Source organism: Plenodomus lingam (assembly GCF_022343315.1).
Source record: "Plenodomus lingam strain CAN1 chromosome Unknown contig_18, whole genome shotgun sequence".
Lineage (NCBI taxonomy): Eukaryota > Fungi > Ascomycota > Dothideomycetes > Pleosporales > Leptosphaeriaceae > Plenodomus > Plenodomus lingam.
This window is the reverse complement of record NW_027093935.1, coordinates 1648595-1788797: the sequence shown is the minus strand read 5'-3', so window position 1 is coordinate 1788797 and position 140203 is coordinate 1648595. Positions and strand designations below refer to the sequence as shown.

The 140203-nt window shown below is 42.5% G+C and overlaps 33 protein-coding genes across 33 annotated transcripts; 17 read left to right on the top strand and 16 right to left on the bottom strand.

The window, feature by feature from the left end:
• Positions 1-2462: 2462 nt before the first annotated feature.
• Positions 2463-3317, top strand: IAQ61_003979 (uncharacterized protein; the record flags this gene model as incomplete). The annotated part of the gene is made up of 1 exon (XM_003837503.2): positions 2463-3317. One exon carries the CDS (start codon positions 2463-2465, stop codon positions 3315-3317), a length of 855 nt encoding a protein of 284 aa, XP_003837551.2.
• A 637-nt stretch (positions 3318-3954) lies between these two features.
• On the top strand, positions 3955-4579 carry IAQ61_003978 (uncharacterized protein; the record flags this gene model as incomplete). The annotated part of the gene is made up of 2 exons (XM_003837502.2): positions 3955-4000; positions 4068-4579. The coding sequence occupies 2 exons, from the start codon at positions 3955-3957 to the stop codon at positions 4577-4579; spliced, it is 558 nt and encodes a 185-aa protein (XP_003837550.2).
• Positions 4580-5618: 1039 nt separating this feature from the next.
• Positions 5619-7446, bottom strand: IAQ61_003977 (uncharacterized protein; the record flags this gene model as incomplete). The annotated part of the gene is made up of 5 exons (XM_003837500.1): positions 5619-5737; positions 5794-6617; positions 6665-6926; positions 6984-7190; positions 7242-7446. The coding sequence occupies 5 exons, from the start codon at positions 7444-7446 to the stop codon at positions 5619-5621; spliced, it is 1617 nt and encodes a 538-aa protein (XP_003837548.1).
• Positions 7447-8710: 1264 nt separating this feature from the next.
• Positions 8711-9367, top strand: IAQ61_003976 (uncharacterized protein; the record flags this gene model as incomplete). Its single annotated transcript, XM_003837499.2, has 3 exons — positions 8711-8774; positions 8942-9026; positions 9228-9367. Exons 1-3 carry the CDS (start codon positions 8727-8729, stop codon positions 9365-9367), a joined length of 273 nt encoding a protein of 90 aa, XP_003837547.1. The 5' UTR covers positions 8711-8726.
• A 284-nt stretch (positions 9368-9651) lies between these two features.
• Positions 9652-10532, bottom strand: IAQ61_003975 (uncharacterized protein; the record flags this gene model as incomplete). The annotated part of the gene is made up of 3 exons (XM_003837498.2): positions 10147-10532; positions 9805-10087; positions 9652-9748 (listed from the first exon to the last, which is right to left on the bottom strand). Exons 1-3 carry the CDS (start codon positions 10226-10228, stop codon positions 9652-9654), a joined length of 462 nt encoding a protein of 153 aa, XP_003837546.1. The 5' UTR covers positions 10229-10532.
• A 1220-nt stretch (positions 10533-11752) lies between these two features.
• IAQ61_003974 (uncharacterized protein) lies at positions 11753-13189 on the top strand (the record flags this gene model as incomplete). The annotated part of the gene is made up of 1 exon (XM_003837496.1): positions 11753-13189. One exon carries the CDS (start codon positions 11753-11755, stop codon positions 13187-13189), a length of 1437 nt encoding a protein of 478 aa, XP_003837544.1.
• Positions 13190-14291: 1102 nt separating this feature from the next.
• IAQ61_003973 (uncharacterized protein) lies at positions 14292-14671 on the bottom strand (the record flags this gene model as incomplete). Its single annotated transcript, XM_066096155.1, has 3 exons — positions 14292-14347; positions 14452-14548; positions 14591-14671. Coding segments are annotated over 3 exons (234 nt in total), but the record flags the coding sequence as incomplete, so codon positions are not given.
• Positions 14672-51148: 36477 nt separating this feature from the next.
• On the bottom strand, positions 51149-51739 carry IAQ61_003972 (uncharacterized protein; the record flags this gene model as incomplete). The annotated part of the gene is made up of 1 exon (XM_003837493.2): positions 51149-51739. One exon carries the CDS (start codon positions 51737-51739, stop codon positions 51149-51151), a length of 591 nt encoding a protein of 196 aa, XP_003837541.2.
• Positions 51740-52311: 572 nt separating this feature from the next.
• IAQ61_003971 (uncharacterized protein) lies at positions 52312-55506 on the bottom strand (the record flags this gene model as incomplete). Its single annotated transcript, XM_003837492.2, has 1 exon — positions 52312-55506. One exon carries the CDS (start codon positions 55504-55506, stop codon positions 52312-52314), a length of 3195 nt encoding a protein of 1064 aa, XP_003837540.2.
• A 743-nt stretch (positions 55507-56249) lies between these two features.
• Positions 56250-58595, bottom strand: IAQ61_003970 (uncharacterized protein; the record flags this gene model as incomplete). The annotated part of the gene is made up of 1 exon (XM_003837491.1): positions 56250-58595. The coding sequence occupies one exon, from the start codon at positions 58593-58595 to the stop codon at positions 56250-56252; it is 2346 nt and encodes a 781-aa protein (XP_003837539.1).
• Positions 58596-59742: 1147 nt separating this feature from the next.
• On the bottom strand, positions 59743-61500 carry IAQ61_003969 (uncharacterized protein; the record flags this gene model as incomplete). Its single annotated transcript, XM_003837490.2, has 1 exon — positions 59743-61500. A coding segment is annotated over one exon (1758 nt), but the record flags the coding sequence as incomplete, so codon positions are not given.
• Positions 61501-62268: 768 nt separating this feature from the next.
• On the bottom strand, positions 62269-63984 carry IAQ61_003968 (uncharacterized protein; the record flags this gene model as incomplete). Its single annotated transcript, XM_003837489.2, has 4 exons — positions 63723-63984; positions 63352-63655; positions 63062-63295; positions 62269-63008 (listed from the first exon to the last, which is right to left on the bottom strand). The coding sequence occupies exons 1-4, from the start codon at positions 63747-63749 to the stop codon at positions 62269-62271; spliced, it is 1305 nt and encodes a 434-aa protein (XP_003837537.1). The 5' UTR covers positions 63750-63984.
• An 805-nt stretch (positions 63985-64789) lies between these two features.
• On the bottom strand, positions 64790-65290 carry IAQ61_003967 (uncharacterized protein; the record flags this gene model as incomplete). Its single annotated transcript, XM_066096154.1, has 1 exon — positions 64790-65290. One exon carries the CDS (start codon positions 65288-65290, stop codon positions 64790-64792), a length of 501 nt encoding a protein of 166 aa, XP_065954030.1.
• Positions 65291-73627: 8337 nt separating this feature from the next.
• IAQ61_003966 (uncharacterized protein) lies at positions 73628-75162 on the top strand (the record flags this gene model as incomplete). The annotated part of the gene is made up of 5 exons (XM_003837486.1): positions 73628-73925; positions 73976-73999; positions 74071-74251; positions 74308-74532; positions 74586-75162. 5 exons carry the CDS (start codon positions 73628-73630, stop codon positions 75160-75162), a joined length of 1305 nt encoding a protein of 434 aa, XP_003837534.1.
• Positions 75163-75939: 777 nt separating this feature from the next.
• On the bottom strand, positions 75940-77424 carry IAQ61_003965 (uncharacterized protein; the record flags this gene model as incomplete). Its single annotated transcript, XM_003837485.2, has 1 exon — positions 75940-77424. One exon carries the CDS (start codon positions 77422-77424, stop codon positions 75940-75942), a length of 1485 nt encoding a protein of 494 aa, XP_003837533.2.
• A 424-nt stretch (positions 77425-77848) lies between these two features.
• Positions 77849-80668, bottom strand: IAQ61_003964 (uncharacterized protein; the record flags this gene model as incomplete). Its single annotated transcript, XM_003837484.1, has 1 exon — positions 77849-80668. The coding sequence occupies one exon, from the start codon at positions 80666-80668 to the stop codon at positions 77849-77851; it is 2820 nt and encodes a 939-aa protein (XP_003837532.1).
• Positions 80669-81573: 905 nt separating this feature from the next.
• Positions 81574-81798, top strand: IAQ61_003963 (uncharacterized protein; the record flags this gene model as incomplete). The annotated part of the gene is made up of 1 exon (XM_003837483.2): positions 81574-81798. One exon carries the CDS (start codon positions 81574-81576, stop codon positions 81796-81798), a length of 225 nt encoding a protein of 74 aa, XP_003837531.2.
• Positions 81799-82453: 655 nt separating this feature from the next.
• Positions 82454-83668, top strand: IAQ61_003962 (uncharacterized protein; the record flags this gene model as incomplete). The annotated part of the gene is made up of 2 exons (XM_003837482.1): positions 82454-82702; positions 82757-83668. 2 exons carry the CDS (start codon positions 82454-82456, stop codon positions 83666-83668), a joined length of 1161 nt encoding a protein of 386 aa, XP_003837530.1.
• A 458-nt stretch (positions 83669-84126) lies between these two features.
• Positions 84127-86849, bottom strand: IAQ61_003961 (uncharacterized protein). The gene is made up of 5 exons (XM_003837481.2): positions 86398-86849; positions 86045-86339; positions 85617-85993; positions 85342-85567; positions 84127-85291 (listed from the first exon to the last, which is right to left on the bottom strand). The coding sequence occupies exons 1-5, from the start codon at positions 86554-86556 to the stop codon at positions 84570-84572; spliced, it is 1779 nt and encodes a 592-aa protein (XP_003837529.1). The 5' UTR covers positions 86557-86849; the 3' UTR covers positions 84127-84569.
• Positions 86850-87127: 278 nt separating this feature from the next.
• On the top strand, positions 87128-87352 carry IAQ61_003960 (uncharacterized protein; the record flags this gene model as incomplete). Its single annotated transcript, XM_066096153.1, has 1 exon — positions 87128-87352. The coding sequence occupies one exon, from the start codon at positions 87128-87130 to the stop codon at positions 87350-87352; it is 225 nt and encodes a 74-aa protein (XP_065954029.1).
• A 1636-nt stretch (positions 87353-88988) lies between these two features.
• IAQ61_003959 (uncharacterized protein) lies at positions 88989-89353 on the top strand (the record flags this gene model as incomplete). The annotated part of the gene is made up of 2 exons (XM_003837480.2): positions 88989-89091; positions 89177-89353. The coding sequence occupies exons 1-2, from the start codon at positions 88996-88998 to the stop codon at positions 89351-89353; spliced, it is 273 nt and encodes a 90-aa protein (XP_003837528.1). The 5' UTR covers positions 88989-88995.
• A 150-nt stretch (positions 89354-89503) lies between these two features.
• Positions 89504-90144, bottom strand: IAQ61_003958 (uncharacterized protein; the record flags this gene model as incomplete). The annotated part of the gene is made up of 5 exons (XM_066096152.1): positions 89504-89560; positions 89625-89669; positions 89733-89854; positions 89943-89956; positions 90071-90144. The coding sequence occupies 5 exons, from the start codon at positions 90142-90144 to the stop codon at positions 89504-89506; spliced, it is 312 nt and encodes a 103-aa protein (XP_065954028.1).
• Positions 90145-100723: 10579 nt separating this feature from the next.
• Positions 100724-102064, top strand: IAQ61_003957 (uncharacterized protein; the record flags this gene model as incomplete). The annotated part of the gene is made up of 1 exon (XM_003837478.1): positions 100724-102064. The coding sequence occupies one exon, from the start codon at positions 100724-100726 to the stop codon at positions 102062-102064; it is 1341 nt and encodes a 446-aa protein (XP_003837526.1).
• Positions 102065-102749: 685 nt separating this feature from the next.
• On the top strand, positions 102750-103418 carry IAQ61_003956 (uncharacterized protein; the record flags this gene model as incomplete). The annotated part of the gene is made up of 1 exon (XM_003837477.2): positions 102750-103418. The coding sequence occupies one exon, from the start codon at positions 102750-102752 to the stop codon at positions 103416-103418; it is 669 nt and encodes a 222-aa protein (XP_003837525.2).
• Positions 103419-103904: 486 nt separating this feature from the next.
• Positions 103905-104165, top strand: IAQ61_003955 (uncharacterized protein; the record flags this gene model as incomplete). Its single annotated transcript, XM_003837476.1, has 1 exon — positions 103905-104165. The coding sequence occupies one exon, from the start codon at positions 103905-103907 to the stop codon at positions 104163-104165; it is 261 nt and encodes an 86-aa protein (XP_003837524.1).
• Positions 104166-104898: 733 nt separating this feature from the next.
• IAQ61_003954 (uncharacterized protein) lies at positions 104899-105384 on the top strand (the record flags this gene model as incomplete). Its single annotated transcript, XM_003837475.2, has 1 exon — positions 104899-105384. The coding sequence occupies one exon, from the start codon at positions 104899-104901 to the stop codon at positions 105382-105384; it is 486 nt and encodes a 161-aa protein (XP_003837523.2).
• Positions 105385-105465: 81 nt separating this feature from the next.
• Positions 105466-110465, top strand: IAQ61_003953 (uncharacterized protein). The gene is made up of 3 exons (XM_003837473.2): positions 105466-107756; positions 107812-107957; positions 108020-110465. The coding sequence occupies exons 1-3, from the start codon at positions 107477-107479 to the stop codon at positions 110057-110059; spliced, it is 2466 nt and encodes an 821-aa protein (XP_003837521.1). The 5' UTR covers positions 105466-107476; the 3' UTR covers positions 110060-110465.
• A 51-nt stretch (positions 110466-110516) lies between these two features.
• IAQ61_003952 (uncharacterized protein) lies at positions 110517-111104 on the top strand (the record flags this gene model as incomplete). The annotated part of the gene is made up of 1 exon (XM_003837472.2): positions 110517-111104. The coding sequence occupies one exon, from the start codon at positions 110517-110519 to the stop codon at positions 111102-111104; it is 588 nt and encodes a 195-aa protein (XP_003837520.1).
• A 190-nt stretch (positions 111105-111294) lies between these two features.
• Positions 111295-112768, bottom strand: IAQ61_003951 (uncharacterized protein; the record flags this gene model as incomplete). Its single annotated transcript, XM_003837471.2, has 2 exons — positions 111295-111658; positions 112533-112768. 2 exons carry the CDS (start codon positions 112766-112768, stop codon positions 111295-111297), a joined length of 600 nt encoding a protein of 199 aa, XP_003837519.2.
• Positions 112769-112964: 196 nt separating this feature from the next.
• Positions 112965-113630, top strand: IAQ61_003950 (uncharacterized protein; the record flags this gene model as incomplete). The annotated part of the gene is made up of 1 exon (XM_003837470.2): positions 112965-113630. The coding sequence occupies one exon, from the start codon at positions 112965-112967 to the stop codon at positions 113628-113630; it is 666 nt and encodes a 221-aa protein (XP_003837518.2).
• A 330-nt stretch (positions 113631-113960) lies between these two features.
• Positions 113961-115698, bottom strand: IAQ61_003949 (uncharacterized protein; the record flags this gene model as incomplete). The annotated part of the gene is made up of 2 exons (XM_003837469.2): positions 113961-114995; positions 115039-115698. 2 exons carry the CDS (start codon positions 115696-115698, stop codon positions 113961-113963), a joined length of 1695 nt encoding a protein of 564 aa, XP_003837517.1.
• A 315-nt stretch (positions 115699-116013) lies between these two features.
• On the top strand, positions 116014-118656 carry IAQ61_003948 (uncharacterized protein; the record flags this gene model as incomplete). The annotated part of the gene is made up of 1 exon (XM_003837468.2): positions 116014-118656. One exon carries the CDS (start codon positions 116014-116016, stop codon positions 118654-118656), a length of 2643 nt encoding a protein of 880 aa, XP_003837516.2.
• A 1138-nt stretch (positions 118657-119794) lies between these two features.
• Positions 119795-122410, bottom strand: IAQ61_003947 (uncharacterized protein; the record flags this gene model as incomplete). The annotated part of the gene is made up of 3 exons (XM_066096151.1): positions 119795-121274; positions 121322-121924; positions 121971-122410. 3 exons carry the CDS (start codon positions 122408-122410, stop codon positions 119795-119797), a joined length of 2523 nt encoding a protein of 840 aa, XP_065954027.1.
• Positions 122411-140203: the final 17793 nt, after the last annotated feature.

Here is a 140203-nt window from a genome sequence, read left to right as displayed (position 1 = left end):
GCTGCAAATGTCGTTCGTCCCCTCAGATCGATGGTTTTACATACTGCTTTCGCTTGTATACGGTACATCTGCCCATAACTCTGTCACGTCAGTTCCCTGCCTTTGCTAAAAGGTCAAAATGTTCCTCGTCTCATCTTGCGGTCTTCCCCGCTCAATCTTTTTCTCCGGTTCAACATCACCAATTTTTTTTACTCTTCGCTTGCACGAGAGACCATGCTTTTCAACCTACCATTTTCCCTGCGTTCCTCACAAAATCTGTTAAGAATCAACTGTTACAAGCATTGAAAGTTCGTGGTGCAGAGCAGGTTGCGCGTCTCTCTAGTTGGAAGTAATGTCCTGTTGCGTTCTACGGAAGCCTCCAGGAGTCCTTCACCTCGAGCGGACCCTGACTCTAGACAGGACTTGTGCTGAGCACTTTGAGGCTAAATATCTTTATAGCATGATTTGCCGAGCGGATATGAGGGACAGCATCAGTATTGATGATGCTGCTCGTTTATTTGAAAGTGGCTTGTCGTTCCCGCTGTCGTCAGCGTGCTTGTACGTCTTGCATCGAAAACGAAATGTATCGAGATTAACTGCAAAGCAATGGCATTGCGTCCAGAATAGAGCCATGCTGCGCTGGTCGTCAAAGAAATAGTCAGCTAAGGTATTAAACATGCTTGCGGCATACATTTCCTTCGTGCACTTCAAAGCAACCATAACGATAAGGAATAGAGAGAAGCATTCAAAACCTCCTGTCCAGCACATCTAAACGTGGCATTTATTGGCCAAAGCGTTTCGCCAGTAAGACTAGTCATCTGCGACTAGCTCTCCGCAGCTTGAACGGGGAGGTTGACCTGATGATCAACCGAGGAATCAGACAAATTGCCTAGCACGAATGGCGTGTCTTGGGTATGAAGAATCCATTTTGAATGCTGATATTCAATTTGGGTGTGGCTAGATGAGTTAGAAAAAAGAATCTCGGTCTTGATCCAGAAGATGAGAAGATGACCATAGTCCACTGGAAATGCCTAATCCTCTGCACGAATTCATGCACGTGAACAAGAGTTAATGCGACTGCGCAAGTTGAGACGTTGAGCAAGAGGAGGGATATTGTGCCGTGGCACAAGGTGATAACTGGGAGCAGGCTGAATATGTCATGCAATTGGTTTGAATGGGCGCGAGTGGGCTGGGAAGGACTATCTATCATCTTCGATACACATCAGAAAGCAACAAGGTCAAAGGCCTATTCTGCTTCCAAAAATCCTTCTGGTTTCCTTTAGCTCCCTCGTCTGTTGTGTCCTTATTAACTAATCCGACCATGATTTTCATCCCATTGAACTACGTTACCCGTCCCACCAAGATGAGTGGGTACCACTTCCTGTCGGTTCAATTTCTCCATGCAGGGCAGAGTTGATGATTGAGAAACAATAACGATGTTGTTGCAGCTCAGGTGCCGCTGGCATCTTAGCATTGTAGACCCAGCCGACCTGTAGTCAATATTACATTGAAGCAATTATATTCTCATATATGCGGAATGTTATATTGGTGAGCATATGTCAATGTAGAGCTACTAGACGGACGAAGCATGCCGTTGGTGCAAGGTTTCGGCGCTAGTCCGTTCCAGTATATCCCTGGCATTCAAGGTTCTGAATCAGCTTGTTGTGATTGGTTCTGGTCGACGTTCTATCCTCTCTTCCTCTTTACGAGCGATATGTATCGCGAGGCTTGATTGGCAAGCATTGTTTCCCCCTCTCCCCAAATCTGCCTCTTGGGTCCGTAACATCGATAAAATCCTCCAGTAGGTAGTATATCCTGCCATCTCCCTTCCGCGATCTCCCAATGATAATCCGACGGCCATCATAAGGCTGGATTACACCACGTGAAAGGACCTTTGCCAATGAATTGCTAATGCAGTCACGCGCAATGAAATAACGATAGAATCTCTAGTCCTTGCCCAAAACCTGTCATGCTCAGCATCAAATCGACGTCTACCTATGGTATTCAGTACCTCAGTACCTATGATTGACGGGATCTATGAGTATTAATGACCTTGTGCATCTCACAAACATGGTCAGAGCTTGCCTATGATCATCCTATGACTATCCACTTACGAACCCATGACCAGGCATCGCGATGAATGTTGAAATGCAGCACACTGACAGCGGAGTGGGAAGACGAACCCGTGATCTTCGCCAAAGAAAAACCCGACCGAGAATGTTCCTAGTGAATGCAGTTCCAAGAGATGTTTACTAGTTATAGTAAAATAATTTAGAATGAATATATCAAAGTGAGATCAAAGTGAAAGTGAGGTAATAAAGGGAAGATGAGTGTGTATCATCCTACCAACTCGGGAAAGAGCGGGTTGAAGGTCGGCAACCATGCAAGCCCACAGAGGATTGCCCCTAATGACAGCCATATGCACTCTCGGTACAACACACACGTCGGCCAATACATTATACAGAAACAACTATACAGAAACAATGGGTTTTAGTAGCGACCATAGGCCAAGTGAATCACTATTCTCCACATCGGAGACTTCAGAACGAAGAACTGCGTCTGGTGGCAGAACGCGCGATAATCAAACATCCTCTGCAACACGCAGAATTTCGGTACCTCATCGCGCACCTCCAACGAAGTATACAGATACTGTAGAGAGGGACAAGTCTGCCCAGTATGAGCAATTCTTTCAAGACACACCGGCTTCCAGGCGCCGAATGTCAGCGTCTCCAAATACCTGCGAGGGCGCAGTTTCAACTCTCACAGCGCAACGGCTCCGAAGCGAACGCGACTCTTTTGCACGGAGATTTGAAGCCAACAATAAAAACAGAATCTGCTGCGCAGTCGATAGGGCTGCAGTCCTTACTGTTTACAACGAAGCCCTCGAGATGGTTGCGGAATGGGAGGTGCAACAAACAAAGACTCAAGCCGCGTTCGCACCTTCCTCAAGCTTCCTCGGAAGAAATGAAGCGGAAAGATACAGAGCTCTGATACATGAGGTGAAGACTAAGTCAAAGGTCATCCTCGGGATAGTAGACGCAGGACCAGATCACAGTGTTTTCAGTAACAGCTTGCTTTTGAATCCGCTGGAGCCACAGTACGCAACGCCGCGTATTGATATGCACGATGATTCGAAACAATACTATGCAACACGGAGACTCAATGCATGGCGTACAGAAGGCTGGCCGCACAAGTACCCTGTTGCAGCTATCACGCTTGAATCCAATAACAACAGGAGAGCTTCCGCGGGTCATGAAAGATACAACACGGGAAACAGCGCCAATAACTGGACCGTTGAAGATTGGGGTGGGGAAGTAGATGCTGACATGGAATTCTAAGATGAAGCAGACTAGTCTGAGCGACAGAAGCAAACAAAGCAGCAGTTCGGGGGAAGGAACGGCGTCTAGCTCATGGGTATAAATTAGAGACAGAAGGCCTGATATTGTTTGTCCTTGGCATAGATTGCTTGAGTAATGCGTCACAAGAATTTAATCCAAAATAATCATTGACCTTGTGGTCAAAAGTGTCATGTGTATGTCAACGGCCATCCATATAACGTACCTGTGCGTAGCACTCTTATCGTTCGACAAGAGTATATACAACAACTTATCCTAATATGTTACAAAAGAACATGCCCTGTAGAGTCAACCTACTTCTCTTTCTTATGTTCTGAGCTCCACGCTATATCTACTTTTGCTCTAGTACCTTTCTTGCGTTTGAACTGTGAAGGTGAAGCGCAGTCGAGCGTACACTGACCACCGACTTGCCAAGGATGGAAGGAAGCCGTTCACTTGCAGTGAGAGTCATAGCGCTGAGACCTAAGGGCATAAAAGAGAGAATGAACCCTTCTCAAGAGTTTTCTCCAAACCTGAAGTGTTCTTCAAAGCAACTCACATTCACCCCAAGCAACTGCAAAACTTGACAACACAACAAGAACCAACACCCCATTTCCTCACACCCAACGACACCCTAGCCATGGATAACTCATCAAACAACCAACTATCCATCCAAGATCTGGAGGGTGCCGCGATTCTGTTCCGCCTTGCCAATAGCCATCCAAATCCTCCTGTTGACGAACGCACGGATAGATCTATTGAGGACGCCCAGCTTCTCCTTCACTTTGCCAGTTGCCACCGAGTTGGTGCTGGCGAGCGACGTGCCGTTGCATCTGCAGACGTGGAGGACGCCACCTGACTTCTCCAATTCGCCCACAGTCCTACCTGTCGCTGCCGATCAAGCTACAGAGTCCTCGACACGAACGGCGAACAACCGTCTGGATGAGAGTATCGCCGCAGCGCACATCTTGATGGCGCTAAGCCGTCACAATCGCAAAGTCTCCAACGGCGCCGTGAACACGTCTACCACGATCAACTCGCCGGCAAGCAAACACAACGGCTCGATGGCTTCTGGGACTGAGACTGGGGAACCTAGAAGCTCAAGTCAGAAGGCTGTTGATTCTGATACTTCAGGCACATTCAAACCCGCAACCGGACTTGAATCCCCACAGCAACCAACCAGTCTCCGTCGTTCTAGCCGTGTGGCAGGCATCGTCGCTGGACAGTCGCATTTGTCCAAGCAAGTCCGGCTACTCCGTCACTGACTGTGCATCCTGATGTACAGTCCCCATAACCTGTCTCTTTCCCTGCGATCCTCCCTTGACGATAGCACCATGCCCTCAGAGGCAAATGTCTACCATTTCATGTACGACATCCTACAGCCCACCTGGCACAACCGTATCCTATCTGGATGTACTATCAATACCACCAAGACGATCTCAGCATAACTGACAAGATATTGCCTTTTCAAAGAATACACAAAACCAAGCCAAGCTTCACCAAGCTTAGTACCATGCCTGCGTATGGTTTTGTAGGAAAGCTTGCAGCGGACATGGAGGCCAGGCACGCTGAGCAAGCCGCCGAGGAGAGTGATGGGAATATCGAGATGCGTGATTGATGAATGGGTCTGGTGTTCTGTGTGAAAAGGATTTCGTCTTTCTTTCCTTGATTGATTTACTTGGAAGATTTCCTTGTAGAAGCTAGTCACATCTTAACTTTCCTATCAAATCGTGTAAAACATATCTTGATTCGAAATCTTTTTCCTCTCATGGACAACGATCAATGTACATTCCATTGCGTTATGACGGACTCCGTTGCTACCTGAGTCCATCTTAACAAGGGAAGATTGATCTAGAGTCAACGGTTGTTTGAGCAAGACAAAACTAGACACGGATGCGAGGACAGGCGTCAAGTATGCTGGCCACGTCGCCCCGCGTCAACCTCATGTATGTTCCGTGAGATGAATATTCGCCCTGGAATCTCCGGAAGACGTCTGTCTACGACGGAGCTGCTATTATTAGGAGACTGAATAGTCTGTCAGCCGATAACACAATCCCACGTCCAGACAAGCGTGAACGATGTAGAAGTTCAAGCTTAATCGCTCGGGGAAGGCGATTTCCATTGCTTTCCGATTCGGCATCAGATCTACGATGGTAGGGTGCGATGATACATCACAGCACAGCCATAATATTTTTCATCAAAAGTTGCTTGAACATGATGAAAAGCCATGACGTGATTTCCATTGGCAAATCTACACATTTCTTTGCAGCGCCATCCCGGCGTGCAGAAATCGGCAATCCGCATCTACGCCGGGCGCTCCGCAATCGTAGTGCCCGTCTTTTCATGTCCATCCATATGGCCCTCATTGACCGTCTTCTCCACCGCCTTGACAGCCTCGTCGGCAAGCGCCTTGTCCTCAAACACTGCGGCACGATTAGCAAGTGATTTACGCAACAGCCCCGTAATATTTGCAACTTACAGAAAGCCAGTTCTTCGAGCGTGCGGTTGTAGGTCTCGGGGTACATGAAGTAGATGAAGAGAAACTCAAAAGTGATCCAACCACAGTAGACGGCCAGGTATTTCCACTCGATGGCGTCGAGCGCGATGGGGTTGACGTAGACGGAGAAGAAGCCGGCAAGCTTGCCGAAAATCTGTTCGATGCCGATGCCCATTGTGCGTTGGGCATAGGGGAAGAGTTCGACGAGGTAGGTGTATGTGAGCGAGTTGTTGCCGATGTTGTAGCAGGGTGAGTAGGCGAAGTAGAAGACTAGGGATGCGATTTGCGCGGCGTTGCTGGTGTAGTTGTTTGCTTTTGCGTGTTGCAGTTTCTGGAAGCAGATTGTCATGGCCATGAAGACCATGACCATGGATCCGGCGGAGAGCATGAACATCCATCTGCGGCGGAAGCGTGTAACGGTCAGGGCGATGATGACACCGTTGATTAGACTCCAGCACTGGTTGGCGATGTTGATTCGTGTCTTTGCGTAGTTGGAAGTGTAGCCCATGAGTCCGAACAAAAGACTCTGGTAGTAGGAGAGCAGGGTGTTACCGCTCATTTGTGTGAAGAGACCGAGGAAACTGGAGATGATGACTCGGCGGCGCATACCGGGCGTGCGAACCATGTCTAGCCATGATTGTTTCGAGTGCTCCATCTCGAGCCTGATGGTGGATCTAATTTGAGCCATCTCTGCTTGCACGAGGACCGAGTCGGCGTCGCCTTCTGCGTGGTATTTGACCAAGACTGCGTAGGCTTCCTCGTCACGGTCTTTGGAAACGAGCCAACGCGGACTTTCGGGCAGGAAGCTGCAACATGTTAGCTTTGATCCGTCAGTGAGAATCGGGCGTCGTACTAAACAGTAGCGATCTGGAGGAAAGAGGGGCACATCTGCAGCAGAGATGGAACGCGCCAACTCCAGTTGCCGACAATGCTTGTAGTGCGGATCGAGATGGCTGCTGCAATAATGGATCCGATGAAGTAGGACGCGTTAAAGAGCGAGGTCAAGAAGGGACGTTCCTTGGGATAACCGAGTTCTCCGATGAGAGCGGAACCCGAGATGATACAGAATAGGATTCCATATCCGAGAAGCATACGTGCGACAATGTACATGCCAACTGGACGTAAAAATCAGCACACAGCAGGCGAGTTGGACAACATGGACATGGGCATACTGTGCTGAGAGAAACCCTGTAGAAGAGCTCCGACGACCATGATCACTGAGCCAAGCATGATGGAGAAACGTCTTCCATATTTTTGATTCAACCATGGGGCGACTGGCACGGCCAGAATGGACCCGAGCTGGTAGCAGGAAGACATGATGCCGATGATGGATGGCTTGATTCCAGGCTTGCCATCCTTTGTGTATCCATCTCCAAAGACTAATCTGGTCAACCAGGGCATCGATTGCTTTCACGCAAAGGCTTCCTTACATGTGTTGAATGGTGCCGAGAACTGCAGCGTTCCGATGAGTTGAGAGTCAAACCCAGACGTGATCTCAACACCCATGCAACAGCAAAACAGATAAAAGTACATCACCCGCAGGTTTGGTTTCTTGTACCACCGCACCTTGTCATCCGCCACCATGCGGGTGATGATGGGATCCGAAGTGCCATCCTGAGCTTTGATGAGACCCATGATGGAGAACGTTCAGGGAATGGGGATAGGCTTTTGACAAGGCCATTGCAGCCGAAGCCAGACCTTATAACCAACTGCCCCCAACGTACGAGGTGGATCCGTCCCACAACCCCGGCTTCTCTCCCCCAGATGTTCCGATGTTTTCTACAGGGTGGAGGCGGAGAGCCTAACCGTCCTGCCGAATCAACATCTTATATTGGATAAGCGCGTCTGGGCGTTCCTGGTTGTTTCCCTTGGCCCCCGGTTAAATAGACGGCGTCCTTTCCCGTGGCCGGGGCGTCATCCCACCGAAGGGTCCATTTCCAAGAGCCCCCAGCTCCCTCACTTTATCCTTTCACCCTTGGTGCGAACCGCTTCGACGGCAGATCGCAACACGGCTTCACGGCCGGAGAGCTAGCAGAGATTGTGCTGATGCCCTACAGGCCGGGCTGGGCCAGCACCAACCTGAGACGAGAGCCCGAGAGCCTGGTTTCGTCCGAGAGTTGATTCGACAGTTACTATCGCTGTTGTGCGATGGTGGATCCTGTTGGATTGCATGCCGTGCTGCAAAAGGAGCGGCTAGGGGAATTTTCAGCCCAGAGGAGTGAACGTGACGCCGTAGCAAGGGCCCCGTAGGTAGATGTGAAATCATGCTTGGGAGTTGGAAGAATTTGCGCACACGACGAAGTACCACAAGCTGCCCGGTGCGGCCCCGATTGTTAGATTGCGGCGTACTCTAGTTGGGTGGCGTGCAGGTAACGCGGTCAAAGTAGTAGAGTAGGATGGTGAGGACAGAGGTAGGTCGCAACTAGTGATCTCGGCTAGTTTGAGGATCACGTTACTTGTCTTGTGTCATCAAACTAGCCAGGATGTAGCAGTGGCAAATCACATGATACTCAAACCACCCGACCGCATGAGTTATGAGCCAACGCGGGGGTATTGTCTCCCCGTACATCGGCCGTGCCACGAGCTTGCATGGGGATATGTCGAGGAGTAGCCAGACATAACACCGAAGCCAAAGGGACTCGGTAAGGTGCGCCGCGCCTGCTTTTCGATTCATGTGAGTTAGGACAAGGCAAGGCGGACCATAATAGCATACCGGTACATGTATGGCTGCCTCAACCGTAGTTGGTTGCGCGGCTGAGGCTTTCATAAGCGAGCAGCGTAGATGAAAAAAGATCCCAGGAGTACGCTTACGGGACATGCAGACTGCAGATGAGGGCTTTTGCATAGGGACATGGGGAATATTGGTTGCAAACAGGTGAATTCATCAAAGTCCAACAAGAGTTCTCGAATCAGGCATGGAGAAGATGTCATGTTGTGCCTTGGGCGGTCTCGAAGCAAATCAGGTACCGTACGGTGGGTACCGGTACGCTGCCTACCGGTGAGCACCGTACCGCACAAGATTCCTTCAGCCCGCTTGTCCTTCTTTTCCTCTTTGATCGAGTCGATGGCGATACTCTAGCTTCTCTGAGCTATTCGAGGAATAGGTAGACTGAATTCTCCGAGGTTCTAGGCAAAGGCCGTGCGAACGGAGTTTCTGCAGGTCAAACCCAATTTTGTGAGACGAAATGAGGCGGACACACTCGAGATTGGGTACAGTAAGCATGTCATCAACGCATTAGCTCGAGAAAAGTCCAACATGGCATGAAACAACTGTCAGACATGCCATGATGACATAACCGCTAGATGTTGGGATGCTTGGACATTTCCTCCCTTGGTATGCAAGCCAGAATTTGGCTGCCTTGGCTAAGAAGTTGCATTGCAGTTGTGTTCCTTTCTTGACTACTTGGAGCCTGTAGTAGTGCGCATCTCCCACTGCAGCACTTCTTTCAAGGTCAAGGGTTCAATTCGGCGTGAAGCCTATCAAATGTGGAGAGGCATGGGCGTGATGGTGCAATGTGCGGTGGAATGGCATGACCGTGTGAGAGGTTCAGGCTAAGCATTGGCGACGGTCGCAAAATCTACAAAAATAAAATAGCGAGCGCACCATCCAAATAGGCTTCAAATCCGAGATCGTATGATAGAGGATAACAATGTATTCGCCTATTGGAAAAATTCATGCTTTGCAAATCCAGGCGGCTGGACGGCAAGAAAAGCGCCGCGGTCATGAAAGTACCTCGCCATTACATCATGAAAACCAGAAAGAACTGAGGGTATCAAAAAACTTTGGAAGATACAGCGTTCAGGTCGTCTCAACTCTATTCTCGTCGACCATCAAATATTTTATACAGCGGCCATGGCTGGAGCTGGAGCAGTGTCATTTCGAGAGCTGCTGCGGACATGCAGGGCCGCGAGAACAGAAGTAACCGCAAAGGTCAACCTATGCAATGTGAGTGTGTTTTCTGATTACCAGACCAGAGGATATACAAGACTCACCAAAGAAAGGCCGAGAAGACAATGGCAGCGACACCACATCCGTAGAAAGTACCACGGTTTCCGCTCCACCACGCCGTGTTGCCCCACCGGACGGCAACAGCGATGAAAGCGGCAAACCAGAATAACATTGTGAGGAACTCGACACCCAAGATGGCAAACTTGTGCGCCGCGCGTGGGAAGCGTGTGGGTGCGAGCGCGAGATAGGCTACGGCAAGAAGAGTCCATAGCGAGGTAAACAGCATGAAATTCACGCTGTGAGGAGACCACCAGTATTCATCGACAACTTGGAGCATGGCGTCAGCATCCGATGGACATGGGTTCATCTCGACAGGGGTAGCATACGGTACGCAGACAAGCCCAACACAATGACTGAGAACAACAGCTGCACGCCACGAAGGCCGAGGACGATGGCGGGAGCAACCATATTGCAAATGTGAGGCTAGACGCGAAGTAGTAGGTCTGCGGGTAGCGTAGGGTAGCGTTGAGTGTTGGTGTATAGTTAGTGGACGCAGGGACTACGGGAGGATGCGAGCTTGTGGCTGCAGGATGTACCGGTACCGGTAGGTATGGAGGGATAGAGGGATGGAGGTCCAATCTGTTGTCTTGGCGAGAACAGTGGTCGTTTACGGAGAAGTGATTGTTGGTGTTGGTGTGGGTGTGCAACTTGGATTCCAGGTGGTGCAGAGGACGAAGCCCCTCCCCGGCCTTTGTATTAGTTATATACGCAAGCCGGAGGACCGATGATGCTGCCACGACAGGGAGGTCTTGATTCTGAAGAGTGACGTAGGAGGTGTGGCGGCGCGTGATCCACTTCCCATGCTTTGATTTGTTGGCGGTGAAGGACTGCGCCTTACTCCTAGCCAGAACCATCTCACGAATGACGATGCGACGCGTTACACGACGAACCACAACCACTGCTCTGCCTTGCCTGGCTCGTCTTGGATGGATTTCTACTGGATTCTGGCCGCTGCTCGCACATCTTGCTGTTCACAACCGCCTTCTTCACTCAAGTACCCGTGTTGCTCTTGGAGGTCAACAGCTCTTCTACACAGTCTTCTGCGACATCTCTCTGTGATGGTGGCGGTGTACCTCGACCGCCTCATCTCTGACGCGGCGTCCAGGAATGTCGGCACGGACGGCACATTCGAAACTCTATGTTAGGTGACGATTAGCGAGCCCCATCGCTGGACTAGACAACGAGAGATGTAAAGTTAAAAGTTTTACAGAGAGAGCGTCATGATCACAAGACCATCAGGACCTACTACCTACCATATCTGATCTCATCCATGTCTTGCGTACCATTGCGACAAGGCGCCTGAAGTTTCAAACTCCCATTCTTTACAATGGTTCAATGACTCACTTCGCCGCCATGGTGCACGGTTGGGGGTCTACATATAGCCTGCTTACTCCGAGTCGTCAGCCATCGTCGTCAGCATCTCTCTTTTCCTCTTTCCCAACTGAAACACGCGTTCGAGTGAGAATACATACGTTGTCGAAATCGACAGCTCATGGCGCTCAAAAGTTATACTAAAATCTGTAGATCACCAAAAGGACCATTTTCGCGGCCGAGGACCATACCGTACCACAGCTCCAAGATGAGCTAGCGCCTGAAAACTTACATTTGCTCTAGTTCTTACCTCAAAGCCAAAATCACTCCTTTCACATTTGCAATTTCACTGTACACGTATATCACTCATTGTTCTGGCATTCCCCTTTGTCCATCATTGCATCGCAGTGTGCTTATTGGCTTCAAAAGCACCTAGCGACAATGTCTCGCACCATCACAATGTCTTTTTCAACTTGTATATTTGCCAACTTCCCCATGGAGAGGGATACTCCCCAGACCTCAGTCTATCGGAGAAAAGATCCATTAACATAGCCATCACCGCTCTGTATCAACGATTCATATTATTGATCACAGCAAAAGCTATCACATCCAATTGCCAACATGGACGCCGAAAATCACCGTCTGCAGACAGAGCTCGAACACACCAAGTGGGAGGTGGATTCTCTGCTGCAAGAGCGAAACCAATGGAAGCACAAGTTCCAGCATTCACAGCAGGAACTTTTCCAAATGAACGGATCCTGCGCGCGAAACAACCGCGAGATGAAGTTACTGCAGGAGGAAAATGACGAGATGAAACAGCAACTCGCAATCAAGGATGGGAAAATCCAAAATGTGACCAAGATCATCACCCGTCTTGAAGAGCAAGTGAAATCGGAGCAAAGCCAGTTCAATGCTTTGTACTTCAACTACCATGAAACGCTTCTCAAGACGACCCAGGCTGCAGGCCCAACCCACGACGACTTCGAGGAGATGCAGACACAACTCGACTGCCTACGGGCAGAGAATGCGACCTTGATGGCCATCTCGCATCCCAAGGAATCTTGCCAAGAGTTCGGCACCCGAGCAATGCATCAAGTAGAAGATGCGAAGCAGCTCCAGGCCGCGGCAGAGGCAGAAGCAGAAGCCCTTCGATACCTGCAGACCCAGAATGACTTGCTCCAACAGCAGCACAATGAGGACTCTCAGCGTATCGAAGACCTGGTGCTAGAGAATGTGCAGCTGCTGTCTGACATGGCTAGATCCGCTGACCCATCTCGCGTTGCTTTCGAGGACGCTGTTCACGACGCTGGCCAGTCTCTAGAGGCTGAGCTTGGAGGCCAAGGCGATTCTCCGTCGACGATTCACAGCCCCAAGTTTGCTCCGTTGTCGTCAGAGCCCACACCGCCAGCATTTTATGGCCGTGCTAGCTCAGCCTTGGTGGCACAGACTGCTCGCGGCATGGCAGCAAGCCCAGCAAACTTGGCCACTCCCGTTGAAAAAACGCGAGTCATTCTGTCTCTCTCAAGCGTGAAGCCCGTAGTCTCACTACCCCCCGTCTTTCCCACCGCCGCATCACGTCTCTCCCTAGCCTTGTCCCCCATCAAACACATGCTCCACCACGCACCAGCCCGCAAACCCCCCACCATTCACCTAACCCTCTCAAAACCCCATTCCCTATCCACCACCCCCCGCCATCCCCCCACCACTAAACCCAACATCGCACTCACAATCCACATCAAACCAAGTGACCACAAAGCCCTCTCCCTCCTCTCCCGCGTCCACTCCGTCATCTCCAAGACCTCGCGCCTCGAGGTCCAAGGACCCACCGCACACGTCGACGCCTTTGTCAAGGCGTTGCAGAGTGCAGAGGCGGAGATGCAACAGCTCGCGGTGTCGGCTAGGCATTGGGAGAAGGTTGCGCGCGATGCAGGTGTGCGGGATCGTGGGGGGTGTGGGGATAAGGGGCATCGTGGGTTGAGGGATGAGTTGGCGGCGAAGGGGGCGCAGGTTAGGATGTTGGAGGGGTTATTGGAGGAGTGGAGGGGCAAGGGGGAGTAGGTTTGAGGTGTTTGGTTTGTGGATGGTTGGTTGTGCTTTGTGCTTTTGAGAAACTGGGCATCTGAAGTCGTTGGACTGGAGGGTAGTCTTGTGCTGGACATGTGCCTTTGTTCTTTACAGACACGATTTTAGCGTTTAGAGTAAATTAATGATTTACCTGGCGGTGCTGCTGCCATTCATGAATTCTTGTTCTTTGCACTTGATCCACCTGTCTTCTTTACGTATACCGTACACGTACTAACATCCCCCACTACATAGCGAGCACCACTCTAGCAAGAAAAATCACAGGTACTTGGACTAGTAAGCTGGAAATGCCCTTTCTACGTCTCTGTCTCTCTACCTGTATATCATTACGTGGGTGGAATAAGGCGGGTCTTCCTTTACCTTTTAATAGTTGCTAACGTCTATCCCTATATCGCGAGCCACCCTACGACGAGAGCCGTTCTCTAAATTTTAGCCCAAGGCCCCTCTACCTTTATATATAAAAGGAGCCTTATACTTATAGATAGATAGACAAGTTCTTCTTGTCCTTTTGTACCAGACCTATAGGTGTAGGAATCTTATCCTTTTCTATACACACGCGCACTCCTATATGCCTTTGAGTCGTATTGGATACCTTTCGGATGCCCTACTTACCTGCGTCGTTACAATATCGTTAAGACTTTGCATCCCGCAGCGAATTCGTGGCTGAGCATTTGTTGCTTGCATAGCTTGGGCGGCGCGGAATAGTTTGGGATCCATGTCGTGCGCGCTCACGGCCGCGCGAGCCGGTCGAGAGCTATCGATCCAAGAAAGCGAAAGGGTCTTGCGTTCTTCGATGAATTACAACATGACTTCATTTTCCTGCTTGCAACCATGTGCTATTGGGCTTGTAAAACTTTCCAATCCTGTTTGCGCAACCCTGCCCACGAATATCGAGACCAAATTATCTATTGTGGAACAGCACTTAATTGTCCAAGCAGAGACCCATGCATGCCACCATCTGGGCATCTAAGGGATCTTCTATTAGAACGTGACATCTAGGACACAAATATAGCTAGAGACTAACCTATTTGCAAGGGAGTGACACCGTCTAACTCGTCTAATTAGATTAGTTAGCCCCCTAATTTAGTGTAAGAGATCGTTTAAGAGCTTCCTTGCTTGCATTCTCTCCAAGATCTTTAAACGTACTAGATAGATCTAACTTAGTGAGGCCTTACTACTAGGGAAGACAACGCACAATGTCTTGTTTTTGGATACTTTAAATACTTAAAGGTTCAAACAATCAAGGTTGACACTAGGAACCTCCTTGCAATAGAGATTGAGGACGAGATATAGAGCACGAGAGGAGGGTTCTCCACATATGTGTATACCATAGTCCTGCAAATTTAAAAGATCTTGCGATTAGAAGAAAGCTTCAACCATTGTACGCTGTTCTCTAAAGTATTGTTCACGGCATTGGAGGACAACCCGCCTGGGAGTAATATCACTCATCGTGGCTAGCTGCGATAGTATGACAGCCTAGAAAGAGGAACGGTGGGCAGTGGATAAGTTGCTTGGTTATAGAGTGGACACTGGAGATAAACGCGATAGGAGGGGCGTGGACGAAGTGGAGGAGGCACGGGAGACGGGGAAGACAGCGCAACGCGCTGGGCTAGACGATCTGCGACGTTGGTTAAGACATGTGCAATCAAGGTGAGTTGAAGCTACAGCATGCATGCCCAGAACTTACAGGACACGGCACAGCAAAGGCACCTGGCACTTTTGCGATGTGGACACACCACACGTTGATGCAGAGAGACGACGTGAGAACTTTAGGCGGTTTGGGGAGGGCGCAGAGCAAAGTGCGAGGGGTTAATGAGACGGCCTGTAGCTTGCCACAGGCAGCTTGACGACTGTGTGAGGCAATAGCGAGCTGCTTTCAGGCAGGAGTCGCAAGATGTTATCTTGACAAAGGGATGGTGGCGGGAAAGGTTTGGCATGGACGTGTTCCACCACCGAGCGCCCGCCCCCACCGAACGCCCGCGAACACTAAAATCCAAAACCTACTAAATAAGGATATTAAGCCCCTATACTAGCTATTATTATAAACAAAAATTAGAGTTATAATTAATAAATCTTCTAGCCCTATACTACGGTAAAAAATTGTTTACTATAGAATGGTACGCTAGGGGTTTACTATATAGGTGTAAACTGACCTTGTGTATACCCGTAAATAGGTTTAAAGTGGTGGTTTACTTTTTTGTAGTATAAATATAGTATGGTTTACTATAGACCTATTAGTAGAGTGAATAAAGTAGTTTATAATAGACCTATTAGTAGAGTATATAAAGTAGTTTATAAAAGACAAAATATAAGTGTTAGGTATAGTAATAATAGTATTAGATTTTTTTTAGTATCCTTATATAAACTACTAGTATATTATTGCCTATCCTGTCCCTAGGCCTAACCCGCCTAATTAACAGCCTATACCCGCCCAATTAACAGGCCTAAAACTGCCTAATTATTAGCCTATACCTGCGTAATTGTAAGGCTATCTACTATGTACCTTACTTATTTTTAGAAAACTGCGGTATAATATAAATTAAATAGGTATACAAGTAGTATAACTGCGCAGTAATTAGTATAAGTTAGTATATTTAATAATAGTCTAGCGTAATATATAGATAATATACTTACCTAATAAATACTAGTATATTATATAGTAATAGTGTTAGTATAAAGAGCCTAGTACTATAAAGCTAGATATAGACCTATTATCTTACTTAACTATAGGTAGTTAGTCTTAGACTATCTATATTTATTAATAATATATAGCTTATTACTAGGTTAAAGTTAAGTGCTATATCTATAGTAAACTATAGCTACTCCTATAAGGTTAATAATTATTATTATTTAAATCTATTTAATACTATTATTATCTTCTATTATCCTCTAAGGTTAGGCTAGTTAGCCTATAGCAGCAGCGGGTTATGTCTGTTGCTATTAAAGTACTCCTGCCTATTTAGAGTTATTAGCTAGATCTTAAAATAGGTATATTACTATCCTAAAGGAGAGCTAAATATAGTTATTATAATTATTTCTAGCAGCGTAATATATAATAAATATAGTGCTCTAGGGGTAGTTACTATCTTTATAATTCCCTAAAACCCTAATAGTATACCTGTTTAGAAGTATGTAATAGTTATATATAACTATATCCTAGGCGCGTGTCTATATAGTATACACTATAGTTATAATTATAGTATAAGTATTATCTAGGATACGTCCCTAGTGCGTATCTATACTACTATAAGACTTAGATTTTAGATAATACTCTTATAGCTAAGTTATAATTATATTTTTATTAATATTATACTCTATACTAAGCCTAAGCTATTACGCGTGGATAATACACTTATATACTAGCATATTCTACTCTAAACTAATATACTTCTAGGAAGGAGAAGTTGCTATCTTCTTAATATAACTAATAAGTCTCTCTAAAGACTATTAGGTATAGTATATAGGTAGTCTAAAATCCCTAGTATTAGATATAAGGTAGAGTAGGTAATAGATCTAAATAGAGCAAGATAGTAACTAGTCTACTTTACTATAGTAGTAGAGTAACTTATACTAGCAAATAAAATTCTCTACTAATAGTTCTAACTTATTAATCTAGTTAATAGTAAACTCCCTCTAGCTTATATAGAAGAGTAGTTTATAGTAGCGTAGGAAGTTATTAGTATATTCCTTCTAAAGATAGACCTGCATAGCTAGCGCTCTATAAGTAAGTATAAAAGTCTACTATTTAAATAAAGTCTATATCTTATATATTATAGTGCTTTATAGGGTAGTACTAACTTAGGTTAGTACTAAAGAATAAGACTTATAAAGACCTTTATTAATTAAAGCCTAATTAGTGTTAGTAATAAGCTATAGTATAGTCTTGTTATTAAATTTGTCCCTTTTCTAGAGTTAGAATAAGGCTTTAGGTATATTATAGGATATTGCGTGCATAATATTAATAGGAAAGCTATAAGGAAAGTGTATAGTAGGGAGGTCTAATAGGATAGAGTAGTAGTTAATACTAGCATCTTAGCGTAAGGTAGTATATCTAGAGGCTAGTATATTAGTCTATTATTTATATATATCTTTAATAGTAGTAGCTAAATTATTATATATAACTAGGTAAAGGGTATCTCTATTTAGGAAAGAGTATTTACTAGTTCTCCCCTTAGTTCCTTTATATAGGCACAGGCAGTAACTCCTTTTTAATATACTAGGCTATTTTATTCCTATAATCTTTACTATAGCTAGCCTATCTCTAGTTATTAGTATAAGGTAGGCGTAAAGGATAAATTCTTCCTAAGCGTCTATATTGTATATATAAACTCTAACTATAAGTTAGTATAATTCCTCTACTATTAGGTATAGCTAAGTATCTATAAATTTTTTATTAAAAGTACTAGGTATAATAGTAGTAACAAGTGTATTATAGTCTTAATCCTAAATAGATAGGTAAAGGTTTAAGATATATAGCACTACTAGTGTAATACTTTATTATTTCTTAGGGTTCTTTACTATACCTACTGCGTCTAATATAAGTTATAAAGCTAGATCCCTAGGGTCTTAGAAGTATCCTTTCCTACTATATTCTTAAAACTAGTCCCTATTATACACGTCTTAGTGCAAAGTATATTTACTAGTAGGGTTAAAAGTTACCTAATACGCTTTTAATTATTATAACTAATAACTATTATTATACTAGATATATAGTCGTGGAAGTATAGGGATATATTACTATTAATATTTTAATTTGCCTTTCTTATTATACTAAGCTCTGCTATAGGATAGGCACGTATAAGCAGTGTTAAGGTCGCTAGTAAAGGCTACGCACCTATTAGTATAATAATTAATAGATAGAGAAGTTATAGTATCCTAGAATAAGGTATATAGTATATACTACCCCTAGTAGATAGTATTACTAATATTAATATTATAGCATTTCTTTAAAGTTTATTATATCTTTTAGAACTTCTTATATAAAGTACCTATAAATATAGCGTATATATTAAGAGAGGTAGTGTAAAGTTATTAAACACGCTCTATTTGCTTATAATATAGTGTATATCCTATTTGCTATTATATGTCCCCTAAAAAGTCCTCTAGGTATAGAACCTCTTTATCCTTGTCTGCAAGTTACATATTATTATTATAGTTGTCTATTAGGTCTATACTATTACTAGTAGAATTACTAGTAGAATTATAGGAAGAATTAATATTAAGTACTCCTTATATATTATTAAGGTGTAATAGTTAACTAGTAGGGTAGCTAGTAGTCTATAGTATAGTAGCATCTTTAGTAGTAGTAAAGGGAATATTTTATTTATAGTACCTTTACTAGTATTATATATACTACTTTTAATTTACCTTATAGCGTGCACCTTAGTATAGAGTAAGATAACAATAACACTAGAACTTGTTCTATTAACTAGATATTTGTAGGCAAGGGGTAGCAATTACCTGCTACGTACTATCTATAATAGTTTCTATATTAATATAGCACTTAGGGATATAGATAGTAGATATATAAATATAGATAGTAGTGTCTAATCTAAACTATAGTGTGTTCCTTTAATAAGCTATAATACAATTATACTAGTCTTCTAGTATAATAGCTTAGTAGCGTGAACTTACTATTTTACTATGCTAGATAACATAAATATTAGTAAGCTATATACGTATTAGTAGAGTTATAAAGTTTCACGTTTATTATAGTTACTATAATAAACGTATTAGTATAGAAAGTAGACTTTGTGTTATCTTCTTTTATACTATATAGGTATTCTACTTTATATATCTATATATTCTACTATAAGTAGATATACTAGATATAGTTTATCTTGCTATAAGTTAGACCTAATCTTACCTACCACTTAAAATAATACTATTAAAGATGTAGTATATAACTACAATCGCGATAGTTAAGACTACTAGAACAACTGTCTAAACTGCACCTAATTAAGGAAACTCGCTAAGCTTATAAGCTAACTCTTCTAACAAGATAAACTGTGCTACAGCGACTTTCTGCAACTGTCTTGCAATAACCAAACCTCTAACCTTGTTATTGCTATTAGACTTCTATAATAGGATATTTAAGTGTGTGGATATATAATTACTTAGAAGACTAATAACTATTTAAGAGTATAGTGTGCCGTGGTATGGGATGTATAGGAGAAAAACAAGGCTTAGCCTAAAAAGTTGGGCGAATTAAATGGTATAAAGGCATGAAGGATTAGAGGATAGGAGAAGCACAACTCCTGCGGACTTCACTTTAACTCTAGAATATTATCTTTTTACTTATGTTTCTATATTAAACCTATATCCTCTGCTATAGGATTAATACTATTAAACCTTGCCCCTCCTACTTCTCCTTATTTAAATAGGTTACTCTCCCTAACAGTTTAAATGGCAAAGCCTAAGGGGAACTTATCTTATCTTAGTAAAGGGGAGGGCCTAGTAGCATGTAACTAAGAGGACGTTTCTCTAAGTATAAGGAGGGCAGAGAAAAATTAAAAAATAGGTGTTGTTAATAATTAACATTGTTAAGGCAAAAATAGTAGGCCTATATTAGGACGTGGCTAACGCGCGTTAGTAGGAATAGAGTAATAATACTAAGAGGCTAACTAGAAAATATTAGAAACACTAGAACAACCAGAACAACTAGAACTAGAACAACTAGAACTAGAATAACTAGAACTAGAACAACTAGAACAACTAGAACTAGAACAACTAGAATAACTAGAACTAGAATAACTAGAATAACTAGAACTAGAACAACTAGAACCAGAACGACCAGAACTAGAACAACTAGAACTATTAGAATAATTAGAACTATAAGAAGTATTAGCAATACTAGAAGTGCTAGAATACCTAGAATATTACTACTAATAGAAAAGCTATAGTAAAGACTATAGGATAGTGTGCGCTATTAGTAGGAAAATAGGGCTAGGCTAAAGTTACTAATATAACAAGAATCTACTAAAAACAAAATATAGTCTATAAAAGTAAGAGATAGGAAAGGGGGGAAGTAATATAAGTAAGTAGATACTAACTTATCTAATAATTTTAATTAATATTACTAGTTTATACACCTTCTTTAATATTTATAGAAGCCTACTACCTTAACTAAGCCTATCCTTTTTACTAGGAATAATACCTAGAGAAAGTAATATTACCCTAGGGTTAACTAAAATAGAAACCTCTAGACCCCTAAGAAGAGTCCTTGTCCCTATAAGGCCTAGGAAAACTAACTTTTAGTTCTAGGGAAGGGAGGTTATAGAGTTCCTAGATAACTATAACTACTAGGTAGAAAATAGGGGGCTAGATAAAGTAGATTAGCTAAAAATTCTGCTAGATTTCTATAATACTATATACAGAACTTTTATAAAGAAGCTTAGACCCTACTAGAAGCAAGACTAGGAGGAGCTATAGGAAGCTATAAAGGAGCACTAGAGGGACTAGGATATAGCCTAAAGGATAGGTACCTAAACCTTCCTAGATGCGTATATATAAGAAGCCTCTAGAAACTTCCTAGGACTCTTAGACTACTATACTAATTTTATAGTGTATAGTAATACCTGCCTAGTATCTAAATAGCTATATAAAAGTAAAGTTAGATTTTTCTTCTTTAAAGGGTTACCCTAGGTAGATAAAGAGCTAGTCTTGCTTAGTATGCTAGGAGGGCCTAATAGTAATAAGGTAGCAAGCTATAAGCTAGAGAAGATCTATACCTACGTTAAAAGAATCTATTAGTAAAGAGAAAGAATAAAATATATATTAGCTAGCTAAATAAAGGAAGATACTTAGTAGGTATATTAGATATTAGAATTAGTAAAAGCTACGCCTATAAAGAAGGAAATTATAGAGGTAGCAAAGGGTGTTAGAAAGGAGCAAGCTACTACCTAACTACTACTAAACGTTAACCTAGAAATAGACTAGTTAATTAGGGCACTAGGAAAAATAAAGATAAGTTTAGCTAAGGCTAATAGGCTATAGGAACACTACGTAATAGGCCTACTACTAAAAAGCCTAGTAAACTAGCTCTACTTTATTTTATATATAACTAATACTAGGATAGAGCAAGGAATATATTAGAATACTATAGTAATTAGAGGGTTACTAATAAACTAGCTAAGAACCTAGGGCCCTACGTAAATATTAACTACTTAGCTAGGGCTATAGAGTTATAGGGGGTATAATAAGAAACTACCTACCTGTAATATATATAGATTAGAAACCTACTTAGTAAGGGACTGCCCCCCCTAGCTAGAACTTATAGCGCTAGGGTAGGTAAGTACTTCCTAGAATCTAGAAATAAGGACTAGGATATTTTACTACAGACTATTATATAAAAGACTAGGGTAGGTTACTAAGCTAGTACTATAGAACTATACTCTTTACTAGATAAAGAAAAAGTTATATAAATACTATAAAGTTACTAAGGATATCCTTAGCTAGCTAGCATTATAGGTTAAGCTAGAACTATTTAATAGAATAGATTTAAGAGGCTAGTAGTAGAGGTAGACTTAAGGACTAGACTACCTAGTAGCAAAAAGAGCAGGAGCTAACGTAATATCTTCCTAGAATTAAGGATTAGAACTAGTAGATACTTAAAAAGAATATAAGTAGTTCTTAAACTATTAAATACTATAAACTAATAAGGAAGACCTAGTAGTAATAACGCTAGATTATATAGACTTAAGATATATTATCCTAGGATTAGTAGACAAGAATATACCTAGGATCTACGCCTCTACAAGGGAGAAAGAAAAGCAAAGGGACTAAGTCTTAGAAGAAGTAAGGACAGGATTAATCTAGAAGCGTAGGTGAGGAAGACTAGCACAAAACCTAGTAAACTAAGAAGAGGGAGTAAGTAAGGAGATAGAACTTAAAGAGACCCTAGAGATTCTATACCTAGCTTAGGCCTATATAGACCCCTTTATAATAATCTAGCTACTAAATAATATAGGTAAAGGCTATACAAATTTAGGGCTAGATTAGGACCTACTAATAATAAGAAGAAAAGTATAGTTTAAAGAAGTAAAGAATAAAGAGCTTAAGGGAATAATACGCCTAAGCCTAAACTAAATAGTAGCTACTTTTCTTAGGCAGGAAGTCTAGGGAATTATAGTAGCTAACCTACTAGGGCAAGATTATCTATAGGAACAAATTAAGACGTTATTATAGGAACCCTAGACTTAAATCCTGCAGGATAATAACTACTTTAGAGGGGTAAATATAGCAGAGCTAGGGGGCCTAGAAGGTGCGCTAGTCCTAAATAGGTATCTAAAGGGTGCGCTAATTTCACCCTTTAGATGTGTTAACTAATTAGAGGAGCTAGAGGTAAAGAACCCTGCGCTAGGTTAGAGCAATATGCGCGTAATACTAGAAGTACTTAATACCTAAGTAAGGCTCTAATTTAGATAAAACTTAGATAGATATAGAAAAGATTTAGTTATATAAGAAGAAAAAGATAAGTCTTGCGCTAACTAGGAATTAAATTAGATAACTCTCTATATAGAACTACTAACCTGCTAGACTAGTATAAGGGGGAATATAGTAAACTACCTAATTAATATAAGGGTATAAATAAATCTCTTAAGATTAAGTACTACGCAGGCGTTACAGGTACCTATTAAGACACTAACCTAGACCCTAGGGCATACGCAGGGGGTAGTTATAGCTAACAGTAGGATAGACCTATTTATTAGAACTGCGTAGAATATGCTAGTATATATAGGGGAGGTAAAGACCCTAACTTATTTTAGGGTAATTATAAACCTAACCTACTTAGCTATATTAGGAGGGCTATAGTGTACCTCTACTAGGCTAGCTATTTAGTATAATATCTATAGGAGGGTTACCTGCTAGGTGCTATCCTTAGATAGGGAAAGGAATGCGGTCTTTATAGCCTTAGATCTAAAGTAGGAAGATAGAGATAAAATAGAAGAGGAAGACAAGTTAGAAAACTAACAGTAGGACCCTTGCTTAGGAAAGAGATCCTACAAAATTAATACCTAGGAGATAAATGCTATATAGTAGAATATATAGTATATTTAAAATTTCTATAAGAGGTAGACTATATAGAGCTATAAGTAGGATTTAGTAAATATAGATAACTATTTACCTTAGAAGATAAAAAGATGCTAGAAAAATAGGCAGCATAAACTATAGGATATAGTGTAGGGGCAAGTAAAGACCTATAAGCTATCTAAGAACTAAACCTAATATTAGTAATATATAAGCTAAATTAAGGTGTATAATAAAAAGCTACGCAAATAGTTGCTAAGGTAAGCACTAAGTATAAAAAAGTTAGCAAGAAAATCTAACTAGTAGATAACCTAAAAGAGAAGGATAAGGATATAGAGTTTAGAAGGGAGGACTAGAAAATAGTAGCTAAGGAAAACTAACTACTAAAGCTTAGTATTCGCGAAAGAGTTAACCTTAGCCCTTTTAACTATCTTTTTAAGAAAAGATATATATTATTTCTAAGAGGGTCTAGGCTAACTACTAAGAGAATATAAGAATAGAAATTTAGTCTAGACTTATTAGTAGTAGAAAGGACTCTGTTTTAAGAAATAATTCTTAATAGAGAAGTAGCTATTACCTTTAACTTTAGAGAAAGTAGACGTATTACTTAAGATATTAGCCTACCTTACTAAATAAAGATAATCCTGTATAAAGCATAGCAAATACGCAGTTTCCTAGTAGCTAAGGTAGTAGAAGAAGAATTTGTTTAGATATTAGAAGAGCGTCTAGATTAAGGAACACTTAAAAGGTGCAATAGTCTATACTAGAACCTATATTTCTTAGTAGCAAAGAAAGATAGGAAGTACTAACTAGTCTAAAATACTATCTATATAAATAAGGTTAGCTAGAGGGACGTAAACCTACTACTAACTATAGATAAATTCTCTAAGAAATTTGCTAGGTGCAAGATATTATCCCTAATAGATATATTTTTAGGATATAACTAGATTACCCTTTACCTAGATAGTAGAGATATAACTACTATACACACCCCTATTAGCCTACTAAGATCCTGCACTATAGTATAAGGAGCAACAAACTTAGTAGCAGCCTTTTAGAGAATTATAATAAAAATACTATATAATTATTCCCCTTATATAATACTGTTTATAGATAATATAATAGTAGGGGGGCCTAAGACTAACTATAGGGGCGAAGAGGCGCTTCCTAGGGTCTAGAGATTTGTGCTTAAGCATGTGTAGTAGCTTAACCAAGTCCTAGTAGATATTAAGTAAGTAGGGGGTATAGTTTTAGGAAAGAAATATTATTAGGGTATAGCTTATCTTAGTGTTATAGGCTATAAGGTTAGCTTTAAAGGAAGATACCCTAACTGTATAAAGGTAGAAAAGATTGTAAAATAGCTAGAATATAGAAATATAAAGGAAGTCTAGATATTTATTAGGATCTATGTCTACTACTAGATATAGGTTCCTAGCTTTACTATCTAAGCAAAGCTATTATTTATACTCCTGCAAGGCGACACTAGGTAGATATAGGAAGAACTATAGAGGGTAGTAATAAAAGAGCTTAAGCATTTTATTACTATAGCACTAGCCCTAATAACTATTAATTATAAGACTAGAGGGACTGTCTACCTTATAGTAGACGCTAGTAGGGAAGGTGTAGGAGCTTCCCTAGAATAAATAGGGCTAGATAGAAGGTAATATCTATGCTAGTTTAAAAGTACTGTGTAGTTAAAGTCTAAAGCAAAGTAGCACTCTACTAAGCTAGAGTGTAGAGTAGTGCTATAGGCCCTAAAAAAGTTTAGAGTTTAGCTCTATAGAATACTATTTATTATTAAGACAGACGCTTAAACCTTAATTACTTAGCTTAATTAGTTATTAAGCGAAATACTAGGAGGGGTAATAAATAGGTGGCTTGCTACTATTTTAGTATAGGACTTTAAAATTTAATATATTGTAGGCAAGAGGAATATAGTTGTAGATACTTTATCCTAATATCTAAAGGAGGATAGATAGGAACCCCTAGATAAAACTAAAGATAACGTTAAAGACTTTATTAAGTATATAATTGCTAACGTTAAGTTATATAATCTAATAAAGGACAAAGTACTACGTCCTAAATATAGCGCTAAGTTAGAAGGAATTGCCTAGTTTCTAGTTAGGTTTAAAATCCTAGATATTCTATAGAAGGAGTTAAGGGTATAGAAGAAATAAGCATTAAACTTCTTTATAAGAGATAGGTTCCTCTTCTATAAGATATCTTAAAATATAGTAGTAAGATAAGTAGTTAATAATAAAGACGTTAGGATTACTGCTATATAGGAAATATATTACCTTATTAGTTATTATAGGGTAAATGCTGTCTACTTAATAATAGCTTAGTAATATTAGTAGAAAAGGATATATAAGATAGTAAGGCTTACTCTACGCACGTGTTATAAGTATTAGAAAAGAAGTAGCAAGAAGAAGGTTAACATACTTACTAACACCTACTCCTATGCGCTATAGGAGATAGTAGCTATTAATATAGTCTACATGCCTTATAATTCTAGGAAATAATTCCTAGTAATAGCCTAGGACTATTTAAGCAGGTGGCCTAAAGCACAAGTATTACTAGATAATAGATTAAAAACTATTACTAAATTTATATACAAAGATATCCTATATAGATAGAGTATAGCGTGAAGGATTATAGTTAATAGGGGGCCTAACTTCTAAAAAGTTATTTATAATTTAGCTAGCATCTATAGTATATATAGGGTTTAGATCTCTACCTATAACCCTTATACTAATAGAAAAATTAAAGGAGGGTATAAACTAATTATTAACGTGCTTATAAAGCTCTAGGGGAGCTAGGTCTCTAATCTACTAATAGTACTCCTAGCTAACTAAATATCTATTTAAGAAAATACTAGATACTCTGCATACTAGCTAGTTACTAGTTAGAACCTAGTGCTCCTAATTAAACTAGCTCTTCTAATATAGCAGACGCTTCCCTTTAGGCAGATAATAGATAGGGCTTAACTACTAGTAGTAAGGGCCACCTAGGTTAACCTAAGAGATTAGTTTCTTAAAGATATAGTATTAAGAATTAAGAGGCTACGCTTATAGAAGAAAGAATATTAGGATAACTATAAGGAAATTTAAAGAGAGGAAATTAGCCCTAGCTTATTAGTACTGCTATAGGATTTAGTCTGCTAGATAGATATATCTAGAGATAGGAAACTTAGTAATAAATAGCTAGGTCTATACCTAGTAGCGCAGAGCTTTCTAGAGTTAGGGACGTATTAGCTAAAAGATTTAGATAGAACTAAGTTTATATATATAACGCTAGGCTAGAGAATAAAAATCTTCTACTAGAGAAGCTAGGATAAGGTAAACTAGGAAGACTAAGGACTTATAAAGTTATAAGATAGGGCACTATAAGAAAATAGGTATATCTTCTAAGCGCTGCCTACGCAGTTTAATAAGTTAGGTATAAAGGGAAGAGAAGAAAATAAGGAAGTTAAATTAGAGAATTAGGGCTAGGAAATCCTACAACTAGATATAGGCGGTCCTACTCTTAAGATTAGACCTAGGACGCTCTTAGACAAAGAATAAGTAGAATACTAATATTTTAATATCTTAGATTCTAGTAAAAGTAATTAAGAGGAGGATAATTAATAATTAAGAGTTAATAGTATTAATACTTTAGTGTTAAAACTTAGGGAAAAAAAATGCGCTAGGGGACAGGCGCAAGATTAGTAGGGGGAAGGCAGGAAGCGCGCTAGTCCTGAATAGGTATCCAAAGGGTGCGCTAATTTGACCCTTTAGATATACAACGCTCTAATTAGCTACACTAACTACCTACCTGCGCGTAGACAAGCAATTATAATAAGGATAATAAGAAAGTAAAGGTAGAAGGGTAATAAATAAGTAAAGGTAGAAGGATAATAAACAAGTAAAGGTAGAATAAAGTAAAGGTAGGAGAATAATAGAAAGGCGCAAGTATAATAGAAAGGCATGCGTGTTCCTATATATATTCTGCCTGCGCTACTACTACTATAATAAACTACACTAAAAACTTTAGATATCTAATAAAACTATAAGTATCTAATAAAGCTACTACTAGAAGATCCTAAATAAAATAATAAGCCCTAAATAGTTGTTAGAAGTCTAGAAAGGAAAGTAGCTAGTAGTTAAGCTAGGCTTACTAGGATCCCTAATATTAATAGGTTCCCTATAGTCCCTAAGGTTAAGCCTATAACCTAGAGGGTTACAGCTATAGCCTATAACACCTAGAAGTTTTATACTAGACTATTAGTATACATTATAATAGAGGAGTCTTTTAGCTATTAAAAAGTTAGACTTAGTTTAGCCTAAAGAGTTTAACGCGCAGACCTAGGCACTTTATAAAGGTATCCCTCTTCTATAGAAAGGAGGTGCAACTATAGGTAGCTAGATTAATAAGATACGTGTAAGCACTATTACGTAATAGAGGAATATTATAGATAACTTTATAGGAGTACTAGGGGAGCACTTTAATAAAACTTTAGGATTAATACTAGTAGTAGGGAGCTTTATAGAGTCTAGCCTAGTGTGCTGTGGTGAGGGATGTATGGGAGGAAAACAAGGCTTAGCCTAAAAGGTTGGGCGGATTGAATGGTATAAAGGCATGAAGGATTAGAGGATAGGACAACAATAACTCCTAGGGACTTCACTTTAACTCTACAATATTATCTTTTTACTTATGTTTCTGCATTAAACCTATATCCTCCACTATAGGATTACTACTATTAAACCTTGCCCCTCCTACTTCTCCTCGTTTAAATAGGTTACTCTCCCTGTTAGTTCAAATGGCGAAGCCTAAGGGGAACTCATCTCATCTTAGTAAAGGGGAGGGCCTAGCAGCATACAACCAAGAGGACGTTCCTCTAAGTATAAGGAGGGCAGAGAAAAATCAAAAAATAGGTGGTGTTAATAATTAACATTATTAAGGCCAAAATAGTAGGCCTATATTAGGACGTGGCTAACGCGCGTTAGTAGGGACAGAGTAACAACACTAAGAGGCTAACCAGAAAATATTAGAAACACCAGAACAACTAGAATAACTAGAACTAGAACGACCAGAACCAGAATCAGAAATAGAATAACTAGAACAACTAGAATAACTAGAATAACCAGAACTAGAATAACTAGAACAACTAGAATAACCAGAACTAGAACAACCAGAATAACCAGAACTAGAACAACTAGAATAACTAGAACTAGAACAACTAGAATAACTAGAACTAGAACAACTAGAACTATTAGAATAATTAGAACTACAAGAAGCATTAGCAATACTAGAAGTGCTAGAACACCCAGAACATTGCTACTAATAGAAAAGTAACAGCAAAGGCCACAGGATAGTGTGCGCTGTTAGCAGGAAAATAGGGCTAGGCTAAAGTTGCTAACGTAATAAGAATCTACTAAAAACAAATACAAGTGCTAGCACTATTTAGGAAGGGTGTTAGGGACATAGCTACTAAGGAAGAGGAGGCAGTCTATAAAAGTAAGAGACGGGAAAGGGGGGAAGTAATATAAGCAAGCAGATGCTAACTTGTCTAACAATTTTAATTAATATTACAGGTTTATACACCTCCTTTAACGTTTACAGAAGCCCACTACCTTAACTAAGCCTATCCTTTTTGCTAGGAACAATGCCTAGAGAAAGCAATATTACCCTAGGGTTAACTAAAATAGAAACCTCTAGACCCCTAAGAAGAGTCCTTGTCCCTATAAGGCCTAGGAAAACTAACTTTTAGTTCTAGGGGAGGGAGGTTACAGAATTCCTAGATAACTACAACCGCTAGGCGGAAAATAGGGGGCTAGGCAAAGTAGATTAGCTAAAAATTCTGCTAGACTTTTATAATACTATATACAGAACATTTGTAAAAAAGCTTAGACCCTACTAGAAGCAAGACTAGGAGGAGCTACAGGAAGCTATAAAGGAGCACTAGAGGGACTAGGATACAGCCTAAAGGATAGGTACCTAAACCTTCCTAGATGCGTATATACAAGAAGCCTCTAGGAACTTCCTAGGTCTCTTAGACTACTATACTAATTTTGTAGTGTATAGCAATACCTACCTAGTATCTAAATAGCTATATAAAAGCAAGGTTAGATTCTTCTTCTTTAGAGGGTTACCCTAGGTAGACAAAGAGCTAGTCTTGCTTAGTATACTAGGAGGGCCTAATAGTAATAAGGTAGCAAGCTATAAGCTAGAGAAGATCTATACCTACATTAAAAGAATCTATTAGCAAAGAGAAGGAATAAAATATATATTAGCTAGCTAAATAGAGGAAGATACTTAGTAGGCACATTAGATATTAGAGTTAGCAAAAACTATACCTATAAAGGAGGATATTATAGAGGCAGCGAAAGGCGTTAGAAAGGAGCAAGCTACTACCTAACTACTACTAAACGTTAACCTAGAAATAGACTAGTTAATTAGGGCACTAGGAAAAATAAAGATAAGTTTAGCTAAGGCTAATAGGCTACAGGAACACCACGTAATAGGCCTGCTACTAAAAAGCCTAGCAAACTAGCTCTACTTTATTTCACATGCAACTAACGCTAGGATAGAGCAAGGAATACGTTAGAATACTACAGCAATTAGGGGGTTACTAATAAACTAGCTAAGAACCTAGGGCCCTATACAAACGTTAACCACTTAGCTAGGGCTATAGAGTTACAGGGGGTATAACAAGAAACCACCCACCTGTAATATATATAGATTAGAATCCCACCTAGCAAGGGACTACCCCCCCTAGCTAGAACTTATAGCGCTAGGGTAGGTAAGCACTTCCTAGAATCTAGAAATAAGGACTAGGACATTTTACTACAGACTATTATATAAAAGACTAGGGCAGGTTACTAAGCTAGCACTATAGAACCTTACTCTTTATTAGATAAAGAAAAAGTTACGTAAATACTATAAAGTTACTAAGGATATCCTTAGCTAGCTAGCGTTATAGGTTAAGCTAGAACTATTTAACAGAATAGATTCAAGAGGCTAGTAGTAGAGGCGGACTTAGGGACTAGACTATCCAGCAGTAAAAAGAGCAGGAGCTAACGCAATATCTTCCTAGAATTAAGGATTAGAACTAGGAGATGCTTAAAAAGAATACAAGCAGTTCTTAAACTATTAAATGCTATAAACTAGCAAGGAAGACCTAGTAGTAATAACGCTAGATTATATAGACTTAAGATATATTATCCTAGGATTAGCAGACAAGAATACACCTAGGATCCACGCCTCTACAAGGGAGAAAGAAAAGCGAAGGGACTAAGTCTTAGAGGAAGTAAGGACAGGATTAATCTAGAAGCGCGGGCAAGGAAGACTAACACAAAACCTAGTAAACCAAGAAGAGAGGGCAAGTAAGGAGATAGAACTTAAAGAGACCCTAGAGATTCTATACCTAGCTTAGGCCTATACAGACCCCTTTGCAATAATCTAACCACTAGATAATGCAGGTAAAGGCTATGCGAATTTAGGGCCTAACTAGGACCTACTAGTAACAAGAAGAAAAGTACAGTTTAAAGAAGTAAAAAATAAGGAGCTTAAGGGAATAATACGCCTAAGCCTAAACCAAATAGCAGCTACTTTTCTTAGACAGGAAGTCTAGGGAATTACGGTAGCTAACCTACTAGGGCAAGACTATCTATAGGAATAAATTAAGACATTATTACAAGAACCCTAGACTTAAGTCCTGCTAGATAATAACTTTAGTAGGGTAAACATAGTAGAGCTAGGGGGCCTAGAAAGTGCGCTAGTCCTAAATAGGTATCTAAAGGGTGCGCTAATTTTACCCTTTAGATGTGTTAACTAATTAGAGGAGCTAGAGGTAAAGGACCCTGCGCTAGGTTAGCGCAATATACGCGCAATACTAGAAGTACTTAACGCTTAAGTAAGGCTCTAATTTAGACAAAACTTAGACAGGTATAGAAAAGATTTAGTTATACAAGAAGAGAAAGACAAGTCTTGTGCTAACTAGGAATTAAATTAGACAACTCTCCACGTAGAACTACTAACCTGCTAGACTAGCATAAGGGGGAACGCAGTAAACTACCTAATTAATACAGGGGCATAAATAAATCTCTTAAAATTAAGTGCTACGCGGGCGTTACAGGTACCTATTAAGATACTAACCTAGACCCTAGGGCATACGCAGGGGGTAGTCACAGCTAACAGTAGGATAGACCTATTTATAGGAACCGCGTAGAATATGCTAGTACGCATAGGGGAGGTAGAGACCCTAACTTATTTTAGGGTAATCACGAACCTAACCTACTTAGCTATATTAGAAGGGCCATAGTGTACCTCTACTAGGCTAGCTATTTAGTACAATATCTATAGCAGGGTTACCTACTAGGTGCTATCCTTAGATAGGGAAAGGAATGCAGTCTTTATAGCCTTAGATCTAAAGCTAGAAGATAGAGACAAAATAGAGGAAGAAGACAAGTTAGAAAACTAATAGCAGGACCCTTGCTTAGGAAAGAGATCCTGCAAAATTAATACCTAGGAGATAAATGCTATATAGCAGAACATATAGCATATTTAAAATTTCTGCAAGAGGCAGACTATATAGAGCTACAAGCGGGATTTAGCAAATATAGACAACTATTTACCTTAGAAGACAAAAAAATGCTAGAAAAATAGGCAGCATAAACTATAGGATATAGTGTGGGGGCAAGCAAAGACCTGCAGGCTATCTAAGAGCTAAACCTAATATTAGTAATGTGTAAGCTAAATTAAGGTGCACAACAAAAAGCAGCGCAAATAGTTACTAAGGTAAGCACTAAGTACAAAAAAGTTAGCAAGAAAATCTAACTAGTAGACGACCTAAAAGAGAAGGACGAGGATATAGAGTTTAGAAGGGAGGACTAGAAAATAGTAGCTAAGGAAAACTAACTGCTAAAGCTTAGTATTCGCGAAAGAGTTAACCTTGGCCCTTTTAACTATCTTTTCGAGAAAAGATATATATTATTTCTAAGAGGGTCTAGGTTAACCACTAAGAGGATACAAGAACAGAAATTTAGTCTAGACTTATTAGCAGCGGAAAGGACTCTATTTTAAGAAATAATTCTTAACAGAGAAGTAGCTATTACCTTTAACTTTAGAGAAAGTAGACGCATTACTTAAGACGTTAGCCCGCCTTATTAAATAAAGATAATCCCGCATAAGGCATAGTAGATACGCAGTTTCCTAGTAGCTAAGGCAGTAGAAGAAGAATTTGTTTAGATGTTAGAAGAGCGCCTAGATTAAGGAACACTTAAGAGGTGCAACAGTCTATACTAGAACCTATATTTCTTAGTAGCAAAGAAAGATAGGAAGCACTAACTAGTCTAGAATACTGTCTATATAAACAAGGTCAGCTAGAGGGACGCAAACTTACCTCTAACTGCAGATAAATTCTCTAAGAAATTTACTAGGTGCAAGATATTATCCCTAATAGACATGTTTTTAGGATACAACCAGATTACCCTATACCTAGATAGTAGAGATATAACCGCTATACACACCCCTATTAGCCTACTACGATCCTGCACTATAGTACAAGGAGCAACAAACTTAGTAGTAGCCTTCTAGAGAATTATAATAAAAATACTACGCGATTATTCCCCTTATACAATACTATTTATAGACAATATAACTATAGGGGGGCCTAAGACTAACTATAGGGGCAAAGAGGCGCTTCCTAGGGTCTAGAGATTTGTGCTTAAGCATGTGCAGCAGCTTAACCAAGTCCTAGTAGATATTAAGCGAGCAGGGGGTACAGTTTTAGGAAAGAAATGTTATTAGGGTATAGCTTATCTTAGTGTTGTGGGCTATAAGGTTAGCTTTAAAGAAAGATACCCTAACCGCATAAAGGTAGAAAAGATTGTAAAATAGCTAGAATACAGAAATGTGAAGGAAGTCTAGATATTTATTAGGATCTATGTCTACTACTAGATATAGGTTCCTAGCTTCGCTATCTAAGCAAAGCTATTATTCATACTCCTGCGAGGCGACACTAGATAGACATAGGAAGAACCACAGAGGGTTACAATAAAAGAGCTTAAGCATTTTATTACTATAGCACCAGCCCTAATAACCATTAATTACAAGACTAGAGGGACTATCTACCTTGCAGTAGACGCTAGTAGGGAAGGCGCAGGAGCTTCCCTAGAACAAATAGGGCCAGATAGAAGGCAACATCTATACTAGTTTAAAAGTACCGTATAGTTAAAGTCTAAAGCAAAGTAGCACTCTACTAAGCTAGAGTGTAGAGCTATGCTATAGGCCCTAAAAAAGTTTAGAGTTTAGCTCTATAGAACACTATTTATTATTAAGACAGACGCTTAAACCTTAATTGCTTAGCTTAATTAGTCCTTAAGCGAAATACTAGGAGGAGTAATAAATAGGTAGCTTGCTGCTATTTTAGCGTAGGACTTTGAAATTCAACATATTCTAGGCAAGAGGAATATAGTTGTAGATACTCTATCACAATATCTAAAAGAGGATAGATAGGAACCCCTAGATAAAACTAAAGACAACATTAAAGACTTTATTAAGCATATAATTGCTAACGTTAAGTTATATAATCTAATAAAGGACAAAGTACTACGTCCTAAATATAGCGCTAAATTAGAAGGAATTGCCTAGTTTCTAGTTAGGTTTAAGATCCTAGACGTTCCGCAGAAGGAGTTAAGGGCATGGAAGAAACAAGCATTAAACTTCTTCGTAAGAGATAGGTTCCTCTTCTGCAAGACATCTTAAAATATAGTAGTAAGACAAGTAGTTAATAATAAGGACGTTAGGATTACTGCTATATAGGAAATACATCGCCTTATTAGTTATTATAGGGTAAATACTATCTACTTAATAATAGCTTAGCAATATTAGTAGGAAAGGATATATAAGACAGTAAGGCTTACTCTACGCATGTGTTATAAGTGTTAGAAAAGAAGTAGTAAGAAGAAGGTTAACATGCTTACTAACACCTACTCCTATATGCTATAGGAGATGGTAGCCATTAACGTAGTCTACATGCCTTATAATTCTAGGAAATAATTCCTAGTAATAGCCTAGGACTATTTAAGCAGGTGGCCTAAAGCACAAGCATTACTAAACAATAGATTAAAAACTATCGCTAAATTTATATACGAAGACATCCTATACAGATAGAGCACAGCGCGAAGGATTGTGGTTAATAGGGGGCCTAACTTCTAAAAAGTTATTTATGATTTAGCTACTATCTATAGCATACATAGGGTTTAGATCTCTGCCTATAACCCTTAGGCTAATAGAAAAATTAAAGGAGGGCATAAACTAATTGTTAACGCACTTGCGAAGCTCTAGGGAAGCTAGGTCTCTAATCTACTAACAGTACTCCTAGCTAACTAAATATCTATTTAAGAAAATACTAGATACTCCGCATACTAGCTAGTTACTAGTTAGAACCTAGTGCTCCTAATTAAACTAGCTCTTCTAATATAGTAGACGCTTCCCTTTAGGCAGATAATAGATAGGGCTTAGCTACTAGTAGTAAGGGCTACCTAGGTTAACCTAAGAGATTAGTTTATTAAAGATGCAGTATTAAGAATTAAGAGGCTGCGCTTATAGAAGAAAGAATATTAGGACAACTATAAGGAAATTTAAAGAGAGGAAATTAGCCTTAGCTTATTAGTACTACTGTGGGATTTAGTCCGCTAGATAGATATATCTAGAGATAGGAAACTTAGTAATAAATAGCTAGGTCTATACCTAGTAGCGTAGAGCTTTCTAGAGTTAGGGACGTATTAGCTAAAAGATTTAGATAGAGCTAAGTTCGCACATACAACGCTAGGCTAGAGAGTAAAGATCTTCTACTAGAGAAGCTAGGATAAAGTAAACTAGGAAGACTAAGGACTTATAAAGTTGTAGGATAGGGCACTATAGGAAAATAGGCATATCTTCTAGGCGCCGCCTACGCAGTTTAATAAGTTAGGTATAGAAGGAAGAGAAGAAAATAAGGAAGCTAAATTAGAGAATTAGGACTAGGAAATCCTGCGACTAGATATAGGTGGCCCTACTCTTAAGATCAGGCCTAGGACGCTCTTAGACAAAGAACGAGCAGAATACTAATATTTTAACATCTTAGATTCTAGCAAAAGCGATTAAGAGGAGGATAATTAATAATTAAGAGTTAATAGTATTAATACTTTAGTATTAAAACTTAGGAAAAGATGCGCTATAGGACGGGCGCAAGATTAGTAGGGGGGAAGGTAGGAAGCGCGCTAGTCCTAAATAGGTATCTAAAGGGTGCGCTAATTTAACCCTTTAGATATACAACGCTCTAATTGGCTACACTAACTGCCTACCTACGCGCGGACAAGCAATCACAATAAGGATAATAAGAAAGTAAAGGTAGAAGGGTAATAAATAAGTAAAGGTAGAAGGACAATAAACAAGTAAAGGTGGAACAAAGTAAAGGTAGGAGAATAATAGGAAGGCGCAAGCATAATAGGAAGGCACGCGTGTTCCTGTATATAATCTGCCTGCGCCACTACTACTATAACAAACTACACTAAAAACTTTAGATATCTAACAAAACCACAAGTATCTAATAAAGCTACTGCTAGAAGATCCTAAACAAAATAACGAGCCCTAAACAGTTATTAGAAGTCTAGAAAGGAAAATAGCTAGTAGTTAAGCTAAGTTTACTAGGATCCCTAATATTAACAGGTTCCCTACAGTCCCTAAGGTTAAGCCTATAACCTAGAGGGTTATAGCTACAGCCTATAACACCTAGAAGTTTTATACTAGACTATTAGCATACATTACAACAGAGGAGCCTTTTAGCTATTAAAAGGTTAGACTTAGTTTAGCCCAAAGAGTTTAACGCGCGGACCTAGGCACTTTATAAAGGTATCCCTCTTCTATAAAAAGGAGGTGCAACTATAGGTAGCTAGATTAATAAGATACGTGTAAGCACTATTACGCAACAGAGAAATATCGCAGACAACTTTATAGGAGCACTAGGGGAGCACTTTAACAAAACTTTAGGATTAATAATAGTAGCAGGGAGCTTTATAGAGTCTAGCCTAGCACTTATATAGTTATATAGTAGGGTAGCTAATTTTAGGTTGCAGTACCTATTTATAAAGGAAGCGCGCAACACGCATAAGAAGTGACTTAATAAAATACGCTTAGCAATATAGTATATCTGCGCTAATTACGCTAAATTTAGTTAGAAATACCTAAGCTAATTTACCCTGCAAGTTAGTTAGATACACTAAGGATGTATAGACGTAAGGTACCTCCTACATCACGTAGGTCTAGACTAGCTTGCTAGCTTCCTAAACTTAGAGGTATACTATAGAATATAGGGTAGAAACTAGTTAAAAGACAATTTTATTAACATTACTAACTAGCACAGGGTCTAGGTTACAATTGCTAAGCTAATAGGAAAGGTAGATACTATCTTAAAGGCAAAGGAGGAACTAGAGGACTATTTCTTGCAACGTGTTAGGGTAATTATTTATTACTACGTAATAGGCCTATATACCCTACCTAGACTAACGCTTAAGGGTATAAGTAACCTACGCAACTTTAACATGCGCTATAGAGAGGAGGATAGTGCTTACGCTAGGATTTGGCGCCTAGTGCTATAATAGTACGGGAAGTTAGAGAACTAGGCAGGGGTGCTACTTAGCATAATCCCCTTAAGTAAATAGATATAGAAAGAGGGTATAAGGTTGTTAACAAACTATAGGATACTAGTGCTAAAAGAAATTAAAGATATCCTAGCTAGCTCTCTACAAGGAAGCAGAGAAGTAGCTAAAAAGAAAGCAGAGGAGGAGAGGGTAATATAAGAGATTAAGAATCTAGGCCATAACTAGCTACCTAGGACTATATCCTACGCTAGACGTGCCTAGACTATACTACTAGACAGGAGTGTGGTCTAGAATAGAGGACTATTAAGGTTAGGAAGCATAGTAAGGGAGTTATAGAGTTACAAGAAGAGGATAGAGGACATGCTAGATACTGCCCTAGAAGAAATTAAATTAGCCGCCTATATCTTAGAGGAAGAATCTCTAGTAGAATTGCCTATGCAAAGGATAACAAGAGCACAAGGAAGACACGCCGCCTAGCTCTTAAAAAGGATAGGAGAGAACATTTACTAGGAGTATAGTATTATTAGCTAATATATAGCAGCAGGCCTATAACTATAGGATACTAATATAGAGGTAATAAATAAATTACGCAACTCTTTACCTAGACTGCTTAAGGAACTTAACAAGACTCTAGACACTAAGATAATAATACTAGAAGAAGAGGGTATTACTAAAGATAAGCATGCCGCAGTTAAGAATAAAGCACCTTATTAGTACAAAAACTAACGCTCTACACTACAATTAATTACCGCTAGGATTAGGAGTGGCGCACTTAACAACACTAAGCAAAGGAAGCTAGTTAAAGTATAGTACTACAAAGTCACTAATTGCAGCACTATCTAGGACGCTAAGGGGAGGATAGTGCAGGATTTAAATTAGGTATGCTTTAGCTACTTAAAGTTTATTACTAGCAAGATAGGGCTCTACACTTAGACTCTAAACGCAGAGGTAAGTAATAGATAGCTAAACGTGCTGTACTATAAGCCTAGAGAATAGGGAAATTTGCAAGCTAACCTAGTTACTGCAGTAGCTTTTACTAAGCCATTTAACTAAGATTACACCTCTAAGGATCTGCAAGCTTATCGCTACTAGCTAAAGAAGACGGCACTAATAATTAACTAGGCTTAACTACAACAGGTGATAAGATTTAAGCAGAGTTACTAAGGCTTCTTATAGAAAGGAAGCATAACCCTAGACACCTTTACCTAGATCTACAAAGACCTAGAACTAGTAAGGATAGTAGACAAGTGCTTTAAGATGTACAAATAGCACTTAAGGGAGATAAAGCAGGCAGCTAATTTAGGGTAGTGCAGGACTATGTACTACTCTATTGTTTAATAGCTAGTGCGAGGGGATGTAGGATACTAGCTCTAATACGCTATAATCTAGGAAACTATAAACCTAATCTTATACCTATACTACACTAAGTACGCCTAGGCAGGAGACTAGACCTTCTTTCGTCACGTGGACGTAAACCTTTCTAAGGCAGCGCAGTTAGGACGAGGGCTTAAGATAATCTAAGGCTTAGTTTCTTTTAATAATAAGGACTAAGATAACTATACTAAACTTCTAATTAGGTTTAAAGAAGTATAGAAGAATTAGGTAAATTAGATAGATAGAGGATTAAGGAGGAACAAGAGGGCCTATATCTAAGCATAGGAAGATAGGGTGCACTAGCCTAAAGAGCTAAGGGAGAAGTGCCCTACAGTAAAATAGGAGAAGGAGATCTGCCAAAAAGGATAGGCAAGGATTACAAGCCTAGTAATGCCACATAGATCTACTAGACCTACTACTTAAACGCGGCGTACAGTTCTACCATAGTATGTAAAAGTGCAGGATAATATAATAATAATAGAGGTGCTAGAGATAGGGATATATATAGAGATCGCACTAGCCTACCTATAGATAAGTATGGCCCTAAAGACTCTATTAGGGCACCTAGTTAAATATAGTAGAGTCTAATAGTAGTTTCCTAGGGACGTCTAGGCTACCTACTCTACCTAGATCTTAAAGGTAATTATGTGTTAGGTTTAATAGGATAACCCTTTAGTAAAGGCAGAGATCTAGAAGTACCTAATAGGAGATTTAAATAGAGAAAAGATAAGAGCATAGATTAGGAAGAGTTAGGTTAAGATAGTAAAAGAGTTAAAGAAGAATTAGGCTATCTACATTAAGAATAAGAAGCTTGCATTTAGCAAGGACAAGGACGCTAGGGTACTAGACTAATCCTACTTTAGCACAAAGGGAGTACAGCCTACTAAGGCAGGAGAGTAGTAGAGGTATAATAGATAGATTAAGCAATCAGAGACTCTAGATACTATTAAAAAGCATCTAGGAGCCATTAAAGAGGAACAGAAGGCGGAGGGATCTAGGCGTCTAGGGCTAGGCTATCTAGGAAGTCTAGCTAGGGCGTGGAGGAGAACTATCTTGTCAAGTTTAGGTTTAAGATTAGAGACCCTAGATACCCCTACTCCCTCACCTAAAGCTCAACGAGCTAGGAACTAGGGTCGTAGACTAGGAGGAGGAGAATAAGGTCCAAGCTTAATAGGGCCAAGCTTAAAGGAGGGGGAGGTTTGTGCCGTAGTAAGGGATATATAGGAGGAAAACAAGGCTTAGCCTAAAAGGTTAGGCGGATTAAATAGTATAAAGGTATAAAGGATTAGAGGATAGGACAATAATAACTCCTAGGGACTTTACTTTAACTCTACAATATCATCTTTTCACTTATGTTTCTGCATTAAACCCATATCCTCCACCATAGGATCACTACTATTAAACCTTGCCCCTCCCACTTCTCCTCGTTTAAATAGGTTACTCTCCCTGTTGGTTCACTAGCACTTATATAGTTATATAGTAGTGTAGCTAATTTTAGGTTATAGTACCTATTTATAAAGGAAGCATATAATATATATAAGAAGTAACTTAATAAAATACGCTTAGTAATATAGTATATCTACGTTAATTACGCTAAATTTAGTTAGAAATACCTAAGCTAATTTACCCTACAAGTTAGTTAGACACACTAAGAATATATAGACGTAAGGTACCTCCTATATTACGTAGGTCTAGACTAGCTTGCTAGCTTCCTAAACTTAGAGGTATACTATAGAATATAGGGGCAAAACTAGTTAAAAGATAATTTTATTAATATTACTAACTAGCATAGGGTCTAGGTTATAATTACTAAGCTAATAGGAAAGGTAGATACTATCTTAAAGGCTAAGGAGGAACTAGAGGACTATTTCTTATAATATATTAGGGCAATTATTTATTACTACGTAATAGGCCTATATACTCTACCTAGGCTAATACTTAAAGGTATAAGTAACCCTTACAACTTTAATATACGCTATAGGGAAGAGGATAGTGCTTACGCTAAGATTTAGCACCTAGTGCTGCAATAGTATAGGAAGTTAGAGAACTAGGTAGGGGTGCTACTTAGTATAATCCCCCTAAGTAAATAAATATAGAAAGAGGGTATAAGATTATTAATAAACTATAGGATACTAGTGCTAAAAGAAATTAAAGATATCCTAGCTAGCTCTCTATAAGGAAGCAGAGAAGTAGCTAAAAAGAAAGTAGAGGAGGAGAGGGTAACCTAAGAGATTAAGAATCTAGGTTATAACTAGCTACCTAGGACTATATCCTATACTAGACGCGCCTAGACTATACTACTAGATAGGAGTGTAGTCTAGAATAGGGGACTATTAAGGTTAAGAAGTATAGTAAGGGAGTTATAGAGTTATAAGAAGAGGATAGAGGATATACTAGATACTACCCTAGGAGAAATTAAATTAGCCGCCTGTATCTTAGAGGAAGAATCTCTAGTAGAATTGCCTGTATAAAGGATAACAAGAGCTTAAGGAAGACACGCTACCTAGCTCTTAAAAAAGATAGGAGAGAACGTTTACTAGGAGTTTAGAATTATTAGCTAATATATAGTAGTAGGCCTATAACTATAGGATACTAATATAGAGGTAATAAATAAATTACGCAACTCTTTACCTAGACTACTTAAGGAACTTAATAAGACTTTAGACACTAAGATAATAATACTAGAAAAAGAGGGTGTTACTAAAGATAAGTATGCTATAGTTAAGAATAAAGCGCCCTATTAGTGCAAAAACTAATGCTCTACACTATAATTAATTACTACTAGGATTAGGAGTAGTGTACTTAACAACACTAAGCAAAGGAAGCTAGTTAAAGTATAGTACTACAAAGTTACTAATTGCAGCACTATCTAGGACACTAAGGGGAGGATAGTGCAGGATTTAAATTAGGTATGCTTTAGCTACTTAAAGTTTATTACTAGCAAGATAGGGCTCTACACTTAGACTCTAAACGTGGAGGTAAGTAATAGATAGCTAAATATACTGTACTATAAGCCTAGAGAATAGGGAAATTTATAAGCTAACCTAGTTACTATTGTAGCTTTTACTAAGCTATTTAACTAAGATTACACCTCTAAGGATTTATAAGCTTATTACTACTAGCTAAAGAAGATAGCACTAATAATTAACTAGGCCTAACTATAATAGGTAATAAGATTTAAGTAGAGTTACTAAGGCTTCTTATAGAAAGGAAGTATAACCCTAGATACCTTTACCTAGATCTATAAAGACCTAGAACTAGTAAGGATAGTAGATAAGTGCTTTAAGATATATAAATAGCACTTAAGGGAGATAAAGTAAGTAGCTAATTTAGGGTAGTGCAGGACTATATACTACTCTATTATTTAATAGCTAGTGCGTAGAGATATAGGATACTAGCTCTAATACGCTATAATCTAGGAAACTATAAACCTAATCTTATACCTATACTACACTAAGTACGCCTAGGCAGGAGACTAGATATTCTTTTATTACGTGGACGTAAACCTTTCTAAGGCAGCGTAGTTAGGACAAGGGCTTAAGATAATCTAAGGCTTAGTTTCTTTTAATAATAAGGACTAAGATAACTATACTAAGCTCCTAATTAGATTTAAAGAAGTATAGAAGAATTAGGTAAATTAGATAGATAGGAGGTTAAGGAGGAACAAGAGGGCCTATATCTAGGTATAGGAAGATAGGGTGCACTAGCCTAAAGAGCTAAGGGAGAAGTGCCCTATAGTAAAATAGGAGAAGGAAATCTATTAAAAAGGATAGGCAAGGATTATAAGCCTAGTAATACTACATAGATCTACTAGACCTACTACTTAAATACAGCGTATAGTTCTACTATAGTATATAAAAGTATAGGATAATATAATAATAATAGAGGTGCTAGAGATAGGGATATATATAGAGATTGCACTAGCCTACCTATAAATAAGTATAGCCCTAAAGACTCTATTAGGGCACCTAGTTAAATATAGTAGAGTCTAATAGTAATTTCCTAGAGATATCTAGGCTACCTATTCTACCTAGGTCTTAAGGGTAATTATATATTAGGTTTAATAGGATAACCTATTAGTAAAGGTAGAGATCTAGAAGTACCTAATAGGAGATTTAAATAGAGAAAGGATAGGAGTATAGATTAGGAAGAGTTAGGTTAAGATAGTAAAGGAGTTAAAGAAGAATTAGGCTATCTGCGTTAAGAATAAGAAGCTTATATTTAGTAAGGATAAGGAGGCTAGGGTACTAGACTAATCCTATTTTAGTATAAAGGGGGTACAGCCTACTAAGGTAGGAGAGTAGTAGAGGTATAATAGATAAATTAAGCAATTAGAGACTCTAGATATAGTTAAAAAGCATCTAGGAGCTATTAAAGAGGAACAAAAGGCGGAGGGATCTAGGCGCCTAGGGCTAGGCTATCTAGGAAGCCTAGTAAGGGCGTAGAGGATAACTATCTTATTAAGTTTAGGTTTAAGATTAGAGACCCTAGATACTCCTACCCCCTTATCTAAAGCTCGACGAGCTAGGAACTAGGGTTGCTAACCTAGAGGAGGAGAGTAAGGGCTAAGCTTAATAAGGCTAAGCTTAAAGGAGGGGGAGATTTATACTATAGTATAGGATATATAGGAGAAAAATAAGGCTTAGCCTAAAAAGTTAGGCGAATTAAATAGTATAAAGGTATAAAGGATTAGAGGATAGGAGAAGTATAACTCCTACAGACTTCACTTTAACTCTAGAATATTATCTTTTTACTTATGTTTCTGTATTAAACCTATATCCTCTGCCATAGGATTAATACTATTAAACCTTGCCCCTCCTACTTCTCCTCGTTTGAATAGGTTACTCTCCCTAACAGTTTAATAGTGTAATACTATACTCTGCGCCTATATTCTATTCTACTTAGGAGATTTTGCGTTAAAATATATTAGTTCTAGGATAGATAATTAACTTTAATAGATTGTTAACTTAAATACTTAGGACTATTACCTTAAAAATAGTGTAGAGAAGCACACTAGTCTACGTCTATTACGTATCCTATTAGATTACAAAGAGTGTTATAGCTATATTATAGAACCTATAATATTAAATTAATTAGTTTAGAATAGCTCTTTCCTTAACCTAATTAGATCCTAGAGTTGTATTTACTAAGATTGCATTTATAAGGATAGGCTAAAGTAACTTAGATAGTATATTATCTATATAAATAGTACTGTAATATTAATACTAATATATATCTAATTTAAAAACCTCTAAGTCTAATCCTACGTGCTATAGCAATATTATAGTAGTTAGGGAGCTTACTTTACCTTTACTATATAATCTACCTTACAGAACTCTACTATTAAGCAGCGACTTAGCGTATCCCTCTATAACCTTAACACCCCTATCCCCTTGTCTACTTTATTAATCCCTCCTATTACATTCTTTATATAGCTTCTTCTTCCCCTCTTGCGTTAAAGCTGCTTATTAACTGCGCTAATTAAAGTTGCTTATTAGCTACGCGGTCCTAAAGTTACTAAAACTTTAATAGAACTAAGTCTCCCTCTTTTAAAAGCAAATAGATAGTTTGCTAAATTATAGTTAGGTACGCCGCCTGCACAGGCGCACATGCAAAGCTACTTATTAACTACGCTAATTAAAGTTGCTTATTAGCTACGCAGTCCTAAAGTCTCTAAATCCTTAATAGAACTAAGTCTCCCTTATTTAAATATAAATAGATAGTTTACTTACTTATATATAGGTATATCGCCTACGCAGGCGTATATATAAAGCTACTCCTTAATTACGCTAAATTAAGTTGCTTATTAACTACGTAGAACCACACACGCTATCTATATTACTAAAACTAAGTCTCCCTTATTTAAAAGTAAATAGATAATTTGCTAAGTTATAGTTAGGTATATTACCTGCATAGGCGCAAATCTAAAGCTGCTCCTTAATTATAATAAATTAAGCCACTTATTATCTACGCAGTCCTATAGTTTTTGCTTATCTTAGTAGAACTAAGTCTTACCTTATTTAAACATAAGTAGATAGATTACTAATTTATATATTAGGTATGTCGCCCGCGTAGGCGCAAATCTAGAGCCGCTTACTAGAGTGCTATAAAAGCCACTTAATAGAGTACTAAAATACCTAGTTTAGATAAACTTGTAGTCTAACTACGTTATTAATTAGTGCAACTCTATTAAAGGCTATAGTAGTTATATCTTTAGATAAGTAATTAATCCTACTATAGACTTTAATATATTAATAACTCACAAGTCTACCTAGCGCTCCTAATACTATTAACTTTATCTTTAGTAGATAGATAGTTACCTATCTAATAATATATCCATAGTTTTGTACTAGCTATTCTTGTCCCTATAGCATTCCCTTAATATTATTTTATTAAGTTAGTTAGTGTTAAAGGGATTAAGATATACTAGACACTAGCTAGGTTGTAGTAGTGTAAGGACACTATACTAGGCGTAGTACTAGTTATTAAAACTAGCTTAGGTCTACCTAATAAGTAGTTATAGCAATACACGCGTCTCTCTATCTTTATATTACTTAGGGAGACGTCTCTATTAAGTGCTTACGCTTAAGGCAATAAGGTAGTACCTTCTCTATATTATTATTCTATTAATATTATTAAAATAGGTAGCACCTCTAAGTTAATAAACGCCGTAATAAGAGTTGTTGTAGTTAGTAGTAGTTGCACTTAGCACTATCTAATAAGCTCCTAGAGCCTGTAGTTTATATAATAGATAAGTAGTAGGTTAGTACATACCTACACTTCCTAAGGATCTATAGTCTTTATAGAGGATAGTTAGACCTAAGCTAAACTTAACACTTTACTTAACTAGTTATTTAATAGATTTTAAATTAGTAATCTTAGCTAGAATTAGGACTAGTAGTTAGTAGTTACTACTATAGTAAGGCTAAGGATTGCAACCTTTAGGCTTCTAAATAATAGTATAACTAGCGCTAGTATTATGCCCCTATAGGAGCTAAGGAGTTATACCTATCCTTAATAAGGCTAATAGGTGGTGTTAGTGGTAGTAGTATGTAGTCTTTTAGTTTATTAAGGGCGTAGTAGTTTATAATTATAAGTATATAGGTAGGTATATTAAAGAATAGTTAATTATACTAGTGCGCTAGTTGCACTTATAACTAGCAGGTAGAGTTAGTTAGAGTTAAAGCAGAGTGGCCTCTCTTTAGTAGTAGTCCTAGACTGTAGGACTAATTATTTAGGTCTACTAACTATAGGTTATCTACCTATCTTTAGTATTACTTAGTGCAGATTAGACTATTACAGGCGTAGTAGGGCCTAGACTACCTAAACTTAATCTCTATATAGTATTAGGGGATAACCTTATATTCTTAATTGCTTGCAGTCTTTCTTTCCTTTAGAGTATTTAGTAATATTTACTTACTAGTAGTAGAGGTTCTCTTTACCTAGCTATCTCTTAAGACTTTATAATAGAGATATAATTAAAGGGGTTTCTTACTATAGATAAGTATAGGCTAGCAAATTAGGGGCGTTAGACACTATTTATAGTGGCCTTTTTAAGTGTTATAGAGACTCTTTTAACCTCTTTCTAATAGAGGTAGGACTAGCTTAGGCTACTCCTAGATAATCTACTCTACTTAAATCCTTGCTTAGTATTAGTTTCTCCTCCTTGTGCCTTAGTTAGCCTTGTAGACTAAGGATATTCTAAGAAAGGTTTCTAGGCTACTATAAGACTGTATCGCTACTATTCTATATAAAAGAAAGCTAGTCTAACTAGTGTAGTCTAGGTAAGATAGCCTGTTAATAGTATAGTTAGCTTATTACTATCTGCTATTAAAGGGCTTTATACTATAAGATATACTATCTAAGACATGAACTTACTATATTATAATAGATACGTAGTTCTCTATAGGATACTATATAGGAGGGTAATCTATTTCTCCTTATATAGGTTATCTAGTTACTGCTAGATTTATCTATATAGGAAGGAGTAATTCTTTAATTATATAATATACTTATTTAACACGTCCTATTATATTACGCTTATATATAATATATCTATTACAAGTCTATTAACACTAAATTAAATAAAAGCTTCTACAAAGATAATCTTAACTTTAATAGTGTACTATTAAAGATAAAGAGCCTCTTCTTCTATAACTAGGCTTTCTATAGTAGGGACTACTATATCTTGCAGTAGTTAACTAATATATATAATAGCGCTATTTTCTATCCTAAGCTAATATGTATTAGTTCTATGCCTAGCCTAGGAAAATATATTAATATATAACGTACAGTTAATAGGGTATCTAAAGGATAGATTACCCTACTTTTAGAATACTATAGTATAGTAGATAGGTTATTACCCCTAAATTTAGTAACTTGTAATATTATCCTCTTAAATAGTGTTATAGTTGCTATGTTAATCTACGTTAATTCCTAGTCTAGTATAACTTGTATACTAATCTAGGTTATATAATAACTACGTTTTAGTAAACATGAACTATATATAGCTAATACAGGTTAGTAAGAGTGTATTCCTAGATATTTATATCTTACTCTATTAATATAACTATTATACTCTAGTATATAGAGGAGTAGGTGAATAAAAGGATATAGCATAAATCTGCGTAAGCTAATATAACTTATTAGCGTTAGTTATAATAAGTAATAATACTATAATTATAGTAATATATATAAATCTATATAATAATAATCTAGTGTACTCTAAATTAATTCTTAACCCCTTACACACGTATATAATGCAACACGTTAGCACACCCTCTCTATACTTCTATTATACTAATATAGCATAACTATAGTATAATAACTTATTGTTTAATAACTATATTATAGAAGTATATTAGTATAAAGATATAGCTAAAGATAATATGTTATAAGTAATAGCAATAACACTAGTGCGCGTTATAATATAACAAGTGTATAAGTTATATATAATAATATACCCTTTCTATCTATAATAATATATTTATAATATATTAGCTTTACTTACAACCTTATCTACTATAAACGCCGCCTTTATTCCTAATACTATCCTGTAGTTAATTTAGGATTTAAGATCCTATTTACATAAAATACTAGAACTATATAGTGTCTGCCTGTAGCTAAAATTAGTAAGCAATAATCTAATTGCAGTGTGGGTAGTAATATATACGCCTAAAGTGTTTGCCCTATAGATCTACACATTTATAGTTAGTAAGAAGGGCATTAACAACCTTAATAAGTGTATCCGCAAGGCTATAGACATATACTTTAACATAATCTAAGACTAACTATTTAGCTATATTTCTAACTCTAAGTAGACTAATATATAGGATACTGTCCTTACTAAGTATCTATTTTTTAGATATTTTAATAGAGTATAGGTATTAAAATAGCTTATATAGTAGACCTAGATATATAGGAATAAGAACTAACACTCTAAACTAAAATACAAGTATATTATCTACCTCTTTAAATATACTAATCTTACTATTATAAAGGAGCTGTTATGCATAATTATGCTATACTAGGTAATAGTATTACTACCCTAATTACTTAAATATTTGCTATCCTATAAGGCCCTAGCCTAGGGAGGTCTATTATATATAGAGGTCTATGTAGATACTAGTAGCTAATATCTAACTTTATTTATAGTAGTTTAGGTATATACTATAACTATATAGTAGCCTAGTTAGGATTTTATAGCAACACTCCCTAATATTTAAACTAAGACTTATTATAGGCTATAAGTAAGCTAGTATTACCCTATCCTATTAAATATATACAAAGACAACGTCTACCCTAAACTAAATACACTAGTAGTATTACTAGCTTTAAAGACTAGGGTGCCTAGGATAGTAATAGTAGCGTTTTTAGGGGTTAGTATCCTAACCTAATAGTTAGTATACCCCTAGCTAGTAGTATTAGATTATAACAAGTACTAGTATAGCTAGATATAAGACTATAAAAGTAAACCTATTTATATAGTATACTAGCCTAACTAAATAATTCTACTCTAGACACTTATAAAAACACGCCTATAGAAGATAACTATAATACACTACTAGACACGTAATAACACTAACCTTATACTATTATAGACTCTCTAATAGAGACTTTAGATTCTACTCTACTAACATAGACTTGCAAGAATACACGCGTTAGGAACGTAAAGGCTAGGCGTAACTATATAACTAAAGCTAAGGCTAAAGGTAATAGTAATAAGAGAAATACTTCTAGAGTATAAGGCCTAAAATTATAGTAGTCTCTAATATAAACTAGAGCATCTATTATAAATGCCCCTTATATAGATAGTAGTAGTATAGGAGAGCTAAATAATAGTAATAGTAATAATAGTGTCTAGGTTTATAGATAATTATAATATAAGAGGGTCCTAACTATATAAGTTAAATAATATATATATATAATATTAGTATATATAAATAATATAATATAATATTACTATATATCCTATACTACACAAGCTTACTATATTATACTACCCCTTTACTACTATATATAATATAGTATATATAATAATATATATATATACCTAACTTTAAACTAATATACTACTAAAGAAACCTATAATATATATAGTGTAAGTAACTAACTTGCCCTAGAATATTTATAATATAGAGTATAATCTTTAGTAATACTACTACACTATAATATAGGAGTGTTGTTGCAATAGGCGCCTTTATAGAACTTACTAACCTATTATTATAGGATATTTTAGATTGTAATTTTATATACTAGGTATACTACCTAGTCTCTTAGTTATTATTGCAGCGTACCTAGGTGGCAGTATACTGCACGCCTATACTACCTAGGTATCTACTAGTACTGCTTCCTGTATAGTAACCCTACTAAATTATGCCTACTACGTGCCCTCTATCTATACTAAATTTTCCCCCTAGGTGCTATATATCTATCTACTATATAACCTATAATTAGGTATATTATATAAACTATATTTAAATAGACGCTAAAGTTAATATATATAATACTAATAATATATAAACTAAAAAGTGGTTTACCTTTATAGAATATATAGTATAGTAAACCCTATTTAGGTTTACTTCTTATACTTAAACTACTTCGTGGTCTACTTTAGATAAATATGGCTACTGTAAACCGGTTTTGTACCGTAGTGCTACTACTCACCTTGCATTACTTCTAGTAGTTATAATGTTGTAAGATTAGCCCCTTTAGCCTTGCTGTTATTCTCGAAGGCTAAATTCAACCCCATGTATAAACAATCCCTATGTACTACTGTAGGCGTCCCTATATTTCTATTCCTACAAGGATCTAGATACGCACGTGTAGGATAGGATTTTAAAGATATACTAGAAAGTTGCCAAGGGGCTAGGATTACTAGACTTGATGAAATTAAATGTAGCCTTGCAACAAGGAGAATTATGGGAAGGGTAGTGTAGCCATTATTATACTCATGTGGGGGATAAGCCTTAGATCATGCAGGAAATTAATAGGTTATAATGAACACAAGAATCGCAAATGTATTGCTTGATAAAACAAAGTTATATATTCAATAGTCGTCCCACATGATATTTTGAGCTGGGGGGCTATACTATCCTGCCGGGGCCAGAGCCTTGTGCTTGCCGTGGCCTTTGTAATGCTCACTTTGCGACATTAAGACCCTTTCATCCGTCGCCACCTGTACTTTTATTGCCCAGGATGCAGAAAGCCTTCTTTGGTAATGAGACCAGAGCCGTGGCAAGAATTGTACATCCTGAACGCAGTATTGGATGATCTTCTTTGCTAAAGGCCGATCATTGAAGACCTCATAGCTTCCACCTTTTTCAGGTAAAAATAACTTCATTCCCCCTTCTTTAGCCGCATTCCACGCAGATTTCTCTGCCACTGTCATCATAGCATCATTTTTGATGCATCGTTGGAGGCCGCTGACACACTTCCGTGGAAAACTTGGCGGGTTTGAGCAGAGAACTTCCTGTTAGTTGGTGGAGGCGTCAAAGACTGCAATATGAAACTTGAGGGTGGCGTAACATGTTGACGATGCATCACATCTGCTTGCGATATGAACATAGCCGTATGCTGTGCTGCATCAAGAAGTTGCCGTCGCGATCGCGCGTACCAACTGACGGTGGGAAAGCTGGGGCGTGTGGTTGACTCAGCAACAGCGCCACAAACTCACAGAGCCAATAACTAACATGACTGTGGCTAAGGCAGTAGATTTGTGATTGGCCGCCTTCCACTTTAGCTACAACTTCATGTACTTGCGTAGGAGAGACTTGGGACGATTTAGTCGTGCAGACATCTCGTTACGGAGTGCTTCTTGCTACTTAGTGGGGAATATTATTATTGTAACCAGAAAATCAACTGGAATTTGCACATGTTGTTGACTACTCTACTCACACAGGAGTTCGCATATTATATACTATACTTATTCCTGTGACACAACTAAGCACGTGCTAGCATAAGATCTCCTGTATATATATAGTCAGGAAAGCGTATTTGACCCATGCAGAGCTAACTTGACAGCTTGTAAAAAGTGACGGAGAAATAGGGTTGAAACAAACATGAAACTCAGTCTAGGTAGGTCTCTCTATGATTTCCTGAGCACCTTCTAAGCTCCCGATCACTCCCGTCCAAAGTACCAGGCATGCCACGACAAATACTGAAGTATTTCATAAATATTCAGTCCATCGAAAGATTACATGCGAACTTCCCTCTCAGCGCAACTTCCTGCGACTACACCTACCCCGACGCAAGCACCTGTGGATACCATTGCATCAACAACAGCGATGCCAGACCCGCCAGCAGCAGCACTCTGCAAGAGCGAGAAGATGCTTCCTGTGTTTACAGGACCGATCATGGACTGAACAGCCGCAGCAGCAGATCCTGTGGTCTAATCAGCTTTGCTTATTCAACTTTCACTCATGGGGGTAGGTAGGTACCTACCTGCAGCGACACCATCAGCCGTAAATCCAAGACTATACAACACGGGAACTCTAATCAAAAAAGGCGCAAAGAAGACAGTTCCCGCACAGATGATAAACACAGTCTGTCCAGGGTGTTCAGCAATCCACCGCCCAACCTCCCCTGGTAGATGGGACTCTGCAACACAAAAGACATCCCTGACCGCATCGTGAACCGCCACTCCAATCCCATTCGCAGTGCACTCAATCCACACCCTGACTTCCTGCGCCAGCATATCCCAATCCACTCGTGAAACATGTTCATGTGCGTGATTATACGCTCCACTGACAGACCTCTCCGTCTGCTGTCCCAACCCATCTAAACACCGCATTGTCTCCCCAGCCGCACCAAACGATATTTCTCCCGCCTTTCTCATGGCCATGTGAGCGGGATGGCTCGGATCTAGGTTTTTCCCCATCTCTTGGCCCCAGGAATCCAGTGCAGAGCCGGCGTTTTGGCCGAAGCCGTCTAAGCTGTTGTGTATGGTTTTCCCGGTATTGGCGATTTCAGAGCCGAGGTTGCGGAACCAGGAGTCCATTGGGAGTTGTACGATTCGGGGGGTGATTTAGATGAGGATGGATTTGGGAGGAGGGATCGAATGTCTTTATTCTATAGTTTTCTTGTGTGGTTTGATGTTTGCCCTTATCCAGTTTGGCCAAGCCACTGCAGACTGACAAACTTCCAAGCAGTCAAATGATTCATCCTCTGAGAGGAAAATAGGAAAACTCGCGCCATCAAACAGTCATGATTTCTTGCCGTGATACTCGAGCAACCTCATTGTAGTGGAGATATGTACAGTTTATGGTGCTGGGGTACGAGGTGACCTGTGCATTTCAAATTTGTAAGCGGTGAATCTGGGTACGGATTGACGGTTGATGAGAAGCAACTCAGTTGAGAGTGTAGAAAAGCGAGCTATATGCTCTGTTCAAGGTTTGTGAAACAAAGGGTAAACATAGTAACTGCTTAAATGAGGCAGAACGAGGGACATGACAATATTACCCACAGAGATATATATATGAACAAAACAAACAACCAAATCCATCTCCACAATATACATAACTTACACAAAAATATCTCCCCTCCCCACTCATTACTTCCCAACTCAAGCCCCTACTTCCTACCCCTACCCCACTTACCCTTCTTATCCACCCCAGTCGGTCTCTCGCCCTTCGGCGTCGTCTTCTGCACTCCCCCACCACACACCTTCTTATGCGCAGTCCAATCCCAGACCAACCAGCCGCGGTCCGTCTTGCTGAATGGCAGATTAATGGTCTGTTTACAGTGCTCGCAGATACACGTCACTGTTGCGTCGGGGTTGACATTGGCGTCGATGCTGTGGATGCCGGGCTCCTGGCGCAAGGAGGAGGGGGAGATGGTGCGGGGTTTGGGGCGGGTGGTTGGGGTTGGGGTTGGTGTGCTGGTGGATGGGGTTGGTGTGCTGGTGGATGGGGTTGGTGTGCTGGTGGATGGGGTTGGCGTGGGTGGTGTTGGGGTTGATGGAGCAGGAGTCGTTGGAGCAGGAGTTGATGGAGCTGGAGTCGTCGAACCCGAAGTCGTCAACCCCTTACCAAACTCCACCGCATACTTTGAAGACCGCAAATTCTTCTCCCCCACACCCGTAAACTCAAAAACCCGCGCCCCTGGATGCGCCGCCCCAAATCCCCCCGGTAGCCCCGTCGCCGCACCCGTAGCCAAACCCAATACCTCACCCGCCGACTCCCCCACCACCCGCTTCTCCCCCCGCCTCGCCTCCTCGCGTTTCCGATTCTCCGCCTCCCGCGCCGCCTGCTTCTCCCGCAGAGCCTTGGGATCGTGTAGCTTGAGGCCCTTGGCCAGCGTCGCCTTGCGGCATTCCTTCTGGTGGGTACCGTAGAACCAATCGTTGGACATGACTTTGCCGCAGCCTTGGTTTTCGCATGTCCGGAATTGGGTTTTGCAGTGGGCAATGTGTTTGCGGAAGATGCCGCGGTGGCGGAGGTGGTTTTGGGGGTCGTGGGTGGCGCTCGGGTGGTAGAAGGGTGTGCTGCAGTTGTGGCAGATTTTGTGGTGTTGTATGGATGTGGGTTTGGGGGGAGGGTTCCATTCGTTGGGGTTGGAGGGTGGTTGGGTGGGTTTGGGGGCGGGTGAGGATGGAGTTGGTTTGGGGGCGGGTGAGGATGGAGTCGGTTTGGGGGCGGGTGAGGATGCAGTAGATTTGGGGGCGGGTGTTGATGTAGTAGATTTCGGAGCGGCCGTTTTTGGAGTGCTTTTGGGTTCAGCTGTTGATGCAGCTGGTTTAGTGGAAAATTCGGACAGAGGAAGAACAGCAGGTGCGTTTGAAGTGTCGTCAAGTTTCTTCGTCTTCGGGGGTGAATTCGCAGACTCCAGCTCAGGGTGCTGAGTATCTTCAGTCTTTGACGACGCTTCGCCAGCATCCCATCCAAACCCAGCCATAATCTCCTCATACTTCTCTTTGGCCTTCTTTGACCGCCGCGGCACCAATGCAGTCATAGACGCAACACCACCGCTCCCCAAACCATCCACATCCACCCCAACCTTCCTCGCAAACTCCAGTGTCTCAGGGCTGACAAACCCTGTCTCAGGAGTGAAATGATATGGACCCATTAGCAACTCAAACTTCTTCTTCTCTGCTGCGGAGGGTCGACGCGGTGTATCTCGAACCACCGTACCATCGCCTTCCAACAGGCCATTTGATTCCACGTCGCGAGGCGGTACAAATGGAGTAGTAACACCCTTGGCACCTTCAATCCTATCCTTGAACTCTTCAAAAGCCGCAATAGGACTCCAACCCTCATCATCACTATCCCCCCAATCAACCTTCTTCTTCTTCTGCACGGGCGTATTCTGCGCATCCAATGCACCTGTCTCTCCGGATGGAAGCGGCGAAGTCGTGATGGGAGCAGAGTCCGCGGTCTTCGCGGGTAACGGAGCAGTCGTCTCCAAGACACTCGGCGCTCCTTGTACACCGACAGACACTGAAGATGCTATACCCGCATCTTCTGCATCCTTTTGCTTCTCTGGGACAACCGTACTGCCGGCATTTGTCAAGGGTGTAGAAGCGGGAATCGCTGCCTCAGGCGTCGATATGGTTATATCGCGAAGCAGTGCTTTCAACTCTGCAATCTCCTTCTCCTGCGCTGCCTGCATCTTCGTGGCTGCATCGAGCTTATCGCCCTTGTGCTTCAGAGCAGCGCTCACCTTGTTCATCAACTCCTTAGCCATGCGCGCCTCCTGCACTGCATCTTGCGTCCGGATTTCGCTGCTGTCCAGGCAGGCAGTGAGCTGGGTCTCGCGCTCGGCACTGGTTTGGAGCGCGACCTGTGCTGTCTGCAGCGCTGCGGCGGATTTTTTGGATTCTGCGGTTGCGGCGGCGAGTTTGAGATTCAGTGCTGCGGATGATGATGAGAGTTCAGTGTTTGCGGTGGCGAGTTGTTGTTGGAGTGAAAGGCATGTCGACTCGGCGCGTTTCAAAGCGTTTTCCGTTTGTGTGATGGTCTCTTGGTGGGCGGTATTCGCAGCCCGAGCACTTTCAGCATCTTGCTGTGCGTTGTCGAGGGAAATCTCGTGTTGTTCTTCAAGTGCCTTCGTTGTGGCGGCTAGCTTTGCGTTGAAGCGAACTTCGCATTCTTTCAACACTTGCTCGCGGACGGATGCGACGCTGGTTGCAGATTCTTTGTGTGCCTGTGCCTTGAGGGCTTCGCTTTGATGCTTGAGTTCCGCCTCATGTGCAGTCTTCAACCGCGCGAGTTCAGCTGCGGCAGCAGCTTCTTCTTGCTCACGCTTCATCTGATAAGACTCTTCCACCTCCACAAGCCTCACTTCCACGCTTTCGCTCTGACGCTTCAGTTCCGCCTCACATGCAGTCTTCAGACGCGCCAATGCATCAGCAGCAGCGACTTCCTCTTCCTCGCGCTCCATCTTATAAGCCTCTTCCGCCGCCCGAAGCCTCACCCCAATCTCCACCCGCTCCTTATTGAGCAGCTCAATATCGCCTTCATACCGCGAGCGCAACCCCTTAATCACCTCCTCAAGCCGAACAGTCTCCCGATCAGATCCCACCGGGATCGGCGATATTTCCGCACCAACAATAGCAGAAAACGCGAGTCGAACTGGTCGAGGTCGAGCTGCCCCCGCTTTCGTAATCGCACGCAGTAACTCCGCGTGCTGGATATCTCTGCGCTCGCCATCTTTACCGCATCGCAGCCAATCGAGGAATAAGCTGGTGGCATAAGCGCCTATCACGCCATTGACGATGGGCTTGACGGTTGGCCAGTGTTCTGGCGTGTCGGGGTCGGCGTATTGCATTGTTATGGGGTGGTAGCTAGGCTGGTATAATGTGAGTATTGTGATATATTAGAATTTGTTGATGGGAGGGGAGATTGAGATCTTTTGTTTGGGGGGTGAGTGTCTTTGTAGTTGGACCATGTTCGTAGGGTGAGCAAACAACAAAGCGGTTGACAGGCGATGTGGATGAACAAAGCGCCAATTGAGCAAAGGTGAAAGCCGCTCATAAAAGGCCCAAGTCATTGTGAAATGACCATATTGCGAGAAATATGCGACAGGGGTTCTCACCGGGATTTGACTAGTCAGCTTTGGTTTGTTGCTTGCCGCTATGATTGCAAATCAGCCTAGGATTCATCTTGTGGATATCATAGGAGAACATAGCCGCAGCTCACCTCCAAATATCCAAGTATCCCGCATCCACCAAAACTCTTCCTGAATGAAAAAAATCGCGGTGTTCCCAAGCCCAAGACCTACGCAACTATTCCTCGACCAAAGTATTCGTACAAGAATGTTCAACTCACCAATACAGTGTAATCTCACCGAGACCCGATTAGCACGATTGTCCAGAACCAACTACCCAGAGCAGACAACTGCAGTGACCAAAACAAAAGCGACCATCGCAAATCCATCACAGCAGACCAACACGATGAGTGAAAAAATCATAGTTGATTATAAAATCAAGTCTTTCTCCAGACGAATTCCCAACCAACCAGGCATGTCACCTTGGAATCTACAACATCCAAACACAACTTCATCTCCATCCCTCAATCCCACCGCCTCCCCGCCTCTCCCCTCTTACTCCACTGATGGCCCCCACTCACCCCCACCCTCTCCTTCTCCGCAAACAATTTCCCACTCAACTGCCTGTACAAAAACCTCCCGTTATTATGAAAGCTGATGCCATGATCACTATCCGTGAACCAAGAATTCTGCATCTTCTCAGGGGTCACACGGTTCAGCATCAGGAGATCTACGAGGGCCGCCGCATTTTGGAAATGCACATTGTCGTCGCCGGTGCCGTGCTGGATGACGACGCCGCCGGCGATTTGCTTGAAGCCTGTGGCGTCGTGGACGCGGGACCGGTTGTAGCCGTCTGGGTTGAGGGTGGGCGTCTTCATGTAGCGTTCCGTGTAGAGGGAGTCGTAGAAGCGCCAGTCCGAGACAGGGGCGGTGATGCAGGCGAAGCTGATGATGGGGTCGGCGACCTCGACCACCTTGGAGGACAGATAGCCGCCATACGACCAACCCCAGATGCCAATGTGTTCCTTGTCGACCCAGGCGTTCTTTGCAAGTTCCTTGGCGGCCCAAATCTGATCTTCAGCTTCGAGTTGGCCGAGGTTGGAGGCGACGAGGGAGCGGAAGGCGCGGCCTTTGCGACCCGTGCCACGCCCATCGACCGTCAGGGTGATGTATTCGAGTTCGGGGTCGGAGGCGACGTAGGCTTTCCAGTTGAGAGGGATGAAGTCTTTGTGGACTTCCTTTGCGTTGGGACCACCGTAGGGGATTAGGAGCAGGGGGTACTTCTTGCTAGGGTCAAAGTTCGGGGGAAGGCGAAGCATGGCGTCCAGCGTGTATCCCGAAGGGTGTTCCATGTCGAGGTATGTGATGTTGGGAAGTGCATATTCTTGCAAACGGTTGTAGAGTGCCGTGTTGTTGACAATGGTACGGATGGGTTCGGTGGAGTTGACAGAGTAGAGCTCCTGGTAAGGGACATCAGGTCCAGCGTAGCGAAGAACATAGTACGAACCACCAGACGAGAAGGAGCCGGTCCAGAAAGCAGTCACGCTGTCATCTACAAGCGCCTTCTTGTTGCCAGAGAAGCTGACAGAGTAAATATGCGATTCAGCACTGTGATGCTCGGTCGAGGTGTAGTACACAAGACCACGCTTGTAGTCGACCTTGGGGATCGTGAGGACCTCCCACTCCCCCGAGGTCAGCGCAATTTTCTCGCCACCGTCAACAGGAAACAGGTAAATGTGCGCCCAGCCGCTCTCATCAGAGAGATCCAGATAGTACTCGGTGCTCGCATTGCCGTAGGTGGCGTTGGCGCCAGACACTGCACCAATATACCGCATCTGCATCAAGTTCTCGAGCCAGCCATCCGAGCCATCACGCTCGCGAATGACTGACGAAGAAACGCTTTCGACATTGACCAAAACAACCTTTTCCTGGTCTTGGACACGGTTGTAGGCACGGTACGCAACCTTGCCGTGCTCCTCTGTGAGCCAGGCAACTTCGCCGACAACGAGATCATCCTCTTCGAATGCATCAATGGGCACATTAGAGACGTCGCCAGATGCAACATCCAAAAGGTTCAAGACCACCGTGGGGTTCTTGGTACCCACCTTGGGGTAGCGCAACTCGAGCTCGCGAGGGTAGACAGGAACGTACTCGGCACCGTCATCAATGTAGTATGGGATCCTAAAGGTACCCACACCAGTCTCGTTGAAGCTCAAGAAAGCAATCTTGGCCCCATCGGGAGAAAACCACAGGGTGTACCGGTCACCAAAGATCTCCTCCTCATACACCCAATCGGGGATGGCGTTGAAATAGTCAGGACCGCCATTGTCGGTGATTTGAGTGATGGTGCCATTGGTGGACATGTAGAGGTTGTTGCCCTTGACAAAAGCAATCTGAGATGACGACACGGGGCTCCATTCCGCATACTGAATGTCGCCAGCAGACGCTGGGTCAAGAGGGGTAGTCTCGCCAGTTGTCACGTCCTGGATCAAGTAATCGGCAAAGTACGAGTGCCGGTACTGCTTGGTGTAGTTGACAGCCCATAGCACATGAGTGGCGTCTGGGGAGATGAAGAAGTCGTGGTAGTCTTCAGGCACCTTGTCGGCCGAAATAAAGGTCGACGATTCGCCCGTGGCTACATTTTCAAAGAGAAAGTCTCCCGAGGCGCCAGTGTAGATGTAATCGCCATCTTGACCGGTACCCACCCAGCTGAACGACCTAGTCTGGGGACTGAGTTGACCGGGAGCATCGGTGGTGATGTTGTAGGTGAGGCGTTTGGTACCATTACCAAGAGGCTGGTGTGGCATGCGAGGAGGCTCGATGGCGTGGATCCAGGGCAGCGCAGCCGCGAGAACAGCAAATGAACGCATTGTCGCGGGAGGAAGCGAGAGGTTTACCGAGGAATAGACTGAATCCCAGTTGATAGCTGTATTGATTCAAGATATGGTGTCTCCCACAATGCCCTCGCTTTACCAGCTGCAAGCTAGTTATGGACGGTAGGGTACCGGTAGTTCAAGCACCAAGAAGGGGCGTCGCACAAAAGACGAGACGAAACCAAAGCAACAACTACACGACCGCAAACCAGCTATCCACCAAACCATCCCCCTCTTCTTATACGCCGCCGCCATGGTCTGTGGTCGACGTCGTGCATGTGTCGTCGACCTAAACGACCTGCAAACATAGCAGCTGCCTCATCGAGCAGGTGATAAGCACACAGCGGCGTTGCCAAGCGGTACCAAGCAACCGGCCACCCGGTTAGACGAGGCTGGTAACTGGTTGGTGGTCCGCTTTGCAGGCCAGCCCAAAGATTGCAGAGGGGGCGATGCTATGAGAGAGGAAGGTCAAAAGGGCAGACGCGAGGAATTGCGAAAGGAAATTGGGGTGTTGGCGTGGGGATTGGGATTGGGATGGGTACATGTGATGGATGATGGATGATGGATGATGGATGATGGATGATGGATGATGGATGATGGATGATGGGGGTTGGGTGGTCGAGATGGGTTTTGGCAGGATTCTGCAAGGTACGAGAGAGAGAGGGGGGGGAATGTGTTGGCGCTAAGCCGGATTTGTACATGATACCTACCCTTCACCACCGCTTCATCTTTGCACTACTATTTTCGCCATATCTTCTTATCTCCTAGAGTGCATTTTGCATTCTTGTTTGATTGCCGTGCTTTGAAATCAAATGCAATACCGCACAACAATTTATAGCCTTTAGCACAACAGAAACTATAGTACGGCTCTGCATATTGCTCACAATGTATTCCTCATGTATTCCTCACAGAAAGAATCATATATCCCATCATCATCAAACTCCTCCTTAGCAACCTAAATACCAGCCCAAACCTTCACCAACGTAAAAACACGCGCAACCTACTTGCTAACCCTTCAGCAACCCACTCACCCCCTCTCCACCAACCCCACCTCGACCCCCTTGACCCTCAACGCCAACACCCGACTAAAAAACCGACAAATCGCCAAATTCCCCCCCATAAACCACAGCCCCGGATGTCCACTCGCCTGCCACATGGTCCGAAACTCGCCCTCCTCATTGAACCCCCACACATCCCCCACCCGATCCGCCACCTCATCCCCAAACAGCTCGCGCGCCTGGGTACGCATATTCTGGTAGCCGGTGGCAAAGACGATTTCGTCGGCGTCGAGGCGCGTGCCATCTGTGAGTTCAAGGCCGTGGGGGAGAATGGCGGCGACGGAGTGACCCTGTTTGATGTGAATTTTGCCGTCGATGAGGAGTTGGGAGCAGCCGACGTCGATGTAGTAACCGCCGCCGCGTTGGAAGTATTTCGACGTGAGCCCGGCGTTCATGGGACCTTTGTCGAGGGCGAAGCCGGCTTTGGAGAGGCCGTCGAGTAGCGGTTTGTCGTGTTCGGCTTGTTTGGCGGTTAGTTTGACTTGGGTGGTTTTTGCGAGGGCGCTGGGTGTGCTCCAGGCGAGGAGGTCGGCGTCGTCGGTTGGGGGCGCGTCTTCCGAGTAGAGAGCCTGGAGGGCGATGTCGGTGATGGCGGTTGAGGAGACGACGCAGGTGGTGCTGCGTTGGATCATGGTGGTGTGGTACCCCTTTTCGTAAAAGTCTTGGGCGATGTCGTGGCCTGAATTGCAGCTGCCGACTACGATTGCTTTTTCCCCTGCTGAGGCAGGGTTGGCCCCTGGATGGGCAGAGCTGTGACAGAGACGGTCGCCGGCAAAGGAGTCGAGGCCGGGGAGAGAGGGCATGTTGGGTTTACCGGAGTGGCCCGTGGCTTGGATGATGTGGTTTGGGTGGAGAGTTTTGGTTTCCGTGGTACCATCGGGGAGGCGGCGGGAGAGCTCGACGGTCCATTGGTTTTTGGTGGGGTCCCAATTGGTGGATTGAATGGAGGTCGAGGTCCAGACGTTAAGCTCGAGCAGGTTGACGTAGGCTTCGAAGAATTCGGCGAGTTTGTCTTTGGGGGTGAAGACAGGCCAGTTAGGGGGGAAGGGAACATAAGGCATGTGATCGTACCAGACTGGATCGTGGAGAACGAGCTGTCGATATCTCTTGCGCCAGTTGTCACCCACGCGCTCATTGGCATCTATGATGAGCGTGGGTACGTTTAGCATCTTGAGGCGTGCTGCCACAGTGAGTCCACCTTGTCCAGCTCCCACGACGAGTACAGTTGGCTCGATATTCTTCCTCTCCTCTTCCCTCAACTCAGCCCAGTTCTTACGATTCGGATCACCACCATGCTTGACGCCTCTGGGTCTGCGATGACCCACAGGCTCCTCGTAACCCTTGAGTTCCTTCAACAACGTATACATGGTAAAAATCCTCCACACACCATGGTCTTCAGCCAAGGCAACCACACCATCACCACGACCAACATCTGTCTCAAGGTTGATGAAGAAGGTAATCCCATTGACATCGCCCCAGCCATCAATTGGCCCAAACTTGGGCGCGCGAACAGGCGAGCTTCTGTCAACCGATACCTTGGTCAACAACACCTTTGCCGACTCGAGGTACTGCTCAATCTTGCCACGACCCTTTATCGTTCGCAGCTCCCAAGTCAGAGCAAGGTGATCGCGCCAATAGCTCTTGTCCTCGAGGAAGAGGGCGGCCGTGGCTGCATCGTCTCTCTTCAACAGCGCATTGTTGAACTGCGCAATGATGTCGTCGGCCACCTGATTGGCGTCGACATTGCTATCTGTTGACGTTGCTGGATATTCGCCGAGGGCTATGTTGACAGAGCCAAACTCGGGACGTTCACTGGACGGGAGGGATTCATCGCCCACGCCCATGTTGGAGATGAAGGAGATGAAGAACAAGATAACAGACGACGCAAGTACCGTACAGGAGCGAGCGATGAAGACCACAAACCCTATAAATCAAATCACCTGTTCCAAAACCCAACCTACCCATGACACGCTCTCTTCTTATACTCCCACCAACACACACACACACACACGGTGACACGCACACACAATCTTGGAATTGAGACATCTCGTCTCTCGTAATCCGGGATGCCGTATTTGTCCACGCGCAATGGCTCGGCATACCTTCCTCGGACTCAAGTGCGGGGGAGGAGCAGCCACCCGTCACTCTCCCCGCATTGTGTAGGCACGGGAGACCAGACTGTGCCGATAAGTTACCGTATACTGCATGGATAGTATACATCAACTTGCGGTATCTGGCATCAGATTGAGTATCGCGTTTCGCTGACATTGCCACAGTCATCCGCGTACTTGCATGGCCTGCAAGGTCGATGAGGTGAGCAAGGCACGTGACGTGATCGTACTGTATTTGTCCCTCTCCCTACTCCTCTATCAACTCAGTGTCCTACTAAACGCCCACGTTATCATCATTAACAGAAACTGTCCTCCTCTTTTCTGCTGATACCCAGACACCCAAGTCGTCAAATCCACTGCACACAAGACATGAGTCTCACATATGACAGCCATGGCGAATCAAATAAATGGCCTTCATGTGCTAAATTGCTGTGATTGAGAGTATATACCAACCATTCATCGTGTCTTGGTCATCATACATGGCCATCATGATACAGAAAACTACTTGGCCTCCTTGATCAGCGCCTCGGCCTTTGCATCGATTTGGCCCACGCTCCCACTCCTCTCTGCAGGCTTTAATTCCGGCGCAGCAGCAGCAGTCCCCTCCTTGCTCTGCGCCGCATTCTTCAGCCTCTCCGTCGCCTCTGCGTTGACGTCCTTGGTCTTGGCATCCTCGTCGTCGCTGTCACCCAGGCTAAAGGGATCATGGTCATCAGGCTCAGGGTGCGGTGCTACCGACGTCAGCGGCTGCCACTTCTTGCCGCCCGACTTGCCCTGGCTGTTCTGGTTGCTGGGCGAGGGATTCCGGTAGAGCGCGTCGACTTCGTCAACGGGCCCGCTTTGAGGCGGCGCGACGGGCGTGGGCTTGAAGAGGTTGGGGTTTGCGGGCGAACGGGTGGATTGGCGTGGCGGGTGGGATTCGTTGTCGCGCAGTTCGAGTTGGGCAAAGTCGTCGCCGAGCACACGGTTGTCGGCGTCGTAGCGGTTGTGGTCTGCGGAGCGACGGGCTTCGCTCGACTTGCGGATGCCGTGGAGCTGGTCGGATTGCGAGGGGCCAAAGTTTTGGCGCTGCTGCGAGGGCTGGCCACTGGGGCGGGCGGGCAGTACTGGATTTCCGTATTGGTCATAGTCGTCGGGCTCGCCGTCGAGCTTCTTGGTGAAGTTGGTGATCCAGTTGGTCACCGTCTTTTGCGTCTCCTTGAAGCCTTGCTCAATGTTCTTGCGAATCTCCGGAAGGTCGTCTGTCGCAAAGTCAGCGCCGAATTACAGGTATCATGGGCATGGACAGACGTACCGTCGAAGAAGCTGTGCTCCCTCTCAGGCTCACCAGGCCTCTGCTGCCGCCTGGGATCATCGCCATGTCGACGTGGACCCTGGCCACCATGAGCACCATGCGCAGCCTGTGCCTGGTAGTGCTCGGCCAGTTGTCGCGCATACAGTTCATCCTGCTCGAGCTGGCTACGAGGTTGTGGGCGCGGTGGCTGGGGAGGGGGCACTTCTTCAGCCTGGAAACTGGGGTCGGACATGCCTGCGACAGTCGTTAATGGAAACGCGCCTTCATCTTCCAACCCAGATTTGACCTACTCAGCAGCGCGTTGAAGGCTGGCTCAACCCGGCCTCCACTTGCGACCAAGACGGCCTTGATGACATTGTTGTCGATGTCTGGGAACGCTTCTATCAGCGTGTTCTGGGCTTGGGCCTGGGCGTCTACGGGTCGTGGGGGCTTTGGTGGGGGGATCTCAGTCGCCTCCTCGTTGAAGCGCACGCCTGGCTTGGGCGACTTGGAGGTCGGGGAAGAAGATGCGGCTGGCTCGTTGGCCGAAGTAGCAGGCGCATCATCGTCGTCGTCAAAGTCGAGCTCACGCGCGGTCGTTGGACTCTCCAGCGACTACAGCTGTCAGTGGGCGGCGACATGCAGGCAGCCAACAAGCGGGGAGGGGGCCATCTATCCATACCTTGTCCGTACTGGGCTTTTCAGACATGACTGCTGATTTCGAGTTATGTTCCAGTAAATCTGTTTTCTCCGGTGTAGGCCAGCACTTGTTATCGTTATGGTCGAGCTTGTGCAGTTGTGTCGTTGATGATGATGTTGTTGTTGTCCCAAACCTCAAAGGTCTCGCGAGCCTCTGCCGCGCATAATCTGTGGCTTGGTTGCTTCACGCGCCGCTTATGACGACGCCTGCCAAGAACAAGCAACGTCACCGCCACATTTTGATATTCTGACCTTCTGCCTCAGTCCCACCCAGCAGATATCAGCAGCATATACCACCGCCTGTGAAGAATGATCTGGGTAGTGAGTGAGGGGCGATGACACACTACAATCTCAGCCAACATGCCAACATACGTCACCGTGGTACTTGGCCTGTTCCACCGAGTTCTCAATAGAACGCTCCCTGCTCTAGGTCGAAACAAAGTATGATGGCCATAAGCCATGTCTAAGGCATCATGAAAAAAGGAACGGCCATGTCGATAAAGAAGACATCTCCCCAGCGAACCCTCAAAACACACACCAAGTCCAACTTAACCCCCATTTCCTCCAACTTCACACGGGCAACTTCACTGCTCCCTCCCTACTCCAACTCCCAAATCATAACAATACATAACACACTGCCAACAATCCAGCACAACACCCACTACAAAACTCACGCCCAACCTCCCCCACACCACACCACCGCCACTAGATCCACAACTACAAAGTTGACCCACCATCTATACTCCCAACCCACCCCTTCACTGCCACACCACACTGCCATACAGGCATCCGTATACTGTAATTTGAGTCTATCGTTTTGTGCTCCACGAGGCTGGGGGCGAGTTTGGTACGCTTGGGATAAGCGTGGGATAAGCGCAGAGGTAGGTTTGGGGAGGGGTTGGACGGGGGCGGGTGTGTGTGTTTGTGTTTTGTAAGAGGTGGGATGAGATGGAATGGTTTGGGTTGGGTTGGGTTGGGGATGACGCGGGAAAATGCTGGGCTCAAGCTGGTGAGTGATGTGTACGGGGCGGGCGCGGGATAGGGATGGGATCAGGAACTCTGAACCAAAGTACTAGTTATAGGGATAGGATATTCGCATGCTAACCCTGCCTGCCTGCCTGCGTGAAATTCAGATGCATCTTGGTACGCTAGATGCAAGCGTTGTAATAGAGGGTAAAACAGTGTGCTAGTGTCACATGTTTCTGTTTCTGTTTCTCGATCTACGGTCACATGGTTACTTCTGTTCGCTTCTCTGCCTTGCGCTTGCTTCTGCCGTCTACTTGAATGATCTCTGGAAGAGAAAGAGTTTGCCGGTGACGTTGTATGATACGAGATTTGTGTTATACGTGTGGGGCTGGTATGCTGATGTGCTAGAGCTGCTTTGGCGAGGTGTTGCATGATGGAGGTACAGGCTGATAGATCAAAGGGTTTGCAGGGTGTAGAGGAGAAGGTGGGGATGGAGGACGAGATAGTAGTGGAAGTCACATGTTGATAAGTTGCAAATTGTGGTTCAGTGATGATGTGGACAGTCCTAGGCATTGGATGCGGCATCTCCGGGGTAACAAGGTGTTGAACAATACACACTTACACTGTAGATATATTCCATCCTCTATCCATCTCCACCTGGGCTTTCCACACTCGCCCCCTATCGATATACTCCCGCTGACGGAACGGCATCCATCCAAGCGAACAAGTTTCACTACATTGGCATCACCTGGAACCAGTGGGCTTGTAATCATGATCCCGTAGTTCAAGTTTTTGAGTTCGGGTCGGAACTACGTTCAGTAAACTTGGCGAATTATGAGTCTAGACTTGGAATGGTTCGGGGCGGGACATGGTTACATGGACTGGGGTTCAGCGGCGCCATCTATCCTCCTGCCGGGGATGGAACTTGTTACGTCTAGCCCTGTGAGAAACTCCTCACTGTGATACAATAAGTCTCATGGCCTTGAGACTTTGTGCGCTCGCCAAATGTCGAAGTGTTGCCATGTCCATTCGGAAGCACCCTCCGCACAGTTGAAAGTCTATTCATCCATGGTTTGACGATTCCGTTCCATGGGACTGGCTGTCAGGGTCCGAGCAAGGACAGCTCAGGTTCGACGCCTCCAACGCTCACTCCCCTTCTCGACGAAACCTTAAAAGAGTATTAGTGTAGTATCATGCTCTACGTGCGTAATGGCGTCAATGTGTTAGGGCTGCAGAGCCCTAATAGTGGATGCTGAAGCCACACGTTCGCATGTGGCGCCATCCTCCACACCGCTCGTGAAATCCAGAGAAACTGCATCTCCGTTCCTCGATTCCATCGATGCTCAGAGCGTCTACACTTCCCGTGCGCCCGATACACAAAGGCAGTCGTGCAAACCTAGCGGGCGGAGAAACAAATCAAAACTGCTGCTGCGTCTGGGGATTCGAGCATCACACACTCCTAATCATGTTGGGCCAAATGTCACCCAGAATCTTCCAGATAGGTACAGGAAAACATCTAGACTTTGGGTTCATTACCAGCGGTACGGTTCTGATGCCGCATCTCTTCCTCATGAGTTCAAGGGGCCTTGCATGGACTGTAACAACCCCGGAATTTCTCTACGACTAACCTCCAACATTTGTAGCCTGCACGGTGTAGGGTTTGTGTAGTTAGGAGAGACTGAGAAACTTGGTCAAACTCCCGTTCCAAGCACGTGAGCACGTGCGTGCAGTCCTGTTGCCTGCCAAGCCAACTCTAGCACGGAGCGAGAAACTCCAACTTCCTCGCCCACTCTGTCTACGCATCATCGAGGCATTTGTACAAAAAAAACATCACATTCCATCTGTCCAACTTCTGACATCTTCCCTACTAGTTCCTCAGAGCCACAGTCGCTGATGATCTTCTCTCAGATCGCAGTGTATTTACCGTGTACATAGGCAGGGGATCCCTCCAGCCCCACGGAACCCAGTGATCAGCACAGGGCCGCCAAATTGTCGTGCGGCTAAAGAAACTCGTACTGAGGGCGCAGTTCATATGACCATGGAATTAGCGCTGCGTGAACTTGTATTTAGCATAGGGTTAGGCCATGCTAAGCTTTACTAGCTAGCTAAGCAAGGTTAACTAAATATTATGCTATAAGATTTTATAACACGTTCTAAACCTATTCTAAATATATTCTATACTAGTAACACTATAAGCTACTACTACTATACCTATTACTAATATATCCCTTATATCCTATATAAGTAGATTAAAACGTGTTTAGAACGTGTTCTTAATAGGTTATAAAAGCACTATTAATAGTACCTTACCCTTAGCTGTATCCTAGATAATATTAGGGTATAGCCTGTGGTTAGCCCTAATAGGGTAGTTAAGATAGAGAGTAGAGAGCGCTACTACTATACTAAGATTAATAATAAGGGCACCTTATATAGAGTAAGAATAGGTTCTAAACGTGTTCTAAATAGGTTCTAATATTCTTAGGCTATTCTAGGTACTAGGGGCACTCTATATACCTATACTAAAAAAGATTATAGGCTTAATATAGCCTACTATAAGGTTAGTAGGGTTAAGAAGACTAGCTAGCCCTCTATAAGGGAGGTCTATAAGGTAAAGAGTAAATATATTATTAACCTATTCTTAACTTGTTATACTAATATATATAGACTTCTATATAAAGGTTATATATAATTACTAGAATACTCCTTACTATAAGTTATTTAGAATATATTTAAAACTTATTACTAATGTGTTTTATAGAAGTTCTCTAAGCCTAGCTAGCAGCTACTATAGGCCCCCCTGCAAATACTAATACCCTCCTAAATATAATTTAGAAGAAGACTTGCACTAGCTATAATACTAATAAGGTATAGCCTGCAAGAACCTATTAAAAATATATTACTAACTTGTTATAGCTTAACTTTATTACTATATCTACCCTACTAAGGATTTAAGGTTATTAGGTTCCTTATACTATCTACGCTTATAATTATCCTAGCTATAGTAAGTTATTTATAATATATTATTAACCTGTTCCTAATATATTTTAAGACTGTTACTTTAATACTAGTATAGACCTTGCTAATTCCTGCTAGAATACTACCTAGTTCTACTTGTAGTATGCTTTTATAGAGCCTAGGGAGGATAGGGAGGATAGAGAAGATACTAGAGAGGGGGAGGGAGATAATAATAGTAATAAGTAGGAACACGTTAAGAATGTATTAAGAATAGGTTCTAATAAATAATATATAATAGTATATAACCTAAAGGGGTAGTAGTAATTACTAAAATAAACTCTCTACTCTTCTCTTTTTTTTCTATCTACTAAAAGTAAAGTACTATTTACTTTTATAGGGTCCTTTAATACTATATAACTTTTTCTTTTTACTTTTATAGGTATTATAAAGCTCTAGTAGTCCCTTAGATTAAAGAAGAATCTAGTATTTATAGGTGTCTAGCTATAACGTATTATTAATATATTCTAAATATATTTTAAGAGACTAGACTTATATCTCCTTTTTACTACTTTTGCTAAATATTATTTATAGTGTAAAGGGGAGTAACTATTTACTCCTCTTCTTTACTCTCTACTTCCTCTTTAGCCTCTACTCTAGCTACTACTTCTTATTATAGACTAGCTATCTTAGAGGGTTCTTAAACCTTAGAGGAGGCACTTAGTATAGTCTACTCTACTAGTAGAGAACGTATTATTAATATATTTAGAATATATTCTTAAGTATTTACTATTAAGCTCCTATAGAAGATCCTTGCTTCTGCAATGCCTTATATTATAGTTCTGCTATAGTTTACTAGGGCTATTTAAACCTTAGGATAATACCTCTTAAGGTAGTAGATAAGATTGCCTCTATTAGAGAAGTAACGCTAAAATAGTTATTAATATATTATAAACGTGTTCTAACTTGCATGTATATATACTCTACAAAGTTCCTATACCCCTAATCTAGCCTAAATAGCCTAGTAGAAAAGCTTGCTAGGAAATACTATACACCTATTATTTAGGTAGGATATTATAGGAGAGAATGCCCTAGTATTAGATAGAAGTAACTTAAGCTTAATATATTGCTGGTATAAATCCTACTTAGTGTTAGAACAAGTTTATAACGTGTTCCTAACGCGTTCTATTATATACTAACTTTAAAAGATCTTTATAAACTATATTAACTAGTTATATCTAATAATATTAGGAAAGATAGATAGTAAAATAGTATTAAACTCTTAAATATAAAAAGTTCTTATAGAGTGTAAGAAGAAAGAAGAAGAAAGAGAAGAAGAAAGAATATATATTTATCTACTTATATATACTTATATAATAGACTAGAATATATTAAGAACTAGTTAGGAACTAGTTACTATATTTATAGACTAACCCTACCTTATATAAAAAGTAGCTATCTCTTTCTTAAGTTTAAACTATGCCTTTTGCAATTTAAATAGTGCCTTTTTCTATGCAAGTTCTTCTTTATCTACCTCTAGCTTTTCTTTTCTCTCCTTTAGAGCCTAATTATTAAGAAGAGCCTTTTATTATAAAGTTTGTAGTTATAGACTAATAATAAGTTAGGAACATGTTATAAATATGTTTCGCGAAGCATACCTTTAGGTTGCTATTAGTAGAGGAGAAGAGCCTAGTAGTAGAGAAGATAGAAAAGGGGCTGGTAAACTTCTTTCTAATACTACTCTACTACTTACCCTCTAGCTTTAGGCTTTTAAGCGTGCTCTTTTATTTCTTATTAGGACTAAGATATATCTAGTTAAGTTAGATATAGCAAGACTTGCTTTATTATTATCTAGAGTGTTATTATTATTATAGGACGCGTTCTAAACACGTTCTAAACACGTTTTAATTAGCAAATATGCATAACGCTAGTGTAAGACTTACTTTCTCCCCTCTAAAGCTTTTTAAGGTACCTTTGCTTAAGCCTATTAGGAGTTCTATAGTTATAGCGTATTCTAAACTTACTTTAGGCTTTAAACTCTTTTATATCCTACAGATCTATCTAGTGTGCACTACACAATATTACTTATATAATTCTAACAGGTTAAGAATAGGTTATAAACTTACTTCTAAGTAGCCTTAAGAATACTTACATGCTTACTAGTTTTATATCCTTTCTAGCCTGCTTTCTTAGCTATATTTAAATAAGATTCTAGTTTTTCCTATACCTCTTTTAATATTTTACTACAGTATTACACAATCCTAGTAGCAATTACTAGGTTTTTCTTATAGATTACCTAGTTTTAGGTATCTTTAGAGGGTTTGTGTTCTAATTATATAAGAACAAGTTAGGAACACGTTTAGAATAGGTTTAGAATATATTTACTTACGTAAGAGGAGGTTAGCAAGCTAAAAGTATTCCTCTGCTATTAATGCCTGTAGTAATTCACTTAGACGTAAAGAGGTAGTATTATCTAGCTCTCTTTTATATACTTTGTGAATACTTCTTTATAGATATACTTAATAAAATCTTATATAAGATTAAAGTTGCTAGCGCTAGTTACGCTTGTAGGGATTAATTAACTAGAGATAGCGCCTAAGTCCTAGAAATAAGTTAGAAACACGTTACAAACAGGTTATAGTGCGCTATAAAACTTGCCTATTATTTGCTTATTATATATATTAATAGTAGTCCTATAGAATCCCTGTAAGTAAATATGCCTCTATAACACTTGTCTTTTTATAAGTGCTTTACACTTCTAAAAGAAGTTAGTAATAGTAACTTGATATATCTTAGTTATATCCTTATCTATAATAATTTAGCTAAGTATAATAACTATAACGTGTTAGAAACGTGTTATAAACCTGTTCTTAATGCGTACGCTTCTTTTCTTATAGGTAGAAGATTACTATTAGAATCTCTACCTATACCCTATATAACCTCTTATATAATATATCTATCTAGAACATGTCTTAATCTAATAGAATTAATACCTGCTCTTTAAAAAGGTAAATAATTAAGTTACCTAAGCTTAATATAAAGATTTGCTATATATACGCCTATAGTAATATGTTAGTAACATGTTCTAAACCTATTCTCTTACACTACGTATAGTTTTAGGATCCTAATGCTTTATCCTCTACTTATAGTGTACTCCTCTAAGGCTACTCTTAAATAGGAACTATAGAAGCTTTTCACGCTTTATAATACGCAAGATTTTATCTTTATTTGTAAAGCTAATATACATTTCTTTAATAGAATAGAAACCTTTAAGTTAGAGATAGGTTTAGAGCTAGGTTAAGTTTAGGAACTAGGCTATAACAAGTTAGGAACACGTTTATAATAGGTTGCAAATAACTTATATTATATAAGCTGTAGAGTAAGCATAGGCTATAACACCTTTACTACTTCCTTAATATTACTATTAGATAGTATTAAGGGAGGAGGAGGTATATATATATATATACTAAAAGAAATAATAGCAAAAAAAGGTATTGCTACTATATCTATTAGTATAATTACTTAGAAGGTAACTTTACATAGGATTTTAAATAGAGATCCTTACCCTTATAGATAATTAACGCCTAGAATATATTAGGAATATATTAGGAATAGGTTGTAATATGCCTACTATACTTCTTTATCTAGCTTAACTATAGCTTAACCACAGAATATAAAGTAGGACTACTAGAAAGATTTAATATCTCCCTAGTTAGAAGACCTTATAGATATGTGGAGTCTACCTCTAGTGGTACCTAACTAAAATAATATTTTTTCCTAGTAGTAGATATTAGGCTATAGTTCTAATAGCTAATATATAGTTAAGCCTGTTCTATAATTTGCTAACTTGTTATTAACATGTTTTAAACATGTTTAAGTTTTGCTCCCTACCTAATTTACTATAGTCTTTATTATAGGATAATAAGATACCTAGTAGTCCTTACAAATCCTTAAAGAGAAGCGCTTAATAAGGCTATAATAATAGCTTCTTGTTTATAGTTCTCTTTGTAGAATTTTCTTAGGTACTACACTTTTTAAGGTTTAGATCTAATTATATAATACGTTATTAACAACATAATAAGAACACGTTTATAACATGTTCTTAAGATACTTACACGCTTTTACCCTAGAGTATTAGTATTTATACTAGCTTGCTAGCTAGCTATTAAAGAATAGTAAAGTTATAGGCCTGTTAAGATAGATAGACTAGCGGGAGTATTATACCTGCTAGAATTAGAACAATTTAAGAACGTGTTCTTAACGTGTTACCTATATAGCCTGCATAAGCACCTCTTCTCTTATTAGGTAAGAGCTATCTTTATATTACTAAACTAGTATTATATACCTATACCCTTAGCTATGTAATTAAGGGTATACTAGGAGAATAGCTATATACTTAATAATTACTAGTGTAAGTAGTAGTCCTTAACTATTACTATAAGTAAGGTATATATTGTGCCCCTGTAATATGTTACTAACCTATTCTAAACTTGTTCTATTTACTTTTACTTACTTCCTTAACGCTACTACTACTATCCTCCTCTAGCACTTTATACAGTTACCTAAATTTATCTCTAATATTACTATCTAGTTTAGATACGTTGTCTAGTACTGCTATACTAAACTCTAGTATAGTATTTAGGAACGCCTGTATATTATTAAGAACAGGTTTAGAACACGTTTAAAAAAGATAGTAACAAAAACTACGTTTACTTGCTTAAATTACCCTAATTTATACTTGACTATAGGCTAGTTTATATAACTATAAAAATTTGCCGCTGTGACGTGGACTTGAACCTACAGGGATATTCTAACCACTCGGAGTAAAGCCCAAGTCGCCCGACGCTAAACCCATGGTCATATGACATGCCACCACTGGTGGTACCTAGGTACACCAAGATCACATCGTCTCGTCCATGTCGCATATCTCCGTGAATGGGGCCGAAGGGGTGCAAAAGGAGGGGACAAAAGTAACCCGAGTACCTGGCGAGTGCAGCGATCCTGTTCTGCCCCAGAAATTGATGACCTCCTACCGGTACTACTATTGTAATGTTCTAAAAATCGCATGCAGCTCCGACTACCCAGTTCTAAACATCTCGAAGGAACCTAGATACAAGGACTTGGGTTGCGCTTCTGACCCAGTCCTTTAAACCATGGGACAAAACCACGCCAAATGCCAGGCTGCAAATCAGAGGCTGCGGAGGGCTCGCCCTAGTTGCTGTGGCTGGACTCGAGGTGTGTTATGAGGCAACTCCTCTGCGCTATCATTGGACAAACACTGGCTGCCAAAAACTGAGTGTCGAATATGCTTTTGCGCTTCCCGGTCTCTCCGCTAGGCTTTTGCGGGCGGCATCGGTGCTGGATGAGGCAAGCACCATATCCAAAACATTTGTCAATAGCATCACACACCGATCAAGGATCTGTCACTTTTGCTTCTCAGGAACACTTTGGGCCTCTGAAGTCTTTCACACATTGTTTTGACGCTTACGCACCACATGAAGCCAAGCGAGCTGAAGTCGCCTTAGCATGATCAATCCCGTTCCGTATGTAGGTCATGACACTTGCTCCACTGGCACAAGTCAGAGTATCAGGGTTACCGCAGCTTTCAGGCCTTAGCGACACATCAGATCGACTGTCTTGCCTTCTAGATTGGCCTTGACTAAAGTTTGACGTCGATGAAATTGATCAAATCGCCATTAGCAGTACCAGGAAAATGCTCTAAGTCGCAAAACTCTATTCCGCTCGAGGGTCGGAGGGTCTATCAAGTCAGTGCCTCATCTCCTGAACTCCTCTAGCCGCCGCTACGGTGCCTCTCGGTACCTGAGGAACAAAGTCGAAGCTTGTCAAATATGCCTTTGCGTTTTATCCTTTGTCGCCTCATCGGCGCAAGCAGTCCTGCTTATAGTGCTTCCCGCTCAGCACAATCACTGCTCGTTCCCTGTCAATCTTTCCCGGTGCCGAACTGTCAAAATGGGTGGAATGAATGACGAATTCAAGGTCGACCCTAGCTTTCAGCCCTGGGGACCTTTCATTTCGCCAGAGTATGAACTGGAGGCCATCACTGTATCCGATATCATTATCGCATCCATCGTATGGGGGTTTACCTGCATCAACGTCTTCCTCGCTATCTACCTCTGTTTCAACCAGACACAAGGGTCGAGATCCCCGATACGGAGTGTGTACGTTTGGATGATATGGCTGGAGTTGGCTGTTTCGTTTTTCATGGGACTGGAGTGTTTCTTACATCTCCTCAAGATCATTAGACCCAGTAAGTTTGGACATGTCTCGAGTGTGTATCACGGTGCTAACCACCAACAGGTTTTGCGTTTTATTTCACTATCCGTACGTTGACAGCCATGTTTCTCGAGCCAGCACGAAACCATTGCCTGGGACTCGGACCTAACATTACACAGTCTTCTTCTGGTGTATCCAAGTGCAGCTATTGCTCCAGATCATCATCAATCGTATCCGAGTTATTGTACCTGACAGAAAACGGTCTCGCGACATTATGATTGCGACTGCTGTTTTCGTCACTATCATCAATATCAGTGTGTTCAATATCTGGATACCGGCACGTCTACAAATTAGCGACAAGTAGGAGATTTCCCCAAGCCATGACTTTAATGAAGCCCGCACTAAGAGATTTCTAGGTACCACATCATCAATGAGTACTGGGATCGAATCGAGAAAGCCTTATACCTAATCGTCGATGCTGGCCTTAACTGGTACTTTTTGAAGACTGTCAAGAACAACCTGATCAACAACGGTCTTACCAAGTACAACAAACTTGTTCGGTTCAATCAACAGATTGTCATGGTCTCGCTACTCATGGACGTCATGATCATCGCTGCCATGTCCATCCCCAACTCCTTTGTGTCAGTCTGCCTCAAACCACACCGTCTATACAACACCACTAACAAAAGAGCAGCTACATCCAATTCCACCCGCTCGCCTACCTCGTCAAGCTAAACATCGAAATGACAATGGCCAACCTAATCAAACGCATCGCCATCTCCACCTCGCGCAGAACAGGCAAAGCCTCCATCGCCGACGAATTCAAATCCTCCTCCAACCTCTCCGCAACCGGCAGAAAGACCACCCGCCGCACCCGCGAATCCCGCGCCGACATCCACGAACTCACAAGCATCGTCTCCTACCACGGCGACGCAAAAGGAACCGCCTCGGACCGCGTCATCAGCTTCGCTCCCGCCGGCAACCAAATCAAGGAAACTCGAGAGGTCATTGTTAGTCACGAGCCCAACCCCTTCTTCGACGCTGGCCGTCGCACCTCCGAGGTCGAGATTACGGGTGCGTATACGGGCGGCAAGACGCAGGGGTTTGAGGGCAGGGCTATGCACTCCGAGAGGAGGAAGAGTATGGATAGTATTGAGGAAGGGAATGAGAGTTTGAAGAGTTTGGAGCCGCCCAAGAGGGCCGAGGATAGTGATGATGAGGCTGCACTTGTGGGGCAGAAATTCAAAGCTTGGGCGAGGAAAGATGGGTAGGGTAGACGGGCTTTTTGTGTGTGTGTGTATATATTCTGCGTTTGTGCGATTTGGTGAAGTGTAATGCCTGTTGTACAATTAGCGAATAGACATGATTGCGTGATTACTCAATCATTGAACCATGATGGACCTTTTTCGGTTGTTAAAGGTGCAGACGGTTTTGTGGCCCGGCTTATTGGTCTTGATGAGCGCTCCTAAACGACAAAACCCCTTTGCTCACCTACACGCAATGTCCGACTCAACTGGCTGCCACATACCTTTGTCTTCCCTTTACAAACCCACACAACACCCCCTGCACTATTTCTCCTTGCGAAATCCTTTGCCTTCCCCAATCCACCCCAACCTCCCAGCATCTGAGAATCGCAAGTCCAAAACCCGGTCCAAGCTGCTGATAGGTATCCTAGCATCTGCATTTCGCAACGAAAAAGCGTTCCTGATGGAGATTATATGTGCGGAAATGCAGGGATGTGAGAGAATGCCTAGTTGTCATGGGGAAGATTTGGTGATCTGGGATGGGAGGATGAGGGGGTGGAGGCGAGTTGGTATTGTGGGTGATGTTCGTTTGGGTTGATGGAGCGGGTTTTGTGTTAATAAGGTGCAATGGAGGGGACGATGTTTGTGCAACACCAGATGGTTAAGGTTGAATGAGCCTGATGTTCTTCCTTACTCTTACATCAATATCAGGTAGGGATACATACTCCAGTCGACTCCAAGATGTAGACCTCACCTAACCTCACCTTCCCACACCACCACCCCAACAGCACAAACAAGTCTCCACTAATCCCCCCTCCCCACCATATCCACCCTCCCCTGAAATCCAGCCTTCGCAACCCTCTTCCCCGTAATCAAAAAGCTCTCCGGAAACCACCCGGGCCTACCCAGCACCCCACCCACCCCAACCATCCCCACCAGCGCCTCCGCAGCCTTCAAACAAAGCACCATACCATGCCCATTGAACCCCGCAGCCACCCACATCCCCAGCTTCCCGGGCACAGGTCCAACAAACGGTCGTCCATCAGCTGTAGCACCCATAATCCCCGTCCACTCTTGCACCACGCGGTTGTCGGCCTCGCGCGCGTCTACCTCGCCCCACGTATCTGCGCCAAAGTAGCCTGGGAGGCTGTGGTGCAGGTACGATGATAGTTGGGGGTTTAGGCGGCTGTCGTCCACGGTCCCGTATTCAGTTGCGCCGGTGTGGGGGAGCCGGCCCAGGCCCCCGCCGATGATGATGTGTTGGTCGCCTGTGGCAAGGGGGCGGGGGATCATGTATTCGTAGCCGGTTTTATAGATGAAGGAGTATGTTGTTTGCAAGGGGGATGGTAGCTTTGTTTTCATGCCTGGTTTTTGTGCAGTGATTTGGCCGCGCATGGGGACGATGGAGCCTTGAAGGTCGGGGAGGAGGTAAGGGGTGTATCCGTTTGTGGCGAGGATGAAGTTTGTAGAGGTGATGGTATTGTATTGTGTGAAGATGTCCCATGAGGTTTTGGCGCTGGTGGGTAGATGGTGTGAGCGCTTGATGGCATGGACTGGGGTGTTTGCGCAGAGCTGTAGACCGCGTTGGACGCAGTGTTGTAGGATACCGGTTGTAAAGCGGTATGCATGCACACGACCTGCGAGATAGCGGAATGTGCCAGCGAGACTCTCGGTTTCTTTTACTGCTGGATTTGTAATTGCTGTGGCAACGAAGCATCTTTCTTCTTCACCGTCACCCTTCTCATGGATCTCGTACCAAGCCATGCCACCTCTTGCTTTCTCTTCAGGCTCTGCATCCTCTCTCAGTGCTTGTATCGCAGTTTTACCGAATTCAAACGTCTCCTGATCATATACCACATCCACTGTATCACACAGTTGACTTTCACACTCGATCCCCAGCTTCTGCGCTAACAAATGCGTCTGCAGAATATTCTCGTGCTCCAGCCTCGCAATCTTGAGTGCTTCTTCTTTACCCAACTCCGTCACATGCTGCATATAACTCCTATAGCTTGCTGCTTTTGTATGGCCTCCATTGCGACCCGTGGCACCTGAACATATCTCACGTGCTTCGATCATGACAACACGTGCATTTGGATGCTGGAGTAGGATGTTGTATGCAATCATCGTACCGGAGATTCCGGAGCCAATGATAGCGTAATCATACGGTTTGACGGGCTCGTCTGTTTCTGGCTCAATGACATTGGCGAGGGGGGATTTGGGATTGTGCCAATATGATGGGAGGGGGTTGTTGACGGGTGGGCCGACGGGAATGCGGGATCGCTCTTCCATGATGACGGTTTGTTGTGTAGAATCTCAATCTAGTTAACAATCGGAGTTTCTCGTATGAACCTAGAAAGAGACGAAGATAAAGTTTTATCTTAGGGATACGGCGGCAGACAGAGCACATGTGGAGTGTACTGGAGATAACCTTACCAGACCCCGCATACGGTACACCTTCTCTTTTCGTCTTAGCGTCAAGTGCATAGCAGCAAGCAAAACACATGAGTTTGTCTCGCAGTGTCAAGAATTGCTACCAGTACACACGGCTATTCTAAATTCACATGTAGTTTAGTTCAAATGCTGTATGCGTAATTCAAGAATAACTAATAGAGAAGAAAAGAGTGTGACATGGTCGAACAATTATGTGGAATACGAGAAAGAAAGCGTATTGTAAGATTACCCATATCTATCAACAACACTCTCAGACTATACTTCATTGCCACCTTCGCACCGAAATTGTCCCATTGGAAAGCATCATCGACTCATTGGCACCACCGACTGGTCCAACACCCGGCAGCGGCTGGAAAGCAGCCGCATTAGGCCAATTTCCTAATCCTGCCGGGTCACCACCAATCCTCACCCACTTCGCATGCGAGGGAGTTGGTCCGTCGAGTACAAACATGCGATACCATCCCACCGGTGCAATATACGGTCCTCTTGGTGCTGTCACCGTACACGTCCTCCCCGAGCACGAGACGCGGGGAAAGAGAATACGTGCGCCCATTGAGCTTCCATGCGTGCTCGATTCTGAACCCAAAAGGGAAACTTTGATCGTGCCGCTAGTAGCAGACGTGATTGTGAAGGAATACGCAGCCTCCCAAGTCCAGTCAGTCTCAGAGAGTGTGAAAGTTGGTTGCGTTGCTCCCGAAAGTAGGTAGGGTGGTAAGAAGACCTCCATTCGGTATTCTTGGGGATGCTTGCCGTCTTGTGGATCAGAGCCCGAGACGAGCACTCGACCATCATCCATCAACACAGCCTCGGAGTGGTACATGCGAGCAATGGTCGTGTTCGCCATAACGCTCATGCGTTGATGTCGTGGCTTTCGGGAGTCGTACAGCACGGCATTTAGATTCGCTTTGTCTGCAAGGCCAAAGCCAGCAACGCCAAGCTCTGCGCCATTGAGAATGAGAAAGGTGCCGTCTGGTAGGGTTGCCATGCATGAGATGACGCGCCTTGATGGCATGCGCTCTAGCGTCCACTGAGCATTCGCGGAGTCTGGCTCAATGCTGACGCAGTTGTCTAATCCAATGGCTGCCTTGAGACCTGCTCCGCCGCAAATGAGAACCTCGAGGGGAGCATCGTATGGATAGTATTGTGGGAGAAGGACTTGGGTGCCCTCGAGTGGATATGTCCGTCCTCCAGTAGGATCATTGACAGTGGCTGGGAGCTTCGGCAGAATCTTGACAGTATCCAGGCTGACTTCGTCCAGAATGCGGGCTTCATTGTAGTATTGTATGAAGATGCCACCAGACGGTAATACAACAAGAAAAGGATACAAATTGTAAGGATCTGTATCGCGGAGGTATTGTGCTTCATAGACCGGGCCGACAGTGGGCAAAATCTCCATATTGGGCACAGGTGGTCCGTTCGAACCGTCTTCTCCTCCTACGATAAGCATTGATCCATTGGCCATGACCATACCCGTAGGATACCAGCGACCACGTTGTAACTTGATTGTATTCACATCTTCTTGCCAGTCGTTCGTTCCGTTGACTCCGGCCGAGCCGTCAGGCCAGTAGATGCGTACGCCAAAGAGCGAATCTGCGGACCATCCACCAATGTTAATCTGTCGGCCCACGCGATCGGGCATGGTAAGCCCAGCCGCACAGAAAATGTCCGTCTTGATTCCTCGCAATTCGCGAAATGCATGGAAGATGTCGCCACCAATGGACGGATCGAGTTCATACGCGCCGGTGGTGTTCGGGGCACCGGTCCCGTGCTTCTCGAGTAGGGTGACCTTGCCGTTGATACCAGGTTGGGCGATAAGAGGTATAATAGGGCCGCCAACAAGGAATTCATATCGGCCGGCAGCTGCTCCTGTGGGATAATCCCATACGTACAATGGCTCGCCTTTCCACTGGTACCACGTGAGTCGGTTTCCTTGGCCACAGATGGCTTCTGGATTTCCTGAGCAGGCCATGTTGCACTCAGATCCAGCGACTGCTTTGGCGCCCTCCTTCTCAATCAGGTCCAGATCTCCACAATAGCATTCTTCGCCATACTCCATGCCCGCGGCCATGTACCCAAACTCTTGACACCTTGTGAGACACCATTCAGGGGTATTACCAGTTGAGTTGATCAGCTGCCAAGGGAAGACCCTCTGATTTCTGTCTCCCTCTGTGATGCAACCCTGGTATTTCCAACCACCCACTTTCTGCACAGGTTTGGGAGCTTGGATAACTTTCAACGTTCCTTGGCTGGACCATATGCTCAGTCGGTTTGGGCCACCGCATGTTTGATCTGGACTTCCTACGCATTTTGTGGTGCATTCAGACTCGGAGGATGCAGGCATTCCACCCATGCGGACGACGTTGTCGCAGAAGCACTGATAGCTGTACTCCATGCCCGCAATTGAATAACCAGCAGCTGCACACTTCCCTGCACAAGAAGCAATTGTCATGGCCTGATCATCTGCCTGTTGATAATTCAGTATTCGATAACCGGCCCCATCGACATAGCATCCCTTGTACGTAAAGTTGCTTGGGAGTCCGGTAGCCTGGGGCAGTGCAATTGCGGCACTCGCTGCGCTATTCGAGGCCGTTGAAGATGCGCCGGGTGCACTGGACGATGTTGACTCTTCGCCCGTGTAGTATTTGAACATACTTAGTCTGTTTGGACCGCCACAGATCTCCGTCGGGTTGCCGCTGCAGGCCATATTACACAGTGTTTCGCCGTCGGGTGCCAGTCTTCCGTTGTTTTTGATCGTTTTGTCGCAGAAGCATTCACCACTGTATTCGGTTCCCGCGAGGTTATAACCTGCTGATCGACATGCGTCTTTGCATTTTGCATTCGTCATCCCGCCAGCCACGCCAACACCCACTGAAAGCGTTCGGGCGCCCACAGAGTCCGTATAGCAGCCTTCGGGGTACCATCCTGACTTTTGTATGGGCGTTGTAGTGTTGCTGGAGGGGAAGTTCGTGGTCGTTGTTGGATCAATGGCTTCCTGACGCCGAATCACGTTGGCATTTCCGGGTTGGTAGAATGATGAAAATGTAATGAGCGGCAATATAAAGAAGGCGTCGCGTGGCACCATGATGAGTGCTTCTTGTAGCGTAGCAGCTGTATGCTACAACGTAGATGGAAATAGCAGCAGCGGCAGGGCTGTGCGATCAAATCCGCTTTGCGACAATCACATTGTGCTCAGGGCCTTCATTGCGATAGATATATCTTTCACATCTTCAATGTCTCGAAGCCCCTGCATTGATCACCTGTCTTATGCGTTTTCAGATGTCAGGCTTCCCGTCGCCATTCACCTACATAGGTTACGATTGTATGTTGTATTGGCACAAGGTAGCCACATTCGGTCACACACCGTAGCTTACACGCCCTAGTGTGCCATTTCGCAGCATACCATTGGAGCCAAGAAATCATAATAGTCGGACGAAACTAACTGAGAAGACAGCCACGTGCTAAATAGCATGATAAGCGTCAAAATCAATATTGTCGAGCCTCGTGGAGCGGTGCGGCTGTCATCTGTCAGATAAGATTCAATAGTGACCCTCGGTGTGGCTGGCGCAGGGCAGATGGAATCAAGGTCAAATCAAGATTCGTACTAGAGAGGTGCTCGCTTGGGTAGATCGTGATGCAGGCTTGTACCGGATAATGTAGCTTATGCAGGGGCTACGAATTTAGGATCCTTGAGACTGATGAACGGCTGCCGAGATGTTGCAATATGGTCCATTATAGATGTCATGTGCTGAAAAGGAGCGGAAACGCATTGTATGAGACGTTGTGATTCTCCAGAAGTCCAGTGAACGACAGTTGCATCGGCAGCTCGGTGCGACCTATAAGCTCTATGCTGCAGTTAGCCTGGCATTCTCTGCACGTGAGACTACTAGCGGCAGCTGTTGTAAATTGCGTGCATGTATCTACTGTGTGTGGAAAGGGGTCAACCTGCATATGTGGGAAGGAGTTCAGCCTGGCGTTCGCTAATAAGAAATGGTAGGTCAGGCTCGCCATCAGGCTGCGCATGTGTTCGCAAAAAGTCCGGTCAGGGCTGGAAAGGGGGCCAACTCCGGTATGATGAGAGATCTAAAGGATGATGCTGAGCCGGTAGCGAAGTCTGAGGTCTCCATCAAGCATCGTAAGCATCTGGCCCAGAGAACAGTTGTTCGTGCGACCGAAGGGGAACCCAAGTGGTATTGGAATATGGTGGCGTACTAGCGAAGCCCCAAATCGGAACGCGATCGATATCTAAACGCTCGTGGATTATTGGAACGCTATAGCAGTATGCCAAGCAGCTCATTTTGCAATAAGAATGTCAATACTCGAGCTGACTGGACTGCCTAGGTGGTAGCAGCGGCCTGCTCCCGAGCAAACATTTCGTTTGTCATTCAGCTCGACATCCTCCAACAGCATCTGTCAACGACAGGTCATGCCCTGGAGCGACTCCCACGTCCGGGCTCAGACAGGCAGTCGCAATGCGTTGTCATCTCCAACGATAGATCAGCATGGCAAAACGATGTGCGACAGCGGGCTTCCGGATGTTCTTGGCCGTGGTGGTCCATCAGTGATGGCGTGTGACCGCAAACCGATGGGAGAGAAGCTGGCATGCCTCTTGGGCTGATAGGCAGTTTATGACCATCGATCATAACTGGAACAGACCGGTCATGGAGGCAAAGTTCTTGGGGCAGAGGCAGAGTCAGCAAAGGAGCCGTGGTGTCGCAGCACGCCTTGACGGTGGATCCAACACTCGTGTAGTTTTTGATTGGCGGATGCAGTCGGGTGATTGAGCTCCGAATGTGCTTGACCCAACCAAAGAAAAAAGTACTGGCTGGATGGAAGATGCAGTCTCGGGTCTTGCTTGAATATCAACTCAATGCAGCGACTCTCCCTGCTGTCGTCGCATCTGTCTCGAGACAAAGGAAGCAGTGTCGAACAGCAGGCGAGGAGGTCCACCACAACCCCGCCATCGGCCGACCGCGGAGACCCCGCCTCAAGCATCACCAAAGACAACTCCATGGCGAAAGCAAAGGTCGTGGTAACGCGGCAGCTAATCGATGTCGCACAATCTATACTCGATGCAAGAAAGGACGAACTAGACATTGTGCAATGGGACTTTATAGAGGTCCGTACCAGCCCTGGGTGAACATGTACCAATCACAGCTCACAAGCCTCACAGCCCTGCGACCGGACCTGGCTTCTAGCAAACGTCAAAGGCGCAACAGGAATCCTCGTCATGCTGAGTGACAAAGTCGACGAAGAGCTCCTGGAAGCCGCGGGACCTCAACTCAAGGCCATTGCTTCCCACTCTGTTGGCACAGATCACGTGGACCACAATGCACTCAGGAAACGCAACATCCGTCTCGGCTACACGCCAACGTGTCTCACCGACTCCGTTGCCGACCTCACCCTCATGCTCATTCTCATGGCCCAGCGACGGGGCGGCGAGGCCATGGGCAGAGTCCTCAAAGGCGATTGGCCCCAGATGCCATGGCACCCCTTACTCATGACCGGACCTCAGATCCGTGGAGCGACTGTTGGGTTCCTGGGCTTTGGCAGGATCGGACAGGCGACTCTGAAAAGGCTGTTGCCGTTCGACATCAAACGCGTACTCTACCTGACATCGAAGCCCGGCCAACCCGTCAAAGAAGACCATTTCAACCTACTCAAGGCTGCCAGCATCCCCATCGACCCCGCTCAGAGCGCCGACCAACTCGCGCAGGAAAGCGATGTGGTGATTGTAGGGTGTGCGCTGACGCCAGAGACCAGACATCTCGTTAGTACCGACTTCTTCGCCAAGATGAAGAAACTCGCCGTCCTTGTGAATATTGCACGTGGCCCTATTGTCGATACAGATGCACTGGTCAAGGCGCTGGACGAGGGCGCCATCTTCGGGGCGGGGTTGGATGTCATTGAGAATGAACCGAATATCCAAGCCGACCATCCGATCCTCAAACAGCCCAGATGCGTTTTGGTGCCGCATATCGGCTCGGCCACGTTTGAGACGAGGCAGCAGATGGCGACGGAGACGGTGAAGAATTTATTAGCGGGGATCGAGGGCGGGAGTATGGTGAATGAATTAGAACTGTAGATATGGTAGATAGATGATTTGACAAGCACTGCGATGCGCAATATTGCCATTGCAAAATATAACTCATGCATCTCACAAATTCCACACAAGTAGCGTCATCTTCCCAAGCAACAATAGACGTAACTACGTCCTCGTTGCTGACGTCGTGTGTTCTACCTATTCAAGCTATCCAAAACAACCCCAAAAGATCTGCAAACCATCTGGGAACCCATGTGCTTGTGCATCCAAAATAAAATTCAGGAGAACAGCAAACAAAAACTCCCCACCGACGTCACCCGCCCGTCCCCTCCCATACCCAACCATCCTCTTCCTCAATCAGAAATCTACACAAATCAACCCGTACGCCACGTCTCAATCCCCACTCCCCCTTTCCCCTTGAGCCACCTCTGAAGATCCCCATCCCCACGTGCGTCTGTAAGCCCCCACAAAACATGAATCATGATGCGCAGCTCGCACATGCCAAGCCCAAAACAAGCCTCGCAAATCAGAATCTCTCTTGTCAGCCGCTAGTGGGCTAGGCTTGCATAAGACTTGTGGTTAGGGCTACGGCGTGGCTGGAGGTTGACATGGGGGGAGGTGGAGCTTGACTGCACGTAGGTACCTGTGAAACATGGTAGGTATCAACATTATACGAGATATAGAGTACGACCGAGTCGAAGTGTATAATTGTGCATGTGCGAAAAGAGTGCAAGGGCGGAGATTGGAAATCAGTGTTATTTTCCTTGCCTTGGGGCTTGAAGATGTAACTATGTATGAAAATTGCCCGATCGTTTGAGAAGGAGCAATAGCATCGCCATTGATTTTCCATGTGCCTGATGCCACCGTCCGAGGCGTGTATCTACGTATGAGTGTTGAGCAAAGGCGTTGGCGGGTGTGTGACAGTGTGAGCAATGTTTGCTCCTTAGTCTGTGACCGGATGTGCAATGTGAGCATCGAGCAGCTGATCAATGTCTCCAAGGAAGAAACTCAAAACGAAGCATGTGCCTCCAAAGGCAATTGAGCACCAGTACGGCCACCTGTAGGCGAGCGCCATGGCCTCTTGTGTCGCGCGTAAGATTTGCGGGAATGCATCTCTCTGCAGGACTTGCGGATCGGTTGCGAGAAGCTGCTTTGCTTGTTCGAACTGTGCGGTACCCATGAGCTCGGTAACATGGGTGATTGTTGCGAGGCCTGCAGCAGTTAGGGGGTTAATGATGCCTTTGTAAGCAATGAGTTTTGTTGCAACCAGGTCTGTCAGGTGCTCGGTGACCTTGGAGTAGAAAAGATTGTAGTAAACGGCGAAACCAATGGCACCGCCAATATAACGAATGCTAAGGGTAATGGCGGTGATGGTGGCGATTAGGTCGTCTGGGCAGGCGATCTGCGCAATGATGGAACAGGGTATGATGACTCCTCCGACACCGATTGAAGCAATAGTCAGGACTGCGTAAACAGTATCGAGGTTGTCTGGACTAGCGATGGACATGGCGCCAGTACCAGCTGTCATCATTCCAGTGAAGAAGATCATGAGGAATCGTATGCGGCCCTTTGTGATGGGGATGAGTACCAAGCAGATGACTGCGCCGCCGATAATGCCGAACCCGATGGGGAGCGACCGGACACCGACTCCAATATGATCGTCGCCTGCAAAGGTGTCAGTCTGTAGAATAGGAGGCTGATGCTTAGGCACTAACCGTAAACGTTGTAAATCTCAGTGGGCCACATGAGCAGCAAGACGAAGAAGTTGCCACCACTCAGGAACGTGATGAAGAGGATGATAATCATGGTCTTCTTGGATTTGCGGAAAAGCGCTCGAGGTACTATGGGATGTGGTGCGTAGACTTGCCAAACGAAGAAGGCAATGATGAAGGCGATGCCAATTAGTAGTGGTGCTAGGTTGTGAGCGCTTCCCCAGTCGTACTACGTATCGTCAGCAAAACATAATGTTGATGCTATCGCAACGACTCACCTGTGCTGATCCCCACTGAAGGCCCATCATGAAAAGCGTGATGCCGATTGTGCTGAGGAATCCACCGATGTAGTCAAGTTCCCTCAGCACATGGCGAAACGTGTACTCTTCCGTCAAGCGCGAGGGGTCTCTGTAGCAGAAGACGCAGAGTAACAGACCAATGAAATTCCATACGCCCACGAGGATGCCGTTGTACCGCCAGTTGCTCGCTCTCGTAATCAATTGAGCCCATAGCACAGACGGACAGAAAGGCAAGATGGTCAAGACGACCAAGCCAACGTACTTGCCACGATCCTTGACTGGCACGACCTCGGCAGTGCCAGCAAGGGCTATCAGTTCGTTCAGTCCAGCTCCGATGCCTGAAAACACATTCCCGGCTGTGTTTTGTTAGTATGGGAGGCAATAAGCAGCTTGGGCAGAACCCCTACCGATAGCAATGTTCATGGAGGTTGCAGTCGATGTGATGATGGGACCAATGATCAGCATCATCTGCCCAACAATGGCTACCTTCTGTCTCCCGTATATGTCCGAGAGTGCCCCAACAAAGGGGCAGAGAGCAGCGTTGGGGATGAGGTAGCTGACTACAAACCATACCCATCGATCAACCCCGCCAATGTCCTGGTACATCGAAGGGAGTACTGAGCCGAAGAGGAAAAGAGGTATCTGCGATCCCACCCACAAGAAGGACATGCACGTCAGAGTCAAGAAGAGACGAGTGTTCATCTACGCAGTTGTCAGTTCAACAGTTTCCAGATTCCAACGGTCGGCTGTTGAGTATCACCTTTTCGTGCACAACAGGTGCTCTACTCCTTGTTTTTGCAACCTCGAGTCCCTTCTCTGTCTCATTGGGCGGAGTTCCGGACTCGAAACTCTCCTGCTGAGCTGTTTCATCCTTCTCGAGGTCGCCAGACTGTCGACCTGATCGCATGGTGTTGAGCATGACGATAAAGGTATGGCAATGTGAACAATTGAAAACAAGAAGGCCGCACCAGAAGGTCTAAGTAGCTAATCGGGGCCTTGCCATGTCACTGGCGCATGGGCTGCCCAGCGCCAATACACATACCCCATACATGTTGAGAGAGATACGCTAAAGCCACTGAGTGGACAAGTGAGGTGAGAGCCGCGGCTCCTGGATCGTCATTGAGCGCCTGGTTGGCTCGAGGGTTAAGGGCGAATCCCCGTCGCGGTCAAACAAAGACTGACATAGCACCGCGACTGCGTGGTCATGCCTTGTTTGCTGTAAGTGAATTGGTGGAGGAGGCGATGTGATGGGTGGCGTATTCCCAAGCGCGGGGACCCCGCACCACCAGCCTCCCGATCCCAACTAGCGTTCACTCGCCTTGCCGCTTTGCGCTCAACTCCATTCCATCCCGTCTGTAACTGTGATACACAAACATGAAGAAATCTCGGGTATCTTAATGAGCGAGCTTGTGTTTTGTGCTCGGCCCGAGGGAACAGGTGAGTGATGGAGATGAATCATGAATCTCACAAGACCACGTGATTAGCAAGCAATGGTGAGTGAGTGCAGGTGTGCTGGAAAAGTACCTATGCTTTCATCAGATTTGTCAATTCCGAAAAAGGGAGACCCAGACATCGGTGCTCCTACATGTATCCTGTCACACATTTCTCAGACACGGGCTGTAGAGTACGATCATTTAGTTAATCAAGTCGACTTACAATATTCTGACGTCGCGTGCGAAGGTCAACCCCGCGTAGACCACGAGCCAGCCACATAGACCAAAGCCACCATGAAAACCTCCACTTCAGGTCAATTAAAGAGATGGAAAGTTACCGAGGTCCATTGTAAACTGCACTTATATAGTATAGTAGATTGTACTTTACAGATGCCGTGTGCGATCTAGAATCAATGCTGCGCAGGCTATGCCTGTCCTGTCACACACTTGAGTTTCGTCCATTCATCATTGATTCACGTGTTGTACTAAGCAAGGCTATGAAACTGGCAACCAACAATTGCACCAAGGTAGGGCCGGCACTTTTGCTTATTAGTACCCAAGGGAACGGCTTGCACGTTAGAGTAAAGGCAGCCTAGCTACATTTTCTTACTAGCACAACCGGCTACAGCCTTGCCTGTAGCAGTTAGAGAATGAAAGTGATTCATGCAGATAGAGTATCCATGTTACAGGGTAGTTTTCCCGCGCACAACGCAGTACATTGTACGTAGTTAATAGGCTAGTTCTTTATGTGTCCAGCCAAAAGTCCGCATTGTTCGATTTGTTACTCTGCACGCACCGGCTGAATCACACCCACTTAAGCTATCTACTAGATCCGCCCTCGTCACTACCGATCTTGGTGCGACTGTTTGTTGTCAGTTTGTGCGGTACATGACGTCTTGCGCAACCCCCCAAAATACAGGCAAGCGTAGGATGCAAGGTACCTAGCAATGTAAAGACAGCCTCATCGGCGGCAAGCATTGGGATTCTGGGACGGTCGTTGCAATCTGTACAATACCAAGATGAGAGCGTGAGGGAACCAGATCGGTATGCTTCAGGATAAACGATTTCTGTACCTTGTGCTCAGATATCTCTTTTGTGCAAGATCTCAGGTAGCTTTGGAATAAGCACGCTGAGATGGTATCGCATTCCCCAGTGTACAGAGAAGGGACCGAGCTTCGCGTAATGCGCATTGCAACCGGACAGTCGTTTTTGTCTCACAAAAATCACTCAATTTCGAAAGTGTGCTACGTTGACTGTTGTAAACAAGCTAATATTGTATGACATGCAATTTGTATAAAGGTGATGAAGAGGGAATTGATGAGGCAGGAATAGCCGTCCCGCTTCCATCTAACCTTACACTCGCTGGACACAATGTAGACACCGTGTACAATCTTTTACAGAACCGATATGAAAATCAAGATTGTTCAAATTGGGGTTTGGGACAAGAGAATGTCTTACACAGTAGTGTCTAGGTACCCAGAAGAAAAAGGGCTCTAACTGCAGAAAAGGGAGAGCAATGTATAAAGAGGACGCGCTTTTGTCGGCGACTTTCTGGAGGAAGCCAGCAATTATGGTATATAAATACTAGTACCGTAGGTAGGCATTGGATATGGTGACCTACCATAGTTCCTGCTTTACCACGCGAAGGCCAACCTCTCCCCCCTCCCATCACCTCTCTACTCTAAATATTTGTTCTGCCCCCGGAACAGAGCCATCCAAATCCAACACTCCTGATGTTGCTCCGTGAGCACGTAATTCTCATATCAGATTGGGCTAGTAGCGATGAGCGGGAGATACGGGACTCTCAGCGTTATTTGGTTTTCGAATTATTTCCTTTGTCTTTTACAAGAGTCAGTCTGATTGTAGAAAAATAAGATGAATAGCATCGGCGACATAGAGATGACCTACAATCTGAAAGTCTAGACATGGGTGAATACAGTCGTAAAAGCCGTCCGCTTCCTGACCAGGACAAAGATATGGACCCCCGTAATAAGACTTGCGGCAATCCGGAAGGGCGCGGTGTCCATACTTGTTTGCTTTGAAGGTGGCGCAACCCATGCACGTTCCCTGACGAGGATACTTGATTGTGTCTCTATTCTTATCTAGGCACGAGCGAACACAGGCTTCCTCACATTCGCTTATATCTTCTACCATCCAATCTTTGAATTCGAAGGCAATCACGGCAGGGGCTTGGGGCGGCGTGTCTTTGTTGGAAATACTATCCACATGTTTACAGGCTTCCAGAAGGCTTGGGATAAACAAAAGGAGAAAAAGATCCAGTGATCGCATTTCGGATAGTTTTTCGCAGAGAATTTTGAAGTTCAATTCGGTCGGTCGTTAGGATTCTCGAGTGTAGGAACGAAGAATGCGTGATTGTAAAATTCGTAATAGTGGAAAAGACTGCTCCACCTAATATACCGAGGACCGTAAGCATTAAACTGTAGGCCGTGCATAGCAAAATTCATTTGGACAGCATAAGCCTTGTTTGATCTACAGTAGGTAAGAACTTGTGCAGTCAAAGCGGAGCATAACCTATAGGTGGATGTATACATACTCTTGTCGGTGCTAGAGATAGCCTCCTGCCCCTGCAACACATCCTCTACGGCCTATTTAGTTCTATGTGTACAAGGAAACATAAACGCAGTCTTCTGCTGTAACCTACAGTTCGTAGCCAGAATTTGAGTTTTCGTGTACTATACAGCGAAAAAGAAAGTTTAAAGTTTTGCTCCACAGACACACTACGATACGGATACCGCGAAGGGTAGGTGTGGCGACCTAGCCCCGCTAAGTTCGTATCAGCGGCATGTAGTGCTCTTCAAATATATGGTAAGCAATCCTAATCAGAATATTCCAATTATAGTCAAAAGCCTACCAATCCTTGATTGGCTACTTCACGCGTGTTATGGAAGCTTTGGAATTCGTATTCGGGAGACTTGCCCTAACCTAAACTGTGTAACTGCCCTAAACTTGCCCTGTTAACACACCCTTACCTTAACTCACTCTGACAATAGTGCTATAACAATACGGCAAGTACACTCCAAGTGCTCGCCTTGGTCTAGTAGGCTTGTGACCATGTCGAATGATATTTCCATCGGTACGATCCTCTTGTATTGGCTCGTCTGTCTTATTGTGTGCAAGCACTATGTGAGAAAAACACTACCTACTATGGTATCAGGCATAAATGCTCCCCTGTGGGGCGCCTAAGCCACCCCTGTATCCAACTGTACTACGGAGGTGGCTTTTAAAAGTTCTTGCTAACAGGGGTGTCTATATTACCGCTACAATACTACTAAAGCTTAGACTATTCTATTGCGCCACCCCTCCTTATACTTATTACTACCTTCTAGTCTAATAATCTACTAAATATATGTGAAGGGCTTGGGCTTATGCCCAAGCCTGGGTCTAACACAAGACGGACCGAGTCCAACACCACTACTAAGCGAACACACTGGACACCTATAAAAAGGCGTGGAGGGCTTACCTCTCCTTTAAGATACTGAATACTATTATCAACGCTCATTGCATTCTCCCTTGAGGCCAGTCCATAACAATATAATACTATATATACTCTATCTAAGCCTAGATTTAATATTAAGGTAGCTTATCCTAAGCCTTTAACTATACTTTTATACCCTTTACTCTACTCTTAAAAGCACCCTTTCTAGTAGTTCTTTACTTAAGCTATAGCTAGGCTACTTTAATAGTATTAAGGTTAAGTAAATTACTATACTAAAGAAGCTTCTTTACTCCCTCTCTCTTATATACTAGTTATTAGGTATAATAGGTATATAAAGGAGCTTTATCCTCTTAAACTATAGTATATAATCTCTCTTTCTTATACTTTTTAGTAAAAGGGATAAGCTTAGGAATTAGAACTTAACTCTAGTAGTACTACTAATCTATACCTCCTTTACTATTATAAAAGAGCTTACTATTCTTTTTATTCTATTTCTACTATAAAGTCTTACTTAGTTTATTCTTTAATCCTATTCTCTTTATACTAGTAATAAGCTCCTACTCCTATTTTATAATAGGCTTAAGAGTCTTATTTATCTCTTTAATCTTTAAAGCTACTTCTCTTTTCTTTTATATAGTCTTAGGGTACTAAATATAATATAAGCCCTTATAATTATAAGAAAAGTAGCCTTAGAATATAAACTTAAAGTAGCCCTTATACTACTTATAAATAATAGTCTTAGTAAAAGCCTTATTAGGTTTTGTTGCAGGAGGGATATTAACTGGATCACGGAGCATCTTGATCCCGATCAATCCCGATCAATCCTGGTTAATACCCCTGTATGACCCACTATCTGATCAACTGCCAGCTTACTGCTAAGTGCCTAATAAAAAGCAGGAGCTCTAGTAAGGAAGGTTTACTAATTATTCACCTTCTAGTAAGGGTAGCTGAAGCTCTATATATATAAGTCTGATTATAGTAGATATAATCTAATAATCTATCTCCTAAATTATTCCTAACCTTAGTAATCTAAATTTCTATAGTTATAAGCCTAGTTCGCGCTTTACCTTATTAAAGATTGTCCTATCTATTTAAGCGTATTGTTTAACTTAGATACTAAGCTAGTAAGCTTTACTCTTTATACTATTTCTTAAGTAAAAGCTTACTTATTACTCTTCTACTATAAGTAACTAAATCCTAAAGGGGGATATCCTACTTACTAGATTAACTAACTAGCCTACCTAGTATATTTAATTTAGATACCATGCCCTAACTAAAGGGATCTAGGCAGAGGTAGACCCTAAGGGTCTAGATACTAAAAACCACTTTAAGAATAAACCTATTAAGCCTAATATGCTAATAGATATCGCGCTATCTAATATAATAAGCAAGCAGTACAAGCTCTAAATAGCTTAGTACTAAGCCCGCTTATTAGATTAGGTATTAAAGTTATTAGTAATCTAGAACCTCTTTATATAGGTTAATAACATAGTAGATTAAGGGATCCTTACCCTAGCCTATATAGAGCTTGTTAATTAAGGAAGAGTAACCCTCTAAGCACTTATCTAAGTGCTCTGTAATAACCTAGCGCTAACTAACTTAAGCGCTATAATACTAGCGAGATTATAGTATAAAGCTTATCTTGCTAAGGTAAAAATAAGTAGCTAAGACACTAATTACTAGCAGAAGGAGTGGACAATCCTATATATGTAAGCTAAGGTATATAACGTTCCTAATATTAAAGGATAGCTTGTATTATAGGATTATCTTAAAGCTCTATCTACTAGGATCTTACTAGATTAGGGTTAAACTATATTTTAAAGGATTATTAAAAAGTTAGTAATAGGAGAGCTAACTTATAACCTCCTACAGGTTGCTAAGATCTATTTATTACTGCTCTAAGAGAACAATATAAGATTAAGCTCTAAGGGTCCTAGAGTGTTTGTAATAATAGGAGCTCTACCTTCTAACTAACCTAAGAAGGAGTCTTTATACCTATATAGTAGATCTTACCTATAGAAACCTCCTAAATATAAAAACGTTATTAAAGCTTAGACTAATATAGGTAACAAGCTTACTACTACTTAATAATTAGAGATTAAGAAAAAGATTAATAGGAATCTAAAATTTAAAGAGTTAAGAAAAGCTCTAATTAAGTCCTATCCTATTAATTAAGATTATAGTAGTAAGGCAAGCACAATTACCTATCTAGGTAGTATCTAGGCGGCACTAATTAACCCTATATTAATAGCGGAGAAAACAAACAGGATCTATTTAACTATAGACTTTAAAGCTTACGCTCTATTAAAGAGCACTATCTTTAATAATAGGGGTGTAGTGCACCTAGTTAATAATATAAGCTACCTAGAAGAAAGCTTGTTTAGATTAGTTAAATATAAGATAGTTAAAGTAGGAACTTAAGCTTTTCTAATCTTAGGCAGAGGGATAAGAGTAATCCCTAATACTCTTAATAGACTAAGAGGTCTAAAAATAGAAGATTTAGTGCTTACTAACGTGGTGTTAGTAGAAGGTTTTTATGTGAATATTATATTAGAAGCTTAATTACTTAAAGTAGGAGTTTAGTTCCTTAGGCTAGATGCTACCTTATAGTTTAGATTATTAGAGAAGAGCGTTGTATTAGCTAAGTTACTGCGCAAGTTTAACTTAACTTTCCTAGAATATAAGCCCTCTACCCCTTATTAAATAATCTAAAGCATAGTGCCTAAATAACCCTAATAATCCTAGATAACTTACCTAAGATATAATAGTAAGGAGCTTTAGCACTAATAATTAGGCTATTTAGGACCTAAGGCGCTTAAAGCTCTAGTTAAGTTAGTAATAAATATTAGGATTAAAGGAACTCCTAGGAGCAAATGCGAGCACTACGCTATTACACATGCCTAATAGGTTATATTAAGACAACCAAGGGAAAGATTACTACGTCTATACTACTAGGTATTATAGGATCTATTTAACATGCTAATAGGTATAGCTTATAAGTAATAGATCTTAGTATTAAAGTGTAACTACTTAGGAAAGCTTTATACCTATCTACTATAAGCTAAAAACCTTAATAAGATTATATAGGTGTTTAAAAATTTTAAGAGCTTAATACTTAACTAATATAAGCTTAGCATAGTTAAGATTATGCAAGATAACAATATTGTAACGCTCCCTTAGCGTGGTAAATCTTGCTTTTAGATCTAGGTAGCTAATAATAGTATTAAAATTAAGAGCTTACCTATATATACCTATAAACCTAATAGAGGAGTAGAAAGAGTAGGGCAGGAGATTATAACAAAATTAATTAAAATAAGGATTAGTGCTAACCTACTAATAAAGCTCTAGCCTAAAATTATTAAAGTAGCAACTTAGCTCTATAATATAAGCCTGTCCTATGCTTATAATATAATATTACCTAATAAAGTGCTAGATTATTAGTTTACTAGATACTTTAGGTGGTAGCAACTAGAGCAGATAAGGGAGGTAACTACTAATCTCTGCCCTAATTAGAGTAGAATATACGCCTATAGCTATTAAGCTTACCCCCTTAATAGAGATCAAGCAGCTAGGCGTTACAAGAGGGTTTTTAAGGTAAACCCTTAGGGTTATATTAGATATCTAGTAGGATATAGAGCATCTAATATATACAGGATATAGATCCCCTTACTTAATTAGATTATTATAACGTAGAACGTTACCTTTAATAAGGATCTTTTCTATAAAGAGAAAGATCTAGAGTAGCTTTAATAGTTAGAGGCTTAAAAGATAGTTAATATTATTAGTAAAGATAAGATCTATAATATAGGAGAAGTATATAAAGAGCTTAATATCTTTAATTAGCTTTATATTGTGGCAGAGCAATATAAGGAGTCTAGTAAGTAAGGAGGACTAAACCTAGCGTAGGAGCTAGGGGGTAGGGTAGAGCTAGAGGAGGTAGATAATTAGGCTAGCTAGCCTAGTAATTTATAACCCCCTAAGTAGACACCTTTAGCGTAGGTACTAAGCACAGCTAGCTTAGCACAAAGGATCTATATAAAGTCCCCTAAGCTAATAGGGCTCTAAACTCCTAAACTAACACTAGAACTAAACTTTAGTATAGGAGATAAAGGATCTATATAGGTTATAGATTAGGGTCTTACTACCTAAGATAGTAGTAATCTAACTTACTTTAACGCCACAATAGGTAGCTCCTAGGAAAGACCTAGAGGGGAGAGTGCTATTAGTAGGTCACTCTATAAGAGCACAGAGATAGGTAAGGGCACCCTATCTAGCTCTTATAGGGGTAGTAAGTAGAGCTCCTACCTACCTACTTTAGGACTAGATTCTGTATCTCCTGCAGATCCCTTACAAGCAGCACCTAGAGCTCCTAGAAAAAGTAGAAAACTACAAGTTAAAGGACTGCTACTAACGCATGTTAGTAAGCAAGCTTAGGGACAGGACCCTAATAAACTACTAGGAGGCTCTACAAGTATAGGGATATATATAGTAATAGATCTATTAGATATAGATCTAATTAGAAATCCCTTACACAATCTTTTAGTATATCCTAAACTAAATACTATAATCCACGCTGTGATTATAGTAGTAATAAGGAGCAAATCCCCTAAAAACCCTAAAAGAAATACGCACTAGGACGCTCTATAAAAAGAGCTAAAATAATAGAAGGATCTCTATAACCACTAAATAGGATAGTAATTTAGAGACGCAGTATATAAAGAAATTAATACTCTACTAAAAGCTAGTACCTAGGAGGAGATTAATAGGCTAACTATAGAAGAGTATCTACTCCTACTTAAATAGGTGTTTACATACAAGCTTAATTAGGATAGTTACCTAATTAAGTGTAAAGCAAGGATAGTAGTAAGAGGAGATCTATAGCTTACTAACTTAATTTATTTAACCTACGTAGCTACCCTAGCAGCTTAAACCTTTAGGACTATAATAGCTATTAGAGCTAAGTTTAACCTTAAGATATATTAATATAACGTTGTTAGAGCTTTCCTTAATACCTTAAGGGATTAATACCCTATAGTTATCTACAAGCTACCTAAAGGATATTAAATACCTAGGAAGTGCGTTAAGCTTAAATAGGCTCTATATAGACTAAAAGACTTACTATTATTATAGTATAACAAGCTCTTAACTACACTCTAAGAAAATAAGCTTACTACTTCTAAAGAGGAGCTATGCCTATTCTTTAATAGAGATCGTAGTATCTTGTTAATATTCTATGTAGACAATATCCTATCGCTCTATTACTAAAACTACGCAAGCTAAGCTTACAAGGTTATCTAAGCTCTAAAGCAAAGATATACTATAGAAGAGAAGGGACCTATAAGCTAGTTTCTAGGGGTAAGAGTAATCTAGGATAGAAAGAGATAGATAATAACGCTTGTTTATAATAAATATATTAACAAGATTATAAAGAAATTTAATCTAGTAGAGATAGGAAAATTCCCTACTATACTACTATTAAGTAAAGATATTAAAAAGAGCACTAGAGAAGCCACTAAAAAGGAGATTAAGGACTATTAGGAGCGCGTTAGATTAATCCTTTACACCTTAATTATAGTGCGCCCTAATATTACCTATGCAGCCTCCTAGCTCTCCTAATACCTTACTAACCTATCTAAACAACACTTTAATGCGGTTAATTAAGTAATTATCTATCTATACTAAACTTAACACTAATTAATCTAATATAGGAATAGGGATCCTAATAAGCTTATAATATATAGTAATACGTTATTTGCTAATAATATTAATACTTAGCAATTATTATATAGATACCTAATTACGCTCTTTAGAGGACCTATTATTTAGAAGGTAGCTTAATAATTAACTATTACTACTTTAACTACTAAGGTAGAGCTCCTTGCGCTTAAGCAAGTAAGTAAAGAAGTAATAGCGTTAAAATATTTTTTAACTAAAATACACCTTACTTTAGATACTACCTAGATAATTAATTATAATAATTAATAAACTATTAGGTTAGTAGTAGGTAATAATAAAAGGATTACTACTAAGCTACGCTATATAGATATTTAAAATATATAGCTTAGGTAAGAGTATATAAAGGGATCTTTTTATATTACCTACCTACCTACTAGTAATATACTAGCTAATAGGCTTACTAAAAACCTAACTATATAATAATTTATAAGGTTTAGGGAGCACCTAAAGTTATATAATATAGAGTATATATTATATAGTGTTAATTAAAGTAAGGTAGTATATAAGATCTATTAATATATAATATAAAAATAACTAACTATAGACTACCTCTCTATTATTAACTAGGTAGCTTCCCTAAGGAGCTCTATTACGCGCGCAAAGCGTGCCTTAGAGTCTATAGGGAGCTACCTAGGTTACCCTACCCTAGGATCTATAGGGGGAACCTTAGAGGAGCTAGAGTCCTTATCTTCTAATAAGGAGCTCTAGGCGCCCTTAGCTATAGAAGTAGCCTTGCGCGCAAGCTTAGTAGTAGCAGTAGTAGCTTTTACTAGCTCCTGCTATTTAGCCTCGCTCTCCTTAAGAAGCACTAAGACCCTTTGCTTCTTATCCTTAAGAAGGTCTTAGCTCTTACCTGCCTACTTCCTTGCTAGGAAGGATAGTATAGAGCGTTAGGCAAGCTTAGGGCTATTAATTAGTTTATTAGTATAAGATCTTACTAAAAGTATTATAAAGGAAAAATTCTTGTATAGATTATATATATTAGGATATAGCTATACCTAGAGAAGCACTACTAGCACTAAGTCCCCCTACTAGAAGAGTTATAGCACTTGCTATTAGACTTATTAAAGAGCGCTAAGCGTAGATAATTTAGATAAGTTTTAGTATAATAAATACTAGGCTCTCTATAGTAGGAGGATCTTAGGGTCTCCTTAGGAGCTAGAGAGGGAGCAGGCGTAGGAATAGGGGCCTTAGGCAGGGTCTAGGGGGGAGTAGGAGCTAGAGTTAGAGCTAGAGTAGTAGAAGCTAGAGTAGGAGCGCCTTACCTTAGCTTTATAATCTTAGCTATAGTAGTAGTAGCTATACGCTTAGCTACTGCACACTCTATAATAGCCTTACACTTAGTAGTAGTATACTCTTCTTTAGTAGTAGTAGCTTTAGTAACTATAGCTTTAGCTACGTAGGAGGTAATAAGGGTAGTGTAGGTAAAGTAAGTGTAAGTAGCAGGTTTTAACTTTAACTAAGATATAGGTTAGTAGGGATATAGGTATAGTTTAGATCTTTAGGGTTATATAATCTTATAACTTAAGCTATAGTAAAAGATTATAGTTAGGTAGATAGAGTTATAGAGCTCTATCTAGATAATATCTACGCGTGTAAGCGTAGGCTAAATAAGGAAGGCGTGCTAGTTAGTATCTAAAGGGTAAGCTAATTTAACCCTTTAGATATATAACGCTCTAATTAGCTATACTACCTACTAACTATAAGCGTAACTATAATAATAAAAGATCTACCTATACCTAGGGGGTGTATTATAGGAGGGATATTAACTAGATTATAGAGTATCTTAATCTAATTAATCCTAATTAATACCCCTATATAACCTACTATCTAATTAACTGCTAGCTTACTGCTAAGTGCCTAATAAAAAGTAGGAGCTCTAGTAAGGAAGGTTTACTAATTATTCACCTTCTAGTAAGGGTAGCTAAAGCTCTATATATATAAGTCCAATCGTAGTAGATACAATCTAATAATCCATCTCCTAAATTATTCCTAACCTTAGTAATCTAAATTTCCACAGGTTTTCTTTAAATATAGTAGCTACTATAATAGTAGTTAAGTAGGATAGAAGTCTTATTAAACTAGATAATATTCTTCTAGTTCTCTAGAGTCTAGCCTTAATAGGTAAGATACTACTTAAGTCTATCCTATCTTATCTTTTTTATTAATCTAGGCTTTCTTATAGGCTTTATCTTATAATATCTAGCTACTTTTAGGACTCTTTATACTATAGTAAATAATATATTATATTTATAAAGACTAAGATTACTAGCTATATTAGTATAGCTCTTCTTTTTTTTTTATCTATTTTAGTATACTTATAAAAGAGTAGTATTATAGATAGTATCTTACTTATAAGGGTAGCTAGTATAAGGGGCGTCTTTAAGGTATTTAGGAAGAAGTTTTATTATAGGTAAATTTAGCTTAAAGCTATATTAGTAAGCTCTACTATAGATTAAGTTAATAGTATATAGTAAAATACCTATAATAGTACTAATTTAGGTAATAGATTTACTACTAAAAGGTAACTTTAGAGTTATAATAAGCGTATAGGTATAGGGATTAGTATTAGGAGCTATAGTAGAGTATAAATACTAAAGGATTAAGTAGATAAACTATTACTACTACTATCTATAGCTTTAAAATTAAGTATATATAGGCTAAGAAAGTAAGGCTAATAGATTAGCTACTAATAAATACGCTAGCAAGAACTTTTAAAAGCCACCTCTGTAGACTGGGGTGATATAGTAATATATTCATTTCTTGAAGTTTCTTAATACTTAGTATGCCCACCATAGGCTTTAATCACTGCCTGGCAGCGAGCCCTTACACTATTTACTAATAATTAGAGCTAATTAGGTGTGATTAAGTCCCAGGCTACGCGTATAATCTCTCGTAGTCGTTCGTATAAGGGCTGTTGCCCTGTAGGTAGGCCTAGATAGTAGAATTTAATCTAATCTTTTATCTGATTCTAGATAGACTTGATAGGATTGAGATTAGGGCTGAATGCTGGCTAGGTAATAGGGTAAATACCCCTGGATAGAGGTGATAGTGAAGTAGTGATAGAGGTGGTGGTAGAGGTGGTGGTAGGGGTAGTAATAGGGGTTGAGGACTGAGAGATAGAAACATCGAGAAACTTAGGGGTGCATTGATTACTATACAAATTACTATGGATTTGCATGAAAAGTATTAGAATACAGTGTTTCTAATCTCCGTGAGCACGGCCCTACTTTACCCCTGCAAGTAGACCCACGGTGAGCACTTTTGCATAGTACCATAGTATCTTCTGGACACGTAACGCACTCTACAGACGACTAACCTTGAGCTGACCGATCGTACGCTCTTTCAGTCGGAGTTGTTACAATAATCAGTCAACGATAGAATACACGTATATGGGAAATATAACGAAAGCTTCATGAGTGCACATATAATGTGCTACATTATCACAACCCGCCGTGATTTGAATGAACAAGGGGAGGGAAAGCTTGCTGTGGTCATGGATATCTCGGTCACGTGTGACTCTTGAATGGGCTTACCGATAGCCTTTTGGCGGTGCTTGCCCATAGATAGCTCCCATCTTCCTAGACTAGAACAATATGATCACGTTACACACTAAATTTGGGCCCTCCTCATTGTCGGATACTGCAAAGGTTCGCCTTTTGAGGTAACATCAGAAGTTGTTACTTGCAGCTTATGTCACCTGACGATGCTACTTTTAAACAACTAAGCTCCGTATCACTTGAATTGGTCATGGAAACAGTAGTTGTTGACTATGATGTACTTCTGATAGGCAGCATCAGTGTACAGATTCTGTAGCTAAAAGCAAATTCAGTTTGGAGTCTAGCTTATGGTACCATACCATACTAGTTTATCTAGTTCCTAAGTTGACAAAGGTTCAGTACCTTACAAAGCAATTGGCAATATGCATGATTCTAGGGACCAACAGTCCGACGAAATGCTCGTGGCCAGGAGGTCTGGGGCTTCATTTGACACTGTGCAATCTCGCACGAGAATGTCCATTTCACTCGACTTCTTCACCACCACGATGACAAAGTGCACGAATGTCGCGCTGTTGACGGAGTGTTCTTTTTGAATCCACAATGTTGCGCGGTATTCACTCTAGAACTACCCATAGTCAGAGCGGAAAAGTATGGTAAACACTGTGTAGTTATACATCGTACCTGCACATACGAGCCCCAATGAAGTTCAACACTGTCAATCACTTCTTCTATATAGCGCGGAATTATCTCATCTCAAAATAATTTCACAGCACGCTCTCAACCGTGGTCAAAACCTAGAGAGCACTCACAACAGATCCTACCGATAGATTCGAAAACTCAACCTCAACTCTCAGCAATTTTTCAAAAACATATTCCAGAAGCAACTCAAATATCTATCTCAACTTCGAAAACGCAAACATTAACGCAACCGCTGCATTCTACCGAGTCTTTGACAACATAATGTCGTCGATGATTCCCGCACCGGATGTCGGCGTTGAAATTCCGCGCCTCGAGCTCAACAACGGCCTTTGTTGTATATGGGCAACATTGGCACTGGCACGATTGGATCAAGCTGGCGACATAGCACCCGGATTTGGGCTTCAATTTCGCACAACACTGCACTATTTATACGAGCGTGTGGGCAATTACTCAAATCTTCATCACTGGGATGACGTGCCTTTGACCAATGCGCATCGTGAGCTGCTCAAGGATTCTGCAATGGCCCTTGTGAACCATCCGTCTGCAAGCCAGCGTCAGAAGCAGGAATTCGCGTACCTATGGGCAATCGTTGATCAATTCATGGAAAAATTATCTCTCCAGACTATTCACTATCCTTCGGGTCCATTGGGCGATTATCCTTTCGGCACGCAGCTCGTCGTGAAGCTTCGCAATTTGACGGGCGACATTATAAGCCAATTCCTGACTGAAGTGGATGTGCAAATGGATCAACTCGACGAGGTAGGCGAATTGCAGACTGTAACGACGATACGACAGGAAATTGGAGCCTATGCTGCGTGGATTCAGACCGACCTCGAAGACTACATCCATAAGCAAACTAGCCTGAAAGTCCTGGGAGACAACGATCCAGATGGCCTAACAGGCGATAGCTTCATCTCTCTAATGCGGGCTGGTGAGGAAGAGAATTCATCCACTTCCCTACTAACCTGTATTCGCATGGCACTGATCAAAATTACAGATGGCGTATTTTCCGTGCGACGCCGAGATATACGAAGCCGCGAAGTGATCCTGGACAGCCTCTGTTGGACATTCTACCGGGGCGTTGCTGAGTATTTCTCTTTTTATTCACCTCTGCTGAACCGTCATCACGAGGTTCCGTCAGCTCTGATCGACTCCGTGCCACTTTTCGACGATCGCTTCCCTCTGCCTGGCTCTCTCTTCGGCGGCGAATTTTATGACGGGGAATTTGAAGACGAAGACGACATGGATGTGGATGATCATGATGAGGACGACCAGGATGATGAGGATGAGGACGACCAGGATGATGATGATGAAGACGATGAGGATGGACAATTCCCCGAATATGAACCAGATGAGTATGGCAATGATATTCTCACCGGTCCCGAGAATGTCCAAGTCACAGATGTAAGCCAGCGCTGCTTATTTCCACGGGACCAAACCTGTGCCATCTGTGGCGAAGCCCAGAACCAAATCCGTACCATCAACATCTGCGGCCATGAAGTCTGTGCAAATTGTCTGCAACAGCAGCTCGACTCCGCCTACAACAGCCGCTACCGCTGCGCATTCTGTCGTGCAGAGTTCTTCACTAATGACGATGCTTAGATTGCCAGTGCAAGATTGTGCAGAAATATTTCCTCATGGGGGTTCTTAGATTGTCAGTATAGGATTGTGCCGAATTTCTCCCTCATGGCGGTGCTTAAATTGCCGGGGTAAGAATGGGGTTTCATTGGAGTTTTGGTTTGCTTTCATACTTCTTATTAGATCTCTGTGCTCTTTCATATTTCTTATTAGATTTCATACAAGTCTTTCTTTTCAATACACATATTTCTCAATCCTTCCTCTGGGCCGTTTTCCAGAATCTGTGACTACCTGATGCGGAGTTACTCTAACTCTCTGATTTCTGATTTCACGCCCACACCCCGAACATTCATGCTTAAACACCCTTTTCTTTTCTGTTTCTAAATAGTCGTCTTGTTCGAGAAACAAATGGTGTTGATTCGAGGTACGTTCCCGAGGCAACATGGCGACTACGGGAAGCCGCAGACTTACGCTAACACATACCTAACGGACGAGATGGTAAGTCCCTACTTTCCACCGACAAACTCTCGCAGGCACCAGCCCACAGACCATCAGCACACAAACGACACGACGTAGTCCCTAGAGCTATAAAGACCTCTGCTCCCATGCAATGCCACTCCAGCTCACTTTGCCTCTCTGATCTCCTCAACCTGCACCACGCACATGTGTCATCAGCGTAAGACAAAGACACAAAGCTACAACTACAACGATGCAGAACCACCCAACTCAGCCCGGCCCAGCTCAGGACAATTTAACCCAACCCGACTTCGCCTTTGCTACTCAAAATCTCAACAACTTTGCAGCGGAGGTGAGCCGCATTGGTAATGTCCCCGCGCTTCAGGGGCAACTTGACAACATCGTCCAGATGGTTGGAGGCATAACTGATCGTCTCGACAGGATAGACACCCGTCTCGACAGGATGGACACCCGTCTCGATGGCTTGGACACCCGTCTCGATGGCTTGGACACCCGTCTCGATGGCTTGGACACCCGTCTCGATGGCTTGGACGCTCGTCTTACTGGCTTGGACACTCAGGTCACGACTGGTTTCGCCCGGGTCGATGTAAGCATTCACCGCATTGAAGAAAACCTCCACACGATATCCACGCGATTGGATGCAACAAATTTCAACACCTTCGCGGCCCTGAATAACAAGCTCATTGTCGCTGGTGACGCGCCACTCTGTCCTCTCCACCACGCTACAACCAACCAACCTATCCCACACTTTCCTGAGACCGGCAATGCCATTGAGAACTTAAGCGTCGCGCAACTTGACGGCATCTTCCGCGCCTTACCGGTAGATATGCCTGTCAATCGCGGAAACAAGAAAGCTAAGATTACGGCGCTCAGGTACAAGATCGGTGCTATCACCGCATAGCTGTGTCACCTTGACCGCGGTTTCGGTACTCTTTGGGTTTGCATTATTGCGTGATAGGTTTATGTTCCATGATATTCATATGGCGTTCGGGAATTACGGCGCATGGACTGCTAGTCACAAACGGATGACGTTCCCTGGACATCCCAGCAGCACGTGATAGAAGATTAAAGCATACCAACAAGACCTTAAAAGAATAAAAGTTTTCCTTGGAACCTATTGAATGTAATCCAAATCTATTCCAGTGACTTGAATTGTAGTACAGTACCACCCCCCCCCCTCCTTATCTGTCACCTTATCTCTTGGCGCCCGACACTTGCTCCTGAACCTTCTGGAACCTCTGCTCCCCTCTCGAAGAAATTACCAACAACAGTCGAAAGCTTTCATACCTCGATTTCGGAACTCGTACTGCGCCCGGGACGACTCGCAACACGCCGACAGAGTACGGTCAATCCTGTGTGAAGACCAGCACGTAAGCGAACGCGCACCATGGACGACCATTACCAGCAACCCATTTGGCCAATGTTGCAGGGCGCGGTTGATTACGCACTCAACATTGCGGGCGAGATCTGGAGTATGATTTGGATATCGAAGCCCGAGCTCCGCGCAGTGCCAGTGATTGCGCAGCCTGCGTATGATGCGAAACACGTTGCGCAAGTGGTTATGGCGACGGCCTCAACAGGCATCAGCGACCATCAACCAGACCGAAGGTACTTGAGCCAAGATCCATCGCGACCTATCAAGAAATAGAAGGCTGGGAATGTTGGATTGGAAAGAAAAAGTGATCATTTGGATTTGTGTGTTTGATCATTTTTGCTAATCGAGACACCAGAGCAGTTGAACAATAGATGTCAATCATCGGATGACTAGTAATGCCAACCGCACGTGGGAGACCTAGGGATATATTCGCCATGAATGCCACAGACGGATGGTTCTATCGGGTCGGACGAGGCACGACAATGGAATTGGTAGGTACCATGATTTGGAGCAGTTCAGGCAAAACGAGGAGGAGACCATGGTGTCTTACGCAGTTTTGTGGTGGTACTCTGGCTCCGTACGTGGTAGTACGCGGCATGGTTTTCCTTTCTCTAGATTCGAATACCCACATCCCAGCACATCAATGCAATGTTCATTATCGTGGACCTGTTGTAGCGAATCGAGAGTAATTTGGGTACAGCACACTCATGAGCTCACTAGCCATAGTTAGACCGCTAGTCTTGCGCTGCAAAATATTCATATGGTAGTCACGATACTTCCAGACCAAACATCGTGCAGCTTCCGTCTTACTTAGCTTGGCGCTAGGAATATATTCGAACCGTAATGTCAGTGTGTTCACGTTCCAAACCATACATAACCTCCTACGCCCGCACAGTTCTTTCGGAAATCAAAGCTGTACATCTCTATCATACAATACTATATATTCAACACTCGTTCAATAACACTCCATCCACAACACTCTCCTAATCCAAGCTTCAACCAAACCATGAAAGCCTTCTCCGCCACCAGACGAGTGTACATTGACCGGCTCACCAACTGCATAAATACCACCCTCTCCAACCTCAACTGCACCACCTGGGCCGATCTTGCCACCGCCGCTGCAAAACTCTCCGCCAAGATGAAACATCTCTCCAAAAAATACGAGAAGAACGACGAGATCAACGATCTCCTGAGATCTGTCCGGAGAAGCGAACTCTCCATCCGCGCTCTCCGTCGCGATGAAGAGAATATCACCCAACTCAACGAGATGTCTGAAATGTACGAGACGGCGTACCGGACGCCGGATTTGTACTGCGGGCAGGAGCGGCAGAAGAATGACATGGATGGATATAAGAAGATGACGGGTCACGTGCAGGAACTGCAGGCGGATCATGATTCTTGTGTTAGGAAATTCTTGGAGAAGGCGATGGCGCGGCTGAGGGAGTTTAAGAAGTTGATTTGGAGGGTGAAAAGTTTGGAGGAGAAGGGATAAATTGGGTGGCTGAATATTCGATATTCCTTGGTGTTGCGTATTTGGACTTGTCCTTTTTGGGTAGACTATGGGTAGTGGTGAGTGCGAGACGCACAGATGAAATTGTATGCGTATTCCCTCATGGTTGGTGCGAATGTCACGAAAAGTTATTGTCTCGTAGTGAAGTCACTATCGTTTGGAATATTCAATGTTTACAAATACGTGCCTACATGACGCTAAGCACAACTACTAGCACTGGCCTGGCTGAGTTCTCGAGCGCAAATTGACTGCAACTGCTCGACGTATGTAACTGTGGAAATATATCAAAGCCTTGTTCTATGCACGATCATTAGAATTCATCAAGGAATTTTCTTGTTATGCATAGTCTTCTGTATACATCGTACTCGAAAACTAGCATGATCCAACTGTATTAAACACTGCCAATAGCCTATCATAGATCCTACAACTTTGGGCCACCAGCTCCTCCTACATCAGTGTGTATGCTGACAAGCATCGTGAACAGACCCGTGGAACACCCTATTTAACGTAACCATGCCAAGGGGACAACTGTTTCGCAAGCGGTCTTTCGGCCATTGCCTTTGCATGCTTTACTTGGAGAGGGGGACTATGACTGGATGCAAATCGATGAAGCTTTGGATGAACCCAAATATCTCGAAGACCATTAGATGAACCTGCTGGAGTGCTAGTAACGTGAGACGGCACGTTTGAGGAGTATACAGAGGATGAAATCTACGAACTGTCATTTAAAGACGAGAACGACTGCGATGGCGTTCATGATTGTGACGAGCTGCATTTTCATGGCATCCTTACTACGAATAATGTAGGGTACACCAAGTTCTAATCGGAATGAAATGGTTTCCGCGTACCATGTTGAGATTCTAAGCTGTGCTGCTTGAGGGGCATCAATCATACCATTCAAATGACCTGTCCGATGTCAGTGCTTGCCCCAGTGTAAAGGAGCCAATGGACAAAAGAAAGAAGATTGATATAAAGGGAAGGCGAAATTCGTCGTCCAAAGGGTAGGCAGATGTTCAGTTCTTGCATTCCGCGGCCACGGGTATTACGTAAATCATTCGGGCCCAGGAGGGTGAATCTTGTTCTCATACTTACGTATTCGTGCCACTCGGGTGCTTGGTTTGCTTTCTTGTATCTTGTAGCAGAGCATTGGAAGATCTCGATTGTTCTGCTCGCAGTACAATCACTGTTGCCGTCCCAGGTCTCTGAGAGCTCGGATGGCTTCTGGGAGGTCCGCTCACGTGATCCGAGTAGCATATGTGCACATTTCGCCATGACCTGAAAATTCAAAGTAGCTCCATAGTTTGACCTCTCCCAACGCATGAAAAAGTGATGTGGACATACTGTGTCCATCTTCAGGTTGTCTTATCCGAGGTTTGGGTTGGGCATAAACCGTGCCAAGCTGTCGTATCAGATATTCTCGTTTGTGACACATTGACCTTCACCCATGCACGCATCGTCACCGCCTCGCCCTCGCCCTCGTCAACGGTCTGTCTCTCACTTGTTTGTAGCCATGCTTGGTTAGCCTTTCTGCTCTCTATTGATCAGACAGCGCTTGAGCAACTCGTAATTGGACTCGTTTGTCACCGCTATGTACATGGACGTGTTGATATGTACCTTTTTGGCCGACTAGCCAATACCACGACATTGATGGGAAAAGGATAGCATGATCTTCTAATCCACAGCACAAGGTGGAAGGGGCCGCATCATAAAGCCCCGAAACACCTCTTACCGTTGGCCTGTACGGCCGTAACACTCCACAATTTGGCCGAACGAGCCAAAAGTCTGGCCGGGCGGTCGCGCAAAGTCATCGGTTCGTCGGGCGAGGCCACAGCTGCGCTAGATAAAACAGTGACGGCCCCAGGACAAGAGGCCGTAACTTGAGATTGCAATTGTACTATCGTTCGCTCAAGAGAGCCGCCGTTTCTCACATGCAACTCTAAACACAGCGGCCACGCTACTACGGCTTCGTCTTAGCGCGTTGGACTCGTTCACATCGACGTACATACAACACGCTAGCCATTCTGCCTCATGCTCTCCGTCGCCTCAGAGTGCGTTCTTTGTTCCTGGCCTGACCATGAGTGGAAGACCGCTAAAGTCGTTCCTCAACAAGGCGACGACGAAGGTCTTGCCCAGCTTCTCGGAAGACCGCAGCCAGCAACAAGCCTCACTGGAACGAGCAGCGATAGAGAGCATCGGCCACGCGTATCTCGAAGAGGATCCCTCGGTAGCAGAATGGTTTCGCGGATTGGTGCCGTCTTCAGCAGGGGTTGCTGAGTACGTGAGGGAACTGTTTCCGTGTGCGCAGTGGGTGAAGAGGTATAATCTACCGTGGTTGGTTGGCGATGTTATCGCTGGTGAGCCGCTAAAGTTACTCCAAACTGGTCTAAGATATCCACTAACGCGATCAAGGTGTGACTGTTGGCCTTGTAGTCGTTCCGCAGGCCATGGCATATGCTCTGTTGGCTCGATTGACACCAGCATTTGGACTCTACACTACGTTTACTGGGGCCTGTTTGTACTGGATCTTTGGTACATCCAAAGATATTGTCATCGGCGTAAGTGTCTAATTACTTCGGGAAATGATGTGGCGGAGCCCATGAAGGCTAACATGTCACAGACAACGGCTGTCGGATCACTCTTGGTCGGCAGTGTCATTAGCAAGGTTGAAGCTGAGCATCCTGGAGTCTACAAGGCGGAGGACATTGCACACGCCCTTTCCTTCCTCGCCGGGGCCATATTATTTGTCCTCGGAATGCTTCGTCTAGGCTGGCTGATCGAGTTCATACCCTATGTTCCCATATCTGCTTTTGTCACATCAGCCAGCATTACAATCATCTCTACACAGCTACCGACAGTTCTCGGGATCACAGGTATCAATACGCGCGAGTCACCTTATAAGGTTTACATCAACGTATTGAAGAACCTAGACCGAAGTAAACTGGATGCAGCGATTGGCATAACCTCCATCGTTCTTCTATATCTCATCCGAGACATTTGTGCCAAGATGGAGCGACGTCAGCCACAGCACAAACGGACGTGGTCACTTATATCATCTCTTAGACTTACATTTACCATACTGCTCTACACGTTTATCAGCTGGCTGGTACATCGCACCACACCCTCTGGCCAGGAGAAGTTTCGCATCGTTGGGCACATCGAAAAGGGGTTCAGTCACGCTGGTGTACCGCCCATGGATGCAGAATTATTCAGCCTCGTCGCATCGGAGCTCCCTGCCATTGTCGTAATCCTCATCGTCGAGCACATTGCCATCGCAAAGTCATTCGGTCGCATCTTCAATTACACCGTCATCCCTTCGCAGGAAATGATTGCCCAAGGTGCCGCCAACATACTCAGTCCTTTTGTGGGTGGTTACGTCTGCACTGGGTCCTTTGGTGCTTCTGCCGTTCTGTCAAAAGCCGCGGTGCGCACCCCACTCGCTGGTCTCTTCAGTGCATTGGTATTGGTGTTGGCACTGTATGCCTTGACGAGCGTATTCTACTATATTCCAAACGCCGCGCTTGCTGGTCTGATTATACACAGCACGATCAATCTGATCACGCCTCCCAAGTCACTGTACCGATATTGGAAAATGTCTCCATTCGAGCTCATCATATGGATCTGTGGAGTCGTCGTTGCATTCTTCAGCAGCCTAGAGACGGCAATATATGTCAGCGTGGGTCTATCTTTTGCCATGCTATTAGTCCGCATGGCAAAAAGCCCAGGCGACTTCCGTGGTTCTGTCCGAGTCACACGCATCACACCTGACAGCCCGCCATCCACAGAATCAAACCCTGAAACCGACTCCCTTCATTCGTGCGACTCACGAACCGAGCATGCGAACGAGCAACCGACCTATCGCAACGTCTACCTCCCTTACCAAGCCCAACGCACCCGCAACCCCAAGATACGAGTCGAGCCTGCATACCCGGGCGTTTTCATCTACCGCTTCAACGAAAACTTCAACTACATAAACCAAGCGTACCACATCGACCACCTAACAACGTACATCCAATCTCACACCCGCCGCACCTGCTTCGACGACGGCATCCGCGCAAGCGACCGCCTATGGTGCGAAACACCGCCCAGCAAAGACGACATGGAAAGAACCTCCACCCAACCTCTACTTCGCGCCGTCGTTCTGGACTTCTCCACCGTCAACGCCATCGACGTCACGAGCTTGAATGGCCTGATTGATCTGCGCAACACGTTGGATCGCTACGCCGCTCCTGCAGTCGTCCAGTGGCATTTTGCAGGCGTGCACAACCGCTGGACACGTCGAGCCTTGGCCTTTGCTGGCTTTGGCGCTCCGGCGGTGGACACGGACGGTAGTCTGGGCACGTGGTGTCCTGCGTATACGGTTGGGACGGCGGTGGCCAGTGCAACGGAGGAGGAGCAACGCGAGGTTTTGGCTTCACAGACGGCTACAACTAGCAAGAGGGGCGATGTTGAGAGTAATGCGGAAGAGAGCAAGCCTTGGACGTTGGCGGAGAAGGAAGGATATCAGCCTGTTTATGGGGTCAATCGGCCGTTCTTTCACATTGATTTGCATGATGCTGTTGAAGCGGCTGTGCAGAACGCGAAGGCGATGGATGAGCGTGACGGGCTTGTTGGCTGTGCGATGAGCGACGATGCTAGTTCCAGGGGGGGGGAGGTGTGAGGGTGTTGTGTTATGATTGTTGCATTTGCATTGTTTAGCATTAGCATGGATGGAGTTGGGGCGCGCGAAAGGCATGGATTGGTTAGACACGGTTGCATCCAAGGAGGTTTCTGCCTGGCATTTTCAGCTAGATTAGACAGAAGATCAAAGGCAATTCACACATCGTCAACCTAAAGAAGAATTTGGCTGACATGGTCAGTGGTGAAAGAAGATGGAAAGATGGGTAACGTTAGCAAGTGCTTGATAACGTCATCAACACGCGGGGCATCACATCCTCTAAGTTAGTTCAGCAGACTACCATCCGCGTCTCCCACCAAAATCAAACTCCACACATTAGGTATGCCTTCACCATAGTCCACAACTCCAATCCTCTCGCCCCTTCTCCCCCCTTAAATCTCCCGTCAAAGACCACACCCCCTGCCCTCCCAAAGCCCTCGACCAAATCCCCCCCCCAAAAATGACCACCCCCTACGAGAAAGCACTCTCAGCAATCGACGCCGCCCACGCCCTCGACCCCACCAAAACCACAATCGCTGGCGAAGTCATCCCTTACGAACTCCACTACGCCCAAAAATGCACCCACTACCTCTCTCTCCGCTGCCCCTCTGCCCCTGAGCCCCTCCGCCTCGCCATCCGCGCCCAGCACTTTCGGCGCTGGGAAGTCCCCCGCTCCTCATACCCCATGACGCGCCCGGGCTACCACGCCTGGCGCAGCTTCCTCAAAACACGGCAAGCAGCACTCGTGCGCGACATTTGCGTCTCGGCAGGCTACGACGAAGCCACGAGCGAGCGGGTGGGCGCGCTGATTCGCAAGGAAGATTTGAAGACGGATGAGGAGACGCAGGTGCTCGAGGATGTGGCCTGTCTTGTGTTTTTGGACGACCAGTTTGAGCAGTTTGAGCGCGAGCATGATGAGGGCAAGATTATTGGGATTTTGAGGAAGACGTGGGGGAAGATGTCGGGGGAGGGGAGGGCGTTGGCGTTGGGGATGGAGATGGGGGAGCGGCCGAGGGAGGTGGTGGCGAGGGCGTTGGAGGGGCTGTGATGGGGTGGGAGGAGGGGAGAGGAGGGGAGAGGAGATGTGTATTGTAGTATTATCCTAGTAGGGAATATCCTCACCAACCCCCGAAAGCCCTTCCAACAAGTCGCTTCCACCAAACACAGCGTCGAGTGAATTGCCCCTTTGACATTATCCCCAACACCCTCCACACCTCTTCCAGCCCTCTTCCAACCCCCTAAGCACCCCCCTCCCTCTTAGCATACTCCTCCTCCATCCTCTCCTCGTACAATCTCTCATTCTCCAGCTCCTGCGCCGTCTTGTCCCCCTGCGGTCCTTGCACATGCCCCGCGCTAGCTACATTCTGGTTGCCCTGTGCATTTGCATTCGCGCCTGGTGCGACGGCGGATGCAGGTGCGCTCGCAGTTGTCGTTGTGGAAGTGGAGTTTGCTGGATGGGGAACTGGCATGGTGGCAGTGGCGATGGAGGAGGTGGTATATTTTATCAAGTGTGGATTGTGGTGGGGAGGAATGGATGGATGGGGTGTGAGAGTGCTTGTTGGGGTTGTGGTCTGTTTGGCTTGAGACTGTGTGTCCCCGTGACTTGAGCAAATAGTGATGATGATTTGAATGGGAAGTACCAAAGCAATAGTAAAAGGCAAGGTACTAAGCAAGTCAGAAAGTCAAAAGACATTCATATATACCTGACCAGCGGGCACGATCTGCGTCATGGTGGCGGTGGCGGTGGCGGTGCATGATGTGGCTGGAATCTTCTCTCTTTGTGTGCATGGCTCGATGTGATTCGCTGCGTAGTGATGGGCCACCGCTACTAGACCTTATCACAACACTAGAGCGCTACTACATGTTCCACTCCACCTCTAATCATGCCGCTCCAACTCGGGCTTCCCAGTTTTGCTGTAGAAGAGCAGAGGCGCACAAGTACAAGCACTAAGACCTATTCACCAGGATTTCCCTGGCCTTGCATCTTGAGTTGCCTGTTGCAATCCACATGTCCGAATATCATGCATACAAGCCCAGCTCGGTAGAACGATAGAACAGATACATGTCGTATACATGCCCCTAGCTGAGAGCCTCTGCGAGTTTATACACACACACACACACATATATATATATATACACACAAACAGACTCAAAGAACCCAATACGTCAAACCTCAAGATTTGTTTGATTTCTGACGGCACCTCTGTGACGCTGACTGACAAAAACGCATAACAGTTACACACAACACTTACTCACCAATGATCCCTCCCCACTCCTCCCGCCTATATTCCCCCTTTCTCCAGCGCAACATCGCATTCTCTCTGCATAACCACCATCGACATGCGCAAACCACTAACCCACTTTCAAAAAACTGCGTGCGTCAACATCGCCAACCTCAATCCTACCCGCCTTAGCAGCAGTGGTGATGGTGTCGGGTACATACTCGATCTGAAGCGTTCGCTCCGACAGTCCTTACATGCCACGTTCCCTACACCCCACCACAACCAGCGCTACAGCGACATCCACATCTGCGACACACCTTCCCAGGTGCGTCGACATGCCCAGTACGAACGGCACCATCGTACACGGCTGCTGCGCCTTCATTACCGCCTGTGGAACCCAATGCATCGACACGGCCGTGTCCAAGTGCTGTGCTATTCCTGGTGGGGGTTTTGGTACATGTCCTGCGGGCTCGGACTGCTGTGGCGACATGTGTTGTGATCCGGGTTTGGTATGTGCGCGGAGCACGGAGGGGAACCAGTGTTGGCCTATGGGTGGGGCGCTAGAGGGTGGGGTCGCCGTGGGTATGTCGCCATCGATTCAAGGGAAGCAGCGTGAGGATGAGGGGGCTCGGGTTGTGGAGGAGGGTTCGGCTGTGACGACTATTTAACGATCTGAAGATCCGCAGATGAGTGGAAGTGGAGGACTATCTGCTTCCATATGGGTATATGTTCTGCTGTTGCTGGCTCCATTTGCGGCTGCTCTATCTGAGGTAAGTGCTGTAAAGCCTGAAATCGATGATAGAGATGACGACATCCACGCGAACATGACTACCAGCTTAAAGCCAACTACAACTCTGAGCACGGCAGTCTCAACGTCAGGAACACAAGAGGTGGGAATCGAGCTCGTGGAAAAGAAGGGAGGAGGGGCCGGTGCGGCTGCTGGAGGTGCTGGAGGTGCTGGAGTTGCAGCGCACGCATCAAAGGGTGCAGGACCCAAGACAATTAGTTTTGATACCATGTGGCCTCTGATGCTTAACCCACTTCCACAGATGCTAGCCCCGCTGCTTCTAGCAAAGCTTGCAGTCGGTTCAGAGACCTCCGGCGCCCCACCGACAGACATACTCGAGGATGATAATAATCTCGGCCTGATGCCAATGGTCACAACTGCAACTCCAGTACAAGCATCGACCCCAGCCATCAGGCTTTCAAAGAAGAAAGAGTTCAAATTCGGAAGTGGCTCGGGTGGATCCAGTCTGGAAGTTGACAGAAGGCCCAAGGCCATGACGATGCTGATCCTTTGTGTACTGCCGCTGCTTTCGTCACTGGCACTAACAAGTGCCTTCCTGTTTTGATAAGTAGTAGTAGTTATCTCAAGGTGAAGCTGAATTGAAAAAGGGGCTGGGTGGAGAAATTGTTTAACATATCAAAATGTCTTCTCGTTGTATTGTAAAATCTGCCAAAGTCTTGTTAGTCAGGGTCAACAGAAAAGATCAGTATTCATTCCATAATCGTCATTCTGCTCAGACTTGCCTTTCAAGAAAGCAATCAACGACACCCTGGGACGGAAAGATGTGTCGACCTCTGATGGAAGACAGCGATCTGAGGATGATCCCGGTTGTCTTCTCCATTTGTGTTTTTTGTAATCATTGCGCTGAATAGGAGAAGTTCTGATAGCTTACCTGTCATACGAGCACGTGCTTGCCCTTTGTTTTGCCCGTTTCCATCTTGGCGGTGCGGGCGCCAAATTGTATAGCACGCTTCTTCTCCCTGGCAACTTTGTGCATACCTAGATTCCAAGCCAGCAAACGAAGCGCTCTCTTCGCGGGCTCAAGCATGACCAATAGATCATCAGAATGTTCATCTTGGGGACTGCCGAAGTCACATTTGGCAGTGACCTCGAGTCGAAGCGCCAGAGCAATAAACTCCTCGTCTAAGAAAGGAAAGCGAACCTCTTTGCTGGAATTACTTATGATGCGATCGTCTCGTCCAAGATTACGTTTTCCAAGACGAGCAAAATCTAGCTCGAGTTCTTCAATCAGTCCCGGATAGCCCCGTCTAGCGTAAGCTGTACTATGTCGTTGGTAGCCACCGAAAAGCTCGTCAGCGCCAAGACCAGAAAGGAGGACATGTGCAGCCGACGAGTATGGGCCGAGTGAGTCCTGGTGGATCACTCGGGTCACGCCAACTCCACGCGCAGCAAAGTATAGCGCAAATGATATAGATAGATCCATTTCAGTATTGTGGGGATGCATCAAAGCCACGACTGTAGAACGATGCGCTTGAGTATCAGTGTAAGGCACATTGACCTCGATGAACCGCCAGACTCTGCCAGGACATGTGCTCATGAGTTCAGCGTGTGAGGCTCGACCAGTCACACGATCGGGACACAGTTCATATGGACTAGCACCATGCTCGAGATTTGCGTGGATCCTAGGATTCTCAAAGGCGACGTTGAGAAGATCGAGGGAATTTGTTAGCGGTAAGAGGTCATGACACATGCGTGCTAGTATGGTGCAGTCGAGGCCACCAGAGAAAAGTATGGCTACTTGTGCGTCGGACTGGAGGCCATCTGGGCCGGATGGAACACCTTCTCGGACGTGTTGTACGCGGAGTGCAAGCGACCTTTGTAGTGAGCTCTTGAGTAGCTCCACAGTTTCAGTATGCACGTGAGGTGGTAGAGTGGAAGTTTCTCGGTTGATGAGTGGAAAAGATAATGGCTGCCGACATCAGCAATGCCCTGAACATGAATGACTTACCTACAAAGGAAAGGGTTGCATCTTCGGGCTGATTTGCACGACGATGAGGCATGTGTGTTGGGATAAAGTCTGGCCTGGTCTCCTCTACAAGGCTAAGATCTACATAGTACAAGCCATCTGCTTCGACTTCGGTCCATGCATCGCCAGAAGCATTGTCGCAGACGCTTGAGAGGACAAGAGCACCATCAGCGGTGTCTTTTTTGAGCAGCGAGCGCCTGCCTAGGCAATCACGTGCATAGTAGACGCGCTCGTGGCGTGCATCGTAGAATACAAAGGCATAAGGTCCCTGGATTGAAGACAAGAGGGCGACTACGGCTGCTGCTGATTCGGCTGCAGAGACGGTGCAGGCTTCAACAAGTCGTTTGAGCACGGTTTCGGAATCGTTGCCATGAATAGTCTCGCCCGCGATACTCCAAGCTTCACCGTTCCAGCATAGCACTGAGCCAGCGGCAGTATCGACAAGAGGCTGCTGGACGATAGAGGTACCACGCAAGGCCAGGACGGTGGAGAGGAATGTCGCGTGAACACGTGACGAGCAACGCGTGTCTATCATTTTCTGGAGCTGGCCTGTGCTGTCCGGACCACGGTTCACCAGTAATTGGGTTGTGTTGGCGTCAGGCGATATAAAGCCATGACAGCTGAGAGAGCAGAAGATACCGCACATGACAAGGTTGACAGGGACGGGGGGGGGGGAGGGGTGAATGGTGGTGGTGAGGCGTGAAGAAACGTTGGCGGGGAGAGCAGCCGGAGACTCGGCGGCCAAACGCTCCGAAAGGCCATAGGCGCATGGCAAGGGTCACGTCCCCCGACCAAGACTCAAGAAGTCCAGACTGACACTGGCACAAGACGCCCGCATCTCCAAAGAATCATCCCGCACGTGAAAGGTATTTCAAGTTTGAACTACCGTCCTCGCACACTCCCCATGGACTATTCCTGAACCCCACGAATAGCTGTGCTTTTCCGCCTCATCCATCGGTCCATGTCTCCCCTAAAGGCGACACCGCAACTCGAGGAAGAAGCCCCAAATGCCAGGCCAGAACAGAAGGTGGAAGACGTAGAGAGGCAGGATGAAGTGAACACCAAAGAACAGGGTGCAGCAACACCCACCATGGCCAGCAATGAGGAACAACCACTCGGGCATACAGATAGCAGCTCCAGCGACGCGAGACTGTCTGCTCAAGCTGGAACCGAGGGGCATACAGAAGATGCAAGCACAGAGGCAACAGCGCCCGAAGATGGGCAAAAGAAAGTCAAATCCAAACAGACTGATGAACAGGAGGCATCTGATGCCACGGGAAAGCAAGAAATGGCAGCCGCTGAGCAGACAGACGCTGAGTTGGTAGAAGAGCTCACGGCCAAGACAGAAGCTATGGTTGCAGCCTCGACACCGCCCCCAGAACCGTCAACGACACCAGTTGCTGGCAAAGAGGACGTGCGCTCGCCCTCTCCTCCACCGCCTCCACCTAAGGACGACAAGTATCTGTCTACCAGCAATGCTCCTAGTCGAGCTGCCTCGCCCTTGTCGCAGGGCATGTCGAGTGAGAGGAACTCGGAGGACAATGCAGCTTCGAGCTATCCACCCACAACCGAGGCAACAGATGACTCCGTAGAAGGCTCACAGTTGGAGATTCAGAGCATTATGGAGCAGTTTGAGAGCAGTGGGGGCCCCGGTGCAGACGAGATTATGTCACCGAGGCTCGAGTTGGCCAGCCCGCTCCTCGAATCTGCCTCACCCGCCTTTCCACCACGGCAGTCGAGCCTCGCGCCCGTCGACAAGCCACTCCCCACCCCCAGCGAAGACGCCGCCTCGACACAATCAATCCAATCCCCACCGCCGCCACGAACATCCTCGCTCTACCGCGTGGGCACCAGCACTTCCTTTGCAGAGCCCTCCTCGCCCAGTGCACACGCCTCCAAGTACAAGCCAGCCCAACCTGCCCCAGAACCCGAGCCAGACCTGCCGTTTGACTTTCACCGCTTTCTTGAACAGCTACGTCATCGGACTGCAGACCCCGTCGCCAAGTTCCTCCGCTCATTCCTCTTCGAGTTTGGCAAGAAACAATGGATGGTCCACGAGCAAGTCAAAATCATCAGCGACTTTCTCGAGTTTATTAGCAAGAAGATGGCACAATGTGAAGTCTGGCGAACCGTGTCGGATGCCGAATTTGACAATGCACGCGAAGGCATGGAGAAGCTCGTCATGAACCGCCTATACACCCAGACATTTTCGCCAGCAATACCACCGCCAGAGCCGTCATCGCCGCGGAAAGGCCGGCGGAGACAAGACCCGCCAGGGCCCGGTCGACGAGGCCAACATCAAGAAGACGTTGAGCGCGACGAGGTACTCGCTCAAAAGATACGCATATACAAGTGGGTCAATGAATCACATCTCGACATCAAGCCTGTAGGAGGAAAGGGGCGCAAGTTCTTGCATCTGGCGCAACAAGAATTGCTCAAGATCAAATCCTATCGTGCCCCTCGTGACAAGATCATATGCATCCTCAACTGCTGCAAAGTTATCTTCGGCTACCTGCGCACTTCGAATTCCGATCAATCCGCCGATGCCTTTGTTCCACTGCTCATATACACAGTCTTACAAGCAAATCCAGACCACCTCGTCTCCAACCTGCAATACATCCTCCGCTTTCGAAACCAGGACAAGCTCGGTGGGGAAGCAGGGTACTATATCTCTTCTCTCATGGGTGCTGTACAATTTATTGAGGGTCTGGACCGAACATCTTTGACGATTAGTGACGAGGAATTCGAGAAGAATGTCGAAGCTGCAGTGTCAGCGATCGCCGAACGCCACGCAATCGAGGAAGCCTCTTCGTCCTCGGCCTCAAACCCGCCGGAAGGCAACGCATCACTCTTGCAGCCCACCTCTCAGCCTAGACCCTCGAGTCACAAACGCATGCCCTCGCCGCATTACCATCACATTCCCGAAAAAACAACACCACTCCGTCCCGAACTCACCCAGCGGAACAGCATGGAAGCCGAACGTGCAGGGCCCCGACGCTCCACCAGCGTCAAGGACCGAAAATCTGAAACTGAGCCCCCAGAGGAAGAAAACGCCGCCGTTGCAGGCCTCCTTCGAACCATACAACGACCACTTAGCACCATCGGCCGCATTTTCTCTGATAACGATACTTTCACTACCTCCAATGCCGCTTCTTCCTCTGGGCCCGCCTCAACACCCCAGCCCGGCTCAACACCACGACACACACCACTCCCTTCCCACCCCTCGCACGAATCCTTCCCTGGTCAAGCCGCAGTCTCGCAGGTCTCGGAGAAACAGCACCACCAACAGCAACTGCAGCAGGAGCAGGAGCACAGACCACGCATGACAGCGGAAGAGTCCGCGGCCCGCCAGGCGAGCGCCGAGGTAGAGGAGGCGCGCCGGATTCATAGACAGGAGCATAATGTAGTTGTGGAGACGCTGGCAGGTATGTTTCCACAGTTGGAGAGGGAGGTAATTGATGACGTGGTGAGGTTGAAGGAGGGACGGTATGTTTGTACTTTCTTTTTCCTGCCATACCTGTATCCGTACCCATATCCCGATGTTCCGATACAGACACTTTCATCTCCTCTCCTCTCCTCTCATACCCTCGAGATGCCAGCGTGAAGCCTGAGAATTGCGTCCCTTTGAACATAAAGTTGCTTTCTGACCGACTCGATCTTTTAGTGTCGGACTCGCAGTGGATGCCTGTCTTGCACTCGCGAACCCCTAAAGCGGATATCGAGTCCAATACCCAATGTTTTCTCGCAGTGTGCGCAACCGGCACAAGACGAGAGATTGACAAAGGAATATTCTTAACCCTGGAATTGGGGTTAAGGGTGGCAGGGGGCAACGAAAAAAAACATCAAGACCTCGGACTCGCAATGACTCGGAATAACTTACGTGAGAGGAGAGGAGAGGCGATGAAAGTCAAGGCCAGGAGATATCAATGCAAGACAGAGACAAGACGACGAGACCTAGCGTAGCATAGCGTAGCATACCAAGCGAGCGAGCGAAACCAGCAAGCGAAACCAGCAAGCGAAACCAGCAAGCGAGCATTATGCCACCTCTCTTATTGCAGATACAAATCCAACCATCAAAAAATGACTATGAGTTATGAGACATGACACCGTCTTGTGGAAAAGGAAAGCGATTCGAAACAAACAGCCCCTGAAATGGTGACATGTTCGTTATACAAAGTGCAGAGCGTAAAGTATGAGCGTTGCGTGAATTCAATAGTTAGCCCGCTAGCGATGGGAAACCATTGTATGTGGCCTCTAGACCACGCCCATTGACTCTCACGACAGATTACCATGTCATGTCTCAAGATAGCAGCTATGAAACCTGCAATGATTGAGCGTGGAATTTGTCCGTGTTGATTTAGGTTTCCTAGGTGGCAAGAGTTGGGCGTTGTTGGGATTGATAGATGAATGGGTGAATTGATAGATCGATAGATGGGTTACGTGACAGTGCAGTACGTGATAGTGCCGTACGTGAGCGTACAATTGGAGTACAACGATTTCTCGCTTTGGTAACTTGTATACATCACGAGACAGGAAAAGGGGAACAGCAACAGCAATGGCAGAATAAAAATCACAAGACGCGACCAATTTTGGCAAAGGAGGATTTAAACCGTCAGACCACTGACACGCGCGCGTGCGTGCTTACTAGCTTAGACTGGTGTACACTAGGCGAGGTACAAGCTCTAGGCTATGACCACGGATTTAGACTTGTACCGCGCGTGCTGTACAATCCGAGTCCAAAATCACTGCCAACTACCTTGTTTTGACTGTTGCTCCTGCCAGGGATCGTTTGAATTGTTGGATTGCGTAGACAGGGTCCGGTCCCATGCGTCCGTGTCACGTGATGGTGCTTGTGTCCACGCATGGGAGAGCTGCTGTTGGTCTTGTTGCTCTGATTGCTGCGTCTGCTGTTGATGTTGGCACCAGCCTGAATTGTCGTGTGGTGCAGCGATTGCGGCATCGGAGCTCGGCAGTGCAGAGCCATAGACGAGCGCTCTCCGCTTCTGACCTCCGCTTGGCTGTGGCATGTCTGGCATTGGCTGTGGGGAGGGTGTGGTCCATTGTGGTTGCTGTTCTGGACTTGTGCCATCATAAGACAGTGTATGGTGATGCTGTCTTGGACTGGTACCTTCATATGACGCTGTTGGCTGATGGTCACTCTGGCTGAGACTCTGAGAATCGAAAGGGTTGCCAGTGTAAGACATGGAACTAGAATAAGGGCTGGGCTGCTGCGGGAATAAGGATGGCGGCGTCGTAGGCAGAGTTTGATACATAAATTGCAATGCCTCTGGTGATGTAGACGGAATAGGAACCCAGTGTGTTGGATATGTGGCGAGTTGTGATATCTGCTGGTTCAGGGGTGAGGGCAGCGGTGAGATTTTGTTTCGTTGGTAAAGCTGAGAGGACAAAGCTGCAGACTCGCGTTGGAAGCGATCACGCCAATGTGTAAAGCCGAATCGCAGCCCCAAGTTGGATAGCGCGGACATGAAATTGTTGATTGCATTAAGCGCTCGCGCCGTCGGATCTAATATTGAGTTTTGACCTTCATCTATGATAGGCGATGGAAAAGGAGGAGCGCTGACTTGTGATGGCGGCGCAAGAGGATCCCCAGAGTCACCTTGGGAAGCAGATGGCGTAGGAGGTACGGCCGGTCGAGGGTCCAGGATCACGTCCATGTTGCGCGACAAGACATCAACAAACTGTCTACCTGTCATGTAGCAGCGCATCGCATCATAGAACGTGGTTGGAGGTTTGGTTGTGTTGGATGGTTTGTTGAGCAGGATCAATATGTTGTTGGCATAAGTGATGCAATGCTCGAAGATCAGCCGCTGGGCGTACTCGTGGATGTGCGGTATTCTTGGGCTGGGCGAGAGTATGTATACATAGCTACACAACAGTTCAAGCTCAAAGAAAGACTTTATAGCGGGCAGTGTACTTTGCGGCATGTCTTCGAACCACCGTGACATCCTCGTATACTGTTTCCACATGTACGGATATGGATCCTGCCAGGGTTCACGGCCAGACTGGAATAGATCCATGTACCATTCCGACTGAATCTCCCGTATCCGGAAGAGGTCTAGTGCAGAGTCAAACGACTGTTGGAACACTTGTGATTGTGGGGAAGAGAACTTAGGTGATCCAGAAGATGTGTGGAATGGGAAAGAGACATTGGCGGCCTCGTCCGAGAATGAGAAGGCCCGTGTCTGGACCAAAGAGGTAGAACTAGGGCTTTCAGTGATAGGTACTATGATAACGAAACTAATTCTTACCGGTCAAGTGCGTATACACACCAGTATACCCGTCTCCTAACTTCAAGCTTGCCTTTAGCGATGGCGACATTGCGGGACGGATCCTGGTGGATGCCAAGATCAACCATGGCTCTCGAGGCCGCTCCGATCAATGTCCAGCTGTCGAAATGGTGGGGGTCCATCATGGCATATATTGTCCAAAGCAGAAGGGCTTGTATGCTGGAGACGTATCCAGGATGTAAGACTTCTTCCGCATTCTCAAGGGCAGCGTTGACATGGCCAACAGCATCTGAGTAGTGGGTGTCGCCTCTTTGATCAGACTGTGACAAGCTAGCTATTGCTAGGACCATGCGCACACTCCACCGATCCCATGCAGTAGCTTCCGATCCTTTTTGATAAATTGCATCTACAGAAGAGTACAGGGAAGCTTCTTCAAAGACTGGAAGCAGGTTGAAGACGTTGTTGAGATAATGTTGGATTAGTGGCGTGGCAGCATACCGTGGGGGCAAAGCTTTGTGAAGACCTGCTGGAAGTGGCTCTTTAGTGCAGGCAGATTGGATAAGTCGGGCATAAGACATTTCAGTGGTGAAGCCATAGAAGTCACGCGCGGTGGCATTGACAGCGCTGCTGAGTCAGCCCTATGATTAACCAAATTGAAGACGCAACTTACAGCAAGCCAAAGTCAGAGACAAGATTGTCAATGTCTACGGCTTCCTTTCGCCTTGCAGCTCGTTTGCTGATGGGTCTGGCTGGCTTTACCGTGTCGACAGAGGAGCGTCGCGGAGTTGATGTTTCTGACATGTCTAGCATCAAAACAGTGGACGACTTCCGCCTTGCTTTTGCCTCTGCTATTCTCTTCTCAAGTCGCTCGACTTTTGACTCAAGCGTGGCGACATAACTTCTTTCCTTGCCTCGTGCAAACTGGTCATTGGTGCTCGAGCATTCGGACGCCCGGTTGGACTTCTCGCAAGCTGTGCATGCCGGTAATTTGCCATCGCACTTGACTTTGGCAGCTCTACATCGTGAGCAGGCAGCTACAGGTCTACTGACTCGTAGTAAAGGCGTTTCCAGAGCCATGGTGATACTGCCTGGGCAATTACGAGAACTCATTGATGGGGTAAAGCCAGGAATCAGAATGACGTCTGAGGGAATGGTGGGCCAGGACCTGGTCAGATGCGTACTCAATGCGCTTTGACCTGTGTTGGGAAACTGAGGTAGGAGGGCCGAGGACAGGGCCGGACGGGTCGTGTCGTGGCTGTTGTTGGTGCTGTGGTGTTGGCGGTTCCCGGTGATATCATGTAGGTGGTCATGGGCAGCCTATCAGAGTTGGCCAAACAGCCGACCGCCGCGGGGTTTTTCCGGCCGGCCGCTAATGCGTGATGAGCTTACAACACTTTTACAGCGGAGTCAACATCGGCAAATATGATATTCGTCCGAATCACAAGCCTGTTGAACAGATGCTGGCGCTTGGCGTATTTAGGTATACTACTATACTAACAGTTAGTTAAGTCAAGAGTACATTAGTCAAGTACAGGTAAGAACTAGCTTAACCTAGTTAAGTTAACTTTTAGGATGTATTATTATTATATATTGTGGAAATTTAGATTACTAAGGTTAGGAATAATTTAGGAGATATATTATTAGATTATATCTACTACAATAGGACTTATTTGAATAGAGCTTTAACTACCCTTACTAGAAGGTGTATAATTAGTAAACTTTCCTTACTAGAGCTCCTGTTTCTATTAGGCACTTAGTAGTAAGCTAGTAGTTAATTAGATAGTAGGTTATATAGGGGTATAGATTAGGAATATTAATTAGGACTTAGTGTTATAGACTGGCCTTAAGGGAGAATGTAATAAGCGTTAATAATAGTATTTAGTATCTTAAAGGAGAGGTAAGTGTAACAATAAGGTAGAATTGCTTGCCTATTGTTCTATGCCAAGTTAAGCCTAACAAAGGCCTAACTCACTAATGTATATAGAGAGCAGCTCGCCTATAGTTAGGATAGGTATATTCTCCTTGTCCTTTTATATAAGACCTATAGGTGTAGGAATCTTATCCTTTTCTATACAGACGCGCACTCCTATATGCCTTTAAGTTATATAGGATACCTTTTAGATGCCCTACCTACCTAAGTTGTTATATTATAAAAAGAATATTATCCTAGCTAGTAATAGTATTTAAGAATATTGTATTTATTGTTATTTTAAGCTACTAATTTAGTTCTAGTAGTTATCTAACCCTATAACTCTATAGTTAGAATAGCTATTAGAACTTCTAATAACTAAAGCCTATAGGCTTAGACTTCTAGACCTATAGGTAGTGCTAGATTACCTTTAAAAAATCGCGTTAGATTACATTAAGGTAGAGACCTAGAGACTACTAAAAGCCTAGAGGAATTAAAGGCAAAGCTAATATCCTTTTTGTAACAATAAGGCAGAATTGCCTGCCTATTGTTCTATGCCAAGTCAGGCCTAATAAAGGCCCGACTTACTAATGTATATAGAGAACAGCTCGCCTATAGTTAGGATAGGTATGTTCTTCTTGTCCTTTTGTACAAGACCTATAGGTGTAGGAATCTTATCCTTTTCTATACAGACGCGCACTCCTATATACCTTTAAGTTGTATAGGATACCTTTTAGATGCCCTACCTACCTAAGTTATTATATTATAAGAAGAATATTATCCTAGCTAGTAATAGCATTTAAGAATATTGTACTTATTATTATTTTAAGCTACTAATTTAGTTCTAGTAGCTATCTAACCCTGCAACTCTATAGTTAGAATAGCTATTAGAACTTCTAATAACCAAAGCCTATAGGCTTAGACTTCTAGACCTATAAGTAGTGCTAGATTACCTTTAGAAAAATCGCGTTAGATTGCGTTAAGGTAGAGACCTAGAGACTACTAAAAGCCTAGAGGAATTAGAGGTAAAGCTAATATCCTCCTACAACCAAACCCCCCCCTAAAGAAAAGATTTATTATTCTTATTAACTACTAAAATATTAGATAAAGGCAAAGGAAGGGTATCTAGTTTAGCTACTTTTAAAAGCCTATTTACTAATAGAAAGTGTTGCAGGAGGGATATCAACCGGATCACGGAGCATCTTGATCCGATTAATCCTGATTAATACCCCTGTATGACCCACTATCTAATCAACTACTAGCTTACTACTAAGTGCCTAACAAAAAGCAGGAGCTCTAGTAAGGAAGGTTTACTAATTATTCACCTTCTAGTAAGGGTAGCTAAAGCTCTATATATATAAGTCTAATCGTAGTAGATATAATCTAATAATCTATCTCCTAAATTATTCCTAACCTTAGTAATCTAAATTTCTATAGTTATAAGCCTAGTTCGCGCTTTACCTTATTAAAGATTATCCTATCTATTTAAGCGTATTGTTTAACTTAGACACTAAGCTAGCAAGCTTTACTCTTTATACTATTTCTTAAGTAGAAGCTTACTTATTACTCTTCTACTATAAGCGACTAAATTCTAAAGGGGGATATCCTACTTACTAGATTAACTAACTAGCCTACCTAGTACATTTAATTTAGATACTATGCCCTAACTAAAGGGATCTAGGTAGAGGTAGACCCTAAGGCTCTAGATGCTAAAAACCACTTTAAGAATAAACCTATTAAGCCTAACATGCTAACAGATATCGCGCTATCTAATATAATAAGCAAGTAGTATAAACTCTAAATAGTATAGTACTAAGCCTGCTTATTAGATTAGGTATTAAAGTTATTAGCAATCTAGAACCTCTTTATATAGGTTAATAATATAGTAGATTAAGGGATCCTTACTCTAGCCTATATAGAGCTTATTAATTAAGGAAGAGTAACCCTCTAAGCACTTATCTAAGTACTCTACAATAACCTAGCGCTAACTAACTTAAGCGCTGTAACACTAGCAAGATTGTAGTATAAAGCTTATCTTGCTAAAGCAAAGATAAGTAGCTAAGACGCTAATTACTAGTAGAAGGAGTGGACAATCCTATATACGCGAGCTAAGGTATACAACGTTCCTAATGTTAAAGGATAGCTTATAGTATAGGATTATCTTAAAGCTCTATCTACTAGGATCTTACTAGATTAGGGTTAAACTATATTTTAAAGGATTATTAAAAAGTTAGTAATAGGAGAGCTAACTTATAACCTCCTACAGGTTGCTAAGATCTATTTATTACTTCTCTAAGAGAACAACATAAGATTAAGCTCTAAAGGTCCTAGAGTGTTTGCAATAATAGGAGCTCTACCTTCTAACTAACCTAAGAAGGAGTCTTTATGCCTATGTAGTAGATCTTACCTATAGAAACCTCCTAAATATAAAAACGTTATTAAAGCTTAGACTAATATAGGTAACAAGCTTACTACTACTTAATAATTAGAGATTAAGAAAAAGATTAATAGGAATCTAAAATTTAAAGAGTTAAGAAAAGCTCTAATTAAGTCCTATCCTATTAATTAGGATTATAGTAGTAAGGTAAGCATGATTACCTATCTAGGTAGTATCTAGGTGGCACTAATTAACCCTATATTAATAGCGGAGAAAATGAATAGGATCTATTTAACTATAGACTTTGAAGCTTACGCACTATTAAAGAGCACTATCTTTAATAATAGGGGTGTAGTGCACCTAGTTAATAATATAAGCTACCTAGAAGAAAGCTTGTTTAGATTAGTTAAATATAAGATAGTTAAAGCAGGAACTTAAGCTTTTCTAATCTTAGGCAGAGGGACTAGAGTAATCCCTAATGCTCTTAATAGACTAAGAGGTCTAAAAATAGAAGATTTAGTGCTCACTAATGTAGTGTTAGTAGAAGGTTTTTATGTGAATATTATATTAGAAGCTTAATTACTTAAAGTAGGAGTTTAGTTCCTTAGGCTAGATGCCACCTTATAGTTTAGATTATTAGAGAAGAGCGTTGTATTAGCTAAGTTACTGCGCAAGTTTAACTTAACTTTCCTAGAATATAAGCCCTCTACCCCTTATTAAATAATCTAAAGCATAGTGCCTAAACAACCCTAACAATCCTAGATAACTTACCTAAGATATAATAGTAAGGAGCTTTAGCACTAATAATTAGGCTATTTAGGACCTAAGGCGCTTAAAGCTCTAGTTAAGTTAGTAATAAATATTAGGATTAAAGGAACTCCTAGGAGCAAATGCGAGCACTACGCTATTACACATGCCTAATAGGTTATATTAAGACAACCAAGGGAAAGATTACTACGTCTATACTACTAGGTATTATAGGATCTATTTAATATACTAATAGGTATAGCTTATAAGTAATAGATCTTAGTATTAAAGTGTAACTACTTAGGAAAGCTTTATACCTATCTACTATAAGCTAACAACCTTAATAAGATTATGTAGGTGTTTAAAAATTTTAAGAGCTTAATACTTAACTAATATAAGCTTAGTATAGTTAAGCTTATACAAGACAACAACGTTGCAACGCTCCCTTAGCGTGGCGAATCTTGCTTTTAGATCTAGGTAGCTAATAATAGTATTAAAATCAAGAGCTCACCTGTATATACCTATAAACCTAATAGAGGAGCAGAAAGAGTAGGGCAGGAGATTATAATAAAATTAATTAAAATAAGGATTAGTGCTAACCTACTAACAAAGCTCTAGCCTAAAATTGTTAAAGCAGCAACTTAGCTCTATAATATAAGCCTGTCCTATGCTTATAATATAATATTACCTAATAAAGTGCTAGATTATTAGTTTACTAGATACTTTAGGTGGTAGCAACTAGAGCAGATAAGGGAGGTAACTACTAATCTCTGCCCTAATTAGAGTAGAATATACGCCTATAGCTATTAAGCTTACCCCCTTAATAGAGATCAAGCAGCTAGGCGTTACAAGAGGGTTTTTAAGGTAAACCCTTAGGGTTATATTAGATATCTAGTAGGATATAGAGCATCTAATATATATAGGATATAGATCCCCTTACTTAATTAAATTATTATAACACAGAACGTTACCTTTAATAAGGATCTTTTCTATAAAGAGAAAGATCTAGAGTAGCTTTAATAGTTAGAGGCTTAAAAGATAGTTAACGTTATTAGCAAAGATAAGATCTATAATATAGGAGAAGTATATAAAGAGCTTAATATCTTTAATTAGCTTTGTATTATAGCAGAGCAATATAAGGAGTCTAGTAAGCAAGGAGGACTAAACCTAGCGTAGGAGCTAGGGGGTAGGGTAGAGCTAGAGGAGGTAAAGCATTAGGCTAGCTAGCCTAGTAATTCACAACCCCCTAAGCAGACACCTCTAGCGTAGGTACTAAGTATAGCTAGCTTAGCACAAAGGATCTATATAAAGTCCCCTAAGCTAATAGGGCTCTAAACTCCTAAACTAATACTAGAACTAAACTTTAGTATAGGAGATAAAGGATCTATATAGGTTATAGATTAGGGTCTTACTACCTAAGATAGTAGTAATCTAACTTACTTTAACGCCACAATAGGTAGCTCCTAGGAAAGACCTAGAGGGGAGAGTGCTATTAGTGGGTCACTCTATAAGAGCACGGAGATAGGTAAGGGCACCCTATCTAGCTCTTATAGGGGTGGTAAGTAGAGCTCCTACCTACCCGCTTTAGGACTAGATTCTGTATCTCCTGCAGATCCCTTACAAGCAGCACCTAGAGCTCCTAGAAGAAGTAGAAAACTGCAAGTTAAAGGACTACTACTAACGCGTGTTAGTAAGCAAGCTTAGGGACAGGACCCTAATAAACTACTAGGAGGCTCTATAAGTGCAGGGATATACATAGTAATAGATCTATTAGATATAGATCTAATTAGAAATCCCTTCTATAATCTTTTAGTATATTCTAAACTAAACGCTATAATCCACGCTATAATTATAGTAGTAATAGGGAGCAAATCCCTAAAAAAACCTAAAAGAAATACGCACTAGGACGCTCTACAAAAGGAGCTAAAATAATAGAAGGATCTCTATAACTACTAAATAGGATAGTAATTTAGAGACGTAGTATATAAAGAAATTAATACTCTACTAAAAGCTAGTACCTAGGAGGAGATTAATAGGCTAACTAAAGGAGAGTATCTACTCCTACTTAAATAGCTGTTTACATACAAGCTTAATTAGGATAGTTACCTAATTAAGTGTAAAGCAAGGATAGTAGTAAGAGGAGATCTATAGCTTACTAACTTAATTTATTTAACCTACGCAGCTACCCTAGTAGCTTAAACCTTTAGGACTATAATAGCTATTAGAGCTAAGTTTAACCTTAAGATATATTAATATAACGTTGTTAGAGCTTTCCTTAATGCCTTAAGGGATTAACACCCTATAGTTATCTGCGAGCTACCTAAAGGATATTAAATACCTAGGAAGTGCGTTAAGCTTAAACGAGCTCTATATAGACTAAAAGACTTACTATTATTATAGTATAATAAGCTCTTAACTACACTCTAAAAAAATAAGCTTATTGCTTCTAAAGAGGAGCTATGCCTATTCTTTAATAGAGATCGCAGTATCTTGTTAATATTCTATGTGGACAATATCCTATCACTCTATTACTAAAACTACGCAAGCCAAGCTCACAAAGTTATCCAAGCTCTAAAGCAAAGATATACTATAGAAGAAAAGGGACCTGTAAGCTAGTTTCTAGGGGTAAGAGTAATCTAGGATAGAAAGAGATAGATAATAATACTTATTTATAATAAATATATTAATAAGATTGCAAAGAAATTTAATCTAGTAGAGATAGGAAAATTCCCTGCTACACTACTATTAAGTAAAGATATTAAAAAGAGCATAGGAGAAGCTACTAAAAAAGAGATTAAGGACTATTAGGAGCGCGTTAGATTAATCCTTTACACCTTAATTATAGTGCGCCCTAATATTACCTATACAGCCTCCTAGCTCTCCTAATACCTTACTAACCTATCTAAATAACACTTTAATATAGTTAATTAAGTAATTATCTATCTATACTAAACTTAATACTAATTAATCTAATATAGGAATAGGGATCCTAATAAGCTTATAATATATAGTAATGCGTTATTTGCTAATAATATTAATACTTAGTAATTATTATATAGATACCTAATCACGCTCTTTAGAGGACCTATTATTTAGAAGGCAGCTTAACAAGCAACTGTTACTACTTTAACTACTAAGGCAGAGCTCCTTGCGCTTAAGTAAGTAAGCAAAGAAGCAATAGCGTTAAAACACTTTTTAACTAAAATACACCTTACTTTAGATACTACCTAGATAATTAATTATAATAATTAATAAACTATTAGGTTAGTAGTAGGTAATAATAAAAGTATTACTACTAAGCTGCGCTATGTGGATATTTAAAATATGTGGCTTAGGCAAGAGCATGCAAAGGGATCTTTCTATATTACCTACCTACCTACTAGTAATATGCTAGCTAATAGGCTTACTAAAAACCTAACTATATAACAATTTATAAGGTTTAGGGAGCACCTAAAGTTATATAATAGTAGAGTATAGATTATATAGTATTAATTAAAGTAAGGTAGTATATAAGATCTATTAATATATAATATAAGAATAACTAACTATAGCCTACCTCTCTATTATTAACTAGGTAGCTTCCTTAAGGAGCTCTATTATACGCGTAAAGCGTGCCTTAGAGTCTATAGGGAGCCGCCTAGGTTACCCTATCCTAGGATCTATAGGGGGAACCTTAGAGGAGCTAGAGTCCTTATCTTCTAATAAGGAGCTCTAGGCGCCCTTAGCTATAGAAGCAGCCTTGCGCGCAAGCTTGGCGGTAGCAGCAGCGGCTTTTACTAGCTCCTGCTGCTTAGCCTTACTCTCCTTAAGGAGCACTAAGACCCTCTGCTTCTTATCCTTAAGAAGGTCTTAGCTCTTACCTACCTACTTCCTTGCTAGGAAGGACAGCGTAGAACGTTAGGCAAGCTTAGGGCTATTAGTTTATTAGTATAGATCTTACTAAATATTATAAAGGAAAATTCTTATATAGATTATATATATTAGGATATAGCTATACCTAGAGGAGCACTACTAGCACTAAGTCCCTCTACTAGAAGAGTTATAGCACTTACTATTAGACTTATTAAAGAGCGTAGAGCGTAGATAATTTAGATAAGTTTTAGCACGACAAATACTAGGCTCTCTGCAGTAGGAGGATCTTAGGGTCTCCTTAGGAGCTAGAGAGGGAGCAGGAGCAGGAATATAGGGCGGGGTCTAGGGAGGAGCAGAAGCTAAAGGAGCAGGAGCTAGAGTTAGAGCTAGAGTAGTAGGAGCTAGAGTAGAAGCGCCTTTCCTTAGCTTTGCAATCTTAACTATAGTAGTAGTAGCTACGCGCTTAGCTACTATACACTCTGTAATAGCCTTACGCTTAGTAGTAGCACGCTCTTCTTTAGTAGTAGTAGCTTTAGCAACTATAGCTTTAGCTACGTAGGAGGTAATAAGGGCAGCGTAGGTAGAGTAAGCGTAAGTAGTAGGTTTTAACTTTAACTAAGATATAGGTAAGTAGGGATATAGGTATAGTTTAGATCTTTAGGGTTGTATAATCTTATAACTTAAGCTATAGTAAAGATTATAGTTAGGTAGATAGAGTTATAGAGCTAAGTCTAGATAATATCTACGCGCGTAAGCGTAGGCTAAATAAGGAAGGCGCGCTAGTTAGTATCTAAAGAGTAAGCTAATTTAACCCTTTAGATATACAACGCTCTAATTAGCTACACTACCTACTAACTATAAGCGCAACTATAATAACAAAAGATCCACCTATACCTAGGGGGTGTGTTGCAGGAGGGATATTAACTAGATTATAGAGCATCTTAATCTAATTAATCCTAATTAATACCCCTGTATAACCTACTATCTAATTAACTGCTAGCTTACTACCAAGTGCCTAATAAAAAGCAGGAGCTCTAGTAAGGAAGGTTTACTAATTATTTACCTTCTAGTAAGGGTAGCTAAAGCTCTATATATATAAGTCTAATCGTAGTAGATACAATCTAATAATCTATCTCCCAAATCATTCCTAACATTAGTGATCCAAATTTCCACAGAAAGAAATTAGATAAGGAAGACTTAATTAACAACACCCTCCTAGAAGGACCTGCTTCCTACCCGTCTCTTAAGCTACCTTGTGCTCCTAGGAAATCTTAAAGCAACACCTCCCTTAAAGATAAATATATATTAACCCTATCTAAAAAGGAGAGGTTAGAGGAATAAGTAAAGTAACTTACTAATTAGTTATATAAAACCTCCCTTTATAAAGAGATATAAAGTACTACCTAACCTAGCTAGTCTTTAGCTTCTATATTAAACCCTATAGTATATACTATAAAAGCTAAAAGATATTCTAAAAAGACGCTAAATATCTTTACACTTAGTAATAGTGCTAATCCTACTTTTAGATAATAGTAAGCATCTATTTAGGATAGGCTAGAGATTAACACTAATTACTACCCCTCTTCTAGAGTATAGATAGCGTTAGTCTAGGGACACTACTTAGGACTAGCAAGAGAGTACTTAGAGCTATATTACCTATCTAACTCCCTAAGTCTTTTATTCTAAAAAGCTAAGGAAATAATTACCCTCCTTTAAACCTACTTTAATATAGGAAATAAGATAGCTAAGAGTTAGACTATATTTAACTACCTATATATAACTAATATAGAGACGTTCCCTACTTTTAAGTTATAATTCTAGAGTCTTGCTATTAGAGGAGAAGTACCCTAATTAGAGTAGTATTACTACCTCTAGATAAAGATTACACCTTTCCTAAGGATACTAAACCTTACTTTTTAACAAAGTTAGTATAATAATTTTAAGACTATAGTAGATTATCTTACTACTTTTAATATAGAACGCTACTTATACACTACCTTATCTACTCCTACTTAGACTACTCTATTATCTAGAAAAGGACTAACTCCTATCTAATACTCTAGAAACTAGTCCTATTGAGATACTAATTAGACACCCTATAATAGACCTTTAATAGCTAAACCTTATATACCCTACTTATAATAATAGTGCACTACCCCTTAAAATAATTAACCCCTATCTACTACGCTAGCTACTCCTAGCGCTACTATAACAGGAACTCTAGGAAATTGCTATAATTATAGAAAGCCTAGGCACTTCTCTAGTAACTACCCTAAACCCCCTAGGATTTAGGCTATAGATATAGAATAGGTTATTAAAAATTCTAAGGAAGAAGAAACTACTAAATTAACTAATTTAGATAGCTATTAGACAGGAAACAACAACGCCTAGGAGGATCCTCCTTCCTAGGCCTAACTTAATATAACTTGTCTAACCTTTCCTTAACTAAATTATTTATTAGTTCCTATTTATTTATATATATAACCCTATACCTTAATAGATCTAGTATTTGCCTAAACGCTTTAGTAGATACTAGGGCCTAAGGTTACTTATTTCTTAATTTAAAAATTACTTATAACCTTTCTTCTACACTTAGAGTACCTATCTAAAACCTACTATATAAGCTTACTATTAAAGGGTTCTAGGATTAGATTACCTCTTTAGTTACCTACTACATTTAGCTTTATATAATAGTTAGTAGCTAAAAGGTACATAACTGCCCCTTTATAATAGTAGACTTAGGTTCTTAGGATTATATTATTAGATAACACTAGCTAAAACAGTTCTAAATCCTAGTTAATATAGATAAATCTTAACTAATCTAGCTAGAGAAATATCCTCTAACCTATAACCCCGCACCTCTAATTCTAGTACAACTCTACTAGCAACCTATCTACTCTAGTTACCTACAATATCTTGCAAAGAGACGCCCTTTAGGATTAAGAGGAGAATTAGAACTAAAACAGTTGTAGTTTAATTAACAGGATACGTAGTATACTAAAAATTCTAGCCGCTTATAGGGCTGCTATTAAACCTACTACGCCACCTACCCTAGTCTAACTACTAACTGCTACTCTACCTGCAAAATTTTTAATTGCTACTATTTCTACTAATGCTTTCTATTTTAATATAAAAAAATCTTGTAATAAATTCTTCACTACTAGCCTGTATAAGATTAAGTGTTAGATCTAAACCTTATTTAAATAGGATACTCTTAACTACACCTTATTAGATTAGAAGCTCCTATTAAACTAATAGGGAGAGTAACCCATTTAAACGAGGAGAAGTAGGAGGGGTTAGGTTTAATAGTAGAAATCCTATAGTAGAGGATATAAATTTAATACAGGATTATAAGATAAAAGTTAATATTATAGAGTTAAAGTAAAGTCCCTAGGAGTAATGCTATTCTATCCTCTAATCCATTATACCTTTATAATATTTAACCTACCTAACCTTTTAGGCTAAGCCTTGTTTTCTCCTATACACCCTATACTACAGCATAAACCTCCCCCTCCTTTAAGCTTAGCCCTATTAAGCTTAACCCTTACTCTCCTTCTCTAGGTCTATAACCCTAGTTCCTAGCTTGTTAAGCTTTAGGTAAGGGGGTAGGGGTATCTAGGGTCTTAGATCTTAAACCTAAACTTAATAAGATTGTTCTTCTCTACGCCCTTACTAGGCTTCCTGCAAAACCTAGCCCTAAGCGATCCCTCTGCCTTTTGTTCCTCTTTAATAGTTCCTAGATACTTTTTAATAGTATCTAGAGTCTCTAATTACTTAATCTATCTATTATACCTCTACTACTCTCCTACTTTAGTAGGCCGCACCCCCTTTATACTAAAGTAGGATTAGTCTAGTACCCTAGTATCCTTATCTTTACTAAATAGAAGCTTCTTATTCTTAATATAGATAGCCTAATTCTTCTTTAACTCCTTTACTATCTTAACCTAACTCTTCCTAATCTATACTCCTATCCTCTCCCTATCTAATTCTCCTATTAGGTACCTCTAGATCTCTACCTTTACTAAAGGGTTATCCTATTAAACCTAACATATAATAGCCTTTAAGATCTAGGTTAGGTAGGTAGCCTAGATATCTCTAGGGAATCGCTAATAGACTCTACTATATTTAACTAGGTGCCCTAATAGAGTCTTTAGGGCTATACTTATCTATAGGTAGGCTAGCGCGATTTCTGTATATATCCCTATCTCCAGCACCTCTATTATTATTATATTATCCTAAACTTTTATATACTATAGTAGCACTATATATTATATTTAGGTAGTAGGCCTAGTAGATCTATATAGCATTACTAGGCTTATAATCCTTACCTATCCCTTTTTATAGATTTCCTTCTCCTATCTTACCTTAGGGTACCTCTCCCTTAGCTCCTTAGGCTAGTGCACCCTATCTTCCTATGCCTAGATATAGGCCCTCTTATTCCTCCTTAATCCTCTATCTATCTAGTTTACCTAACTCTTCTAAACTTCTTTAAATCTAATAAGGAGCTTAGTATAGTTATCTTAGTCCTTATTATTCAAAGAAACTAAGCCTTAGATTATCTTAAGCCCTTATTGTTATGGACTGGCCTTAAGGGAGAATGCAATAAGCGTTGATAATAGTATTTAGTATCTTAAAGGAGAGGTAAGCCCTCTACGCCTTTTTATAGGTGTCTAGTGTGTTTGCTTAGTAGTAGTGTTAGACTTGGTCCGTCTTATGTTAGACCTAGGCTTAGGTATAAGCCTAAGCCCTTTATATACCCCTAACCTTCCCCTATAAGCTATTGTGAAATTGTCTTTCTAGGGGTCTAGGGTTATATCTTTGCCCTCTATAATCTATATTAGGCTTTATTACTATATTTTCTAGTTTTGTTATTATATCTTTGTGTTCCTTCCTAATTTGTAACGGGCCTGTATATTAAGTAGTACGCGTGCATAGCGTCTATGCGCTTGTTTTAGCACCCTACTATAAAAGTTCTAATATAGCTATCCTACCCTACTATAAATTTCCTAAACTTACTTTGTTACATAGCAGATTTTCCTAGCTAATTAGTCTTATCTCCCCTCTTTTTCTATTAATCTAGCCTATATAGCCTCTATTATATCTCTATCTATAGCTACTAGTGCTAGAAGTAGGGATCTACTATAAGGCGGTTAGACCCTACACTAGGCCTACTAAGATAAGGTGCGTACTTCTAATATTCTCCCTATATTTCCTGCACTAACCTTTTGTTTAGCACACATCTCCCTAAACCTAGTTGCTTAGTAGCTTTATTATTTCTAGTAACTTAGATAATAAGGAATATAATAGTAGCTTTGTAAAGCCACTTCCCTATAATTAGTATATTAACTAGCTTTGTCTCTTTAGTAAGTGTGACTATTAGGAAGGTAGTAGTAAGTTCCCCTTAATTTTTGTTTCCTTTGCGGCGAGTTCTAACTATATCTAGGGCGCTTGTGCAAGTCCTGCTATTATAGCTATAAGACTTATACTTAGTTAGAAGCTATCCTTACTAATAATCCTAATGTTTGCTAAGCCCTCCGCAACTAGCTTTAGTTTTATTATAGTTACTAGGAGGATTGCCTTTATATTATAAAGAAGGGGACCCTTAGTACTTTTATAGGGAAACCTACTAAAGGCACCTATTACTAGTTTGTGCTATAGTTCTACTAGCTCTGCTATTATTTTAAGGATCTTATATTAAGGGCTTAAACTAATAACGCTGTTACTCTGCTTGCCCCTACTACTTACTCGCGCGCCTATAATTAGTATTAGCTTAGTGCTATTATTCTATCTACTACTAGTGCTCTAGCGTTTCCTCTTTAGTCTACTATTACGCCTTTGTATAGTAGTTGTAGCAACAATAATATTATATAGCTTGCCGCCGCTGCTAGTATTACTTTCTAGCGCATTAACTAGCGTATAAACAAGACCTAGGCCTAAACTAACCTTTATATTAATAGGCTTAAGAGCGCTACTAAGCGCACTGCCTAAGGCATTAAGACTCTTATTATTAGTATTAGTTTTCCCTTGTTCCCTTTGTATCTATTCTAACGTTTGTTTTCTTTAGGCCTAGGGTGCTACGCGTTAGCAAGCTGTTAAAGCACTACCCTCCTCCTAACGCTGCTACTACTACCGCTCCTACTTGTTAACTAAGTTGTCCCCTACCTATAACGCGTATAAGCGTTACTACTATTGCTAAGAGATGTAGAGGCGTTAGAATAATATAAATAATAGTTTAGGGGGGGCTAAGGGGGGGTTAGTTATAGATAGTAATAGTATAGATACTACTACCTAATTATTAGCTATATTATAAAACTTTAGTAGTAGGGCACTTGCTTAGAGTGTTATAGGATAATTAAAAGATTTCTCTAATACCTTTCTACTTCTTAATTGTAACTAAGGTCTAAGTTATTATTCTAGTTTCCTTTTACTCTTACTTCCTAGTTTTTATATGTATTAGGCTATTATTATGCGCAGTATCCCTATACTATTCCTTAAACCTATCTAGAGCCTTAGTATCCTACACTACCTCTAGTAGGTGCCATGTTAGATTAATATACCCCTTCTATTTTACTAGGACTTAACGCTTTCCTTTTCCCCTTGTATTCTTTGCATAAAGGATCTCTTCTACTTCCTATTTATCTAGCGTTGCATCTTTATTTTCTAGAGTAACTATTAGACCTAGTTGTAAGTCCTAAAGCTTCTAGCTTGGTAGCAGGTTATTAGTAGCTCTCTCTAGCAGATCTATATACATAGTCTTATATAAGCTCCCTAGTAAGTCTAATACTACTATAAGTAGAGTAGGAACTTCTATTACTTTATACTTTACCTATAGCTAGTTAAACTTTTTGCTTAGTTAGTTTATCTTTATATTGCGTATTGCAAACTAAACTATATTACTTTTTAGGAATTTTTTAGCTAGGCGTCTAGACTAGTTTATTGCTTCCTGTTATTGTTACTATTAGAACGCGATAGTAGCTTGCGCTAGCTCTACACCCCTCTACAGGTGTGACAAGAACGCCACAGCCTCTCTATAAGGATTCTTAGGCTTTACTAGTAGTAACACTACCTTTTATAGCGTGTCTGCTGTATACCTATTTAAAAGCAGATTTAGGCTAATACTAGTTATGCTAGAGTCCCTATTGTTAAGTGCAAGTTAGCAGGCTAGTAGGTAGTTAGGCTAGTTAGTCTGCTTAAAGTATACTATTATACGCAGCACCACCTGCACCTCTTGGTTTGCCCGCTCTGTCCCGCTGTCTATCTAAGGGTGGTATGCAGTAAATAGTAACTAGTTTATCCTTATTATCTAGCATAATATTATCTAGAAAGATCCTAACTAGTTAGAGCCTTAGTTAGTAATAATAGAGGATAGGAAGCCCTAGAACTACTACTAGTTATCCTAGAAGATCCTTGCACAATAATTAGCTGCTATAGAGACTATTACCTTAAGCTAAATATATTTAGACAATCTATTAGTAATAACTAATAGGTACTAAGGTTTTCTATTATCTTTTATAGGTAGGTTAACTATAAAATCTATAGATATTTAGGACTAGTATTGTAATGTAACTAGTATAGGTTATAATAGACCCTATTAGCGCCTCTAGGAGATGTAAGTACTATAACAATAGCAGTTCTAAATATACTGCGCAACATCTCCTAATATTCTATCCTAATAATAGTTACAGCGCAGTATTTGAAATATTATGTTCTTTCCTAGATATCCTACTAAACCTAATTTATGTGCTTACTATATAATAGTAGTTATAAGGGGTTCCTATATTAGCAACTAAATAACGCCCCTCTAAAGCAAAGTGCTGTGTGCGCTAATTGTATAGTCCCTAATCTATTGCTTTATATTAGCTAGAGCTAGGAAAGACCTAGCGCCTTTCTAAACCGCATTAAGACGCACTTAGTATATCTTATCTTTTAATACTACTTTGTCCTATAGTATCTATATATGCAGGTTAGCGAAAAGGCTAGCGCCCTTTAGTAACTTAGACGCCTCCTCTGCTTCTAACACTACAACCTAAATTGATTTAGGGCGCATTACTAACTATAGCGTTGCTTTAGAGGAGTTTAAGTCTTATAGTTGCCTACTTAAGGTATTAGGTTATCCTACAAGATAGCTAGGTCTGTACTATAGGATGTACTAATATTTAGAAAGTTCCTCTACCTAGTAGCACTATTGCTTGCTTAAGCTTTAAAGGCTAGTAAAGTACTCTAGGTTTTTATAGTCCGTGAATATTATAAACAGTTTATAAACGCTCTATAACTCTACTAACTAGCTTTTAAGATACTTAATAATAGCTAGTAATTCCTTGTTATATATAGTGTAGTTTTGTCTCTCTAGTGTTAGTGCTGCAGAGTAGTAAGTAACTAGGCGCTAGACGCCCCTAACTTTTTGCAATAAGCAACCCCTAAGAGCGTATCCTAAATAGTCTGCTTCTAATAATATTTCTTTAGCTAGGTCCTATTACGTTAGTACTAGTCTAGATATAAATGCCTTTTTTAGTGTATTAAATATACTCTATTCTTCCTCTCCCTATTAGAATAGGGTGTTCTTCCCTATTAGTTAGTTTAAGGGCGCTGCTACTTTAGAAAACTTTATAATAAAATCGCGGTAGAAGTTAGTAAAACCTAGAAAACTCCTTACCTCTCTTATATTCCTAGGGGATTCCTATTCCTGTACTACCCTAAGCTTTTTAGGGTTAGGTCTAAGTAATTTGCCTACCTTAATAATATAGCCTAGGTAGCGTACCTCCTTAACACTAAACGCACACTTCTCTAAGTCTAGGTGTAGTCTAGCTTCTTTTAACAGCGTAAGTACACGCTTTACCTTTTCTATATAGTTAAACTAGTCTCCTCCTAAATAAATTAGGATATTGTTAAGGTAGGCTATTACATACAATCTAAGTAACTCTGCAAGCGCGGTATTAATGTATTGCTAGAAAGTAGATGGCGCACTACTAAGACTAAATAGATATACTAACTATTTATACAACCTAAACTAGGTACAGAAAGCTATTAAGGACTTATAACCTTCTACTATTCTAACTTTATAAAAGGCGGCGTAAATATCTACTTTTATAAACTAATTTACAATAGATAACATGCGTAAAGTTTCCTTAATAAGTAGTAGTAGGTATTAGTCTAATATTGTTATGCTGTTAAGTATCTAGTAATCCACACAAAGGCGCTAACTGCCTAATAGCTTCTTTACTAGTAATACTAGAGCTCTGGCTGTAGAAGAGCTTGCTTAGATCTAGCCCTTGTCTATTAATCTAGTAAGTTATGTTCTTAGTTCTAGTAATTAATTACGCAATATAGGGTATAGGGGACCCTATAGGGGGTTAGGCTAGGTTCTATCTAGGAGAGTTGTTAACTAAATATAGTAATCTATACTGCCTTAATAAGGCAGCAAACTACTTGCTAACTCTTTGTTAAACAGGTCCTTAAACTCTTGCAGTTCTAGTAGCAACTTTGTCTTTCTAGTTTTATACTTAGGTTTGTAGGGAACCGTGTTATTAGTAATATAGATAGTGTGTATAACAATAGGACTTCCCTTACTAACACTTCCTAGATATTTTATTAGGCGTAAGTTATATATTACCTATAAAATATCTAGTATATTTGTTGCAAAAATTTATACCTATATATCTTCCTATTAGGATCCTTAATTTAGCAACCCTGCTATAACTAAACCTAAGATAATAGAGATATAGGTAGGATACAGGCGTCTCCTGCTCTCTTATACTACTATATTTCCTACCTTCCTAATTATTAATTCGCCTTATAGAATGTTAATAACAACGCCCTCTCTGCATAGCTATAGTCTGCCTAGTATTAGTTAATAGGAGAGACTAGGTACTATATAAGCTAAAAGCTAAGACTGCTAACTATCTAAATTATAGTCTAATGCTACTAACTGTAAAATTCTTGTACCCTTAGTAATTCCCTAGGCATGTTGCAAGGGTCGCAGGGGAATATTAATAAAGTTCCTACTAATCTATCTTGCTAA

What these genes read in the sequence shown, in the direction of transcription:
- IAQ61_003961 (XM_003837481.2), bottom strand. Translation starts at nt 86,556, where the DNA reads ATGCTCAACACCATGCGATCAGGTCGACAGTCTGGCGACCTCGAGAAG. An exon ending in CACCTGTTGTGCACGAAAAG is followed by an intron (nt 86,340 to 86,397) that starts GTGATACTCAAC and finishes ACAACTGCGTAG; the next exon opens with ATGAACACTCGTCTCTTCTT. An exon ending in CTCCATGAACATTGCTATCG is followed by an intron (nt 85,994 to 86,044) that starts GTAGGGGTTCTG and finishes AACAAAACACAG; the next exon opens with CCGGGAATGTGTTTTCAGGC.
- IAQ61_003953 (XM_003837473.2), top strand. Translation starts at nt 107,477, where the DNA reads ATGAGTGGAAGACCGCTAAAGTCGTTCCTCAACAAGGCGACGACGAAG. An exon ending in GGTTGGCGATGTTATCGCTG is followed by an intron (nt 107,757 to 107,811) that starts GTGAGCCGCTAA and finishes AACGCGATCAAG; the next exon opens with GTGTGACTGTTGGCCTTGTA. An exon ending in CCAAAGATATTGTCATCGGC is followed by an intron (nt 107,958 to 108,019) that starts GTAAGTGTCTAA and finishes AACATGTCACAG; the next exon opens with ACAACGGCTGTCGGATCACT.